This window comes from Saccostrea echinata, unplaced genomic scaffold (assembly GCF_033153115.1).
Source record: "Saccostrea echinata isolate AGI-Se365-2 ecotype Australia unplaced genomic scaffold, CSIRO_AGI_Sech_v1 ptg000009l, whole genome shotgun sequence".
Taxonomy (NCBI): domain Eukaryota; kingdom Metazoa; phylum Mollusca; class Bivalvia; order Ostreida; family Ostreidae; genus Saccostrea; species Saccostrea echinata.
In genome coordinates, this window is record NW_026889758.1 from 5,987,634 (window position 1) to 6,131,812 (window position 144,179).

Below are 144,179 nucleotides of genomic sequence, written 5' to 3' on the forward strand. Positions count from 1 at the left end.
TTGAATGTAAGAGAAATCGAAATAAATTACTTTAACACCATGAAGCGAAAATGTGCTAAGATCAGATATCATGAAAAATATGCTTCTGACCGATGTAGACACCTGTTCCTTGAACAAGTGGTCAGAGGCAAGTTTTAAGTCACACTTTAATCTTAGACAGACAAAGTGGCGAAGTATAACCCTCTGATACTCTGATGTAGATAATATCGAAATTCAATATTCACCAAAATTGCATTAGATTTGCTCCGATCATAGTAGATTGCACCCTCACTATATGAATAACAGCAGGCATTAACGTGTTAAACTGATGTCCAAAAGGTATGTTAATATCATACGACTGAATTCTTTGTTTTTCTTATTAATAAGCTTCTTTTCAAATCATACATGTGACTCTTTTCAGGTGAACAGAACGTGACCGGTCTACATGTGCAGATAGGAGACCCAGTGCTTAATTTCACTGTTAAAGTAGAAGTAAAAATTTTCGATCATTTCGGAGATTTCGCTCTGTTTGAATCGCAAAATTTTACCGTAAGTTTGAAAAATTACTTAATAGTATGACTGACTATACACGTATTATATATAATTGTAAGGCAACTCAAAAACTCGCAAATCTTGTTTAATATTCCTCTACTAATAAAAGTGCAATAAGATGCATACTACGATTTTTTTTTTAATTTCCCACAGAGAAAAGTTACATTGCTATTTTTGCAATATTTCTTTAAATGGAAATATAATTACGAAATAAATTTTAGCTGTGTGAAATGTGAAAATAGACTCCCGAAAATGTTCTCAGAAACTTTGCAGTAACAAAATTTCATATTTTCCTAAAATTTTCAAAAAATTATATTGAACTGTAAAGTTATACAAACCATGTGGCTTGGTCAACCATAAAGTTGTTTTACTTAACATACATTCACTTATATATCACTTTTGGAGAGAGAGGCACCAATTTAATCAAAGATATTTGAAATCTGGAAGAAAGAATTTGTGTTATTTATCCTTGAATTACAAACATAGATATTATTTATATAATAAGATAAGGAAACGCATTTTGTTTACATACGATACATGTGTATTTTGGATAAAGGTTGAGCCTTTAAGTCGGTTCTATCCAGAAAACACTGGACAACATGCCAAAGTTACAAAATTCCTAGAGATATTCGGGAAGGATCTGAAGGACATATTAGCAGGAGGTAATGACATGAAGGCAGCGTTATTCATTGGAACAATGGCATCTATGATTCGAGAGTTCCCAAATGTAAGACAATTCTGACATAGTCAAATTATTATTGATATACTTCTTACAGTATACAAGATAGTAAAAGAGAAACATTTCCCATAACTATTTTAAATGATCTCTGAAAAATTTTGAATTGATACATTCTTATAAAATAGTTTTGGGTAAATCGTGTAGTCACATTTTTGCATTGTTTTTTAAATTGGCATTTAAAATTATCAAATATTTATTTCCCTCCGATCTGAATCTATTATTTCAGAACCATAGCTTAACAACTGAAGATGAAGTTCTTCGTGGGATAGTAACAACAGAAACTAAAGTTATTACTGAAGAAGATTACATAAAACTTGTTATTGAGGAAGAGTATGAGAAAGTAAGTGTAAATTTAGTACTTAAGTAGACAGACTGAAAAACGCCTAAATAATCAATCAAAAACTACATATTTCAATATATATATATATATATATATATATATATATATATATATATATATATATATATATATCTTGTCTTGTAAAATAATGTCTCTTAAGGACATACGCAACGTACCTTACCTACTGATAATTTTTCAAGATATTCTTAATTTAAGATTATAGTGCCATCAGATGTTCGTAGTCAAAAAATCAGCATGCATTACCAGGGTTTTTGATAAGATATCAATTGAAGAAAATTCTTTAAGAATTCAAAGAAAAATACACAAAAATTACTAAGCATATATTCTAGGTGTTTTTGTTTTTAATTCAAACTTGTTTCAGAAGAAGTGTACAACAGCATATATAGACATAAAAATGTACCACACAATTCCTTTAAGTATTGGAACTCTTCAAATCCAGGGAAAAAGACAATAAAGTTCAAACTACGTTGCGTATGTCCTTAAGAATAACAATAATTGTATTTAGATAAATAACGCTTAAAATATAAATGCGATCTTAGATAGCTGACCTTGATCTCAAATGAACTAGGATGATTATTTTTTTATAATATATTCAATGCAACACAGAAATGAAATAATAGCTGTTTTTTAATTTCTTTTTTCATTTAGGTAATGAATTTTTGCATAAATTGCATGAATCAAAAAATTCAACTGAGGTGCTCGGGATTCACAAAACGTTTTTCTTTGTCTCATATCCACACATTGTTTGGGGCATTAGAATCACTCACCAGACACAAGAAATATTTAACATTCGAAATGATGGTGAGTGTGTTATTATTATTTAGTCAATCTAGGATAGAATATCAAGTTTTAGATTTAAGGATGTACAACACACCTACCCCAAAAAATTCCTGTCGTTTAATTTTCGCTATTTTTGTATATCTTATACATGACAATATCTACTATGTGTATGTACATTTTGGTCAAAATCGTTCCAGCCGAATTTGGACAGGAAGTTCCTAAAGTTACCCCCCTTTGGCTGATCACCAGTACAAAAAAATTTTAACCAACTAACTATAAAATCCCTTATTTTAAAATATTTAAGGTTCGCCTAGCTGTCAAAATTTGCCGAATCGTTCGTTTAACTATTAAACACACACACAAAGTGAATTTGTAGAGGTACACGTCGAGAAAAACGATTTTGAAGAATTTAAACTGAAAAACTATGGATCATTTTTGCATTGAAAAATGCGTGATTTTCAAATGAAATATTTTTTTATGAAAAAATCTGTCGTTTAATTTTGAAAAAATAATTACTTCTTGTAACTGATGATCAAAATGTTCTTGATAATTTTTTGAAAAATTTTTAAACGACGCGTTTTGAATTTATAGCGGAAAATCTCTCCTCCCCCTCTCTCCGTAAGTTACGTTTCTCACAGCGTCTTTCAGACTTAGGACGAAAGCAATGCTATGAATCAACAAATATAGATAAAAATTCCTAGCTGGAAAATAGCTTGTACTTAAAAAATGCAATGTACATTATATTTATCACAAATATAAAACTTTACATATGCATTTAAATGAAGATGAATAAGCAATTTCTGAAATTTTAAGACCCCCCCCCCCTCCATTATTATCTGCAATGCAGGACATTCGAGCTTGAAAAAAACAAAACAAAACATCGGGTACGTCTGCATAATATGCATAATTGGCATATTGAACTCCTAAAGTAATGTACTTCATTCATGTATACAGATTAAATATTGAATACTAATATTTTTTGTTATTCTAAATATTGTTTTTTTTATATATATTCATATGTAGTAAAACTATTTTTCCTAAGGATTTTATGATCACGTGTCCGGTTTGGAGTTCATGCACACAGGTGCAGTATCAAACCTTTATATGACTTCTACTTGAATTGAATATTATTTTTTAAGTGAACCAACAGTGGTGTGTGTACAACTCTCTTGTGATGAAAATGGAATATATGTACATATTGGTTCTAAATTATTTCTGTTTTCAAACGAGAGGGTCCCCCCCCCCCCCCGGATATTGTATCCTTCTGTTGTTTCAATAAATGGAAATGATGTATTCGTCCATATTAACTTCAATTGTACCCAATTGTAAATTATTTATCAATATTAAAATTATTCATGTGCCTGAATCATCTACAATGGTATCATCTACATTGGTATCAATCGTTTTGTTTTTATTCGAGGAAATGCGAACTGAAACTGTTCACAGTAAAAGATTTTCTCAGTGGGGTGCAACCGTTGTATTAATTTCAATAAATAATTTTTTTTACTGTTGATACTTACTTTAATTTGTATAAACTTTGGCTTTCAGTTCTTGTGTTCCTTGCAACACACCGTAAATGTATCTGTGTATTTGTCATGAGGGAAAAAACCTATAATTCTTCGGAAAACAGGAGGAATAACTCAGCTAAGGGGAGGAAAGACATACACATCTACATTTTTAGAGTTGTTTCTCTTTGATCAGTGACCTTCTGAAAACGGTTACCCCTTTTCATTTTTTTTTCAAAGAAAAGAAAAGCAAGAAAATGTTCGTTTTCGTAAATATGATAAATATTTAGACTTATTCTCAATGTTATGCGGCCGATTGTAACGGGAAAAAGCAATGTAGAGTAGCATTAACATTTTTAGATTAAAACATTGCCTTTGTGTATATACAATATTAAAGAATTCATTAGCTAAATTTAAATTAAAGAAGGAACTTGTCTTTTCTCTTTTTTATGGAGGGGGGGGGGGTTATTGCAATTGCGCAAATGATCAAGGATAGGATTTGGTATCCCTAAAGAAACCACAATAAAAACCTCTATTCTATTTTTTTTTTTTTTACCTTAATTACATCGGGATCGTATCGCTCGTCATTTTGACGCTTCGTAATTAACGTCAAATTTAACGTTATGTTAAACGTTTTATTGAAATCCCAAGAGTTATCTCCCCCAGTGTGTTGTACGTATTTAATAACTGACTCAGAAGCTCGATAAATGAAAAATGAGTCTGTCTTTTAAACAATCGCTAGATGCACATCTTCATTCATTTTATTAGTATAATACAAGAAAAACTTCAAAACGAATTGTTAACTTAAATGTTTCAGGAAAAATAAAAGAACAGAAAATAAGTGTCCTAAATACACTTGGTTTTTTTATTAGAGCAAAAAAGTCTTATATTTTTTGCAATATGCTGCCTGTTCCTGTTGTTTAACGATGTTGAGGGATGTTTCTTGCTGAACCCTAAATAAACAACAAACGATGTTATCATATTACTTATGAATAAATTAACGCAAAAGAAATTTGTTTTACTTTATCGAATTGATTAGTAGACACTTTTGTTGATTATGAATTTTTGACCTGATTGTAGCCCACCATTGTTGCGATGGTTCGTTCTCTGATGGATTGTGCCTTGAATCAAACCAATTATGCTCAAATTCCTGTCCAGTTCATGGAGACAATTGACGGAATAGCAAAACGTAAATATGTTATCGTTGTATTATTTTTACAAGTTTTTCTCTTGAAGCATATTTCATCGCCACTATATGAATTTAAAACATTTTATCAAAATAATATAGAGAATGATACATACATATCACACCCTCTATTATTCTTAGAGCTCGAGACACCCAAATCATCCAGAAGACCTTCGATCCTCTGGCTGACATTGGTGTCTCGGGATACTGCAGGATGTGATATGTAAAAGGGTATGTTATTAATGTATATGTTTATCACATCCTAAGCAATAAAATACAGCATGCAGCTGTACATCTACTTGAGTAAATGCAAATCAATACACATATTATCTTATTACTACTCTATCAAAAACAGAAATTTAAAAATTACGAGAATATAAACGAAAATATAGGTGTATTATCATAAATATTTAAACATAAACCTACAATAGTGTGATATAAATCCATATCAACTCTGCAGTCTGGATCAGAACTGGAAGCTGATATGGCTATGGTGACGTCAGGTTTATGCATATGCAAGGAAAACCACTGTATTTATTACTAAGAATGCAGTAAAATTTATTGTTACTTAGATTTTATTTCTTGTATTAAACTATCTTACTGTAGGAAAAAAAAATCTAGTGGTATAAAGTAAACGGAGGTCCATTTTTAGGCCACATGAGTCACTCAGGTAACCCATTGCAATCTGTTTTTGTCCGTCGTCATTCGTCGTGCGTTAAAATTTGAACATTTTCACCTTCTTTTCTCTGGAATCCCTGAACCAATTTCAACCAGTTTTGGTATGAAGCATCTATGGGTAAAGAGGAACAAAATTTTAGAATTTTTATGGTCCCTGACCCCATCCCCGGTAAGCATGATATGTGAGAGGTGTGAATAAATCTTTAAAAATTAATGAAATTTTTAATAATCTTCTCCTTTACTCCTGGACATCAAGTAGTCAAACTGTTGGAATGATTGTAATAAGCATAAACCCTCTACCACAACTGTGAATATCATGGCCCCTGGGTCAGGGTTTCTGGTGCTATTGCGGTGTTATATAGATCATATAGTGAAAGTGCATTATTTCTATGGGTAAAGGGGAACAAAAATTAAGAATTTTATGGTCCCTACCCCAACCCCCGGTGCATGATCTGTGAGAGTTGTGAATAAATCTATAAAAATTAATGCAATTTTTAATTTTTTTTTTTTGGGGGGGGGGGGGTCCATTGATAATATAGACTATATTATTCATTATATATATCATATTTATATGCAATATTTCTTTGAAAATCTTTACTGGACCTGGGCAACCAGGAGACAAACAGAGTACACAGTTGTAATGAGCAAGGGTATTTTTATCACATTTTTGAAATTATTGACCGCTTGATCACAGTAAATAGCAGTAGAAGACTTGAATTTTAAACAGATAATAATACATATGTGTGTCTTATGCTGCAGTTATACACAAAATATTGAATTCCGTTCTGGATGTTCTCCTACCCAACAACATCCAGGACCACAGTATGGACCTGACTTTGAATGGAGTCTACTCGGAGATGTCGAGGGACAATTCAAGGATTCTGAGAGAGAAGGAGATACTTCAGTATTGGGCCTGGATTAACATCACAGACGAAATAGATATACAAGAAATCCCTATCAAGGCCAGATTGATTTACAAGATTAGGTCTTCAAAAAGACAAAAAGAAGACATTCAGATAAAATGGGTAAACAGAGTTTGTCAGATATGAGTAGTGAACTGTAAACTAAACTCTTTTTTTCTACGTAAGAGTGCCTGACATTCTAATGATAGTTTCAAAGTTAGTCTCTCTACCTAAATTTTCATTGTTGCACGTAACTGTCTATAATATTAATGAGAATGGCTGACATTCATAATTGCAAGTCTCTATGAACGCTTAAATTCATTACTATACCTACATTAAATAATTGTTTGTGTTGAAGAAACTTCGTTAATGGCATCATTAGGTTATTTCTTTAAATGAAACCTCATCATAGCTGGTCAAATCAAAGCTGTCTTAGATCTAAGTATCTAAGCGTTTATTAGTACATTCCCTTCGTATTTCCTTTTAAGATTATCAAATTAGTCTTAACTTGGCACGAATACTAGTAATCCAAGTGTAAGAGAAAGTTTAAGGTTATTAAAAGGAGGAGTCGTTTGCTATTTCGTTCCTTTACAAAAATAAATTTCCTTTCTAGAACTTCTGCATAGTATAAGGACAAACAGTAACTTCATAAAGTCCTTACAAAGATATATTGCAGGGTTCTGTAAATGTTCATACAAGCTCCTATCCTAAATCCTCAGCAAACTATTAACTGCTGTGAAGAAAAAACTTATTGTACTAATACATATTCAATAAGTAGTGTAATGAATTTGGATATTGATAAAGTCCGAAAAACTTTTGGAAAATTTAAAATCTCAATACTTTTCAAATATCATTAGCATTGAAAAATATGAATTTTCTGCTTTTTATACAACAATATTCTTCCTGATAAATTAAATAGCAGGCGTTTTGAAATCATAATCATCTGCTTCATCAAAAAAGGAGCTCGTAAATTTTGATATTTTTTGATTAGTCATCTTAAAAATTACGTTGTTAAAAATCACTCTCATTCTACATACAAGTAGTCCGAAGTTGATGTTAAAAATTTGTTGTAGTTCTTTATTGACAATACCTATGATTGAAGACTAGGCTTCCAACAATTTCTTGAATTCTGATGAGAACTAATTGTCCTAACTGTACTCCTTTATTAGCCGACCTGTTTTTATATTCCTACGAAGCAGATTTTTTTCAAATTATAAAAATAATTTTGAAATAATGAAAATAATTGGTTTATCAATTGGTGTTCATCATTCGACTTAACTATGGAAATGTATTTGCGAAGGTCATAGAATTTTCGCAATGTTGACTTCAAAATGTACTGTTGATATCCTTATATCATCAACTTATTTGTCAATAACCTGCTCGTAAATTGTTCGTACATTGTACTTAGAACAGGAGACATAAATTAACTTAATATGCAGGTGATAATGGTATATTACTACAGAAAGAAGGGAAGTTGGCGTCAACTCCACATTTAGATATATCAACGACGATTAACAATTAGTTACTTTTATTCATATGTCGACGCGATATATTCCAGTAAACTGGAAGTAAGAGACAATACAGAGTCTACCACATCTGTTACATCTGTTTGGATGTTTTACTGACTATAAACGACAACAAATAACTCAACTGTATGACTTCAGCTTTTCCATCGTCAACTCCCATTATTTATGTAGTAATATCCCAACATCACCTGCAGATCGTGTTTATGTCCTCCAGCTGATTCGATAGAGCATGCTTTGAGTATGATCAATTAACTACTGACAAATAAGTAGATGTTACAAGGATTTCAAGAACGCCGTTTAAAGTAAGGCCTTCCTTCAAATTCTACGATGGTTTTAATGACGTTATTTGTAAATAAAACTTATCGTTGGATCGTATTTTGTCTTAAATGTTTCATACCATTTGTGAGGTTATTGCTTTTATACTACATTTACAACTTTTATTAATATCTATTTTACAGGCAAGTAACTTGCATCCAGTAATGCAAGACATACTAGACGATTTGCAAAATTTAATACTTCAGAATTACCTATTTAACGGAGAACGCCATGTTGTGAAAGGAAATGTGTTAGAACTCATTACGGAAAGAAGCTATTCTAACGATCTGCTCAATCGCACAGAGAAATATTTCAAATCGATCAAAATATCCGCAGAACAGAATTCTGGTGAAATAATACCTTTAAGGGTTAGTTGACAAAATATTTATCTATTATTATTTATATTATATATTTATAAAGTCTAATGAACTAGATTTATCATATTAAAATTAAGACGTCACTAAGCTCGCATTTCAATTTTCATATTTTAGATTTTTATGCCTTATTTTGAAATGTAACATTGTTGCAGATATCTGTTTACCATAAAAACCCATTCATATATGGCAAAGACGCTGTTACCATCACAACTGACGTTGCATCATTTCAAGTTGGTGATACTATAAAAATTGATGTAAAATTGCCAAATTTAGAAAAGCCTTCTTTTAAAGATTACATTCCTTTGATCAACCCCAGGCAGCTCGACAAATTTGTACATTTTACGTTCAGAATGTTGAATGATGAAGATGCAGCGATTGTGTACATTAAACCGTATGACATGGATGTTGATAATGCCAATTCTTCCATGACACTCTACACGCTGTACATCCGTTCAGATACACATCCAACCTCCATTACTTATGACTTTAAATACCCAGTAACAGTTCGGGACAATTCGAAACATGGCTTTAAAATCTTTATTCCTGTTGGTAAATGCAAGAAAGGAGATTGCTTCATGGCACTTGAACCACAGGAAGGTATAAAATACATGCTAGTATATACTGAGTGCATCTAAGATTTGCAATACGATCGAAACATTTTTTCCGTGTTTTTATCCAAATGCAAGTCAATGGTCACAAATGCTGTTTCTGCCACATGTATGAATATTTATTTTGGTGATGATTGCTTTCTTAAATGCTTTCTTAAAGTGCAAATATTAATATTTAAACTTTGTGCATTACATAAATTTTCATTTCATGTTTAAGTAAAAGTTATTTACACACCTTAATTTGCTTGTCTTCTGATAATTTTCAAATTCTATTATCAGTCAACAATGCTCCCAGAAGCCAGAAGAAAACATATTTCCAAACCATACACAACAATACACTTTTTGAAATATTACCTGGTCAGGCTAATTTTAGTTTGGCCATCTTCACAGCAGCCTGTCGCTCATGGAACAAGACTGACAATTCTTGGGTTACTGGACAATGTGAAGTAAGTCTGTGAAATAAAATGTATTCAATATGCGTTTGAGTTCTCTTGTTACAATGTCTTATAATATAGAACTAATTTTAAAAATCCTAAGTTCATTTGCATGTATTTGCATAATTTGTTGACAAATTAGATACATATATGGATACATCTGATGTAAATTATAATGATTTAGATTCTCCCAATAAGTGATATGAATGAAACAGTTTGTCGGTGTGTTGGGAACGTCTTCTCTTCCACGTTCTACATCCCTCCAAACACCATTAACTTCCTGGAAGTTTGGGACAAGTTTGATGTCAAAAACGCTTCCGTTTATGCTTCCACAATAGCTATTCTGGTTCTTTACGTGGTTTTAATTTTTATTCTTCGTCGAGAAGATAAAAAGGACAAAGTAAAAGTAAGAACTTAGAAGCATCTGCATATTTTTATTGAAATTTCTTTAAATGATTTATGTTATTCTTACATATATACTTACATATATATTTTTGAATTGTACTAATTAATCACTATTCTGTAAAATTAATTATAATGAATATTAGGGAAAACATGGAAAGATCGATCAATTGCTTGTATACTGATTTACATCCTACTCGAATTTTTTCACTCATATAGAAACGTCACCATATACCGGTGAAAGACTCCAAATTTAGACTTGGGAAAGAAGTTAGTACAAAGTTAGTATTAAAATAAAGGTCAAGTTTGTATTTCAGTGGGCTGTCCGTTTTCTTTGTGACCACGATCCCGAGGATTCATATTTCTACGTCATGACCGTACATACAGGCTTCTGCATTAACGGAGGAACCAAATCCAATGTTAGCTTTGTTCTAGGGGGGAGTGTTGGTAATTCTGGTGTCAGACTTCTGTCTGATGGGGTTAAAAAGGTAGTAGATAGAATGTCCACTTAGAACCATTTATTTTGGATACCTTTTCAGAGAAAGCATGTTTAGATAACCGATGATTTTATTGGTTTGTTTTTTAGTCTTTTGATGTAGCTAGTCTCAATAGATTCGTATTCGGGACAAAGGAAGAGCTGGGAGACTTAAACTATATTCGAGTTTGGCATGACAACACAGGAAAGGGTCGGTACCAGGACTGGTACCTCAGTAGAATAGAAATTGATGACATCCAGCAAAACACAAGGTTGTAGTTGACTAGATAGTAATAAAAATTAATGTTCAGGTACATACGTGAAGCACACTTTTTGATTATTCTTTACACTATATTACTATTTATACACTATATGTACTTATTTGGATGGAAATATTATGGGAAAAAATTGAAATAAAAAATAAAAAAATCTTTCAGCAAGATAAAAAAGAGAAATTAATACATCTCTGATCAATGTTGTTTTAAAGATGGAAATAGATAATTTCATATTTACATGGGTATTGTACTTTTAAAGTGGTACATCATTTGGAAATCAGGGTAATCGTTTTCTTGATAGATACGTATTTTTGTGTGATGCTTGGTTGTCAATTGAGAAAGAAGACGGGGCACTGGAAAGGTACCTCATCATTTCAAACAAAGAAGCTTTGAGGTCCTTCAAATCAATATTTTCACATCAATACAAGATGACCTTACCCGAGGAGCACCTATGGATGTCTCTGTTGCTTCGACCTCTCAAGAGCAGGTTTACACGGGTTCAGCGACTGTCAAGTCTTCTTGCTCTACTATTCCTTACAATGATTACCAATGCAATGTTCTTTCGTTCCTCTGAGGAGATGTCTAACGTGGAGCAAGTTGATACGGGACTTTTCAAATTTTCACACAGTGTGATATACGTTTCGTTGGTGGGGATTCTGATAACTACACCGCCAATTTTATTAATCACTATTCTATTTAAAAAGAGAAAATGTGAATGTGATTTAGTTACAACTTCAGCAAATAAACCGCAGTCGAAGTACAACAAAGACATGCGTAATGTTGAGGATGACTTGAGCGCTTTGTTTGTGAAGAAAGAATTCTTGTTTCCCTACTGGACAGTGTATCTCGCCTGGGTGCTCATCGTCCTTTCTGTTGTTAGTTCTGGTTTCTTCCTCCTGCTGTATAGTATGGAGTGGGGAAAATCGAAATCAGAGGAATGGCTGTACTCATTTTATCTGTCTTTCTTTGAATCGGTTGTTTTTATTGATCCCATAAAGGTAAGATGAAATAATTCTCATAGTAAAAGTCTTTATCATATCTTCATGAATTTTTCTGTATAATTGTTTGACAGTATCTACTGTATGGGAAGACACACCACTGAATCAGTTTTAAATAGTTTCAAGACTTGACAGACATGTTGAGTACTGATACAGTTGCAGTTTGTAGAAAATAATGAACAAATATTTTTAAAAAAAATTCATTCTGGCTTCATACAAACAATGATTGATCCTTTTCAAAGCAATAACTACTATAATAAATTTATTGCTGTTTTAAAAAAGAGTGACACTCCCCTTAAAGTGTCTAAAGTTAGTATAGTATCATTATTAAAAGATTTACTTTCCAGTGACCCCGATTACAAAAAATCATTCATCGCATTACTTCTCTTTTATTTCGTTCGATAATTCATGACTTAAATCAAGCATGCTATACGAACAAAAAGGATTACTCTTTCCTTTTGAGAATAGGTTGTCTTGTTAGCCATCCTGTCTGCCACGCTGCTGCGGAAATTTACTGAAGAACAGACAGATATTGATGTCTCCATACTGAAGAAGCTATCGAATGAGCACCATTACACAACACAAGGAGAATTCAAAGGTGAATAAAATAGTGAAAACTTTTTTCTTTTTTTTACAAATGACATGTATGTTATCATTTAAAAATGTTATTATTTAAAATATAATGAAGAAGCTAAAAGCAATAGATGTTGCGATAGAGGTTACATGCCTTGTGGCTCTGTATTCATCCTGCTTTAAGGAGGCTACTTGGCGAACATGAAAATGATGAAGATAACAAACTGATCCATATTTTTTTTTAAACACTGTAAACGTGGGCATAAAACACGGACCTCCGGAAATTCCAGAGGTGGGATCGGGTACCTTGGAGGAGTAAGCATCCCTGTCGACCGGTCACACGCGCCATGAGCCCTATGTATTGATCAAGTAGACGGAATATTCTGTTGTCAAATTTAGTATAAAAACTAACTACTGTGGAATCATTTTAATTTGTGGAGGTCAATGTTCATGGGCAAGTAAAATTTAATTTGTTCTTGGTGACGTAATTTTGTGGGTTTCTAGTTTATACGGTCGATTCAATATGTCTACAAAGTAAATGTTCGTGGGAATGTAAATTTGTGGGTAAGGATGACCCACGAAATCCACGAACAGTAATCCCCCACGAACAATGATGATTTAAGGAAAGAATCTTATAGTTTTTTTCTTTGATCGACGTATCAAAGAAACGTAGACGGAAAACTTCATCAATGCGCATTGATGAAAAAGTTTTCCGTTGAACTTTTCTTTGATACGTCGATCATAGAAAAATTTATAAGATTTATTTCTTATCATTTACTATTTATTTTTCAATGATGACATTCAACATGAGAACGAATGCTGCCCAACATTTAGCTTAGTTTGAAAATATATAACCTAAATTTTAAGACGCGGACTAATACATAACGCACAAACTACGTTCTCAAATTGTGTTATTTACCAGCTGTTTCTAACGCGCGCGCGCACACACACACACACACCAGTTGTGTTATTAATTTTTGCTATAACCCAATATGTATGTCTGTTTTTCGAATTTTGCCCGGTATGCTGATATCTTAGGGTTCGTAAATGTAAAGGGAAGCTACTCAAATAACCCTGAAAAATCTTTGTAGGTCACGGAAATTTGGATTTCATTTGCGCATCTCTTCATATAAAGAAGATGGGTGAACAAGGCGGGCGAAGTGCCTATAGTGTGACAAACATGAAGTGAAAAATAAAATCTCAATCATATCCAAAATTTCTTTGATCTTTCATCTAAAATTAAAGTATACTTCATGTAAAATCTCTATAATTTACAAAAATCTCACAAAGACTGAAATTATTTGCCTACGAAATAGCATACACACACTAAAGAGGACAAAAAGGGTCATTTTCTCACACTTTAACAAAATTTTTCGATATGAGTGGGTCTTCTCTCCATTTTTTTGAAAGTTAATCCTAAAAGTTTGCATAAAAATATGCATTTTTTGGTTTATAAAAAAATGGAGCAAAGACCCACTATACATTAAAAGTACACTTCTATGACAAAGCATTCGCATATTTCCGAAAAATACTTGAAGTCCATTAAGTCAAGGGTCATATCACAAACATGATTTAAATGCCACTGTTCATCAGGAGCTGAGTAGCGTAGTGGGTAGCGTGTTAGTCTCAAAGCAATACACATGTACTCCGGGTTTTTATTGTTAAGGGTTCGAATCCCACGAGTACCATTTTATTTTTGTAATAAAAGAATAATTTTTCCGAGATTTTTTTTTTCTCAGAAAAGTTTTGATTATCATAATTTCATAAATTTCAACAATGAGAACTTTCCTTTAAATACTTAATTCACAATTTGAATATGATTTTTTTGATATCTGAAGCTATAGGCATTCTGCACGCCTTGTTCACCCATTTTCTTTAAACCGAACATATATAATTACGTATCACAACCTGTCCATGCATAACACCTGGCTGTAAAATCTAGAAGAGTCTGTTGCCGACTGTTTAACATTGAAAGAATCCCGTCCTCGCTCAGTGTCTTTTCTCTCATGCATTCATTTCCTGAAAATGAACAGATTAATGACATTTCCTCGCTTTGGTAGCATAAAAACATTTCTTCACAGTTCTATTGTTCATACCAGTTATCTCAAAGTCAAACATTTAACATAGGTATGCTGATTTCTTTCCTTCTAAGTTTTTTGGCGTAACTACGTCGTTGTCATGCAGACAATCTGATTTGTTTAACAAGAGGGGATAATTCGGGAAAAAAAAGAAAATAGAAAATAACTCTGGGACGTAACGGACAAGTTGTGAAATTCAGGAAAATAGAGTAAAAATATTTAATTTTTCTTTCACAAAAAACTCTGGAAGGGGAATTTCTGAGTATGTAGTGTATGTAAGTGAACTCCAGATTCTATTGATGCAGTTATCAAAAGAATATTTTATCCAATCAGAATCAATTATTTTATAGAAATTAAATGATTCCACAGTATTGGTGTGAAATACGTCAGACAAAATACGACCCATTGACAGGTTATGATTGCTAACAAGGTCATTGTAACACCGTAAAATTTACGAAATGCTGACTTTTAGTGAGATTGTTAAAATCCCTGTAACATCAACTTAGCTATCAGTAGCCTGTTGAAAGTTTGAATGTACTCAGAGCATACTAGTTATCAAATCAGTGGGGAGACATTAACACCATAACATTAACATTATATGCTGGTGATAACGGGGTATTACTTCATAATTATACCCCCCAAACGAAGTTTGGGGGAGGTATATAGGAATCACCTTGTCCGTCTGTCCGTCCGTCTGCCTGTCTGTCTGTCCGTCCGTCGTCTGTCTGTTTGTCTGTGCAAACGTGTCCGGTCCATATCTTTCTTACGGAGGAACATTAGAATCTACTACTACACACAAAGATTGTTCATGACCTGAGGGTGTGTCATGACCTTGACCCAAGGTCATATGGGCGTTTCAAGGTCACTGAAAGAAAAAGTTCAATTTTCGTGTCCGGTCCATATCTTCTTATGGATAAACTTGGTTAGTTTCCATTTTACACGTTATTTAATGTAATCAAAAAAATGTTATTGTAATATTGATGTTTTATTAGGCTGCACCTTAGTTTCATTCATTAAAAAACATAATGATCAATTACCGGTAAATTTTCACTCTAAATATTTAAACAAATTGTGAACACCTCTTAGATCCATCAAATTCTAGTATTAGTGACCTGGCACCTTCTCTGAAAAACCCTGCGGGGGGTATTTGTCCATTTTTGGACAGTTCTAGTGAAAGAAAGTTGGCGATTGGAAAGCTCATAGACAATCATAAATGCCAAACCACGAGAACTATATTCTCATCAAGATTTCTTGTGATATTCAAAACATTGTTAGTTCATCTGAAGTTAAGAATTATGCTCTGCAAGGTATAAAAGAATCGTTACGATTGACTAGTCATTTTCTTCCCTGATTAGCTTTGAACTTTTCTCTTCTTGCTAGCTTTGGTGAACAAATTGATCAAGAAAGAACCCCCGACAGAAGAAGAGATAAAGTACATGAGACAAAAGCATAAAGAGCAGCTTAAAGCTAAGGCGGCTTTCCTTCGTATGATTTTATTCATTGTCTTCATTTTCGTCCTATTCACCATTAGCTTCCATGAGAGAGACGCACGCTCATTCGCGCTGAAGTCCAATATCGAGAATTATCTTCTAGCTGATGGATATGGGCAGTTTGGGTTTGTTGCTGTGAGCAATTATACAAGTTATTTAAATTTAGTTACCGGTATTTTTATTGACGTTTAATGTGACAAAGACAGACATTTGGCCTTATATGTTGTTATTAGTCGTTGTTCTTCCAAACAGTTGTGTTTATAGTATATGATTATACTACACTACATATAGGACAGTAGAAAATGACTGGATTTTGATGTAGATGTAAGTCCATTATATGTAAAATCATACAAAATCGTATCTTTTTCACAAAGTAATTGTAGATTTTAAAAAAAGACGAAACAGTAATTAGATAAGATTCAGACTCTTTTTTGAAAAAGGGGACTGTACTGTTCACTGGATTCAAACTTTTTTTCAGATAAATCAAACCAAGTATTTCTTTGACTGGATTCAGAGAACCCTTATTCCAGCCTTGTATCCGGACAAAATGTACAATGGTGAAAGCCTTGGCGCGAGAGAGCGTCGTTGGTTTGGTGATCTCAGCAGCGTCAGAGTCGGTCCTCCGAGAATTCGTCAGATTCGCATGAAGAGTGGTAAGTTGATTTTCTTTATGTTAAGCTAAACCAAATTCTCTGTGTGCTCTCCTATTCAAAGTATGTAAGGTATTTCTTGGTAAGTCTAGGTTTGTTTTTGTCAACTTCCAAGCATTCTTATGTAGAAAATAAATCCCATTCATTGTTTAAGGACTTAGCTGCGCTTTCAAATGAGTTTTCAAGTTTTGAATATAAAGAATTTCTTGAAAAACAAAACGGCTTAAATTGTCATATTCATTCAAATGTATTAGATCATTTTAATTCTGGAAAATGAATTGGATGGAATTCACTAAAGTTTTCAGCAAGTTTAAGGACATATGCAACGTAGTTTGAACTTTATTGTCTTTTTCCCTGGAGTTGAAGAGCTCCAAAACTTGAAGGAACTGTGTGCTACATTTTAATGTCTATATATGCAGTTGTACACTTCTTCTAACACAATTTTGGATAAACAAAACATCTAGAATATATGTTTAATAATTTTTGTATATTTTTCTTTGAATTACACGAGAATTTTCATCAATTAATATCTTTTCAAAACCCCTGGTAATGCATGCTGATTTTTTGACTACGAACATCTGATGGCACTATTATCTTAAATTAAGAATATCTTGAAAAATTATCAGTAGGTAAGGTACGTTGCGTATGTCCTTAAGTTAGCAAAAGGAAATAAGACAAAACTTAGCTTTGCAGCCGGTAGGCCCGTACATACAGATTTTACCATCATCTAGTGTTCATTGTTACCCCCACTTCTTAGTAAATTTCTTCATGTAAAAGGTGAAGATAACGAACAGTGAACAATCTCAGTAAACAAAACGAATCATGAACAGTGCCAAACCATGGACCCCTAGGCCTGGAAACTCAGAGTTGGGATCAGGTGCCCAGGAAGAGTAAGCATCCCCTGTTGACCAATCAAACCGCGGTGAGCCCTATGTATTGATTATGTATACGGAGTACTCCGTAGTCAATTTTAGTTTAAAAGCAATGACCTAACAAATGGTATGAAGCATGTCAGACAAAAAACGACCCAATGATAGGAATTATTTACAAGAAAGTTCATTATGGAATTTTGGAAGAGCTGAACTAAAACGGGGTACTTGAAATCCTTGTAACATTAATTTATTTGCCACTAGCTTGTCAAGGTCTAAAAATTGATCGTACTCAGAGCATGCTCTTGCATATCAAATCAGTTTGGAGATATAAACATCAAATGCAGGTGATAGAGGCATATGGGACGTTGACGATGGAAAAAGCTGAAATCACCCCGTTTGTCATACACTTTAGTAAAACGTCCAAATATGAAAAGATGTGACAGACTCTGTATTGTCTTTTATTTCAAGTTCACATGTGAATGAAAGTAATAATTGTTATATGATAAAACGTCGTTAATATATCTAAATGTTGAGTCCAAGGCCACAGCAAGTGTTTTTTGTCTTCTTGTGTAGTTTTTGAATAAATTCTGTTTCGTAGTATTATCCATTTGAGTATTGGAAAGATTTAAATTATTTTTTCCTTGTTTTTTTTTCAAAAAAAAAACAAAAAAAAAACGTTACTATCTTTTATAAAAGGTACATGCAATCATTTGTGTCTGATGGCCTACACTTAGTTTTTTAGGTGTCATCTATAATACCATCAGATAAAATAAATTTCTACACGTAGATATTTGTTTATTCGTTAAATGACAGGAATTCCAACATGTTTTTTTTTATTTGCACAGAGTCATGTTCCTACCAATATTTAACATTTCCATATCCATGCATCCCCGGGTACAGGGAATCTGAAGAAGACACGGACTATTATTGTTTTGGATGGGAAACTTACAACCAAACTCGATGTGGCTCAGACACATACAAAAGGTCACACTATACGGCCAAATCGTGGAGCTATACCCACTCAGATGATATTTGGGGAATATCCAGGACTGGTGACTATGGTACCTATAGTGGAGGAGGCTATATCATTAAAATGGGAAACGAAAGGGAAAATGGACTAGAAATAGTTGAGGAACTTGTAAGGTTGAATTGGATAGACCGAAAGACAAGAGCTATCTTTGTGGAGTTTACTACTTTTAACCCGAATGTGAATTTATTTGTTTTTTCATTATTCTTGTTGGAGGCACCCGAATCAGGAGGAGTGATAACTTGGACAGATGTGCAGGCGTTTCGTCCTTTCGTTTCGGTCACTCAATTTGGAACCATGATAGTTCTCTGCTATTTGCTTTTTATTTTGCATCTCATTGTATTCTCAGTCCGAATTGTTGTCAAAATGTATAACTCTGGTATACGTGTGTATTTCCGCGAACCATGGAACTCTGTAGATTTAATTTCTGTAATTCTAGAAAATATGTCTGTTTCTCTTTATGTAGCCCGTTACGTTTATGCTAAGAGGGCTTCAGTGATGTTTTATGACGACCAACTCGTGGGATCAAACAAGTTCATCAATTTCAGTCACGTCGTTATTTGGGACACTATTTTTAATACAGTATTTGGATGTTTATTGTTTGTTAACGTGATAAAGGCCTTCAGGATTCTTGGATACAATAAAAGGTTCATACAGATTATATCTGTCCTTACTGATGCCATAGAGGACATTGTTGGTTTTTCTGTTGTGTTCATTTTGGTTTTCTTTGCTTTTGTTGCTTCTGGAAATCTTCTGTTTGGGTCAAAACTGAAGGATTATCGAAGTTTTCTCAGTACATGTGGAAGTTTAACCAATAGTTTCATAGGGAAAAATAAACTGGACACGCTAGTGAGAGCTTCACCCAATGCTGCCCAATTTTTCTACATCGCCTACATTGGATGTGTTATTATGACATTGATGACTATTTTTGTTGCTATCCTTAACAAAAGCATATCCCTTGTGAAATCCCAGGCTACATCCGCTCCACCAATATTTGGAATAGCCAATGTCATTCAAAATGTTGTTCGCAAAACTTTAACTATTTTAGGATTTTCCAAGCGGTTGGTCGCAAAGAAAATAGAAAATTGTAAGTTTCGATGACTGTTAATGCATCTTGATCTTTTATACTATTTTAGTTAAAGGAGTCCTATTTGTTCGAGAAAAAATAAAGGTTTCATTAACATTATGAAAGATTCTCATCGAGATTGAAATGGCACTATTCCCTATGAAGCACAAATTGGAATATAACATATTTTTAAATTCAAACGTCTAGCAATAGTTTCATTACCTTATTCTTAAAAGTTCTTTAAAAAATGAAATCTTTCCTTAATTTTGGATGTTTAATTCTTCATTTAATAAACTTGTTTATAATTTACTGTCCTACTACAGATCAAGAGCTATACATTCATCCTTCGGAAGGATTTCAGACAACAAATATTGTTCGTTTGATGAGAGGCATACTAGACAATACATTCCATCCAGAAACCCACAACCAGGTATGAATTTTCTCAAAATCCAAGCACTTTTACCACCGATTGAATAAAAGTTTGTCTTGAAGTAAGGACATGTATTTATTGTTATCAAACAGTCTAAAAAGAATTCAGAAGAGGCTGAAAAATTTTACTTTGAAGGCGAAAATAGAGTGAGTGAAACTCAGACGAAGGTGAGTAAGAGAGTCCCAAGTAACACTTTTGGCTCAGCTGAACATAGGGAAATTTGGTCACTCTAAATGAAGTATTTTTAATGGATAAGTATCACTTTTCATATATTATACATGTATATGAGAAATTTGAGTTTCAAGGAGATGGGTGAACAAGGCGTGTAGAATGCCTATAGCTTCAGGTATATAAAAATCATATTCAATATGTGAATTTAGTATTTAGAGCATATCTCATTATTGAAAGTTATGAAATTATGATAAACATAAGTTTTCTGAGAAAATGTTTCTGGGCAAAATTATTCTGTTATTAAAAAATACTGTGGTGTTCGTAGCGTTCGAACCCTAGCAATAAAAACCCTGAGTAACATTTTCCTTTTTAGATTAAGACGCTAACCAAGTGCTACGCTACACAACTCCTGATGAATAGTGACATTTAAATCACGTTTGTAATTTGCCCCTTGACTAAATGGACTTCAAGTATTTCTCGGAAAGATGCAATGATATATCAAAAAGTATATTTTTACGCAAACGTAGAGGATAAACTTTTACATATCAAAGAAAATTTTGTTATAATTGTGATTTAATTTTTCACCATCGTGTATGTCGCATTATAGGCATTTCGCTCGCCCTGTTCATCCATCTTCTTTGTCAACAATGATAAAGATGATAGTAATATTGGAAAGAATGTCTTTATAGATTTCAGAGAATTTATCTGATAGCATTTTGTCCAAAGAAACTGTTGGAAGATTGCAAGTTCGTAGAAGCATACTAAAAAGGATAATGGGCCTAAGAGGATATAAGGTAAACCACGTACTTAATAATCTAAATCCGATAGGATTAAGAATGAAAGCTAAAGTAAAAGTTAAAAACAGATAAAAGTTCATTAATTGTGAAGATTATGATTTCTCTTTATTGTTTTAGGAGCCTGCCGGCAAAGAGTTTGATAATTTCGACGACATCCTTTCATTGGATATGAGGAACAAACGAAAACACCAAGCACAAAAAAGGATTCTGAAGAAAGTGGTCGGTGTCAGTGCATTGGATACTCCTCACTCTGGAAAATCCGATCCGCTCGCAGTGAACTTACTATATCTGTGATCATTGTTGCATTACAACATGTAGTTTTTTAGAGTAATTCTGAGATGCTACCTTTATGTAAATAGCCATTAATAAATTTCTTTAGAAACGGCAGTGTGTGTCTGGGAAATGTCTGGGAAATGCACAAATCAAAATAAAAGAAACAAAAGGAAACAAAAAAAAAATTCTTATGTGTGAACTCATGTTTCCATGTGGTTTCCTTTTTTAGTGGTAACCTTAGAACAAAAATTTATGATAAACGTAATGATTTCAACTTTTCTATCGTCAACTTCCCTTACTTAAGTAGCAATATATTCTTATCACCTGCATGATTGGATTTGCAAGAGCATGCTCTACGTACAAACAATTTCTAAAATGAGGCAAACTATTGACAAATGAGTTGATGAAATAAGAAAATCAACAGTCTCGAACTCGTTTAAAGTTATCATTTCGCAAGTTCTATGGTCGATACAATGACCTTGTCAGCAAATACAATCTATCATAAGGCGAATGCTTACTGACGTTTTTCATACCAATTGTTAGGCCACTATTTATGTTCCCCAAACGAAGTTTGGGAACATATTGTTTTTACTTTCTTTTTTCAAAATTTCTTCTCCGGTACTTTTTTGTCCGCGAGTGTTCTCGCAAACTACTTATCCGATAGAGACGAAACCTTTTTAGGGTTAACAGGATGTTGTGTAGATGTGATGAAGGAATGTCATTTTGCGCGCACTTGGATGCACTTGCGTGCGCATGCAAGAAGTGAAATGACTGATTTACCTAATATAGCCATAACCTTTATATTTTTTTTTATGAAATACTTTGAAACTCAAAACATAAAGATATAATAGAAATAGAAGTGTAAACAAGACGACATGGTCAAATTAGCATGAATTCATGCACATGCGCTTCGCTCTGATTGGCTGAAACAAAAATCTCAATATCTTCCTTGTTTTTTGACAAAATCCTTTGAAATTGAAGATATAAGTATATATTATAAGGTTCTACAATACTGTGGAATCATCATTGTTCGTGGGGGATCAATGTTCGTGGATTTCGTGGGTCACCCTTACCCACGAATTTACATCCCCACGAAGAATTTTTTGTCAACGTACTGATGAATTAAATCTACCAAATAAACGAGCTACCCACGAAATTACATGCCCACGAACCAATAAAATTTTGCTTGTCCATGAACATTGACCCCCACGAATTTAAATGATTCCACAGTATGTTATATACAGAAATTCTTGAAAAACGCGCATGCACGTGTTTTGAAATTTGTTTGGCTGAAACGAAACTATAAATGGCTATAACTTCCTTAGTTTTCCACAAAACAGAATGAATTTTAGAATATAGATAGACATAATAGGTTCCTACATTATGCTACTATCAGAATTGATTGCAAGGACATGCATACACGTGTGCTGAAATCTGATTGGCTAATACTTTATAGGTTGTGACTGTCTTACAATTTAATATAATTCTTTGAAATTTAAGACAAAGGCATATGTTATAAACACTATAAGAATATATATGTGAGAAACCTAGAAAATGCTCACAAACACGCGTGCTGAAATCTGATTGGCTAAGATTGTAAGTATTTATATCTTTCTTAGTTTTTAACGAAAGACGACGAAATTCAGAGTGTATGTAAATAATACAAGTCCCTACATTATGGAATCATCAGAAATGAAACGAAGACATGCATGCACGTGTGCTGAATTCTGATTGGTTAATATTAGGGTTGCTTGAACTTTCTAGGTTTTTAGTGAATTTTTTTGAAATCTCAAATGTATTGAGATGATGTATATGCAAGAATTTTTGAAATCACATGCATTAGTATGCCACATCCTTTTCAAAGGGGAGGTAATGAAAAATTAGTTAAAGATTTAATGTCAACTCTAAAAATTTTCTTCTCAAGAACCACTGAGCCAGAAAAAATAAAACTTATGTTGAAGCATCCTCAGGTAGTGAAGATTCGAGTTTGTTCAAATCATTACCCCCTGTGGTAGAATGGGACCACAATAGGCGATCATATTTTTGTATATTATTATATCAGAAAAAAAATCTTTAAATATCTTCTTCCCAGGAACCAATAGGCCAGAAGATTTGAAACTTATGTAAAAGCTTCATTGATAAAGAAATTTCAAATTTGTTCAAATCATGACCCCAAGGGTAGAGTGGAGCCACAATGGGCGATCAAACTTACATAGGAATAGATAGGAAAAAATCTTTGAAAATCTTCTTTGAAAACAATTGACCAGAAGGCATCTGCTGCATCAAAATCGGTACCGTGAAATGTATGGAAATAACAAACAGTATTCAAGCTCAAAAGTCCATTAAACCATACAAATTTTTGAGCAAAGCAAACATGGACCTATAAAACATCAGAGGTGGGATCAGGTGCCATGGAGGAGTGAGCATCCCCTGCCGACCGGTCACACCAACCCTGTGCTCCTTGTCATGATCCGGAAAAAACCGTCGACAATTCAGTGTGAAAATAATGGCTTAATAATAAGAATTAAAAACGTCAGTAGGCATTTAATTGTATTTGCTGACAAGGTCATTGTATCGACCATAGAACTTACGAAATGACGACTTTAAACGAGGCTGCTGATATTCTTGTTTCATCAACTAGTTTGTCAATAACTTAACTCGTTCTAGAAATTGTTCATACGTAGAGCATGCTCTTGCGTATCGAATCAACTGAGAGATATAAACCCCGTGTGCAGGTGATGAGGTATATTGCTGCATATGTAAGGGAAGTTGATGATTGTTAAGTTAAAATCATCACGTTTATCATAAAGCTTGGTTGTTAGATTACCATTAACGTCTTTTTCTAGTAAAATATCCAAATATGAAACAGATGTGTCAGACTCTGTGGTATCTTTTATTTCAAGCTCACTAGGATATATCGTGTTGACATAAGAATGGAAATAACCATTGTTAATTGACAATACGTCGTCGATATATCTAAATGTCGAGTTGAAGGCCACAGCAAGTGTTTTCCTCTGTTCACGTATAAGATTTTGAACAAATTCTGCTTCATACCCATGGAAATTCCAATAGATTGTTGGAAGACCTGGTCTCCAAAAACCACATAGATATTGTCAATCAGAAACTCAGGCATCTCTTTAATATCATCTTCAGAGTACTTGTGTGTACAATCAGAATATTTTTTAACAAATTAATTTTGCAAATGACCAATGACAAGGTAAGTAAATTTACGAGTTCCATTTTTATTGAAAAAGCAGCTGTCAATGATATCAAAAAGCCTGGACTTCAATTTATCGTGGGGAATGGTTGTATATAAAGTTGAAAAGTCGTAAGTTTTCATGTTGTTGATTTTGGTAAAATTTTGTGATTTCAAATTTCCCAAAAGTTCCTTGGAATTTTTAAGTATCCACATCTGATTTACACCACTTCTCGAATATATTGTTGCACAGTACTCCTGAAGTTTCTCCTTCACTACTGTTAATATTTAAGTGAGGAGAAAGAAAGAGGCTTGGTAGAACATTTACTGGAATCCATCATGTATCTTTGTTTGTAAGGATTTTTATGAAGTTTCGGAATCCAATATAGATATGGTAATTAAAATTTATGTTGGTTGTTGGGAATATTAAAAATATTCAAAACTGACATATGATTTTGAAGAATTTCCTCCTCCTTAAAAAGCGGCCGTTCACGGTAGCTCAGTCGGTAGAGCGCTTGCTTCGTAATCGGAAGGTCGTGAGTTCAAATCTCGGCCGCGACTGACCTAAGTCGATAAAAATGGGTAGCAACTGTTCCTTCGCCGTGCGCTCGGCACCTTGAAGTGAAAGTTGCGGGTCTTTCGGATGAGACCTTAAAAACCGAGGCCTCGTGTCACGGCAGGCGTTGGCACGATAATGATCCCTCTCTGCTCAATGGCCCTGAGTGCCGAGTAAAGGTCAAAATTTGAAGCCCTTCACCGGTATATGGTGATGTCTCTATATGATTGAAAAATTCTCGAATGGGACGTAAAACAACATACAATCAATCCATCCATAGAAAGGGAGCAATGGGTATAAGTTCGATTACCACTTGTTGAATTAAATCCCAGTTCCTCTAAAATACAATTTAAATAATGAGCCTTTTTTTTAAATTCAAATATTTCGGATTTCCAACGTATCGGCATGGGCATTACTGAAGAGACATAATCTGTCGAAATGTGCAATTGATGTATCAAAACTGGTACCGTTTATGATTTACTTATGTGAACGCTTTACTACCTAGTGTAGATTCAAGTTTGTTCAAACCATGACCTGCAGGGGATAGGGTGGGCGACAACGGGTATTAATTTTTTACATAGGAACATATAGGGAAACTGTTATTCTCAAGAACACCAAAGCCATGATTAATCATATTTATATTGAAACATCCTCAGATAATATGGATTGAAGTTGAAAATTATGACCTACGGGGGTATGGTGAGGCCACAATCAAAGTTTTACCTAGGAAAACATTCATAAAAACCTTCTCAGGAACAGCAAAGGCCTGAAAAGTCATATTGATTTAGAAGAATTCTCAGTTAGTATAGTCTCAAGCATGTTCACATTATGACCACATAGGTAGAGTTGGACCACAATAGGAAATCAAGGTTATACATAGGAATATATAGAGGAACAAATCGTTAAAAACCCTTTCCTTTGAACCACTGGGCCAGAAGAGTTGAAACTTGTGTGAAAGCTTCATTACATATAGTGAAGTTTCTAATTTCTTCAAAATTCTTTGAAATCTTTCGGGCTCTTTTGAGAAGCTTCACTTTCCTGTCAATGTTCACTACCTTGCTGGCATAAAAGTCAGAACCATACAGTTTTCCAATCACATCTAGTGTATTTTCATTTTTTTGAGAGAGAGCATGTCCAGCCAATTTAGCACTATGCATAATATTGGCCGAGTGGTTAAGCCTGTGTTCGAACAGGTATGCAACATCTGCCTTCTAATCATTAAGATAGTTTTCTCAATCATTCAGTTCTTCGACATTCATATTAGACTTGTTTTGTCCAGATCATCAACCTCCTCCCAAAGGATTTTCGACAGAGTTTCCCATACATTGTCCAAGTCCTTTTTAGACAAATTTTACTGCGAGTCATTCAGTTTTAGACACTTCAGGCACCTTTGGCCACCAAGATGTCAGATATATAGTTATCCATCTCGTTGGTGTTAGAAAATTATTTGATAGCACAGGTGCGCTATCCAAAATTATTTATAGCTTTTGGAATTTTTCTATAGTGGGATACAGTCCAAAGTATTTTTTAGCATAGTTCTCATTGCTTTTATCTAGCTTATAATCTGGAATCCTCTAAATAATCAAAACGACTCACAAGATCCTCGTCCTCAGACTCGACTTCTCACCTTCTGTGATAGTGCTCGATTTTTCAAGGATCTCCCTTCTTCATGTTTTTTGAACTGAAAATCATTCTCATAAGGATCCGTAGCTGATTCATCTGACAAAGTCTCACCGACTTTTTTCGGGATCATAAGTCCACCCCATTTCTTTGTCTTCTAACATGATGGATTTTTGTCATCTTGGTTAATAATTATAGTTCTCTCCTAAGAGGAGATAGTTTTCGTTTTCTGATATATTGTTTTAAACTCCGAAGCCGACAGGAAGATAGAAGATCTCGCGAGAGCTCATACTTTAAATATGCTGTGCTTACAAGAAGGTGGGGGTGGATACATATTTATACCTTATTGTTGATCTTCGCCTGGGACCTCGTACTGATAGTTTAAGGGTATCTAATTCTGTCAGTGGGGTTGTGCATCAGCATGGAATACACTAACTCATTGAAATAGAATAATTTGCAAGCGAGAATCCAGTACCAGTTCGCCGCATAATCGTTTTTGACATTTTTCTGACATCCAGATGATCGCGGCCGGGATCGGTAACTCACATCGATACTTACGCGCAAAAATTAAAAAAAAAAAATTCAGCCTTTATTGATGTCATTATCGCATTTTATGAAAATGTAATTGTCATATCAATTATATGTTTGCAATCTGATAAAATTTGAAAGTGATCATGCACTACTCTGACCTAGTTATTTTTTCAAATGTAGAAATTATCTATCAGTATATATTCCCAGGTCTTGTTGATTCTTTAGTATAGAGTGGTATACCTATATATACTTATCATTTCCTCATTTTAGAAATTCGATGGGGAGCGATGGGTTTTCATTTTTGTATAAAGGACTATATGCGATAAAAGCATATTTTTGTCCCCATAATAGCCAAAGTTTGAAAATCTCTAGAAATGTCTACAATTGTATATATTGTATTAAAAATCTAAATTGACAAAATTTATCATAGTTTTCAAGCATATTTTCAGCAATTCTTTTTTTCTGTGACGCCACAAACTATTTGGATTTTCCGTTATTTTCAAGAAAGAGGACAAAATGGACAAATTTTGTTCAATTTTGAGTATAGAATTTACTGAGCTGGTGCAGACCTGTGTGCTCAATAACTTTTAAATAATGACCAAAAATGTACCAGTTCTCTCAATTTCATTGAAATTTTGAGTTTACGTCATCTTTTTGACGTCATGTCTAACGTATGACGTCATGGCTGGTGAAAATAGGTTATGCTTTCACGTCTGCAGATATCTCCCTGAAAAATTATTTCTTTCAAGGTAAGATGTATTCATGACTTGATAAAAGTTTGCTTGAACCTCTCTTCACTTCCCTACATTTATAGAAAGCAGTTGTACATAATAAAAGCTTAGATAAAATACAAAACTATTGCTTTTTGAGGCATTCTCATTTATTAACAAGACAGTAGAAGGATTTAACAGAAAAAGGCGTCAATCCCAACACGAAGATTTTAAATAGTTATTCTGAAATTTTAGAAAAGATGATATTTTACACAAAATTATGAAAAAAATCAAATAAGCTGAATAAACTTATCATTTAGAATCTCCTTTAAGTAAGAATATGCAATTTTTGGATAAAAAAAATCATTTATTTGTACTTAATAGGTAAAAGTAATCACACTCAGAAAAAATCTAAAACAAAAGCACACCTAAAATCTCTGCCGTATCCCCCGTGTTTGTGTCCGTAACCACCGCTGAGTCCATATCCGTAACCGTCATAGTGTCCACCATATCCGTAACCACGACCGAATCCTCGGAGTCCTCCGAATCGGAATCCTCGTCTGCCAGAGAAGCGACGTCCGCCGAAGAGACCAAGGCCATCATATGAACCCTGTATCCGTAACCAGAGTAACCAGAAAGACCACCTAGCACTCTGTAGCCACCGTGACCGCCATGACCTTAACCACTACCGTAATTACCGTAACCTTTATAGTCATAGTCAGCAAATGCTATGGCCAGTACGGCAAACAGGCAGAGTAACTTGTTGTACATTCTAGAAATCAACATTGAAGATTTATGTAGAACCTTTTTCTTGTGGAAGGATTCTAAGACGAAAAATCTCAAAATTTAGGGATTTGTTTTATTCAGTACTAGTATGTTGTAACTTTAGGCTCTAAATATTTACACTCACTGAAATTTTCACAGGGCATTAACGAAAGTTGGAATGTATAACGGGCGAATCCCTTTATGCATGCGCTGATCTAAAGGGGTGGGGGACACCCCCTCCCTTGAATTTGCAGAGTTATTAAATGTATATACTGAATCAAATAAGAAATGACTTTGGATCCCCCTTCCCAAGAAAACGTGAAAACCCCACCAACATCACCACGAAATAGGCTTAAAGACTTTAATTTTTAAAATTTATTTATTTATTTATTTGCTTGTAACGAAATTTTTGAGTTGAAAATTTTTTGACTGGGGTGGAACCCCCCCTCCCTCCCCCGAAAAAAATTCCTGGATCCGCGCCCGTTGTATTTTAAAGAGTTATCGTAGAGAAAACAGTTGGAAATATAAATTTTTTACAAATAAATCCCTTTCATGAGGTCGATGCATAGATATATCGACTTCACAGAAAAACAGATCCACCAAGCACGAAGAATTGACCGTACGAAAGGACTACATTTGTTAAACTTTTTTAAAGAGATTGAAAAACAAAATTTGAAGAAAAAAAGGAACAGAATGTTCTCTCTTTTTAACACATGCAGAGTATAGACATCAAAACTATGTCTGAAAATAATATTTAATTTAAATATTATCATTTTCGTACTTTGTAACGAGCTTGAAGCATGATTTGATACTAACAATTATGATAAAAAAAATAGCATTTAGATTTTTTAATACTTTCCCAGAAGTATTTTTCAGTATAAAGGAAATTACACAGTTACGTTAAAACGGCTTACATACATGTCTATAGTCAAACCTGTTCCCATTATTTTCAAATTTTGTTTTATCAATCTTAAAAAAAAATAATATAACAAATGAAGCTCATCTAAACAGTCAATCCATAGATATATCGACTTCACAGAAAAGCATATTATCCTCGCATTTCGTGCTCGGTCGAGGTCAAGTTTATTGTACTATTGCTCAGTAATGTGCACGCTGGTCCCCAGTTTTCTTTACGATTTTAAGTTATGCTATATTAGTAGATATCTAAAATATACTTCTCATTTTTTATATAACCAATGCCAGGAAAGACATACCGTAAAACATTTAATTTTGTTTCATATTGATACATGAATGTATCGGAAAGGCTAAATATTTGGTGGAAATGATATGTGAGTGGCAATTAATAAATAAAGAAATTTTAAATCTAAAGACGAAAATTTTTTGTTGTTGAAAAAATAGCAAAAATAAAAAATAAAAATAAAAAAATAAATCATTTTCTCTGTCAAACTCAAAATTTAAAGAATGTTAAACGTTTCCTAAAAACTACTTTAACTTACTTTGGAGGAGGCTTAGATGTCTGGCAGGAAACCGATTGATGAGATCCACTATAGTGAACCTCTATTTACACCCAATCCCATATTTTATATACTGCTCTGAATATGAATTAAGTTAACACTCAATCATTAATGACAACATTGCAGAATCATTGTTCCGTTTGTTCATAAATTTATTGAAGAAAAAAAGATCAATCGGATAAATGGGATGGAAAACGGGCATTTATCCACTCTCTACCATCGGCTCATACATTCACCTCTGTCGTTGGCTCGCGTATATCACAAGCTTATCTTTTAAAAAGGATAGGTGAGCTAGCGCTGTAGCTATCATAAACCACAGAATTAGATATCTGAATTATTGGATTAATTTGCTGAATCGATTAAGGGGACGACCATTTGATTCTGAGGAGGGGGGGGGGGGGTCGGGGGGGGGGGGTTCTGGCAAAATCTTATAGATATTTACTAAACAGATGTAAAACTATAAGTTTAATTTGAAATAATCCTTGAAATGTTATGTTTTTTACGTTATGTCAAAAATCTTGACGCGAACCCATTGCAGAGGTGTCTGAGAGAGGAACGAACGACAACTCTGCATAGGAGATTGGCATTTATCTAAAATACATTAATTAATTGGTTAATTATAAATTGAAAATTCATAACCGACTCTCACCATAATTAACACTGTATCTTTTGGATGAACTATGCATTTCTTGATTTATTTGTTGTCAACTGACAAAAATGCCTTTATTAGTCCCCTACCGGTGAAACCGGAGTCGACTATAGGTTTCCTCAGCGTCTGTTCGTCCGTCTGTCTAGCTGTCTGTCCGTCTGTCCCTCCGACTGTCTGTCAGTCTATACCACTTGGTTTTTCACACTTTTTCTTCCTAAATGCTTGCAGATATTGAGCTGATTTTTGGTATATGAGTGTATCTTGATGAGATACAGATCAAGTTTGAATTCCGTTCCGTTTCAATCATTTTTGAGGGAATTACTTCCGTTTTAATTTTTAAAGGTTTTCCGCACTTGTTTTTTCTAAATGCTTATAGATATTCAGCTGATTTTTGTTATGTGAGTCTAGCTTGATGAGTTATAGATCAAGTTTATATTATGTCCCGCTTCAATGATTTTTTGAAGGAATTACGGCATTTTCAATTTTTAATGGGAACCAGATTATACTTGCCAGTAGGGGACTAGTATTGCTAATGCAATACTCTCAGAATGGCTTCTCTTATAAATACTTTTTTTGGATCCATTACAGTGTTGTATTACCATTATACTAGGTGACCGTTAAGGCCCTTGGGCAGCTTGTTAATAATCAGAATCTAAAGTAAGCTAAATTTCCTTCCCAAACGTATTAAACCCAGAAAATTTCTTGACAAGCAAAAAAAAAAAAAAAAAAAAAAAAAAAAAAAAAACCTATTTCGTGGTGATGATGGTTTGCTTCAGTATATACTTTTAATAACTCTGCAAATTCCGGGGGGGGGGGGGTTCCGGACCCCCGACCCCCCCTCCCCTCTTAGATCCGCGCATGCAATGAAAAAAAAAAACTGCCAAAGTTTCTTTTAGTTGTTGTTAAATCTCACAATCTCTTATCTATGACATCTCACAACCTTTCAGCAAAACTGATTAAAGGTTAAAGGAGCAAAAGAAAAAAAATTAAGAAAATATTATAGACAAAAAATTCGGTGTTTTATAGTTGATGTGGAATTTCACTCGTGAGACAGGATGACAGTGTGATAAAGTAGGGATATTTTACAAGAACGCTGTAGGTCCTGACCTTGTTAAAAAATTCCACTGTATTTTGACTTGAAATTAAGAAGTCATCAGACTCTTAAAACACCTTTAAGGTTCATCGATACCAGTGGCGGATCCAGGAATCTTGAAACAGCTGTGAAAAGGGGGGTCCGACCAGTTTGGTGTCGGCGTAGGAGCCCACGGCCACACCAGAACAAAATTGATTCATTAAATCAAGAAGTATGTATATTTTGTACACAAAAGGGGGGTGACGGGCCCCCTGCCCCCTTCTAAATTTGTTTAGATAACACAGTGGAAAATACTCTGATAAGAGAGATAACTCTTAATGACATAAATATCTATCATTCCTTTATAAATTTGAGTTATATGAGTTGAAATGTCTTTATTGTCCAATTTTGCCCCGCAATCTATGCTATAATTGTTTGTATTTTACTTAACAAGACTTTATATGTAATTTATAACTTTCTCTTTTACAATTTGTAGGGAGAGAAAAGTCTTTTTCTTACAAAGAAACAGGCGGATGGACGACGCACACCTTACCATGATGTATTGCATAACTTCTTTAGTAAAACAACAGAGAGAGAGAGAGAGAGAGAGAGAGAGAGAGAGAGAGAGAAACGAGATAAGGATACGAAATACTTTACGTATGAGTTGACTTTTTTTATTTCACATCCGGGGAATTCAATTGGCGGCTATTTTCATTTCCAGACTTTCTGTAACTTGTAGTGGTTTATGGCAGGATGTATAACGTCTTTACCAAACACGATGTATTGTTCCAAAATATATTAAATAAGACCAATCAATTAGCCTATAATTAGGTAAGATTATTGGCTGTTAACAGTTTTTTAATTAGTTTGAATTTCCTCGAACAATCCCGAAATCCCATACCAAGAGATATTGAGTGTTTGCGTGAAAGGCTCTGTAAAGTTACTTAAAACTTCCTGTGACGTTAAGATACGTTGTATATCATAATACTTTCAGGAAATTATAAATGTAGATATTAATAATTCTTTTATAAACTTTCATTGTAGTAAAGGTGTAGTGAGTACTTCTAGAGTAGTATGGAGAAATCTTCTAAATGTTGATTTAGGCATAACATTTTCAGGAAGGGAACAATCGATCAGATTTCAGATCCCTCAGAAAAGAGAACATGAAGATACAGAAGATCGTTTATATGTTTTTTTTTTGTTTTTAAAGAATGATGTTGTCATGGTTTCTAAAAAAAGAATAGTTTCAACTTTCAAAATAGAGGCATTCTTGAATTTTACGGTTACAATGTCTGGACAGTTAGTTTTAGATTTACAACATGCAGAAATTGATGTCATGATCACATTTATTTACAAACGCTGCTGAAATTTCTCAAAAGTGATAGAGTTAGGGTAGTGATGAAGTTAAGGGGTTACCCAATACATGAAGATACATATTTATGTGACTTATTTTATGATTTTGTTAAAGTGTTACAGAGGGAGTACTAAAAATAGAATGTTTGTTTATTTCAATTGTTATAATTTTATTTTAAATAGTCAAATTGGATTGGTTTAAAAACATTTGTTAAAAGTACTGTTAGCCTACCGCGTGCGTAAACCGTACTCTCTGGATAACATTACATATTAGCAACGCTTGACAATGCATGACGGCGGGTAACAGTATAAAAATTGTTAACTGCGCAGAATGTCTGTGCGTACGGTTCACTGCTTCTTGTTTTAAATACATTCAGTATAACAAAAAAATATTACATGTTTATTTTGGGTAACATGTGAAATAGTTTTCGCGGGATAACAATTTCACATGTTACCCTAAAAAACGTAATATTTTTATAATGTTACTTATGTCTGATCTGACAGAGTAAAAGCCAGCTTTATTGATTCCTATGTTTATGAGATGACATTTTTAAAATCTTTGGAAAAGTCTGAAGCTGAGGCAAAATTCTGCAGTGTTATATTATTGTTCTTTATGTCTGCATCTGATTCAAAGAAAGATTGTTGCTTTTCAGACTGAGAGACACATAGTTAAAAAGGAAACAAAATGTTAGAAGTCCAACATGTCCAAGGACACCTTTTCTTCCAGACTGTTTAACCAGTTCATCAGCCTCACAAAAGACTGCTGTCAAGTGTTTATGATAACAGCTTATATTGTGCAGCAAAAGTTGTCTGTAAGCTTTTCAACAAAAAAGTAAAAGATGGAAGAAAGTCATGATGTACAAGAACTATTCTTTACCAACCTACAGCTTCTGGGGTTCAATGTGGAGAGAAAAGAGGCTGAAGTCAGAATACCTTTCAATAAGTAAGTGTTAACAAAATGTACATACAGGGATATAAAACTGGAAAGTAAAGCAGTTAAAGCAGATAATTCTGATGAATGTGCTGTAATCAGTCAGTCAGGCATGGTCCATTTCATTATTAAGAAAATACAGGTCCATCAGGTGTATGGAAGTCTGATGAAAAATGCACAGGTCTGGGCTGCCTACTTTTTCTAGGCCAGTTGAAATCTTCACTTTGTAGTACAAGTGAAATTTGTGTGAACCTTGATTCTAGAGGTTAGCTTACAGCATGTATACATTACAATGAGTACATACATGTACCTGTGAAAAAAAATCTAAAAAAAATTTCTTCTCAAGAAATACACAGTGTTAGTTGTCAAGGTGTTATGGATATACCGGTACATGTATTTGCAATAGACATGTTTTCCTTCAAGTGACTACCAAATATGTTTAAAAATTTGCCTTTTATTCCTAATTATAAAGTCTTCCGATGAACTGAATTTCAAATATAAATACTGATGAAAAAAAATGTCAGTTCAATATTTTAAAAATTTTGACATCTTGAAATGTTTGTTATGAAAAATGTAAATATTGTTATTTTAACCTCTATGGAACACACAATAGGTTATATCCATAAATTGTTGAGTTCCTTATGACTGTAAAATTTTGCAAGGAATTGTTCAGAATTTTGTGGGAGATTCCAAAAAACTTGGTCATGTTTTACTGTACAGGATCTGTTTATTGCCAAATTTCAAAGATTATCTCATGATTTCCTGCATTGTAGTTTGTTGTTTAAAAACTCGGTCTTTATTCTCTTTTCTTTGTAGAAACATGTTTGATTTACCAAATCGCAGAGGGGCAGAGGAGGTGTTGTACTTCTTATTCAGTCGACTGAATCCTGTCATGTGTAAAGAAGAATTTAGGTATTATTGATCTTCAGGCAAAGAAAAGTTCAAATTTTATCTCATTTCCAAACAATCTTGTTGAATAATAGCAAATGAAATATTTTTCTGGAATGATGGTTCCCTTATAAATGAATTTTAACACTGAAAAACTGAATGTATACACTGTGCATTAGGCCAAATAAAAAAATATGTGTGGTGCCGGTTACCTGACCGTCCCTATTTTATACCCCCGACCCTAAACTTTTTTTCGGCAATTTTCATATTTTTTCAAGAATTTTCCCCGATTTCCATCATGGGCTTCAGTATTAGTTTTAGTTTCAGCAATTGTGGCCTCCTTGCAAAACATCATTTTAACAAGCAAGTTTTTAATAGTGTTAAATCCAAAGCAATCTAGCATGAAGGTGTCCCCTACTAATGTTGACTAGTATATTATCACGCCACACTTAAATGGCACTTGCAAATCAGTGATAGGTATTATTTAGAAAAATTAAGAAAATCATTTTGTAAAAAAAAAAAAAATCCCTACCTACCTACCCTAATTTTTTTTGGAGATGTAACCGGAACCACACATATTTTTTGGTTTGGCCTTATTACATTCAATGAGATAAAGTCTTTTATGACAGAGGCTGTTGGCCAATAACAGATAAACAACAAGAGCAGATGTTTAGAAGAGGCTGTAACAACTGGTTGAGCAACATTAACAAAGTACAGCAACATAAATCTGTTTTAAGTGATATCTTTATCTCTTGACTTGTAATTTTGATATATATATCCTGTTATTTTGTTTTTTGATGATAAGAGTGTTATTGATGATTTTTGGTCTTTGTTCTATAGGAGGAGCCAGAGGCCATGTTACCTAGGATTTCTCCCTCCTTGTTTCTGACACCAGGTGGAGTTAAATTCTATCATCTCATCTATCGCTTCTCACGATATGTCATCGTACAGGTCAACGAAAAGGAGAATGGTAGGCCCTTTCACAGATTCAGTGTTATTGTGGTGAAAGAGATGACAGTTGGACTTTTAAACTTTTGCAATTTTGCTGTAAAATTAATCAACACTATGACTCTGTTATTACAGTTGAACTTCGGTATCTCGAACATGGATATCTCTAACACCATGGATATGTCAAAGTGATTTTAAAGTCCCAAGCACTAATTTCTTAAGTATTTTACCCTGGATATCTCGAATCCTTGGATATCTCAAAGTAATTTCTTGGTCCTGTGAAGTTCGAGATAACGAGGTTTGACTGTATTAAAATGAGTTGTTTAAGGATGTAGGTAGGGTGTCTAATATAGAATAACTCTGGTATGCAGTCATCAGCAATGGATATTTCTAAGAGTGCTAATTTTTAGTACATGTCATTCACTCTGATTATCTGTGTTTTTGTTGAAGGAGCAAAAGACAAGGAAAAACACAGGTATCCAACTCTAACCCAGAAGAACAAAGAGCTTGCAAACAATATGGCAGACACCTTGATTAGCTGCGTCATCAGGAAAAGGAACACTTTCCTAAACACAGCACAAGAAATAGTCTCCCTTAACAGACAATGGAAAGAGCAGTCCAAGTAAGATCTGTGATAGATTACAGGTAGACAGTGATGTAAGAAGGGAGAAGAAGAAGGACAGGGAGAATGGAATGATTACTTAATTGATTGGGATATTGAGATTACTTACTGTTATATTTTATGTGATGTAATGTAGGTCAAGTGATCGACTCACCCTTTATACATCAATTGTCTACTTTCATTCATACTTAGAGTATTTTGCAGTACTTGAATTGTAGTGTAGTTTACTTGTGGACAAAGTTTTATTGAAATCAGATCAAACTGTTTTAGAAGTAGCATTGTGAAAAAAATGAAAGAAATTTCTATTCTTAGAAACTATTGCAACACCACTTCTCAAATAAAAGACATTTACATTAAATTGATTTGAAGCAGAGATTCCCTTAACTCAAGGATCACAATGAATATGTTTTATTATAAATAAGTGGTGTGGATTTCACTTTGATTGTATTTAATTTGCTAAAAAAATGCTTTTTGAATTTTAATAAAACTTTTAATTTATTGTAAACTACAGTGACATGGTGAAGGAATATAGAAAGCTGAACAAAGAAATACGAGACACAGAATTAAAGATCCGAGACGAGATTCACAAGTCATCACAGATGAGTGCTGCTAGGGGTAGGTCAGTATCAAGGGTAAATTGACATGAGATTCAGAAATTGTTAGAGATGGCTGATGTAAGAGGCCAGACAGAAGAAAATCAAATGATGTCAGCTGATTGGACCAGTTCAGAGTTCTTAAGATACACTGTACATTAACTGTCTGTTAGTCTAGTCATATAATTTTTGAACTCTGCCAGTTTTGTTTAATCTGCTGATTATTTTGTAGCCCTCTTGCCAAGAAACAAAGATCAAAATCATATGAGCCAGACTTTGATCCCAAATCAACAAAGAGGTCACAGAAGGTCAATGAGGTAGGGGGAATAACTCTTATGTAGAACTCCTTTCAAAACCTATTGAATTAAGATTCAAGATTGAAACTTGATGATGAAGGGGCATGTTCTTATTCGTATACAGAAGAAGCCACAGTGCTTTTCTTTTTCCTGTCTTTCTTGTTTTGTGTAGGTGAGAGGACTGTGGAAACAGTTGGATGGATTTCTTGTCAGTGAGGCCTCGGAGAGGGAGGTGATAGAGTCAGTAGTGGACACCTCCCTAACTAAATACAGGATAGACTCTGCCAACATCTCCATCAAAGTCCCAGATCTATTGCTTCGAGAGTGTGAGAAGGAAATTAGGCGGGTTAGAATCTGAATTGTTTGATATGCTACTCTTGTACATGTATACTAGGATTATTTATCAGCCTGTTACTCCATATTATGATGGAGGACGTCCTACAAGTCTGTATGGCTGGTTCATTTCTTTATTCATCTACTTGTTTGAGGTCATTTGGATGTTGTATACTGATTACAGATCTTGACCAAATATTCTCTTTCGGATATCAAAAATTTAAAGTATTAAATCAGATAAGATGTTTAAGTATTAAAGCTTATGTTTGAATAATTTTCCTGAAGGTACATGTATTACAGGTAAATGCGATTTACACTTTTGGTGGTAAAGCATTTTTTATCACAACACTTAGATAAGTTGGATATTTACATAAATTACAGAGACATGTAGACAACACCTTTCACCATGGGAAGTTAAACCTGATCAGTCTTCTACAACTGTGGAACCTCTGTCTACATTTGATACAAGACCGATTTCAAGACAGTAAGACAGTTTTGTTACTGTAGTGAATAACCTGTTATAAATAAATCCCCGTCTTTCTATTTATATCCACATATAAACAATCTACGTTACACCCAAAGTTTATTCCAAAATTCTGTATACTTCCCCGAGATATGCTGAAATCAATTTTCCAAAATTGACCAATATTTTTTTAAACTCAAAATTAGCTATATTCTATGATAAAATCATTTGTGTTCTTCTGTGTACAACCATATGGGTGGTTCCATTTAATAACAATATTTCAAAAATGGTTCCTTCAGCCTAGCAAATTGTTTAGTCACAGTTGTAATTGTTATTTTTTATCTTAAAAAACATATACATGTACGTATGAGTGTTTTTTCTTTGCTTTTATGTACTATATGTGTTATTCACAAAATGTTTTCACCATGGCAAGTGAAATCTGTTGATGGTGACCAGAAATTCTGAAATGGTGACCCAAAAATTTTTTGGTCGCTATTTAGCAACCTGATAGCGAGTATTACTTGGAGCACTGAAACAACATGGCTGTACAGCTGTTGAAGCAGACATTTTGTAATGTTTTTTTCTTGAAAGGAATTATTACAGACTTAACCGTACCAACTGGAGTAAAAAAAAATCAACTTTAAAATGTTAATAGATTGTGAAAATACTATGCAACTTTTCCCTGCAGTCCGAACACCTGTATACTTGTGAATGACTAGGGCCCAAGCTAATTTCAAGTTAAAAAAAAAGTCAATTTTGGAAATGATTTCAGCATTTCTCTGGAATTATACAGAATTTTGAAATGAACTTTGGTAGTAACGTAGATTGTTTTTTATGTGAATAGATATGAATAGAAAGCAAAATTTTAGATCATTTGATTTAAAAGTATTTCATTGGCAAAACTGGGTACCTCATGTAAGGAGTTCCTTATTTTTATATTTATTTTAAAGTCATCTAAAGGCCGTTGATTTATATTAATTGAAAAAATGTCAAAGGGAGATGAATCAAAACCTTTCCTCTCTAGAAATTTCAGTGTATTGATGATTGATGAAAGTTTCAGTTATTAATGATTGTAAAAAAAATTTCATTGCAAATAATTGATGAAACAAATTAGTCCATTCACATAAGAGGCTGTTAGTTCTTTTCAAGCAATGTCATCTGATATAAATATTTCAGCACATGAACTGCTTTCATTTATTTTGTAAGCTGGTGTACCAGATTTCACCACAGACATTGAAAATATAACCACACTGGCCCACAAAAATCACAGCTTACTTGTGGCTAGTCAAGATCTACAGAGGGAGATTGAGGGGGTTTTACCAGAACTGAAGCGGTCAGTGGACCAGCTGCGGTCAGAGGTTGAACAGGGACTGACCACGACCCCCACACAACTCAGGACTTCAGTATGTTATTAGAAAGTAATTACCATGCTGTATGACATACAGTATATATGGATAGAATTTCTCATGTTGTAATTCACTAAAGTGCAAATTGTTTTCTCTTGTTCTAGTAATTTTTGTTCGAAATACATGTATGATAACTAACTAACTAACAAAATTCAGAAAAAAGAAATTCCCTGGGATTTTATGCACTTGTATATAAATTGTAATAAATTTTGTTTGACTCTTTCCTCATATCAGTGTACTTTTACTTTAATATGCTTTAATACATGTCCACACTAAAACTGAGACAAAATAATATTTAAAAAAATGGGTTCTCAGCCATCACTATCTCTAATGTGTCAGAATTGTCCAATTTAAAAACATGCCTCCACAGGTATGAAGATGAGAATGTGGAAACACTTCCAACTTTTCGTACAACCATAAAACCAACTTCCCCACTCCGTTTATCCCTACTGTGGTTAGCTGGAGCATATTTAATATTGGAGAAGTCCTTTCATTGAATACCTGTAACAATGGCATTTTCCATGCTTTTTTTTTTTTTTTTAACATGTATGTTAAAAAGTACAAAATGCTGCCTGCCTGATATGATTTACTCAAAAGTGGAGTCGAGAACCAATTTTTTTAATGGTTTAATTGTGACTAGATACATGTACTTTCACCATTTATATTGCATGCTTTGTTCTTCACCACTTTTCTCAAATCTGACAATACTTGTAGAGTCAAAGCTAGAAGGAAAGTCAAGTGACAAAAATCCATTTATTATTACAGCTCTGCCAGTGCAGTGTAGTAGCCAATATGTCTGTCTACCTAAATCTATACACATTTACACTGTGTTGAAAATTGAGTACCCTTCAACCGGTATACCTTTATATTTTCATAGCCAGAAAATTATTGGAAAAGGTTACATAGATTTTGGCATCGAAAAATCAAAGACAAGGTCAAAAGATTCAAGATTATTAATAAAAACATTCTTTTTTACTATCTTTACAAATTACATGTATGTTGTACATGTAATATTAAAACATGATAGAGTTAAAATAGGACAGATATGTTATCAATTCATTTTCAGATTCAAGTTTTGAGAATAAATTTTATAGAAATATATGTCGAATATGTAGTATTTTACATTTATCATCATGATTTTTAAGAAAAAAAAAATTCTTGGGCACTACCACATTAGGTCAATACGTTTGATTTCCATTAGTGAACTCTTCAAAATTAGAAGCGCGTTTGGTCGTCTGACTGGGACAGCATGGCGTTGCGGATAATACAAAACATGTCAACCTCAATCCAATTTTAAATGTTAAATGTATTTGTCATTCCAATTAAAGAATAGACGAACTAAAAGACATATGTAAGAGAGCGAGAACCCTAAATTTATCATCCATTAATAAAAAATACGACATTTCTGAGGCATGTGTATTATATTTAAACGTACCATACGATAAATAGATACATACGATCAACAACAGATATAAATTGATATCGTTGTCATTTCTACTCTTAATGTATATAAAGTCCACAACAATAAAATTTTTCATCTGCATTTTGTTAGGATTTGTTCATCGACATTCAACATATTGTTTACATGTTTATGTTACGTTTGTCCCAGAAATCCCGCAAGATTTGTACATTTTCCCACTTTTTCACAAAAGAGCGCACTAAGAAGTTTAACTCTTCAATAGTGGAAATAGAACGTATTTTATAAAACTTTCTATTTTTAATTTTTCATTGAAGAAGAGAAAAATGAGTCATTCTCCTTTTCACAGCCACATATTTAATAATTTTTTTTTAATGAAAATGTTTGAATAACATTATTTAAGTTTTTTTTTATATCAAGTAATGTAAGCGTTTAAAAAAAGTAAGATTCAGTTTGTATCAACATTTGATGACAAGAAAAAGGAGAATCTCTTGATTCCAAAAAAAGTCTTTATTTTGAAATTTTTGGCACAAGAAACTATTTTGCCTTATGATTATTATGGGCATGACAATCATTTGCCTTTGCATTATGTATGGAGGAATGCTCACATTATGTTATAGATCCTCTACTGTGCATACCATATATACTCGCCTATAAGTCGGTTTTACGGGAGTTAAATTTTGGTCCAAAACTTTGGGTCCGACTTGCATGTATAGGCAAGTCATAAAAAGACTGGTATTTTTCTGGACAACAAAAGGTAGTATTTTATAAACAATCCCGCCGATTATCGTTAAACAACGTCTTTATATATTAAATCATTTATGTATTCTAAGATTATTCATAAAGTACAATATTTATAAATTTTAATAATTTAATTTTGTTTGTATTCTAGCCTCTGATTAGTTAATATCCAAAAAGGAACACAAATTATTTCTGTATAACCTGGTTTGGTATGGGGACACACCCCCCTGACAACCAGCTGAATCGTCTGTATCCATGCAATCCTCTCATTTCCAGTCCTCGGGATTCATGGAAAATTCCAGATTTAATAAATGTACCTTTAACTTCAAACAGTAACTTGGATCTTACCAAATGTAAACAAAACAACATGGCTGCTAGGACTATGTATCAGTTTTTACCTCCCCTCGCTTCCCATCACTTCCGTTACTAGGGTTGTATTATTGAGCGGCAAATTTGAACTAATAAAAAGCAACGAAATTTTACACCCACAGTTGTTTAATGATTTTAGAATTAAATTATAAGGAATGACTCTAATTCTTGGCCAAATTATTCGAGTATAACCTGGTTTGGGTCAGTTTACGCTGTTTTATAATCCGCTTCGCGGATTATAAAGCGTAAACTGACCCAAACCAGGTTATACTCGAATAATTTGGCCAAGAATTAGAGTCATTCCTAAAATAGTTTTATTTTTATCTCAAGTGTGCGTTACTTTATTTTTTAATGATTTAAAATTAACTAATGACGTCATTTTTTATAAATATTTATTGAAACCAGGTTAAAACATCAGAGCATTAATTTGAAATTGAGAACCAATTCTTGCAAAAAGTTGTACCGACTTATAAGCGGGTCAATGGCAAATCCCTCCAAAATAACTGCAAAAAATACAACCGACTTATAGGCGGACTGACTTATATGCGAGTATATACGGTACTTTAAATATAGGAGCTTGTCTTAGAAACATTTATGAAATGCATGAACTCTTTCTTGGTAGAGTGGTGTGATTATTTCTTTGATTTTTTTTGTGTAAATCTATCTTATATATGCTTATTTTAAAGTGTGTACATGTATATCAAGACATTGGTCTAATTAACTGGTTTATAATATTTATTTAAATTTTTTAGACTATTTTAAAATTGAACAACACATTAACTTAGCACATAGCTCAGTGCAAAAAATTTAATTTGAATGTCAAATCAGTTGGTTATTGTTTCCTGACTCGTAGATAAAGTATTTTTTGTGATTTTCGACACTGGAGAGTTTTCTTGTAGGCAGTAGGACTAGGACTAATGGAGCCGACTCCTGAGGTATCATTTTCACCTGCCTCAAGTGTACAGGGGAGGCAACCAACAGAAACCTCTGTAACACTCACGCCACATGAAAGTAAGTACAGAAAGGACTTAGAAACCAAAATAAAAACCCTTATTGTGTCACAATTAATCATAACTACTCAGCCATTTCTGTAACAGCATCAGAAAGGGATGAGTGTGATCCGATTGGCCTCACAATGTTATCTCAATTTTACCTGCCCCTGAGTGCAGAAGAGTTGTTGTAAAAAGTAAATACTCAAAATTATGGGTATGTTAGAGTGTCTTTTATGTTTAGCTCTCCTAACCCTAAGGTTCAAGTGAGCTTTTCTGATCGAAATTTGTCCAATGTCTGTTGTCTTGGTAAACTTTTCACATTTTCATCTATAGCTACTCCTCTAGAACCACTGGGCAAATTTCAACCAAACTTGGCACAAAGTATCCTTGCAGTGCTCCAAGTTGCGACTAAAATGGTTGCATTTGCCACCAAAAAAGTTAATTTTGCAAGGAGTAATAAAAACTAACTCGTATTTTTTTGACTGAGAAAAATTTGGGCTGGCAATTGTCCATTTTTGATTTGGATCAAGATTACTTTTTCCAAGATTCTCTACCAAGAAAATGTTTGAAGACATTGCTAAAACTTTTGTAAAGTGTGGCAGATACTGAGATTATGTAATGTTGTGACAGCATGCTGTATAGAACAGCTGCTAAATATTTAAGAATTTTTAAAACCCAACCTTGTTAATGGAGCATTTGGTCAATATTGCTTACGGGTGAATTAAAAAAAAATGACCACCAAACCGAATTTTTTTGGCAAAATTCAACTACTTCTAACATATTTTTCACTTATATCATCATATTGCAAATGCATTCTAGTTTAAAATCCTGAAGTGGCAATAGAATAGACAATTGGATTAAAAAGTTTCAGAATTTTTATTAGTAAAATTTCTTTTGAAAAAAGAAAATATCATTACACCTCAAAAGACTTTCTAAAATACATAATCACAAGAAATTATAGTCTTTTATGCTTCAAAATGGTAAAAGGGGTATAAATGATTGAATCTAGACCTTGAATGAGTATCTTCTCTTATACATGTGACAAAGAATTGGCATTTTGATTGTTATTTTACATTATTTTTTCAATTCTGGTTTGAAAAGTTTTAATATGAAAAAAATATGAAGCAATAAAATTCCCCAAAATTCACTTTTTTGTCCGTTCAAGTCAATTCTTTAAATCTAAGCCAAAAAAGAATTGTTATATATGAGTTCTCTTATGAAAAATACTAGATTTTGAAGTGACCTTATGTTACATTATTGTGTTGCACTCCTGACATCGATATGTATTTTATTTAACATTGTTTTAAAAATTATAACACACAATAACCCATTCTTACTTTGTAAATCAATTTGTCGTGTTGATATTTTTCATCGTTGACAGCAGGTTTTTCATATTTTGAAGACCTTAAAACATGATTATTTGCAAAGTGTAATACATATATATTGTATTTAAAATATACGTGAAATGATGAAAACTATTCCCTGAATTGACTGTAAAATTTCTGTAATTTGTTGATAGACATAGTGTTTTGAACATCAAATAGTATCAAGCATTTTTTTTCAACTTAATTTTTAGTAAAGATAGTTAAAAAGCATCGGTAGTTATGAAGCGGTTTTGTTGCACTCCTGACTGCGGTAAAGTTTAAAATTAAAACCATAGAACACAAAAATTCATAAAGTGTTGCCAACATCAAGTGGTAATGAAATTGTGCAATACTTATAGTCCAATACTTCATAATTAAAACAGATGAAAGTATTTAAAATTCGCATTTTATCTGGAATTATACCCTATTTTATGCCAAAAAACTAGCTTAAATGTATATTTAGAAGATAAAATATATCTTAAAGCATATTTTCCTTTAGAAGACAAACACAGAAACCCACCAGAAAAATTCTACTCATCATTTTTTCTTTATTTTTATTCTTATTGGATGATTTATAATTCTAACATATTTGTTGCACTCCTGACCAAAAGCACTGGGGCCTTTAAAGTAGAACTGTGAAGTGAAAATTACATAAGAAATTGTTCTGTTGTTTCAGTGAAGTTGAGGAGGAATTGCTCGAATTTTATGACAATGTTTTAGTGTGTTTCTTTTTAACATTCATTAAAAAAATCACAAAAAAGATAAAAACACATCTGAATCGATAAAAATTGAAAAAGGAAGGATTTTAATAATAAAACTGTCAATAATTTGGCATTAAATTATACAAAAAGATCATTATTAATTAATGAATACTTCTAAGCATGAATAGAAGTCTTTTCGTCACACAACTTGAATCTTTAAAAAAATGTGTTGCACTCCTGACCATAGAAATGTGGATCTGAAGCACAGACAGATCCTGTAATTGATAAATCTATTTGGTAAAAATGTTCTTTGTGTCTTTATTTACCAAAATAAAAATCAGAAAATCATATAATGATAATAGTTTTTTCATGCTTGGGAGCAAAACATCAAATGTTGCACTCCTGACATTTTTGGGTATGCACATAAACTTGACTCTCATTAATGCTGCTTGTGATTTATATAACATTTTTAAGTTTTAAAATGTATATCAGTTATTATTTTACACTTCCAAAATTCTTTTTCTATCAGAATTTTACAATTGATGTTTTTTTGGCAACACTACTTTTTAGCTCACCTCGACGAAGTCGAGATGAGCTTATGCTATACCCCCGGCGTTGGCGTCGGCGTCGGCGTTAGCGTCAGCGTCCCGGTTAAAGCTTTAGGAGCAAGTCCCATTCCCAAGTTACTATAAGCCCTACCTGGACCAAACTTGCATGGATGATGCATCTAGAATGGACACTGCCACACTTGCTTCAGATGCTGGATCTGACCTAGATTTTCCAGATGAGTGACCAGGTTAAAGTTTTTGGAGCAAGTCCATTCCCAAGGAACTATACGCCCCACCTGAACCAAACTTGTATGGATGATGCATCTAGGGATGGACACTACCACACTTGCTTCGGATGCTGGATCTGACCTAGATTTTCCAGATGAGTGACCAGGTTAAAGTTTTTGGAGCAGATCCATTCCCAAGTAACTATATGCCCTACCCGGACCAAACTTGCATGGATGATGCATCTAGGGATGGACACTACCACACTTGCTTCGGATGCTGAATCTAATCTAGATTTTCCAGATGAGTGACCAGGTTAAAGTTTTTGGAGCAGGTCCATTCCCAAGTAACTATACGCCCTACCTGAACCAAACGTGCATGGATGATGCATATAGGGATGGACACTACCACACTTGCTTCGGATGCTGGATCTGACCTAGATTTTTCCAGATGAGTGACCAGGTTAAAGTTTTTTGAGCAGATCCATTCCCAAGTAACTATAAGCCCTACCTGGACCAAACTTGCATGGATGATGCATCTAGGGATGGACACTACCACACTTGCTTCAGATGCTGAATCTAACCTAGATTTTCCAGATGAGTGACCAGGTTAAAGGTTTTGGAGCAGGTCCATTCCCAAGTAACTATACGCCCTACCTGAACCAAACTTGCATGGATGATGCATCTAGGGATGAACACTACACACTTGCTTCGGATGCTGAATCTGACCTAGATTTTCCAGATGAGTGACCAGGTTAAAGTTTTTGGAGCAGATCCATTCCCAAGTAACTATATGCCCTACCTGGACCAAACTTGCATGGATGATGCATATAGGGATGGACACTACCACACTTGCTTCGGATGCTGAATCTAATCTAGATTTTCCAGATGAGTGACCAGGTTAAAGTTTTTGGAGCAGATCCATTCCCAAGTAACTATACGCCCTACCTGAACCAAACGTGCATGGATGATGCATATAGGGATGGACACTACCACACTTGCTTCGGATGCTGGATCTGACCTAGATTTTTCCAGATGAGTGACCAGGTTAAAGTTTTTGGAGCAGATCCATTCCCAAGTAACTATAAGCCCTACCTGGACCAAACTTGCATGGATGATGCATCTAGGGATGGACACTACCACACTTGCTTCAGATGCTGAATCTAACCTAGATTTTCCAGATGAGTGACCAGGTTAAAGGTTTTGGAGCAGGTCCATTCCCAAGTAACTATACGCCCTACCTGAACCAAACTTGCATGGATGATGCATCTAGGGATGGACACTACCACACTTGCTTCGGATGCTGAATCTGACCTAGATTTTCCAGATGAGTGACCAGGTTAAAGTTTTTGGAGCAGATCCTTTCCCAAGTAACTATAAGCCCTACCTGAACCAAACTTGCATGGATGATGCATATAGGGATGGACACTACCACACTTGCTTCGAAAGCTGGATCTGACCTAGATTTTCCAGATGAGTGACCAGGTTAAAGTTTTTGGAGCAGGTCCATTCCCAAGTAACTATAAGCCCTACCTGGACCAAACTTGCATGGATGATGCATCTAGGGATGAACACTACACACTTGCTTCGGATGCTGAATCTGACCTAGATTTTCCAGATGAGTGACCAGGTTAAAGTTTTTTGAGCAGATCTATTTCCAAGTAATTATAAGTCCTTCTTAAACCAAAATTGTATAGATATTGATCTTGGGATGTACACTAACTAGAAAAAATATGATGTGAGATTTGCCTTACTTATAGATAACCTTCGTCGAGGTGAGCTTCGTAATCTTTGATTACCTATGTTTTTCTGTTGCACTCCTGACATGGTATAACATTTTTTTAAACATCAGCCATGACCACAACCTGATTAAACAAAAGTTATGACAGTCCACATTTAAAGCTCAATACTTTGAATATTATCAGGAAAGTCTTTATTTTTAACATGAAGCATTATTTTGTATTTCACAGATCTCCAAAAAATATTGAAATTTCAAAATGTCACAAAAAGGTGTTGCACTCCTGACAATTTTAGCATCATTTTTGGGCATAACTTTTTTGTTAATTGAGATATCAACGAGATATTTGGCAGGTATTTAGACACTATCTAAAGACATATGCTGAAACATAGAAATCTATTTTCATTGCCTGTATTTTTAGTGTGGGTTGATAAATATGCGTTTGTCATTTTTTTTTAATTCGCCCTTACGTATCATCATGTTTTGGCAATATTAACTGCAGTGTTTAATAGGTTAGCTACATAGTATTAAAGTAAACAGCTGACAAAGTCCTATCTCAGAGTTTCCACATGATACACATATCTGTCAAACTTGTAGCAATTCCATTGGATTTAACTTTAATTCTAGGATAAAATCACTCGTGTTCTGTGTACAACTTTGTAATAACAATATTTCCTAAGTGGTTCCTTCAGCCTAGCAAATTGTTTAGTCACAGTAATAAGTAATCTTTGATATAAAAAAGACATTATACATGTACATATTTATGAGTGTTTGTTCTTTGCTATTATAATATACTAAATGTGATATTCACAAAATGTTTTCACCTTGGCGAGTGAAAATTCTTTTGATGGCAGCCAGAAATTCTGAAATGGCAACAAAAAAAATATTTGGGTCGCCATTTAGCTGATAGAAAGTTTGACTTGGAGACTGCCTTGGGTGAATGGGATTCAAGTTAGTTCAGATGAAAAGCCACTCCCTCCTCCTAGGGGAGATAATTAAGGAAGAGTGAAAATTTGGTGGTATCTTTTAAAAATCTTCTTTTCAAGAACCACTGAGCCAAAAAAAATGAAACTTATGTGAAACCTTCTTTACATGTACATGTAGTGTAGATTTAAATTTGTTCAAACATGACCCTCGGGGGGTAAGGTGGGGCTACAATGGGGGATCAAAGTTTGACATCTTCTCAAGAACAGCAAAGCCATGTTTAGTCATATTTATATGGAAGCATCCTCAGGTAGAGTAGATTCAAGTTTATTCAAATCATGATCCCCGGGGGTATGATGGGGCCACAATGGGGGATCAGAGTTTTACATAAGAATTCAGGTAACTCTCGATACATCGAAGTCTGTGGGACCGAGGGAAAACTTAAAGAGATCAAGAGTTTGGAAGTTTCTGGGTTGGTTGACAGGTTTTAAAAATAGTCTTACTGGATGTAATGATATTCATTTATTTTCATTTATTTCAAGTGCTAATCTTATGTACATATTTTATTAAAACAACAATACTTCTTTGCATTTTATTTTGAATATTTTTTAAACTGAATAAAGCAAAAATTTTATATCATCATAATATTTATTATACCCCACACAACAAGTTGCGTGAGGTATAATGTTTTTGACCCGTCCGTCAGTCAGTCTGTCAGTCCTGTTTTTTTGTCAGCGCAACTCCTCATAAACCGCTGCACAGAATTTCGTCAAACTTTGCAGATATTTAGGACACAGTGTGTAGATATGCTTATTACCAGGAAATTCCAATTCCTTTATTTTTTCTGGGAATTTCAGCACTTTTCAACTTAGATTTTTGGCCATATCTTGAATATAGAGATGAACAGTCTGTCAGCGGAACTCCTCTTAAAACGCTGCACAGAATTTGATCAAACTTTGCAGATATTTAGGACACAATGTGTAGATGTGCATATTACCAGGAAATTCTGATTCCTTTATTTTTTCTGGGAATTTCGGCACTTTTCAATTTAGATTTTTGGCCATATCTTGAATATAGAGATGAACAGTTTGTCAGCGCAACTCCTCTTAAACCGCCGCACAGAATTTCGTCAAACTTTGCAGATATTTAGGACACAGTCATGAGTGTGTAGATGTGCATATTACCAGGAAATTCCGATTCCATTATTTTTGCCTTAAGAGTTTTGCCTATTATTGAAGAAACTTTCCAGCTAGGTAATAAGGAAATCCACTGGCATCAGCTTTTGTAATGAAATTTTATGCGAAATATTTTATGACCTAAGAAGACCCCTATTGATTTTGAGATCAAAATATTAATGATCGAACACACACACAATCTTGGATAGTTCTCACCCCCCCCCCCCCCCCCCCCCCACACACACACACACACCCCACCCCCCAAATTGGTGCTTTGCCTTAAAAAATTTCATAAGTACAGTATATAAACAAATTCATATGACTATATCATAATTTTGTTTCCATCAATTATTTAAATGTGTAAATTGTCATGTGTTGGACATGGACTTACACTCATTAACAAATCGAAATCACTGAGAAATTTAAATAACAGTTTGTCAGCATAACTCCTGCACTGAATTTCCTGGAACTTTGTAGGTATTTCAGACATAATGTATAGATTTGTAAATTACCAAGAAATTTTGATTCCATTATTTATATAGAAACTTCAGCCCAATTAAATTTGTAACGTACTAAGATTTGAATGTCCTTATATGCAAGAAGATTTGATGTGATGATTTTTTGCAAGTAATGCCCCTTTTTGAATTATACTGTGTATTTAAAATGCACTGTGCCATTCATTACATGTTGCATTGTCGAGTTTTGCGGGAGCGTGTGGGTATGTGAGCTTGCTCACTTTTTCTTTCATTTATTCTATGTAAGGCAAACATCAAACTATGCATTTGCTACATGAAAACGACCTTTCATAGTGTTGTGGCATAGACTTTTTAAACATGTTTTATAATACCAAAAATCGAACACAGTCCTGTAAGTATTTGTTCAGCAATAGTCGTCATATTGATATCGTGCTGTTATACATTGTTTCTTTATTTTTATTGTTCATATAATATGACTAAAAATTAGTGTCTCGCTTCATAATCAATTTCCACTTTTCAATCTAGCAGGCAGATTATTTGCATGATTATGATGATCCATTAAAGTTCTCTACAACAATTGTATCAGTCATGATCCTTAAATCCAACCCATGGACAGGGCCAGACTGGTCACAACACTGAAATCTTAACTCCAGGACATCTAGTATTCAGAGGGTTGTCCTTATTATAATGAATCAACAAAATGGCGAAATTCCTGACCCCTGGGTCCATTGTTCAGGTCCTTTGATGAGACTACACATGTATGGTTTTATACAAAAATTTATCCCTTTGAAAATCTTCTTTACTCCTGAACATTTAGAATTCGAAGTGTTGTCATCCTTACAATTTGCAACAAGCCCTTTACAGAAATTATGAAATTTATGTCCTCTAGGATGGAAATAAATGTGTCATATATTGGAAATGTATATTTTTCAAAGTCTCTTTTACTACTGATATTTCAGATGCAACCCCTGAAGCAGTAGCCAGAATCTCTGAGGACATTTCTGTTAGAGTGAATCGAATCAAACTGTTTACTGATAGCCCCAGGATTTCTCAGTCTGAAAAGCCTGCTAGGTAAGTCTTATCTAACAGAGAACACAATGAATGAAACCAAATTAACATTTATTAAAATATATGGGTAGTGATTTATATTGCCTTATTAGGGTTATTTTTGCAATGATCCAATTTTCTCTTTCTTTGCAAGCATTTTTAGATCGCAAGAAATGAAACTCTCATAAATTTCTTAGTGATTGTGTGCCATATAGACTGCATAGATAACTATAAAACCATTAGGACATTGGCAAAAATAGGATTACACCAATAAAAAATAACTGTGTTTTTACTTATTTTTTGCAAAAATTGTGATTCACATGAAAAAAAATCTTTATATGGTAGATTTAAAATTAAAAAAATAAATTAAGACCACTGTACATGTAGTGATTACTTATTAACTGAATTCAGAATTTTAGGGCATGAGAAAATTGTACCTTAGTGTTAGTAGGGTAGAGTCATAGTTGACCACAGGTCAAACACTCTCACTGTCTCATATACCTCTTGATAAACATTAAATGGTAGGCAATTCTTTGTTATCTGTCTTCCTTTTTATCCATCTGATTATTTGGAGTTACCTTTTCTAACTCAAACTCTTCTTTCCAATAGTTCTAGATGCTTGGAAATTTGAATATGTGGTCTTTTTATCACTATAATTTCTATCGTAAATGAATTATCAGAGTTGTTTCAAAGCCTCAACCATTTACCTAATAAGGTAATTGATACTTTAAAAGACAGATTTATATCAATCAATACCGGTTTTTCTAAAACCTGTTTTTATATGGTAAAAGATATGCGTAATTGGCACAAAAATCAACCAAAGGTACTTGAGAACACCTAAAATGATTGCTTCATTTAGTGTGCAACTCCAGAAACAGCTATAAAAATACAACAAAACATGAGAAAATAAAAGTTTTAAATGTTGAGAAAAATTTTTTGGATATTATTCAATGATTCAGACTGCAATTAACTTACATTACATTTACTTTCAAAGGAAAGTGCATGAATATCAAATTTTGAATTTCATGTCATTTTTTTTTGGCATTGAAATATAAAATCTATTCTTAAAACTTTTTACTAAAATCTATATTAGATCTTAAAATATGCAATATATGCTATAAACTGTAAAATAAATCTCAATAGTAAATAGTTTACATAGAGTACAAATTACTTCTACATTACATTGTACAGTTCTAATCAGATAAAGGTTAGGCCTATAATTAAAAACCTAAACCCTGTCAGAATACATAACCAAGGGGGAATATGATAAGATGTGGCCATTTTCCATGACAGAGAGAAGACATACAAAGAATCAACAATGTTGCTGTTAATTTAATACAAAAATGTTCATTGAAAGCCTCCATCCTTCCCAATCCCATCCCCCACCCTCCAATATAATAGGATTTTGGAGTTTGGACAATGTACTATTTATTTTTCTTTTTCTGCATGTCAAAAAATTTTTTGTCCCCTTTCAAAAACAGTGTTACATGCCTGTTCCAGGAAAATGATGTGAATGGCCAAAGGACCTGTTGAGATCAAAAAGAAAATCTATACCACAACAGAGGATTAATATTGTAATTAAATGTGAAAACATAAAGTTAGAAAGTGTTGAACTCATTTGTATGGCCTTCCTTATGATATTAGAATTTTCTGAATAAATAGATATTACGCATTTTATTACCCTCTTTGCAATATTGTAGGTAGTTTTATGCTTTTGGAACCAAAAATATCATTATGTTCACATTTGTTATATGGTGAAATGGTTTAGATTGGAAGGGGGAAAAAAATGTACCATAGTCTTGGGGGTATTGACAAAGAACAGAAATTTGATGTTGAACAGATTTCAATTGCTCATTCAGTTTGCAAAGTTGACAACACAGTAAAATAAGGCTTCAGGTGTCTGTGGATTCTTGTTAGGCATAAAACATTGAGTGGTCAACATTGTCAGTGAATGTAAATAGACGTTTGACTATTTTGTGCAGTGTCAAAATATCAATTAACTGAGATAAGTACATGTTCAATGATTCCAAGCTATCTCGTTAAACTAATCTGAATTTTGTTTCACTACTACTCCAGCTCTACGAAGGTTCCTAGAAAACTTGCCATGACCCAAAAAAGTAGCACTACACGACATTTGGACAGAACAAAACCCAGAGTGGTGGATGTCAGGGGTCAGTTACAGTCCACTCCTACCAAAGCCAGGAGGGATCAGCCAGTTAATGCTCATATAGGTAATATTATGTTACAAGCATATTGTACAAGTATTACTTGAAATTGCATTTGGGTCCATGGTTTTGTATGGACTGTGAAAAATTTAGGTATCTTTAATGTTATGGATTCTATGCTGGCCTTAAATCTAACATGGCATGTACATGATGGTGCACCTACATGGTGTAACAAGGAGCATATCTTTTTGTATTAAAATAAATGAAGAAATAATTCACATTGATTTCATTATGGTACGTGAAAATTTTGTTAATTTTTTCTAAAACTTATAGTACTTCTTGAGCATTATACAGGTGTATTATCTGTTCACTTAAAACCCCATCTTGATTCGTATAAAGAAAAATGTAAATAAGGAAAGCTCTAAGCTTGAATCATGGACAAGTCATATCTAGGACAAAAAAAATCTCTCAGGGATATTAAAATCTGTACAATCTCTCTACCTCTGATTTGATTGTTGAAATTTATCTGCTTGTTAATTAAGTTAAAGATATAGCACAAGTAAAATGTGTTCTCTCCGACTCTCTCTTATCTAATTCTGGTCCACACACTTCACACATTTTGCTGTAACATATAATTGAATTTGTTGGTTTTTTTTTTATTTTTAGGCTTAAAAGCATTGGATTTGAAACAGGATCTGTCACTGAATGACAGTGATAAGCTGTCTGCTGACTTGTCAACTTTAGTGCAGAAAGAACAGTCAACTTTAAAATTAAATGTTTCAACATCAAGAAATACAAGTACAAAATCAATACCCAGGGAAAATAATTCTCTGAATAATTTTAATAATAATGAGCCATTCTGTGATAAAACCCCAACAAATAACTATATACTTGATGTTAAAGTGGAACAAGGTGGCAGTATGCACAGGGACATGAATAAGTCAGAAACAGATGTCTTAGTGGATGAAATATTTGGGGAAACTCCAAAAGGTTCCCCATTCAGTATCCAGAAGTCTCCATCAGATTGCCTGGTTGAGGAAGTCCTTTCCTCAGGTGTACTTAACTCTCCCTTTGTTGACCAATCACAGGATACAGGTAAGTTACTGAATTATGTGCAACTTTTTATTCATAACCCAACCACACCACACAGGTAGGTTACTGAAAAATACCTTCTGTACTCTACTGTCCGTTTTTAACTCAGCCACACCACACAGGTGAGCTACTGAAATATAAATACCTGTACTCTACTCTCCATTTATAACTCAACCACACAGGTGAGATACTGAAATATGAACCCTTTTAAAGGTAGTTATTTAATTTGTAAAGTGATGAGGGGAGAGAGTGCAGGAGCCCCCCCCCCCCCTTTTCCTGGAAATAATTTCACAATATATGAAATATTTTAAAACTTAACAACACCATTCAGTTAAATTACTAAATTATTAATGAAAATGCTTATCTCTCCATTTAAAAGTAATCAACACTATACAGAATTCCAAAATATTGACACCTTTCTTAACCCTCCGTTTGTACATGTTGTATATCATATAAGTGTACATGGTACAGAAATGTTACTGAAATATGGATTCTATTGCCCTGTTCACATGGAGAGTTTAATTTGAATTAAACGTAAGTTACTGCAAATTAAATTTGAACAGCGTTCAATTTGTTTTAGACTTGTGTATATGAAAAATATGTTTTAATATTCTCTCAATTAATTTTATGTTTAGATTCAGAGATGTTTGAAATTTTTCAACAGAGTGAATTTAGACACATTTAAGAGATGAAATAAAAAAGTATGCCAGTGACTTATGGAATGGTTGGGTGTTCATGCAGAAATCACAATTGGGGAGGGGTGTTGGGAACTGACTATTTTCCAGATTGTTCTCATCTCATTGGGGCAAATTATATAGACTGAATTTGAAAATCTTATAATAGCGTTATTATTCTCACATGCCATAGAGTTTATCAGTGTACCACATACGATATTGAGTTCATGACTATTGATTTTCTCTCAGTGTTACAGATAGTTTCCCTATATCCCTTAATTTGATCATGGTGACAACGTATATACTTTTCGGTGAACACTTATTGCTTATTACAATCCTGTTGTGTTTCAAGGCCAAGGGACCATGAATTTGTACTGTGCTTGTAGGTTACTTATTAATCTGAAACACAACATTCATGAACTCAGTTTTAAATTTTTTTTTAATCCATTAAGTTTATTTTACTTTTCATCTTTTTTCCTTAACAGATTGATAAGTTTCATAGAAAAATTTTAAATAACAAGTCCAATACATTGATAACATAAATATGATTAATTGTGCCTTTAAATTATTCATGTGAATTAATAAAACATACCGTTATAAATTTATGCAGAAAATAAACAATAAAGATTTGTTACTTGTCCTATATAAAAGTTGACTTTAAAGCACTATATACAGCTGTTCTGTCACTGTGTTCCATCACAGTTACTTGTTTGTTTTGTAAAAACACAGGGAGGGAGATATGTTATCAGTACATGTATTTATTTTTTTTTTGGTTTACTTTAACTAAACTAGAAAATTATGTCCATTAAAATATTTTTTTTTTATGAGTCATGATGATACAAGTCTATTGTTTTAGTCATTTGCTTAACCTATTTTTTTTAATCTCTAGTTGACAGAAATCGCCATTAAAATAAATTTTGAATAGGGTTAATGTTGTTATGTTAATTTTTTAAAATGCATTACTTCCAAGAGTTAAGAGAAAAAACTGAACCATCTGGAAGACATCAAAATTCTTTTGACATGCATTATATTGGATCTTGATTAAGCAACAGCATTTGTAAACAGTGCATCTGTATACAGCTCAGTGTGTGTTTTGAAGTGAGCTATAAATAGAAACCACAGCTAGCCTTGATTAGCATTTAGGGTGAAATAAATGACAGTAGGAAGCTCTATCTGACAGGTGTAATTGTTATGTTGTTGTGATGGGAAAAGTCTAGAAATCAGTGGCAAATACAGCATATAAATATTAGCTGGATGTATGGATTTATAAGGATACTTGGGATATAGTTTAATCAATGTCAGATCAGTAGACCAAAACAAAAAGGTGAGATGTCAACTGATATTATTGTCTACAATATATATTTCCTTTGTCAAATGGTTTGCCATTCATGTTTAAGACGAGATATTTGACATTAATTTGTAAAAATACATACTCTTTCACCAATTTTCTGAACTGTGGAAAATTCTTCAGCATATCCAACCCTGCATAAATCACTTGTAGCAGTACATTTAATCTTTATTGCAATAAATTTGTGTTTTCAGATAGGAATCATTTCAATGAAGGTGAATTGAAAAGTGATATTGGAGAAAATAAACAGAAGGTTCACATTGAGAAATCAATGGAGGAATTAGAGAGAGGTCTGAGTGAAATCAACTGTAGTGGTGACTTCACAAGGACAGACAAGTCAGCCCCTTATCTACAGCGACCCCATTCACCAGTAGCTGAATTCTTAGATCACTTGGAGTTTGAACCTACTGAAAAAAGTCAAGGGATTTTAGAAAAACAAGTAGATGCATTATCTGATCTTGAGAGTTCAAGGTCATCCCAAGGACTAGAGGCATCAGACAAAGAAAATGTTCCGGGCCCAGGCCTGCTAGCCTCCATCGATTCATTACCAGAACACCAGAACTCAGCAGTACCATCTTTTGATGAAGAGGTCGATATAGACCTGAGACAAGAAGGAATATCTGTACATATTACCCCCTCAGCAGGAATCCCCATTATCAGTAAGTACCCTGTGTATTTTTCTGTTATCGGTATATACATGTATACTGGAGGCCCTTTACTTTGTCTATGATGTTTTAATGGGACTGTGCCATCATAAGATTAAGTGTAGTATACTTGATCCATCATAACACACCTATAGTTTTGACCTTTGGCACAATTTTCAAAGGTGTTAAATTATTGTCATGGAATTTTTTATGGGCCAGAATGTTAAACCTTATCAAAATCAGAGGCTCGGATGAGTTTTTATTTTCTGTTTGATACATGATTTTCAGGCATCATTCATCTTTCCATTGGTTGTTGTTAGCTTTTTAGCTCACCTGAGCCAAAGGCTCAAGTGAGCTTTTCTGATCAAAATTTGTCCGTTGTCTGTCGTCGTTGTCGTTGTTGTTGTTGTTGTAAACTTTTCACATTTTCATCTTCTTCTCAAGAACCACTGGGCCAAATTCAACCAAACTTGCCACAAAGTATCTTTGGGTGAAAGGGATTCAAGTTTGTTCAAATGAAGGGCCACGCCCTCTTTCAAAGGGAGATAATTAGGAATTAGTGAAAAAATAACGGCATCATTTAAAAATCTTCTCAAGAACCACTGGGCCAGGAAAGATGAAACTTATGTGGAAACATCCTCAGGTAGTGTAGATTCAGGTTTGTTCAAATCATGACCCCTGGGGGTAGGGTGGGGCCACAATGGGGGATCAAAGTTTTACATAGAAATATATAGGAAAATATCTCTAAAAATCTTCTTCTTAAGAACAGCAAAGACATGATTGGTCATATTTATATGGAAGCATCCTCAGGTAGTGTAGATTCAAGTTTGTTCAAATCATGACCCCAGGGGGTAGGGTGGGGCCACAATGGGGGGGGTCAAAGTTTTTCATAAGAGTATATAGAAAAAAACTTTAAAAATCTTCTTCTCAAGAACAGAAAAGCCATGATTAGTAAAATTGATATGGAAGCATCCTCAGGTAGTGTAGATTCAAGTTTGTTCAAATCATGACCCCCAGAGGTAGGGTGGGGCCACAATGGGTGATCAAAGTTTACAGAGGAAAAAATCTTTCTCTCAAGAACAGAAAAGCCATGATTAGTAAAATTGATATGGAAGCATCATTGGGTAGTATAAAATGAAATTTGTTCAAATGAGCGCCCCCGGGGGTAGGGTGGGACCACAATGGGGGATCAAATTTTTACAAATGAATATATGGGAAAAAATCTTCTGCTCAAGAACAACAAAGTCATTTGTTATATTGATATGAAAGCATTGTCAGGTAGTTTAAAATCCCCCATCCCCCCTCTCCCCCGTTAACTTTTCAATACTGAACTGATTTTTGCTTTTTATACCCCCGCTCCGAAGGAGAGGGGGGTATACTGTTTTACCCTTGTGTGTCTGTCTGTCTGTCTGTCTGTCCGTTTGTGTGTCTGTCTGTCTGTAACAAATTTTGGTTGCAGTTTTCTCAGCAACTACTCATTGCAGAAGCTTGAAATTTTAGCACAATCTTTGTTTAGGCATGCCATATGGTGGGATTTATTTTTGTACGAATTCGATGTCAACTTTCTGTTTATCTGTGCGTCTGTCCGTACCATACATAACAAATTTTGGTCGTAGTTTTCTCAGCAACTACTCATCGCAGATGCTTGAAATTTTAGCACAATCTTTGTTGAGGCATGCCATATGATGGGATTCATTTTTGTACGAATTCGATGTCAACTTCCTGTTTATCTGTGCGTCTGTCCGTACCATACATAACAAATTTTGGTCGTAGTTTTCTCAGCAACTACTCATCACAGATGCTTGAAATTTTAGCACAATCTTTGTTAAGGCATGCCATATGGTGGGATTCATCTTTGTATGAATTAGATGTCAACTTCCTGTTTATCTGTGTGTCTGTCCGTACCATACATAACAAACTTTGGTTGCAGTTTTCTCAGCAACTACTCATTGCAGAGTCTTGAAATTTTAACACACTCTTTGTTTAGGCATGCCATATGGTGGAATTCATTTTTGTACGAATCTGATGTCAACTTCCTGTTTATCCGTGCATCTGTCCATACCATACATAACAAATTTTGGTCGTAGTTTTCTCGGCAACTACTCATCGCAGATGCTTGAAATTTTAGCACAATCTTGTTTAGGCATGCCATATAATGGGATTCATTTTGGTACAAATCCAGTGTCAACTTCCTGTTTATCCCTGCATCTGTCTGTTCCATACATAACAAATTTTGGTCGCAGTTTTCTCAGCAACTACTCATTGCAGGTGCTTGAAATCTTAACACAATGTTTGTTTAGGCATGCCATATGTTGGGATTCATTTTTTAGTAATCCAATGTCAATTTCCTGATTATCACTGTGTTTGTCCATAACTGAACTTGTGTATTCACATCAGAGTGGGGGTATTATTAGTGAGCATTGGCTCGCAGACTTCTTGTTTTCCTAGCCAATGTGCTCAGGTGAGCGATGTGGCCCATGGGCCTCTTGTTACATTTCCATCTTCTTTCTAGAACCAATTGGCCAATTTCAACCAAACTTGAAAGGGATTCAACATTCAAATGAAGGGCCATGATCCCTTCTTAAAACGGTTGAAAAACATCGGACTGTCAGACCGGACCGATGTACTGTGGCTCAGGTCCGATGCATCATCTTTTACACCGGACAGGAAAGTCTGATGTCCCAGTGACCGGTTTTGAGTTTTACAATTTTGACAAGGAGTCATAAAAATTAAGGAGTCATAAAAACCTTTCTTTTTTTAAGAAAAAATATTGCACAAATCCAAGTGCTTAAATAAGTGTGATAAAACTGTACGGACCATCTCAAGTATCCGAGTATTATATTTATGATTTCCTTGGTTCTGCATATTTACATGTTTCACTTTCTTACATAAAGTTTTTCGGTCTGACAAATTTGGTTCGGTCCTGTGTGTTCCCGGAGTACACGGGACCGAAGAACACATTCAAGTACACAGGACCGAATGTTCTATGTGACCAAAAAAATGTTTGCATAGACTGTTAAAAGAATTTAATTAAGCACAGTAAAAATAGACTTGGGCATTCAGAAATCCTCTTTTATGTAACCACTTCGCAAGAAGTCAAAACTAATGCAAGTTCTATGCAAATTGTGTACAAGTACATGTACATGTATGCAAGTACATGTACATGTACAAGTCACATCTTGACTCCCACTGCCAATATTAAGACTGAGTGAAAAATTTTCCATAGGAATGCATTAGAAAACTCTTTCAGAAGTCATCTTTAAAATGTGTATAAGTTCATTAAAGGTGCTTGGACACAGATTTGAAGTTAATATTTTCTCAAGTTTTCGGTATAATATCATGGCTTATATGTTGCTATAGCATTTCAAATGGAAATAAAATAAAAAACTTATTTTATCTGGAAATTATTGAAACTACAAATTTTGGGACATGTTTGATTGACACATCTATGCACTTTCACAAAGTAAAGTTTATCCTTAATACTTAAGAAAAGTAGAAATTTTGTTGTGCATTAATGAAAAATATTAAACTATAATCCAGAAAATAGAGAGTAAAATTGTGAGAAAGCAAAACCAACTCACCAGTATTGTCAGTCCATGCTCAGTGATGTGTGCAGAGTCTAACAAATTGAACACACCCGGTGAAACGTATTAACAATAACAGAATTCATGCCTTGTTTACAAAAACATTTTACGTTTCACGGATGTGTTCAATTTGTTAAACTCTGCACTTTATTAAAGAAAATTCATTTAAGAAAATTTAATTTTTTATTTAAGAAAATTCAGTTTGCATTGTTATGATGAGAAGGTGCCTTTTCCAAAATTGTGAAATTATGACCCAAGGGCCAGGGGTTCTGGCATTCAGACAGTGCTTTATTGATCATAAAATGAAAATGCGTAATTTTTTTTTTAAAATAAAAAGCTTCTTCAGACAAACTAAGTACATGGTTTTGATGAGCAAGGGTACCTCTTCCAAAATTGTGAAATTCATGGCCCCTTGGTCAGGGGTTCTGTATTAAGAAAGGGTTCTATTGATCATAAAGTGTAAATATGTATTTATTCTTTGAAAATCTTTGTTCTCTGACTCTGAATATTTCGCAAAGAAACTAAGTGCATGGTTATGATGTGGAAGGGTGCATCATCCAAATTTATAAAATGCATTGCATGAGGGGTTCTGGTGTTAGTGCAGCTAGTGATTATGTGTAAATGGATTAATTCTTTGAAAATCTCATCTGCCCCTGTGTATTTAACAGATAAACCAAGTGCAGGGTTAAGATGAGCAAAAAAGCCTCTTTCGGAATTTAAAGTTCACAGTCCCTGGGTTATGGTGTTAGGGCAAGGCTCTGTAGATTATGTAGTGGTGGGCAGGGCACTGTTGATCTTGTAGGGAAATTTGTACTCTGCTTTGAGAGAAGTTAGTCCCCTTGATTATTCACCTGTGATAATCACTGTCAGGGTTCAAAATTAACTTTTATTACCATGAGCAAACTTACATAGTGACAAAAGCATTTACTAGCAAAATTGAAAATTAATTCACTAGCAATTTTCAGAAATTATTCAATAGTGGTAAATTCAAGCTCAAATCCAGTGTAAAAATATCTGCAGTCATTGTTTTCTTGGGGGTGGGGGCTGGGGCCCATAGAATTGAAAATTTCAGTGCCAATTAGGATAAATTGGGATTTCAAGAAAATTCCTATCATATGAGAAGCAATTTCAAATATTTGTATTAATTTGACAAACAACTCGAGAATATTTCAGGTATTACCTTATAACTTACGTCAAGAACAATAGTAGTATGAATTATCAAATGAAGAAATCCAAAATGGCTGACCAACAAGACCTGCTTGAGTTTACTGAGAAACATGAAATAAAGAAACTGATTGTGATCACAAATTTAGTCAGATTTTCTTTGGGAAAACTTCCAAATAATATATTTTGGGAAAATACAGGTTTATTCAGCCCCAGATCGGCCCTAAAAATCATGACAAGTAGTCATTCAAACACTTAATTTGGACAGGTCAAAACTGGAACTTATCCATAATTTTTGCTAGTATTTTATGTGATACACTCGTTAAAATGTATTTTATGGTCACATTTAGCGAGTATTTCCACTTAAATTTTAACCCTGACTGTAATGAAAAAAAAAACAATTATACAAGAATTTTTGTACACCTTTATACAATACAATTTACTTGATGTTTAAAAAAAAAAAATTTCATCAGTGTTTAGAGCTTCCTTAAATTAAGAAAAAAATGATAATAATTAATTAAATAAATAATGAAAAAAAAAACAAGAGAAGAAGGAAGGATTTGCATACATTGAACAGGGCTCGACATGAACTTTTTACGCTACTTGTCCATTCGGACAAATGACCAAGACATTTACTTGTCCGAACTTCAACTTCACTTGTCCGAATTTTTTTCAATTAAGATCGAATACTCTCAATTGGAAAACTAAATAAAGTCCATTACATGTGCCTGATGTTATTTATAAATACAACAAACACATAAAACAAAATTTTATCTAGACTTTCTGTCTTGACAACAACATCAATGTTCACAAGTGAAACCGTCAACATAAATTTGTAAGTTCCATGCCTTTGAGTATGCAATAAGTGAACTTTGATCCCGGTCGAGTGTGAACTCAATTACATAGCAAACCATATCGGGATCGAAGTTCGGTTTTTATGTACTGTTTCCGTATTTAAAGTACCGGTAAACTTTCAAGTCATTCTTTAATTATTTGGAGACTTCTTTACATTAAAATGCACTTGTCCAATTGGACAAGTGCCCTGCAATATCCACTTGTCCGTAATTTTTTTTTCATTGGTACCGGACAAGTGGACAAGCGTTAATGTCGAGCCCTGTTGAACCTTTAAGGATAAACTTAATTGTTAAATTACTGAAACTTTCAAGTTTCATTAATTTAAAAAAGAAAAAAAAATCTGGGAGGAATTTTCCCTTAAAACAAGTTGTTGATATTAATATTAAAGGAAAAAAGCAATATCTTATGTTTGTGACATTGTAAGAAATAATGAATTTAATGAGAAGCTCTAACAATAATGTGTAAAATCTGATCTTGCAATCCATCAGAAGATGGCATCAAGCAGATTAGCATTTCTCATTAGGCTTCCTCTTGACTCCTCCAAGAACTAGCTTGATTATTGATCTTAAATGAAGCTTCTTAGATTTTCTGACAGCAAAAGCAGTTTTGTTTTGTCATCAGAATTCTCTCATTATGATATAAACCAATTATAAGTTCCTTGGAGAGATATTGCTTTGATTAGACAGAGTGACAAGGTCTACATCCAAAGTGCATGTATTGTATGCTAGAGTAATAGTGGTATAAGAAAAATGATAAAGACAATCTGTGGATAATTATGTCCCCTCTCTGCTAGATGAGTCTGTCGGAACTTCAGTCAAGGTCACACTGGTGGAGCATATAATTGTTGTCTCTTCCTCTGGCCAAATTTCATTCATACTTTTAATACAAGTGGAGTAAATGTATTTTTTTTTTCAAATTTCAATATTACCCATTCTTCATCCAAAGAACATCCCTGGTCAGAGTGTTGGCAGTAAGCTATACTCTCAAAAGAACATATAAGTCAGTACTATCATAATCAAGGTCGGTACTGTTCTGATTGAAATGCCACCACTCACTATGGTCTCAGAACTTCAGTAGATGTAAATAAGCAAGCAAAATTACAAGGTTTGCTTAAATTGGTTTGGAAATTGAATCCTTTAATCATTCAATAAAATATTGCTGCTTATTGATCAGTACAATGATCTGTCAACCCTGGAAGTAGAGTTTTCACTGTGCCCTTCAGGTCCTTTTCCCCATCTTTTTTTTGTGTATCAGACTTTGGTCAGTTATAGAAGGTGTTAAAACATTACAATGTCTGTGTGACCACCATTATTCTTAAGGAGTTCATTGTATCTTTTTCTGTGAAAACATGGAGGTTATCACCAAACTATTTTCTGTTTTTTCAGAAGATTCTATAAATATCCAGGAAAGTCCCTTGTCAGAAGACATTAGGAAGATCTACAGAGAAGCCATGGGAGGGGAAGAGTTTGGTAAGGAAGGCTCTAAACAAAGTCAATCTCACCCAGGTAATTTCAGATCAATTCTAAACAACTAAATGTAATTTATATAAACACAACAGATTATTGTATTGCAGACATAGTTCCCCATCTACTGCCCCCAGTAAGATAATAGGAATACTATTCTATAGTTTAAGGTTAAATTATTCATGCATATAATAAATAGACTGTCAGTTATATGGTAAAATGGTGGACATTGCATTTTTATGGAAAAATGATGCACACAATGAGCTGAAACTTTCAGCAAATGTTTATTTATCATATTTAAGAACATCTTCATATTTTCAATAAATTTAATATATAAAATTTAGGATTTTATATTATACTTGAATTTGCAAAGGGTATGCATGGCCCTAAGGCACACGACCAAAAAATCAGGGTCTTATCAGAGAATATTTGAGTACTGTAGATTCCTAAATATACGCGAGGAATTAATTATCGCGTAATTACGCGAGAAGAACCACTCGCGAAATAAAATTACTCGGTTTAATTTTTATGGTTCTGAAATCCATGTAAAAACTCTTGATCAAGAGTCCACTCGCGAATTATTCTTCTTGCGATTTGTCGTCTTAGGGCCATTTCGCGATATTAAGTACTCGCGTAAAATAAGGAATCTACAGTATTACATGTATTTCAAAATAAATGTAGTAAGAAGATAAGGTTGGGGTAAAAATTTAATTATCTATAATTCCCTATCTGTGTCATCATATGGAAAATTTTGAGGATTTGCTTAATTTTTCGCAGTTTTCCAAGACTTTGAAATGGGAAAGGAATAAATTCAGCGCATGAAAAAATGGCGACGTTTGATGACGTTTCGGTGCACCTGAGAGCAGTTCAGTTATATGTTGATTATAAGTAATGATGCCTTAAGAGACTTTAAATGATAATAGAATATAAAAAATGCTGTATATAAAAATTTCCCTAATACATAAGGATACAGTAGAATGAACATTTTTTTTTAACGGGAGCTTTTTGATCAAGTCCCCTGATAGATCAAAACATACAGAAGATCAGCTATTTGCAATGATGAAAGACGCAATCATTGCAGACTGTCAAAAAAGACTTACTAATAGGCAGTGAAAGTGAGAGTACCTTCCATAACTTAGTTTTACAAGTTTTCATAGGGCCCCATGTGTGTGTGAGATTTGTCCCATGACTGTTTCTGGAGCAAGAAAGGGGAACTCAAGTGTGTGTCTTAGTGAAATTGCCGGAATTAAAGTGGGACTTTTCTATCTTATTTATGCAAAGAGGAAACATGAAGTTGCTTCAGAAATTTTGATGTTATCCTCCATGCGCCGTAAGCCGATACCACACATAGCATAAAAACCAATATTTTGTTTACTTGAGCATATAACTCTTTGAAATTGTTATGTATATTGATGAAAAATGTACTAAAGATTAGGAAAAATTTTAGAAAGCAGTGTTGATTATTGTTATGGATAATGTCAACAATAGGTAGTGTCCACAGCAAGTGTCTAATGGTGCAAGTCACGAGTTATGCAGGAGTTGTGTACCCCAATATCTGTAGGAAACATTGATGCAATTGTTACCCCTATGGGGTCATACAGGACTTGTGTACCCCAATATCTGTAGGAAATATTGATGTAATTGCTACCCCTCTGGGGTCATACAGGACTTGTGTACCCCATTATCTGTAGGAAATATTGATGTAATTGCTACCCCTCTGTGACATAAGAGATTCTATGAGCTTTTATTGATGGAATGGATGCTCAACAAAGATGGCTAAAGATAATGCAATAATACCCAGAATCATATTAAATTTTTATCACTGTCTTTGATGATTGCATCGGGATGTTTATTTGTTGTAAATGTCAAGGGTTTTTTCATGGAAATGAAAAAAAATCCAATATGTTATCTGCTTACTTTATCAGAAAGCTTACCATAGACAAATGAAATTTCTCCTTTTTAGGAGGTGAATTGGAGCAAGTTGATTGAGATGATTAATTTGCCTGATTATTTTTGCTCTTTCAGACATATTTGATGATTTCCTCTGTACAGCAGATGTGCATGGGGACTTGGACAGTGTTGAAATGCCAGTGTTCAGTCTGAATGACTCTACAGATGATATCATGGAGCAAGGAAACCAGTCAAATAGAAGTGTGAACTCAGGGCAGTATCCATCAGGATCTGACAATGGTCAGAAACTAGTCAAAAATATGTCTCCACATGTGTCAGACTTGAATGGAAACCCTGTCCACCACCATCCTTCCAGAGGTGTGGACCGCTTAATAGTGGATAGACAGCTTAGTAGGACATGGGAACAATTGGAGCTGTCCATGGAGGTTCTTGATGACTTGATGGGGAAAGACCATCAGTTTTCTCCCTTCCTTCAGTCCCCCAAGGAGGGATTTTTTGGTCAACACAAGAAGTCACCTTTTTCTGACTCTCCAGTTTGTCCTAAACCTAAAGACAATTCTTCCGAGGGACTAGATACTTCTGATGACTTGGATGAATCTTTTGTTCCATTCAAGGATGGTTTTAGTCTGGAAGGGGGCACAACTCCAGCTAAAAAGAATGTGCTGATAAATTTAGATGTTAATAAGGATAATGGTGCAGAACAGAGCAGCACTGATGATATACTAGCTAGATTAGAAAAACTGAAGCAGAAGAAATCACAAATAGTCTCAGATGGAACGTAATCAGCATTATAATGTCTAGTTGTTCATCATTGTATTATTTTTAGACATTTTTCACATATATCCAAGTGGGAGCTGAGATATTGTTGTATGAACTATGTCGCTCAAACTTTCAACAGTTTCATTTTTTACATAGAAATAGGTGACTTATTTGGAGCGTTGCAACAGCATTTATTACCCTGATTATTTTTGGTGAGTAAAACTTGCATTTAATTACTAAATATAAAATGCCTTCTTTGTATCCAAAACAAATTTTGTTTCCCTGTGATAGATGTTATTTGAACCGAATTAAATGTAGTGTAATTTTTTTTACATCCTCAAATTTTTTATCTTGTGTTAAATACTATATGCAGGAAATTTTTGCCATATACATGTAGTTATTTTCAGCTTTTTATTAAGGTGAAAATAGATATTCACAATATTTGGATTTGGCTAAAATTTGTCAATACAGTCAGTATATATCTAATATTATTTGGGGGGGGGATGTTTAAAGTATGATTTTCAGACACAGCTAGTAATTTCTTAAAAAAAGCATTAAAATATTTTATGTTAGGAAAATTTAATTTTGATGTAATAATTTTACATGGAAACTCTTAAGCCAGTGCACTCATTGTCAAAGTCGTTATTCTTGTTTTTTTTTTTAACCTTTTTATGCTTGTCACTTTCTTAGTATGGTGTAATAATTTATTTTTTACATAATGTTCTTTGTGAACTAATGTAATAAATGATTTTTTTTACATAATGTACTTTGTGAATAACTTCAGATTTGCACACATATTATGAATTATAATCTAAGTTTTTGGGGCGGTTTGCTTAGTAAATCTGAAATATTGTTTTATAGATTGACAATTTCTATGTGTATCGGCATGTCGCGTCCACGGTTTTGTTTAGAGTTGTATTTAGCCCTGTTGTGGGTGACTTATTTAAAGTATAAACTTCAAACTTCTCACTTATTTTAATCAGGATGAAAATGTTTTGAATAGATATTAGAGCTTTTTCATTGAATTTTGTTCAAAGTTTACATTTGCCTTGACCATTGACTTATGGAATTATTATTATTCAAGAAAAATGTTGTGTAAAAGAAAAATACTTTGTCAGCAGGGATGTAAAAACTACTGTATGTGTACTTAAAAAAGTGGGCTTCATATTTTAGTGGCTTTGGCCCAGACAAAGATGCACTAATTCATGAATACCGCTAAGAAATCATTTATAAATAAAATATACAGCACTGACATGTACAGCGCTAATTCATGATTTCGCCAGCAACTCCATACCCAGCAATTGCGCTAAATTTTGAATACGCCAATTTATGTACACGTACAGTATCTGTATAGCCAAAAATTTGTTTATCAGTGTTCATTATGTATGATTTATTTCAATAGAGTTTATAAAAGTATTTTGCTGAGACCTCAAAATTTGTTGTATTCATAAATTGCTACATCAGTGTTCATTATATTAGAATTTTGATGTTTTAGTTAAATAGACATTTAAATCTCTATTGAAAATAGCCTAGTATATTACATCTAGCACTCATTTCACACAGAGGCAAATGCAACATTTTGGAAATATAACTTCATAATTATGTTAATTTTGACCTTTGCTTTTGAAATTTTGGTAGATAATATACACTATCATGCTACTGTTGTGTTTCTTTGTTTAATGTGGTTGTAATATTGAACTGAAAATAACAATTAACAACTTTGTTTAAAAATGCCACTTCTTTGCAATCCACATGATCCAGCCATACCAACTTCATTGATTTTCTTGTTTCATCTTATAGTGAAAACATGAACTATTGAGAATAAAATTCTTGATTGAAAAACATTTTGTGATTGAAATTCTGTCTTACTGAGGAATTGTGAAATAAGTTGATGATATGACAAGTACAATAGGAAAATTATTGTTAATTATTGTTAATTAGTTAGATCCAATGGCTTACGACAGTCGAGGCTTTGCATGATGACTCGGTAATTTATGTGTCGGTCACCTTGTGGGGTAACAGGGCAATACCAGAATGTATAAATTTTATGAAGAATTTCTTTTAAAGGATTCTGAGAGAGGGATCATATCTTATGTAAATATAACTGAATGAAGTGAGAATATAATAGAATGAAGTGATAATAAATATAGCATAGTGTTTGTGTAATTGGCAGTTGGATTTATTTAAGAGGTAGAATTCTATATAGTTTTAAGATTTTCACTGCAATACACTTATTTACATGTGCAGGTGTAAATGCACATTAATGTTAAAATATATTAGGTAATATTGATGCACAACTATTATTTGCTCCATCTGTACCAATCAATACCCTGCCTGTCTTTTACATTAAACATTACTTCTGTTAACAATATGATCTGGGTAGAACTAGTCTAAAGCAGACAATGCAGCTGAGCTCTTGGAGAGATCAATGGAACAATTTCACAATAGGGGATGAATCGTTAAATCCCATTTTAAAGCAGACAGTTAATCTAGTGTATAGAAGTCCCGGTCAGATGTGGATGTTATGTGGAGATTGTTGTTTGTGGCACTCCTTTACATTGGTACAGATGATAGCTCTTACATAATATTGTGTAGGTTGTACCTCCAAAATCGGGTCTATTTAGGCTGAATTTGTTGATAAGGAGGTAAATCTGGAATGGTAGCCCACATATCTGATTTTCCCCAAACTTCTACATAAGGATGAAGATATATTGCAGATTTTTATTTAAGACATCACCATAGGACAAAGGGCAGGGTGTCAAAGCCACTTCAAAATGGACTTAATAAATGATAATCTTTAAAACTTTGATATTTTGCACACAATGACTGAGGTAAAAAGAAATCTTGGTGGTGCATTAATATTTGGTTAGTGTGTTTTGGGGTATCTGATATGACAATCCAAAAGTAGGTCCTGGTGATAGTGACTTACTTTTTATTTTAACAACTTTATATTGTCAAACCTTTTCATCTATTTCATGGACTCTATTAAGCTTTAGGATCATTAAAACTTGACTAATGATATATCTAGGAATCGGTCAAAAGTAGGTCATTAAAACCTACATTTTAGGTTGCCTAAGTAGCTCATATTACCTATTGTTATCTGTTATAATGACCGATGAATATTGAAGAATAAACTATTCACATTTTCAACTTCTTTTAGATTGGTGGGCAGATTTTAAACACACTAAGCACAAGGCATCCCAGGATATCAGAGATTCATTTTATATGTATATAGATTTATTAGATACTTAGCAAGAAATACTGGTTTTTTACATGTGTGATATATGCCTGACATTGCAATAACCGTATCAGTTTCCAGGGCTGATACAGATCCTGCAGGGTTGATATGGATCTGCAGGGCTGATACGGATTTATATCACACCCCTGGTAGACTAATCAATAAAAACATGGTGATAATTTGTAGTCCCCTACATGTAGGTCCTATTTTAAATGAATAATTGATAATCCAGGAATCTTGAGTAAAGTTTAAGAAGTTCACACTTTTTTAACTTGCTTTCTTCATGGTAAATTTGGAATGATTAGGAATTTTTTTTTTCTCTCTTGGGTCAAAAAGTTTGAAATGAAATACAGTAGGTAGGATTTCTAAAAAAAATATTTCAAAAATGATGCAGTTCTATGTAAACATGTACATACGCATTTTTAGCTCACCTCAACGAAGTTGGGGGAGCTTATGTAATACCCTCGGCGTCGGCGTCCCAGTTTAAGGTTTTTGGAGCAGTTTTCTTTTCAAGTACTTTTAGGGCCTATATTAGTCAGAGATGCATAGAGGATGCTTCTAGTGTGTTTCATTGTACCAGTCAAGGTTTCAGATGCTGCAATTTCAGCTAAAGAATGACCAGGTTAATGTTTTTGGAGCAGGTTAAAGTTTTTGGAGCAGGTCTCATTTCCAAGTAACTATAAGCCCTATATTGACCAAACTTGCATGGATGATACATCTAAGGATGCACACTACTAAACTTGCTTCAGATGCTGGATCTGACTAAATTTTCCGGATGAGTGACTAGGTTAATGTTTTTGGAGCAGATCTCATTTCCAAGTAACTAAAAGCCCTATATTGACCAAACTTGCATGGATGATACATCTAAGTATGCACACTACTGGACTTGCTTCGGATGCTGAATCTGACCTATATTTACCGGATGAGTGACCAGGCTAAAGTTTTTGGAGCAGATGTCATTTCCAAGTATCTATAAACCCTATATTGACTAAACTTGCATGGATGATACATCTAAGGATGCACACTACTGGACTTACTTCGGATGCTGGATCTGACTAAATTTTCCGGATGAGTGACCAGGTTAAAGTTTTTGGAGCAGATGTCATTTCCAAGTAACTATAAACCCTATATTGACCAAACTTGCATGGATGATACATCTAAGGATTCACACTGGATCTGACGTACATTTTCCGGATGAGTAACCAGGTTAAAGTTTTTGGAGCAGATCTCATTTCCAAGTAACTATAAGGCCTATCTGAACCAAACTTGCATGAATGATGCATCAAGGGACGAACAATCTCAAAACTTGCTTTGGATGCTGGATCTGACTTACATTTTCTGGATAAGTGACTAGTTTTAAGTTTTCAGATAAGTCTATTCCCAAGTAACTGCAAGTCCTATCAGACCAAAATTGCATAAATGTTGCATCTAGGGATGCACACTCCTAGATTATTAGTTTAGTGTGGGACTTTGCCTTACTTAAAGACAACATTCGTTGAGGTGAGCTCTGTAATCTCTGATTACCTATGTTTGTTTCATCAAGGAATAATTTAATTTTGGATGCAACGCGGTATTTGATTGGATAAAACATTTGCTTTATATCCTACATGTATAGATTGGATTGCCTACGTCATAATGACTTGCATCAAAAACCTATAGATCCGCCTGACATTACATTCAAGTTTTGTACAAAGTGAAGTCATTTTTTAAGGGCAATCATCTTTTTTTCTTATACCAAATGAATGAAAATTAAATTATAAGGAATGAATTAAATAGCTACCCAATTTATACGGTATAAACTGGGTTAGAACAGTTTATGCTTTTTTATAAACTGCTTTGTGGTTTTTAAAGCATAAACTGCCCCAAACCAGTTTATACCATATAAAATGGGTAGCTATGAAATTCATTCCTTAAACACACTTCTGACAAATCCCAAAATCTACAAAACATATTGATACAATGTTGATAGCAAAATGTTATGAAGGGTTATTTTTTCTCTTTATTATCTAATAAAGAAATACAAGTATGATTTAGTTGTCTTCTTTCCAGTATTGATGAATAACATATACACTGTATATATTATGTGTCTGTAATTTTCACAGTATTATTGGAAGAAATTGTGATAAGTTTTAAACTATAAAAATTTAGCCATATCTGATCAGTGACTCTAATGTTAGTTCTTCACTGGTGTATATATTACATGCAGGTACATGTAGCTAATGAAGGTAGGCAAACTTGTGCCCAGAAAATAAAAACAAAACACTTGTTCATATTGCAGTTAACATTTATTGTGTAAATATAGATTAACAGTGTGTATATACTTATATAAATAAAAAATGAAATCCTAACAACCAAAGCCAAATGCAATCCTTAAGCAGGATTCAACATAAATAGATAGAGAGCAAAATAATTATCTTACTTGCCTTATCAAACAAATAAAGAACTAAGACACTTTATAGTAAATACTCAAAATAATAATGATCAACACTATAATGTTCCCTACAATTAATGGCTGGAAGACCTTAAATAAAAGTATTATTGAGTGGTTAATGGCAAGTAATGGTGTATGATAGTTTTGATTTTGGCCTCTATTTGCAATCCTCTTTTATTTCAATAAAGAACACATTCTGTAATATCATGTGACAGATGAAAAATAAGACACTAAGGGGGCAGAATATTGCAACCTGAACACAAGGAAACTCAATGACTGTATTTTACTTTGTCATAACTCTGTTGTCTAATATTGCAGTTGTTATGCTTTGCCAAAATGCTCCAGGGGTGTCAGTTATAAATTTATTTTAATTTAGGACGGATTTATAGTAGAGTTGCTAATTGGTTATAGCCCAAGAGATAAATAATCTTCAAAATACACTGTTTATATAAGTTACTAAATATAGACTTTGTTAGGAATGTAAATACTGAAAGATAATTTCCATATTTAAAAAATAAAATAAAATGTATAACCTTTAAAATCTACTCTACCCTAATAACCATGAATAATATTAAATCACAGAAATTTAACACAAAAAGGAATGGACGGCAGTCAGATTCAAATAAACATCTACACAATGTTGTGGTATATTATGAACGTGTTGTAACAAAGGAATGCTGTGTAAAGTATTGCACATTCAACTTAAAGTCAACAACTTATTTACTCTTTCTAGCAGAAAAGTTTTCCTTGATTTGTCAAAAACTGCATTTACTTCTTGGGAAAAAAAAATTTCAAAATATAAAAATTGTGCAAAAAATGCATACTTTTTTGATTTTATTGTAAAATGCTATAAAAGAAACACATAAATATGTATTTCCCTGATTACCTACAAAGAAATTCATCTTGAAAATTGAAAATACATGATTCTGCTTAAATGTTCTGATTTGAAAACGGATTGAAAATGGAGCACAGTGTTGGAGTAGGAGTCTACTTGCGAGGGGATTTGGCTTGTGAAGGATAGGCTGCCATGACAGCTGGGGAAACACTGTTAAAGGAAAAGTCACTGGCTATAGATGTATCTGGGGAACCATCATTGTTATGATAGTTGTAATTCCCTCCTCGAGGAGTTGTGATGCTGCGTAGTGTTTCTTCAAAATATCCACCTGCTGCCAGCATGTTCTGAGCTTGGGTCTGAGAACGAGCAATTATCTCATTGATTGCTTCCATACGTGATTTTGAAGGTCTGAAAAAAAAAAATCAGCATCAGCATTATTTATCATTTTCAAGAATTTATTTTTACAAAGTAAAAGAGTTAGAGTTTTAAACACTTATACACAAAAGTATAGTCATCTTTTCTTAGAGGTGATTATCCCCCTTATTTTAATCATGCAAAGATGGATATTTAGTACAAATTTTACTGACTTTTCAGCTGAGGACTGGTCTCTCCTCCTAGAGGACATGAACTGTTTCCTCAATCTCCGGCAGTCCTCCTCTAGAGCCTGTAGTGAGGACTTTGTAATGGTGTGCACCGCTCTCTCTGTGCTAAGGTCAGTTTCCAGGTCGCGTACCTGCTTTTTATACTTTTTGATGAGTTTGAGGTCCTGTTCTCGTTGGTTTTCTCTTTCCTTAGCTCCTTCAAAGTGCTGCTGCATCTTTAGACTCATGTCTTGGATGACTTTGGACATGTCTTGCCACATGGATTTGTCTGCGTCTGTGGCTTCCTCTGCCTTCTTTGTTAGGAAGTTCTTCAGCCGCTTCACCTCATCTTCCTGCTCCTGGTATCTACAGGTAATACATGTATATATAAATATATGTGCTTTAACAGATCACTCTGATGATGGCTTTACTTTAAAGAGTTGTTTGCCACTGCTCTTTCATTTTTTTTGGTCTTACCTGGTGGCCAGAATTTTGATTTTCTTACCTCGAGCCCAAAACTTTACATTCTTACCTGGATGTCAGAATTTAACTGTCTTACTTGGATGTCAGAATTTAATTGTCTTACCTGGAAGCCACAATTTGATTGTCTTACCTGGAGGCCAGCTTAGACTGAATTTCCTCCTCCACTTTCAAGTTGTCCTCCACTTTTCTCAATTTTGAGGACCTCTCCCTGATCTGGTCTTCCAAATTCAAGATGTCCTCTTGGAGCTTTAATGAATTTTTATTACCAATTAGGAATTCAGAATATTCGAGTACATTCTTCTTCTCAAAAAAGAAAATATCATTGATACAGCATCTATTTAAAACATGCAGTTATATGAAGCCTAGTATATTTAACTCTAATCAAACAAATATCTTTGCCTCATCAAAATACATAATGTTTTAGTCCATGTCAAACTGTATTAATGTATTTTCTACTTAGATGTAAATAATTGTATAATATTATGAGGCTAAACTCTATCATTATTACCTTTAGGTTCTCTTTGTTTTTGCTCTGAATTGTCTCCCTTGCCTTTTCCAGGTCAAAGGTTAATTGCTGGTTCTGCTTCGATAATTGCTCTTTCTCCATTTCCATCAGGTCTCTGCAAGATAAGCACAAAAGCTCTTAGTACTTTATATAACTCTAATTTCCTTATACTTGTATAAATGATAACTTGTTGAAACAAAATTTCATGTTTTGATGCACGACAAATGTGATATCAAAAAGCAATTTTTAAGAAATAGATTTTAAAAAGTAACTTTAGAGAATCCAAGTGGTAAGAGAATGTAAATACATGTATTAGTTACATGATCAATAATTTACATTAGACTGTGTCATTGCATATTATCACATGATTCATTTCACATGGTTATTTAAAGTTTAAATAGATGTATCATTTTGTCAGTATGTTGTCCTGCTAATCTAGGAGCCTTAACTTACAGCTGTTGTTTGAACTCCTGAGTCGACTTCTTCAGCTTTCCACCCAGCTGTTGTTTCTGTCCATCAATAATCTGTCTCAATTTGCCAATCTCAGTCTGGATGAAACAAACAAAATTTTAAATCTCCTTACAGAAGTAAAGTAAATCTGCAGTGCAGTTTTATTAACCCATATACTACTGTCCCATACAAAATTATCTAAATAAATTAAGTGCTTAGATACATATAATTTATGCCTTTAAGCAACAGGAATAAAATAAAACATTCCTCAAATGGTGAGTCAACTGATATACAGTCAAACCTTATCTCAAACTCAATGGGACCGAGAAAAAACTTTGAGATATCTGAGGATTTAAGATATCCAGGGTAAAGTACTTTAAGAATAAGGGGTTGGGTCTTCCAAATCACCTTGACATATGGTATTAGAGATATCAGTGATCTAGATACCAAAGTTTAACTGTATAAGTTCTTAAATCCAGATTAACAAGATATCACTGTAGATTTATCAATTCATTGAAGCACACACCTGCAATACCTCCACCTGTTCCTGTTTAGCCTTCAGTGAGGACTGCTGTGTGGCAGACACTGCCTCTAACTCCTGAATCCTCTCCTCCAGTTCTAGTCCTCTGTCCTTCTCTGTCCTCAGCTCCTTCTCCAGTTTGACCAGACTGGTCTGACACTGGTTCAATTTGTCCTCAGTCAAAAACTGTAACACATAAATCAGCAGGGCTAATTATGATTGCATAGTTAATGTAATCATACAGGTCCTAATGAACATTTTTTACTTTTGTTGAACTTTGTAAATAAGTATTAGCAATTCAGTATTCCTAAATATCATATCGTTGGATTCTAATTTTCATTTTCTACATAAATAAGTACAGTGCGGAGGAATTTTCCCTCTCTATAGATTCCCTACCCTCTCCCTGCGGCTGTCATTAAGCTGAGTCTGTAGACTCTCCGACTTCTTGTCAGCGACCCTATAACACGTTGTCTCCTCCTGAAGTTTGGCTTTGGTCTCCTCCAGGGAGTGTTCTAGCATACGATTGGTCATCTGGAGTTTGTCTCGTGACTCAACAGCTGAAGCCAGACTGTTTTCCATTGCCTGCATTTTAGACTGGGCCTGGTAAAAAAAAAAAAAAATCTGACCGTAATATTTACAAGCAGGAGAGCTAGACAGACATGAAGATAGATAAAGTAATTCCTCCTTAAGGAACCACTGTTGACCTATTTTAATTTTTTAAAAAAGTTTTCTTACGGAACAAATTACCCCTGCACATTTTCACAAGTAACACATTCTATTTGAGCTTTGCCTTCTCCCCTTCCTATTTTTTTATGTAAATCAAACCTTCTTTTTGTACAGTTTTGCAAGATCTTAAAACAGAATAGCAGATCTCCTAAGTTCAAATAGCATGTATCAATGATTTTACTTACTGTGTGACAATGCACAAATCATGCAAAATTTTAGTAATTTACCATTGCATGAGAAAATTTCTATTTGAATCACTCCTCTTGGAGATAGGTTTCCTCTAACAAATTGCTATTTACCTACAACAGGTTTCATTTGAGTTATGCCAATTTCCCTTACCAATTGTTTATCTGAGATAAACTCTCTCTCATTAACACCCCCCTCCCCCCAACCTTTTCCTGAGACTCTCTGAACTATACCCTTTTCCCTTGCTCGTTATTTACCTGCAATAGATTCTCCTTGAGGTATGCCTTCTCCCCCTCATGATGAGACCTGAGGTCTGAGATAGATTTTTCCAGTTCCTGTATCTGTCGAGTGGAGGACACATTCTCCTCCTTTAGCTGGTCAGTTAGCCTGGTTTTCTCCACCTGAAGTTTGGCCTGGATTTCCTGTTATACAATTATAAATATTACTAGTAATCACCAAGTCAATAAAAGAAATAAAGTGCACTGGTAGTGTGCATGATAAGCCCATCCCAAACATAATTCAAAATGAGGTCAGGTTAACCTACATTGGATATTGACATATTCTTTCCCCTCAAGATGCATTAACTGAAAGGCTTTGATAGTCCAAGGCCTCACAGAGTGCAAGCTATGATCAGGACACAATTGATTTTGTTAAGTCATACATAAAATTCCAGAATGAGACCAGGGTGACCTTTAACTATGCGGTGATGCACCATCCCTCCAAGATACATCAAACAAGTCAACAGTGTTTGACGGGGTCCTAGGCCTCACAATTTACACACCACTTTACTGATTCCAAAATGAAATCACTTTTAATATAAAGATTCCAAGATGAGAAACTGTGAAAGCCCTTGCTATTCTCCCTGTACCATTGTAGTGATGGTCAGCTGTTTATCAACATGATGAAATGTCAGTTAAATTCTCTCACCTGCATCCTGTTAATGGTGCTCTGTTGAGATTCCATCTCTCTTTGATGATTCTGTAATAATTGTTTCACAGAGCTACAGTCAAATGTAAGCTTCTCAACCTGGTGTTCTAGCTCATGCTTTTGTCTGTAAAGAAGACATTCATTATCATGTGATATTTCTTATAAATAGAAGATTTGTAGAAGATATACAGTTGAATCAATGTTTGTTAAACTTTTTTTCTTACAGTTTCTCACATCTTAAGAAGGGAGATTTGATAAGTCCTTTTCAGGTATGAATTGTCTTACTTTGTGAGTTCCTCTAGCTCATGCAGGGCTCTTCCAAAAGTCACCAGCTGAGCATCTTTCTGTTTGATTTCCTCATTTAAGTTATTGATGGACTCTCTAAAAAAAGTCACTTATTAACATGTTCTGTGTATTTTCATATACAATCATTAAGTTAAAACTACATTCCTCAAGGTAAATGTGTTATCTGCAAAAAGGAATCAAAAACAGTTTTAGAAGAAAAGTCATATCTGTTTAGCAGTGACTGAGATTGACTTTATAAAGGTGACTCTACTTATTTGTGGCCAATGTCTTATCTAGCTTCAACTAAGTCACTGATGAGGTGACTCGAAGATCTATTTTGAATTTATCTAAGTTATTCTATTCAGAGCATCTTCATAACTAGCTATCTCTATTTAGAATGACCATATTTGCATTGGCAGTATAAGCTGAAGGTACACTGAAGGTCTTTCTGCTTATTAGGTGATTGAAGTCTTACTTGGCTTTATCTAGGTCACTCTCTGTCGAGGTCCGTTCCTGTTCGAGGTTTAGTTTTTGCTGTGAGAGCTCTTCCCTCAGACTTTCTACAGTCTTATCACATTTAAGCTGAAGGTTCTGAATTTTCTCATCCTTTTCTGCCAGTCTCCGACACATACTATCATACTCTACAACAGTTAAAGTATTCAGTTACACTTCAATTTCAGCCAGAAAATTGTATCCAATTTATAGGAAGAAATTAAAGGTGCTTAAAGCAGTAAACCTTGGTAAAATGCCCCTTTGTCTTGTTTCATACTCTCAATAGTTTCATCTCGAGCTGATAGCTGTGCTTTGGCTGTTTCCAACTCCAATGTAACAACATGAAGCTGTTCTTTTAATTCCTCACACTCCCTCTGATATTTCTGTAAGTCAGCCTGTTATTTAAAGAAAATAATCTGCTGTAACCATATGTTACTCCTACACAGCTGTTTCAAATTTTCTGTCCACAGGTTAGATACATACAGTACTAACATTCAACAGAATTACTTTACTTTTATTATAGTGTATTTATCAATTATATGTATTCTTATGCCCTGTTCACACGGAGAGTTTAATTCGCAGTAAATTAATGCGAAGTAAAATGATGCGAATTAAACTAATGCAAATTAAATTGCGTTCACACGACAGCTAATGCGAAGTAAACTAATGCAAATTATAATTTTATTTCTACAGCAAGGCTATTCAGTGAGGCTATTATGACGTCATTTACAAATCACGTCATATTGTGCCCAGCAAATATACATTTGACATAATGTCAGTGTCTGTACACATTTTAGTGTTAACATAATTTTCCTTTGTTTTCCACTCAAAAATAGCACAAGTACCTATATTTGACCATCAACATGTGGCCTGTGACTTAATTCTGCCCTTACGCATGTGTCAAAATTTAATTTGAATTAGCTTCGCTTAGCGTTCACACGAAGCTAATGCGAAGTAATTTAATGCGCAGTAAACTAATTCGAATTAAACTCTCCGTGTGAAAAGGGCATAAAAGCAAGAAGTTCAATGATATTAGCCAGTTATAATCAATATCACAATGTAACATGCACTAGTCTAATGGGAGAAAGGGATGTGTGTCAAGTTTGAGGGGATATAAGAAAAGAAATTCAAACTAAAACTATATATTGACTATTGACAATGCAAGCTTACATACAAACTCACAAACAAGACTGGTGTCAGAATATTGTAAATTTAAGATTATTTCTGTGGTTGGTCATTTATTGCAGACATTTCATATTCAAACAGGAATGCAATCTAAAATTATCTTATTAGCTTAATATGTTTGCCTGCACTTTGTAAAGACCAATGGTCCTTAACAGTCAATGCAAGTTTTTTTTTCTTTGAGGCACTTTATGAGTTCCTTTTTTATCCATCTTTTGTAAAATAGGAGCACCAGCAATGATGCATCTTCACTTCTTCTAAAGGTCAATGATTCAAAAAATTTAATCATAATACTACATGATAATGTGAGGCCTCATAGGAGAGGATGTATATTTGAGATATTTTTCCTAATAATAATGCAACTAAGAGAAAAAGTAACTCATTAAAAGTTCACAACAAAATTGCAAAACATTTCAAAGCCCTAATGTGGTAAAGTAAATTACAATGTACATATTTATTAGCAGCCAAAATTAAAATTTGGAAATAAAATTGAGGATGCCTTAAATATTCAGTATGCAAAAGTTTAAAAGCTACAGACCTACAGTACTCCTTAAATGCACATGATTAAATATTAACACAATACTGATATCAAGCCTAAAAATTGAACTGTAATGAATTATTTTCCATTCATATGCCCAACAAAGCAAGGAGCATAATCAATATTGTGCATGTTTATATCAAAGCATTCATTACAATTAAGTAATTAGAAGTGCCCATTAAGTGTTCATCACAAACATCCGTCACCACCACATCAGAAATCCTGTGTACAGTGCATTATAAAAGCTAAAGTCAAACAATTTGACAGCCACACACTTAGTTATAACACATAAAGACAAACTTTGAGCTGCGCTGTAGCCTGTTTTTCAACATTTAGACTATTGAGGACTTTCTCATTTTCTGAGGATAATAAATCCAGTCTCTGGTTGGTTGACTTCAGTTCCTCCTTATCATTCCTGGAGGAAAATTTCTTTTCCTCCTCTAACTGAAATCCCAACATCAACTTAATCAATATCCTCTACATATCATTATTTCCCCAGATTTATGCTTACAAGTACATGTATATGTATTGCAATTGTGAAAAATTATCTAAATTCTTTTTAAGATGCCTAGATCATCATATTTATAACCCAACATACATGTGCATATGATACTAAAACCACAAGAAATTCAAGAAAATGATGATAATTTTTTCATTGTCTTAATTCAATATATGAAATTTTTGCATTTATACTTTTTCACATATCACACAAAGAATTGTCATGTTATAACTCTAATATTCCAATTACTTCTTATAAATATTTGTTGAATGCTATTAATGACTTTCATTTTACACTCCTTTGACTTTATCTAATACGTATCATTAGATATTCTGATTTCCCTGGTTTTTACCTTATGTATGACATCAGACACTTCCTTCCTATATTTCTCATTGTGTGTTTTCTCCCATATCTTTTCTCTCTCCTCAGTTTCCCTCTGCCTTTGGATTTTACTTCTCTCCCTAGCCAGCAACTGATTCATTTCTCTCAAGGAGCTAGCCTCCTTAATCTAAAATAAAACCATGTATGCATATCATTTGGTTGATACAGGAGTTTTTTTTTTTATTTATATAATTTTTGAAACAGTTGAACAATAAATCATGAACTATCATTTCAGTACTTTGCTGCAAAAAGTGAATTCAAAATTTCAAGAAAGAATAAATGGTTTGAAGTAGTCATGCATATGACATTGGCATTAACTTGTAAGTCTGCTATGGTTTTCTCAAGTTAAGCATGGTTGTTTTCTACTTTCAACATATGCAAAATCAATGCAAGTGTGGGTGTTTATATTAAAGTTACTTTAACATAAGCATTCTAATATCCATTTCTAGAAATTATGATTGTCGTCATATGACGTCATAGTATTATATTATGTATTGTATTAAATTGCAAGGCTCATACAACTTAAATTCCACTTACTGTCAAAGAACTAAATAAATAAGCTATAACACATCTTAAGGTTGAACTAATATGTTGATTGTTTTTTTTTATTTATACATAATTTTATTCACATGAAGTGAATGGGATTAGGCAGCAGGCATAGCCTATTTTAGCCCTCTCCCTACAGCAAGGTCAAGGTAAATACACTGCATAACATTAATTAAACAAACATTTAAAAAATACGAGGAAAAAAACGGGAAAAAAAAATACAATGAAGTACCGGTTTGGAAAAATTGACAAAAGTTATATATACATTTACATGACAGTGTTCAAGTAAAACGTTTTGTTGCTGCTATATATGCATGTACTGCTTCAAAAATTTGTATATTAATATTGAGTCCATGATCAGGACTACCATATAATAATAATTTAAGTTCAGAAACCTGATTACAGTCTGTAATATTTTGAATTCTTTGAAAAAGTATATCTCTATAAGATGTATATTTTGAACAAGCGAAAAAGTAATGATAAGCATCTTCAACAGAATCAATACAGTGTTCACACATTGGTGTTTCTGATAAACATTGGCTATATAAGTCTGTCTCTAAATTACTTGCATTGTTCCTTTACTGACAATGTATTATATTGTATTTTCTTATTCCAATATGAAATAGTTCATTACTTTTTTTTACAAAAATAAGAATTCAAAAGACTTTTGAATGATGATATTCCAGAAGCATTTCTAATAAGATCTGGCAAGTTATTCCATAGTTTAACTGTTGATGGAAGGAAACTGAATTTCCATGTATGATGTAGTTCTAATATGAGGAATTTTAAATTGTGCATCACTGGTTCTAAGATTATAGGAATGATTTGATGGGCGATAAGGCTCAATCAAATCATGCAAATATTGAGGTGAATAGCCATTTATAATTTTATAAAACAATATCAATTTATGAACCTTCCTTCTTGTTTGTAAAAGATCCCACCCTAATTCATCATACAGTTTTGAACGAGAGGAGTTACATCTTAACCCAGTGATAATTCTACCTGCTTCAACTTGAATATCTTCTAAAAGTTTTGAGTCTTTTTCAGAGCAATTGTCCCAAACAACATCGGAATATTCTAAAACAGGTCTAATAAATGCAAAATATATCTTAACAAGTGTTTTCCGCCTAACCTTATACTTGAGCATTCTGAGGATATTTAGTCTTTTTGTAGCTTTTTCATGAATTGATTGTATATGCAATGTCCATGTAGCATCTCTTTGAAAGTGTAGACCTAAATGGGTATGAGATATATTCTGAATTATGTTTGGACCATGTTCCCCAAATTTGATAGGGGGATATACCATGTTTTTCCGACTAAAGTCCACGTTAACAGTTTTGTTTGGATTAAAATCAACTAGCCATTTTTTGACCATTTATCAATAAGTTCGAGATCACTAGTAAGGGATTGTGTTACATTTGTGGCTCCATTGTCCACAATGGCATATAAGGAAGTATCATCAGCAAAAAGTCGTATATTATTAACTAAATCATCACAAATATCATTTATGTACAAAAGGAAGAGAAATGGTCCCAGAACGGAACCTTGAGGAACACCAGCATTTACTGTTTCATGGTTTGATGAAAAACCATCAATTACAACTTTTTGTTGTCTATCACACAAATAATTTTCAATCCAACCTAATATGTTACCACTAATACCGTAATTTTTCAGTTTAGATAAAATAAAATATGTTGATTGTGGTAAATATGGCAAATTTTCCTTTTCAAGGAAATAAATTTTTGCCTTCAGATTTAGTGAAGGGTCAGATATAATATTTACTGACCTTATTGGCCAGTTCCCTGGTCAAACGGGCAATGTCTTCACGATTACACTGATTCTCACCGCTCAGTAACTCAACACGCCTCTGTAGAAATTCTGCCTCCATGTTCTGACGACTTAACAAATACATAATGTTCCTCAGTTATATATTTCAAATTATAAAATACATGTACCTGTATATTCCAAAATCATCAACTATAAACTTTTAGCAATGTATTCACTAAGAAAACACAAACTATGTACTAGGTACCAAAACCTAGTATAACTTAGTGTCTGGTAATTCGATGCTGTAATTCATTCTCTAACACAGTGCAGTTCCTTAGAATCTACTTACAACAGCTTGTCTTGTAGCATATCCAACTCTCCATTCTTAGCATCCAGTAGAGTTCTAACAGAATCAAGCTCCCCAGCCATCTGTCAAAAGCAGTGAATATTTAAAACCTAGCAGACATTCAACATTTTAATTTCAAATATAAACTCTGAGGTAATTGATTTCTAAATAAAAAAAAATTGCTCCTTTAATTACTAATGATTAATAATAAATCATTATTTATAGATTATTTCTGAATCAGTGACCTTCCTAAGTTCTGGTGGAATATCACTATAGTGAGTCTGGAAGTTGTTGTGTTGGCGCTGTGCGTCCACCTCAAACGTCTGTACTATCTCCTGGAGCTTGTTCTCCAGTTTTACCACATCCTCCTCATTCTGTGTCTTCTCCTGAATAAGGGCATCATGTTCCTCAGCTATCTCCTGTACAGACAAAAGGAACGCAGATCTTACACCACAAATCACAGTCCTAATAGTACTGTCAATCACTTTTTATTCACATTAACTAATTTTTGCAAAATTATGTGAGACAATTTGCTCAAGAAAATTTCATTCTCAGGTATATTTGTATTATTTAAGATTATATACACAAATAACCAAATTTGTGAAAATGTGCTTAATATATAAATAAAGTTTCATGAAATTTTGTGATGTGCAGTTCTAAATGGTCTGCTTGACATAAACACTGTGTGGATGAAATGGTTCCTAACAATGAAAGGTTAGATAAGGTAAGAGAATTGATAACTGGATCACTGTTTACCTCCCTTCATAACTTACCTCAAGATGTTGTTCCAGCTCTCCCTTTTGAGCTGACATGTGTAGGAGCTTGGCCTGTTCTGAGCTCAGCTCTTGTTGAAGCCTTTGAGCCTCTGACTGAGCATCAATCACATTCTGTGTTAATTCCTCACTAGCTTTGGCTGCCTCCTGTAAATTAAGACAGTTTTATTGTAAGAACTGAAGTTAGGAGTTTCTTTTATTAATGCCCATACACAAGTAAGAATACTGACTAGAAGCTGTTCCTGGAGCTTATCTCTTTCCTCCTCCAGCTGTTTGATTTGGAGCTCAAGCCCTGACCTTTCACTGGACCCAGACTGACTACTAGTTCTGGTCATCTCCTCTTGAAGCACCTCACACCTGCTTTTTTCTCTGTTGACTTCTGCCTGCAGTGTCTTATTCTACAATTCAGAAACATTTACAGTAAAACCTTGTTATCTTGAACTGAACAGGACCTTTGAGATATTATCCAAGGATTCAAGATTGGTTAAAAACATAAAGAAAAAGTGGTTGGATCCATTGAACTGCCAAATCACTTTGACATATCCAGGATAGTCAAGATATTGGTGTTTGAGATAAAAATGTTCAACTGTATATTCCTACTGGGTATTCTGTCTGCTATCTATATCTCACCTGAGTCTGGAGTAGTGTGACTTCCTTAGACATGGACTCTAGCATTTCCTTCAATGAGCTTGAGTGAGATTGTGAGTCTGACTCAGTTCCTCCTAATGTGTCCAGCATCAAGGTTTTTTGCTCCAACTGATCCTTTAGACTCTGCACCTGGACAATGCCAAATTTTTTGATTAAATTTTAAGAACTTATAGAATTTCTCTTTTGTGGGAAAAGTTTATCTAAATTCATTGGAATTTAGGTACATTTTCACCTTTCTATGCATTTAAGAAATCTTTAAGCATTTTTTTTACCTACTTGTATTTGGAGTTTTAACTATAATTAATTATTATTATTATTAATCATTATTACAAGTTTTCTGTATAGACTATTTTATCCTATAATACCTGAGCCTGTAAGTTAGCCATGGATGCCTGTTCACTGTACATGGCATGGCGTGTGTGTTGTAACTCACTCTCCAGTGTTTGTAATTCGTGTGATGACCGCTTTAACTGGACATCTTTTTGCTGTAGTTCTTCTTGTAAGGACTGAACAAACTGCAGTTATAAAATAAACAACTGTCTGGGTGAAAAGTTACCTTTTGAAACCTTTATGTATCTGAACAAGTCAGAGAATCTACCTACATCTTACATCACACTTTTGTAAATACCTTGTTATCTGCTAGGTCTCCAGCCTTGCCCTCTTTCTGACTTGTTTTCAACACATTGAGCTCCTTTTGACAATTTGCTAGATCAGTATCACTACGTTTCTTTTCATCACTTAGAAAATTATTCTTCTCTTTCAGAATTCTTATATCTGCCTGTAGGTTTTGATTCTGGAAGAAAAAGCAAGCAGTTCATACGTGTTTATGTGTTAAGCATGGTTAACATTAGAAACAATTGAACATAACTGGTTGATGTAAGCTACAGTAAAGGATTTCCATATTTATTATCCTACAAATTACAAATAAGTTTCTGTCTACCTCTGAAGTGAGTTTTTCAATCTTCTGCTGTCTGCGCTCGATGGCATCTGTATTGTTAAGGCGACTGTGAGCAAGATCTGCCTCTGTCTGGACATCCTCTAACGCCTTCTCTTTGGCCTCCAACTGAACTCGCAGAGTCTTCAACTCACCCTCTAAAACTTGATTATTTGTCTGCAGGTGGTGAATTTTGTTTTCTAGATTTGTTATCTCTATATTCAGTGCATCTATCTGACCTAAAATGTGAACATATGAAAAACAATTTGTTATTCCCAGCAAATTTATTCAAATCTTTAATTTATTGGATAATACTGATTACTACAGTGAAGTACTGTGACTCATCAACTCTACTCCTTTACACAGTGGATATATCTCATAGGACATCATATTCTCACTTCCTATGTAGCTTGTAACAGGAGATTTGATGATTTGTGAGCCGGATGTAAATTTCTGTATACCCAACGTGAGCCAGGGTAAATAACTTGACGTCACAATGCATAGTTTCTCAATCACAAAAAGCAAATAACATGACATCACGATGCATTGTAGCACGTAGTAAATCTTATAAACCATTTGAAACAGCATTGATTGGACTTACAAAGAATTTATTTGGTTACATAGGAAATAAATTCATTATCTAGGTCCAATCATGGCCTGAGGCCAAAGGGTGTATGGAATACAACCCGGGGGTAAATCCCCCATACACCCTTGATTGAATTTACCGTAGATAACTAAAATCATTTCCTATCTACCTTGTAAAACAAGATTTGATTGGTTTGCAAGCCAGGTGTAAATTTCCGTACACCCGGCTTCAGCTCTCAGCCTCAGGGTGTATGGAATAAATCCTGGGGTAAATCCCCATACACCCTTGATTGAACCTGGATAAATAATATTCAAGGTTGTGATGTCACAATGGTTTTTGTGTGAAATTGACCAAGTTAAATATTCTGGATTTACACATATAAAACAGTACGTGTTAAAACATGTGATTAGCAATGTATAGCTGTATTAAAAGAAATTTCAAATTTAGTATTAGCTGTGGATCTGAAGCACACTGCAACCTACTGATCTGTAGCTACCACTTAACAAGTTATTGGAAAAGGCAAAATTTTGCTCCACTTAATCCTTACTTTTGAAAAATCTTGAAAAGCATATAACTATGCTTAATTTGCAAGTGTGAACACATTACACTGTAAAGAAATAGAACCAATGGCCTCTCTTCTAGCTCTTCTTCCCATATTACATCACATTCTCATTGCACAAAACTGTCCAGATATAACCAATCTCTCCTTTCCACAGAAATTGTTAAGGTGCCATATTTGCAATTTGCATGTACCACTTAAGCATTGAATTCTTATATTTGGATGTCGTCGGTCCTATAACACACCTGGCCCTGCTGACAAATTGAATACTGCGCGTTAGCGCAGTATGATAACTTGTCGGCATGACCAGGTGTGTTATAGGACCGGCGACATCCAAAAATAAGAATTCAATGCTTATATTTACTTTCTCTAATTTTCTCTCTTCATAATTGTTTAATCTTTATTAATTTAGAACCTTTCAGAACTGGTGTGCTTAATAGACGTAAGAACTGTTTGTGACGTTGGAAAGTTAAATAACGCAAATGAACATTGCGGAAAAAAAAAAAGACAAATTAATTTTAAATGCGCAGTTGTTGTATTTTACATTAATTTAACAGGGTAGTTGTTTTTTTATTAAACTGAGTCAAAACAATATACATTTTGGTGATCCTAGATATTGAAAATGCATACAGTTCCTACTTTTTATTCTACCGCGCGGTGACAAGGTTTCTTGTGTGTTATAGAGATTTGAACATCGTAGATTTCTAATGGATTTCATAAAGAAAATTATGCTGAATGTAAATATAACTCTTTGTATGCATAATGAGACACTTTTTTTAGTGTCTGAGATTACTTACTGTCTCTGCCATTACTGTTGTGGGATCCTACAGACCCCGCAACATTAGCTTTTAAAATCTCATTTTCTCCTCTGAGAGCCTCCAGCAGGTCTTCTGTTGTTTTCAGACGGGCAAAAGAATCATGTCTCTCCTTCACTAGTGTGTTCAGTTGTCTGAAATATGTACATCCCTCTTAAGAGACATATATATACATTAAATTCCCAAAACCAACAGGACATAGGTCCTATACTAACTCATTATATGATGTTTAATGCTGACACAGGTCTTATACTAACTCTTTGTATGTTGTTTTATACTGATACAGGTCTTATACTAACTCTTCGTATGTTGTTCTATGCTGACACGGGTCTTATACTAACTCTTTGTATGTTGTTTTAAGCTGATACAGGTCTTATACTAACTCTGTATGTTGTTTTACACTGATACAGGTCTTATACTAACTCTTTGTATGTTGTTTTAAGCTCACACTGTTCTTAAAAATACTAACTCTTTGTATGTTGTTCTATGCTGACACAGGTCTTATACTAACTCTTTGTATGTTGTTTTATACTGATACAGGTCTTATACTAACTCTTTGTATGTTGTTCTATGCTGACACGGGTCTTATACTAACTCTTTGTACGTTGTTTTAAGCTGATACAGGTCTTATACTTACTCTTTGTATGTTGTTTCAAATGTGGCCAGTTGTGTCTGAGAGTCCCGCAAATCCTCTTCAACTTGTTGAAGCCTGGTCTCGTAATGACTCTTCAGGTCTCGGAGTTGCTGCAATGGAGTGTGAAATATTGACATGACAGCAAAAAATATATTAATAACCAATATATAGAAAATTCTTTATTTGGTAATCATTAAACCTAAAAGGAAAAAGTAAGGATTTCTTGTAATGGATATGGATCCATTTTAAAGATATAATAATTGATTTATAATTAATGTACCTCTGAATTTAATAAAATGAGACAGAGCAAATTAAAAAAAAAGTAAATACATTTTTACATAAAAACATCGTCATCATATATTTAATTTCCACTGATAATTTTGAATTTACAATATTTGAATTATGATGCACTAACATGACAATTTTGTGAAATTAAATTTCCCTTTATTCTAATTACATGTCACCTGAAATACTTTTCAAAATTGAATGAGACTATATTACATTAATGATTTTATATGGAACATGTTGAAATCTACACACTGAAACACATAAATTGTACTTTGATTACATACATCAAAACTCCATAAGCATGCACTGTTAACTACACCATAAAAGAAATAATACCACTAAAAGCAGGAATTACATGCTAAGTAAACTACATGTACACATATACATACAACCACTGCTAGCACACTATAATGCAGTAAGTACTTATATGGCATGCTGGGGAGGGATACACACTATGTAGAAATTATAAATCCTGTAGGAGGAAAAAGAAGACTCATTTTATTTGGAGCTCTCTCCTTTACCATAACAAAGTGAATTCCAGCTATTTGTAAAGTATAAGATAGGAAGCAGCAGTAAAGAACTATATATGACAAGTGTCTCCAATGACTCCTTCAAATGAATACAAATGTATCTAAATTCTACTTTATAAATAGGTTCACTCTGTACAGCTATACATTAAGTGACGTTGAATAGAAATTTTCAATTTGATCAATTTAGAAATATATGACACCTTTTCACCTTTTCCTGCCATTTTAGAATATTTTGTATAAAATTGCTTATTTTCACCAAAGATGTATCTATCCAAGACTAATTACAGACAGAAAAATTTTGCTTGTTCAAGGTTGCGCTCTATGTTTCCCACAGGATAAATGTCAAGAAAAAGCACAATTATTTTGTATTTTGATTGGATTGCAAAAGTAGCATCATTTCTTCATAAATGAGACAAGTGTACTGAAAATATGAAACAAAATGAAAAAAATAATTATACTAAATGAGTCACATTCTTTAATGTTGATTTTGGGAGGACCAAATTTGACTCATCATGTATAGTCCTTTGGAAGAAAAAAAAAGATTGTTCAAATAAACTCCTATGTCACCTGCTTTAATGCATCATTAAAGATGTAAATAAATCCAGGAGTGCTCAACTACTTATTTGCTATTAGTTTTATATCATGCATTTGCCTGCAAAGGAAAGGAAAACAAGATGTGTTTGTGAAACACTGATGCCCCCGTATGGCAGCTTATGACGAAGGTTAAAGTTTCTCAAATGCAAGTCAAACTCCAGGTCAAGAAATCAAAAATGTTGGTACCCAAAGAAAAGTCTTGTCTCGAGAAATATACCTGTGAAATATGAAAGCCCTAATACAAACCGTTGAAAAGTTATGGCGAAGGTTAAAGTTTTTTCAAAATAAGTAAAAAGGCAAGGTCAAAGTCAAATGGTGCCCAAGGGAAGGTCTTGTCACATGTGCTACACATGATCGTGAAATGTAAAAGCCCTAGAACCAAAAGTTCAAATGTTATGGCCAAGGTTTAAATTTTTCAAAAGTAGGTCAAACTCCAAGGTCAAGGACAATGCCAAAATTGTTGGTATCCAAAGGAAGGTCTTGTCACAAGAAATGCATATGTGAAGTATGAAAGACGGTGCCTAACACCAACTGTTCAAAAGTTATGGCCAAGGTTAAAGTTTTTCAGAAGTAGGTCAAACTCCATAGTCAAGGTCAAAGTTTTAAAATGGTTGGTATCTAAAGGAAGGTCTTCTCACAAGGAATGCATATGTGTAGTATGAAAACCCTAGCTCTAACTGTTCAAAAGTTATGGCCAAGGTTAAAATTTTTCAAAATTGAAGTAGGTCAAACTCCAAGGTCAAGGTCAAAAGGTCAAAGTTGTTGGTATCCAAAGAAAGGTACTGTCACAAGGAATACACATATGAAGTATGAAAGACCTAGCACAAATTGTTCAAAAGTTATGACCAAGGTTAAAGTTTTTTCAACAGTACGTCAAACTCAAGGTCAAGGTCAAAGGGTCAAAGATGTTGGTACCCATAGGAAGGTCTTGTCACAAGGAAAACACATGTGGAGTTTGAAAGCCTAAGTTCTAACCATTCAAAAGTTATGGCCAAGGTTAAAGTCTCATAAAAGTTTGCAAAAGTGGGTCAAACTCCAAGGTCAAGGTCAAAAGGTCAAATATGATGGTACCAAAAGAAAGGTCTTGTCACAAGGAATACACATGTGAAATATGAAAGCCATAGCTCCAACCAATCAAAAGTTATGGGCAAAGTTAAAGTTTTTGTGGACAAACAGACAGACAGACAGACAGCTAGACAGACGGACGAACAGGGCAAAAACTATATGCCCCCGAATCTTCGATTACGGGGGCATAAAAAAACACCCATGGATAGAATGACTTCAATTGAATGGCAATTATCATATTAAAATGTGACAAGTGAACAAAAATTTGATTCCCCAACCCTAAAAGCTAAATTGAATAATGAAATTGAAATTATCAGAAATATTTATGTATCATTTTATTCATGCATGTTTAATCCAGATTCGTGACTAGAGATTTCAGTCTGTCTACGACTTTACTATTCTTGTATACTGATCCCGATGTATTTTCATAGTACTGTATTTAAAAGTGTGGTAACTGTATGTTATACAGTTTTGAAGTACAGTGTCCTGAGCTCATAAACATGATATATATGATAGTTATCAAAACTCTGCCTCTCAAAATTCAAAAGTCAAGTTTTAAATTAACTGTTTGAAGTATTTTTACAAAGGAGGGCAAAGGTCAAGGTCAAGTGGATTGTCATGCTAGTATTTTTTCATAATATATTATTATAATAACAAACAGTCCGCATACTAAAGAACACAGACTTTCCTCTAAAATGTCAAAAATAAGCTGTATTGTGAAAAGTAGGTCAAAGGTTAATAGTGCCAATTTTAAGCTATATATGTGCAAAATATTACATCCATATCTCATACAGTTCTTGAGATATAAAGTGTGACAGAATGGACATACAGACAAACAGACTCCAGGATAAAGTGATCCATAAGTGTCACTCTGCTTTGCAGGTGACACAAAAATTACGAAGAGTTGTTAAATATAGTGCGAATTAGTATTAAGTAAAAGTTAATTCTACCACTGTCAAGTTACTGGTATATAAAATAATATAAGAAAAAGGGCACACTTGTGTATTTCACCTTCAAACCAGCAGTTAAATCATTGTCTGGGAGTTTTAAATCTTGAAGAATGAATTGTAAATGCCGGAATTGCTGATAGGTTGTCTCCCTTGTACTCCAGAGGTGACATATGACCTCTTTTTCCTGACCAATGGTAAGGCCAGACTGTTGCTCCACTTGCCCCATGACATACTTATAATCTGGTGTCTGATTGGTGCAAAAAAATTACTCAAAAATACATGCACAGACTGTGCAAAAGGTATAATTAAAATTACAATTATCAATTCAACATTCCCTTAAGTTACTCATTTATTGCCTTCAGATCAAGATCTGGTGGCTGTGGCAAGGTTACCTTTACATTTCTACAACTTTTTTAAATGTAATTTTTTTTTATCAGAAAGGAAAATCAAAATTAACACCAAAATGGTAAATTCAAACCTTATTCTGAGAAAAACATCATATAAGCAAAGTTTTAAAGGACTTATTGCATGTTTCTAAATTATTTGAAATTAAAAGCGTATTACGTTCCTTATTACCACAATTTATAAATTCTGTGTTTTTACTGTGGATAAATCGCGGTAATTAACCAATTATTGACTCAAATGAAAACCCCTGAATTAAAAATCTAAGTTAGTTAGATAGCGATCACGTGACCCTGTGACGTCAAAGGCGACAATGGCTGATCAGCTCTTCATTAATCTTACTAAAATATACGCGATACAACCTGAATTTTCTGCATTGTGGACGACCAAATCACATATATGTTAGAATTGTAAGCAAGAAAAAATCTGAAAAATCTGTTAACATTGTAAAAATAGCAGTGACGATAGCGAGGGAGACGCATGTGCAGCGAAGACGAAGAAACTCGCCATAACAATGCAATTTGATTTGTCATCTTATCACATGTATTAACTTATTTGATTCACAAATTAAACATTATATAACTTTGTTATTCTTCGTTTTGTATATAATATTAATTTATGCAAGTCTTCATATGTTATTTAAAGGATGGCGATCTTAAAAAATAATTTCCCGATCACAAAACCTTGCCGTAATTAGAGCTACAGGTTCTAAGTGTTTTGAATAAAAATGAAAATATCTTAAAAGCCTTATACCTTAGAACTAATTAATGTTTCTATAATAATTGAAAATCATATAAGGAATTAATTTTTTCAGCATTTTTCGTAATTTAGCTGCATTTGTCATTGATAACTCCGTTAATAGTGTGCATATTCTCATCTCTCTATCACCGAATTGTCGCCTATGACGTCAGAGCAGTATTTCGCCAAAATCCGACTGAAATATGCATATTGCCGTATTTGAATTTCAACTCTTAATATCTCTTAAAATATGCTTTCAACAACGATTATTGTATTCAGCATTTTGATAAATAAGGTTATAGATAATATTTTTCATAAAATTATGATTTTTGAAAGATCATGCGATAAGTCCTTTAAGGCATGTTTATTTGATCATTATTGAAGACAAACACCCCAAATACATATTTTTCATCTAAATCCTAGTACATAATCCAAAATAGACTGTTTTGTGAGCAATTTTTTTTGTTTTATTTGAAAGAGAACATGCAATTTAAACTTATTAAGTAACTGGCTTGTAATTTAATCATATTACATGGAATAATACCCAAATACTTTTTTTTTGTTTCATTATGAAATCGTATTAGCTTTGAGCAGAGTAACATCTAAAATCAATTTATTCTAGATTGGTACCTTAAAAACATTCATAACACAAAAAGAATATTCCCCTTCCCAGATCTTTGAATAAGTATTGAACTCATATGATATTGAACTACCTCTTGAAATCTTGACATTTTAATGTTTATAAATTTATTATCTGACAGGTCAAATGGTGATATCTCTAAAACTACATATTTAAAAAAAATAAAATGATTGACTTTTGACAACAAATAGACACTTCCGCCAGTGGATATACAAGTTGAGCAAACCTTTTTATTTTCGTATCGTTGATTACTGTGTAAACTGTAAGGAATGTCATACTCTTCACTTTTAGCTGAGGTCAGAGTTGACTCGTCAAAAGGGAGAGCCAATCGGAGTTTCTCGACCTCTTCCCTACTGTCTTTGACTTTGTTCTCTAAGTTCCGGTTTTTGTCTTTTTCTCGTTGCAGTTGTCTGTTAAGTCCTTTTTCCACAGCCTGAATACAAACAGAAGAGTCATATACTCACAATCTTTTTGGATCTCTTGCTATTTGTATTTTGACAAATCAATATTGACATATCAATAAAGAAAGAGCAACATCTAGGTTTGATCAAATTGATATAGGCACAGAATACAAAATAAGATGCCCATGGGCCACAATGCTCACCTGAGTAACTAATAATTTTGAAGATTTTTCCTATGTATTCCTATGTAAAATTTTGATCACCAATAATGGCCTCACCTACCCAAGGGGGTCATAATTTGGACACTTCCTGAGGATGCTTCCATATAAATATGACAAATTATGACTTTGCTGAAAAGAAGAATTTTAAAGATTTTTTTTTATTTTAACCCATTTATAACTTCTTCTATAGTGGCCCCACCATATGCCCTTGGGTCAGGATTTAAAAAAAAAACTTGCATCTACATTACCTATAAATGCTTTCATATAAAAATGCCTGTTCATGGCTTTACTATTCTTGAGAAGAAGATTTTTTAAAGTTTTTCCTATTCATACCCATGTAAAACTTTGACTGCTCATAGTGGCCCCATCCTACAACCAGGGGTCATGATTTGGACAAATTTGAATCAACACTACTTGAGGATGCTTCCAACTAAATATGACTAATCATAATATTGCTGTAATATTGAGAAGAAGAATTTTAAAGATTTTCCCTATGTATTCCTATTTAAAACTTTGATCGCCCATAGTGAAACCATCCTACCCCAGGGGTCATGATTTGAACAAACTTGAATCTACACTACTTGTGAATGGTTCCATATAAAAATGACTAATCATGACTTTGCATTTCTTGTGAAGAAGAATTTTAAATATTTTTCTCATATATTTCTACATAAAACTTTGATCGCTCATAATGGCCCCACCCTACCTCGGGAGTTGTGACTTGGACAAGTTGAATCTATACTACTTGAGAATGCTTTCAACTTAATATGACAAATCATGACCTTGCTGTTATTGAGAAGAAGAATTTTATAGATTTTTCCTAAGTATTCCTATGTAAAACTTTGATCGCCCATAGTGGCCTATCCCTACCCCTGGGGTCATGATTTGAACAAACTTGAATCTACACTATATCACAAAGCCTCACGTAAGTTTCATCTTTTCTGGTCCAGTAGTTCTTGAGAAGAAGATTTTAAATACCCACCCAATTTTCACTATTTATTAATTATCTCCCCTTAGAAGAGAGTATGGCTCTTCATCTGATTCCCTTTTACCCAAGGATACTCTGTGCTAAGTTTGGTTGAAATTGGTCCAGTGGTTCTGTAGAAAAAAATGAAAATGTGAAAAGTTTACGACAATGACAAACAATGGACAAATTTCAATCAGAAAAGCTCACCTGAGCCTTTGGCTCAAGTGAGCCAAAGAATTCTACAATAAGGATTACAATGAAAATTCAACCATAAATTAACCACCTTTACTGACATTCAAGAAGAAAGAAATGATCAGAGAGAAAGGTTTATCAAAATTTAAACTGTGGTTCTTGTTAGAGATACAGTACGCTGCTTCAAACCAGATTTCAAACCAAATTTCAAAATGTTTTGTATACGTATGTATGAACTTACCTGTAGTCTGGCATTCTCTGTCAATAGTTTGTCCTCTACTTCAGACAGATTGTTAGCTCTGTCTGCCCGCTCCTGATGGAGCCGCTCCTCTGTGATTTTCAGACGTTTCTCCAAAGACTTGATCTAGTGCAAAAAGGTCAGAGAAGCAGGAGAGGAGGTAGAAAGTAAACGTACAGATCAACAGCAGAAGATTGAGGAAGCCAAAGTTTATTGGAAAGGATTAGTGCAAGAAATGGTGCAAAAAAAAGAGAAAGAAAATCACATTTTAGTAAAATATTTACATAATAACTTGATGTTAAATCAAATACATTTCAAAAAGTATGCATCTTATTTCTATACTAAAAATCTCATTCAAAATATGAATATGATTTCACCTTAAAGTTTAGTTCAATACAAATATATTAATGACCGAAGAGATATTTGAAGTCCATTCTCTTTTTACAATACAAAAATTGATTAACAAGATAGAGAATCACAAGAAAGTTACATGTGTATTGAAATGAAAACATTACACAAAGCTCACTTCTCATTGAAATTCAACATATCTTTTTAAATTTCAAAACAAGAAAGAAAAAAATCATGCTTGACATAATATATATCAATTTCAGCTTGACTGAATCAGCTCACATTCTTAATACATCATCAGATTTTAAACCTATAAACCATTGTAAAATAACTGGTTACACAAAACAACTGGTTATACTTGAAATTTTCATCTGCTTCATTCCTTAAGATATTAATTACACCAAGAACCAGCCTGACACTTCTCCACTCCCCCAGTCAATAATATATGTTTATTGACTGGGTTTGAGGCCGGGCAATATGTGTTTTGTTGGACCCAAGAACCAAACATATTGCCTGAGGATGTTAGGCCAAAGGGAAACAGTTTGGTTCAAGGGGTCGACAAAACACATTTTGCCCAAGAACTCAGTCAATAAATGTTTTGTTATATCTTTTAATTTTTATTTTGACATATCTTGCACTGACTTCCATGTTTGCAATAATTGATGAGATATAGCTGTTCCCGCCTATAGTGTAATGTAAAAAACGTCATAGCGGTCCAATATCTCATCGACAGGTCCAATATTTCACTCAATGGCCCAACATTGATTTTTTTTGACTGCTCAGTAAAACATTGGAATTGTTAGACATTTTTAATATAGATTTATTTAGGAAACAATTTTATAAGGGATAACAATGTTAATATTGGTCAACTCAAACCTATTTATTTCACAGTTCAACCCCCTCATCCCCCATCCCCCACACACAAACACTTTACAGGGTTGGAAATTACTGCCTGCCCAACTCCGAGGCAGTCCGTTTCTCAGGTGGGCAGGAACTAAACTTCTAATGAAAGTCTGGTGGTCGGGATAATTTAAACAGCTAGTTCATGTTTTCTATTGTTTTTTGCAATCAAATATTGTATAGTAAGTCAATAGGTATCACTGAGAATTAGTAAAATATAGTACTAAATTTGAATAAAGTTTTATTTATAGATCTCGTACATTTATAGTAGTGAACATTTTCATCAGGTCTGGCAGATTTTGAGCAGGGCTGGTAACTTTTAGGAGTAGCCAGCCCTGTGGCCAGCTGCCATTTTCAGTGAATTTCTAACCCTGCACTTTATGAATCTATTTCAATCACTACCTGTGTTGTGGTGTGCACCTCTCCTTCCTTGTCAGTTTAAGTCAATACTAACCTTTATATCATACTTTGTTCCACCCCCTCCCTTGTCAGTCTACATCAGTACTAACCTGTTTATCAGACACTGTTCCACCCCCTCCCTTGTTAGTCTATATCAGTACTAACCTGTTTATCAGACACTGTTCCACCCCTCCCTTGTCGGTCTATATCAGTACTAACCTGTTTATCAGACACTGTTCCATCCCCTCCCTTGTCAGTCTACATCAGTACTAACCTGTTTATCAGACACTGTTCCGCCCCCTCCCTTGTCAATCTGCTGTTGGAGGAGATTCTTCATTTCCGTCAGACGTAACATTTGCTGACTCAGCTCTTTACTCCTGACTTCCTCTTCATGAAGATGATTTTCACTTTGTTCCAGAAGGGCCTTAACTCTTCCAACTTCCTCCTAAAAAAAAGGAAAAATAAAGATGTCCCATAGTTTTGAAAAAATAGACTTCATTAAGATGCTTCAAGAGGCTTATTGTAGGTCAATTTAAAGAGAAAAAAAAAGGGTAAAGAGGATTTACAAGGGACTGCAGTTGGAGAGAATTTTTTGTACCAATTAAAGTTTTATCCTGGTGTAAGAAAAATTTGCTACTAACATTTTTTATTATTAAAAAAAAACTAAAATAAATAAATGAATAGATAAAAGGAAAAGGAAACCTTTTTTCCATTAAAAACAGTAATTTATTGAGCTAATGACTACCACAGTTATGATATATAATTACCCCATTCTCTCTACCCTTTATCCAAGGTACTCTATCAGTGAAGTGCAAGTAAAACTTGTCCAAGGGCAAAAAAATATACGCCAGAGAAAGATTTTACATACAGGAAAACATTTCCTTTGACCTTGACCTTTGTCCTAGAAACTTGGCTTAGAGACAATGCACACCTTAACCCGTGGGCACTCTTGAGGTGAAGTCTAAGCCAGTTTGGGTTAAGGGGAGATAAATGTGTTCTGGATAAGAATTTTACACAGAGACCTGTTTTGACCTTTATTTTTCACACAAATACTCAGATTAAAGGCATACACGCTTAACCCATGCAGACTTTTAAATGGCATGAGTTAAAATTGAAGAAAAAAAATTACCAAACAATATTATAAAATAAGCCCTGAACTAAAAACATTATAACCTGGATTACTCACTTTTAGGGTCAAGACTTCCATCTTATAAGCCTGCAGCGTTTTAGTTTTTTCTGCACTTAGTTGAACCTGGTTTGATGCTTTCTCTGCGGCTTCCAAATGCTTCTCAAATTTTGCCACCTGAAAGAGAAAGAAGTCCATCTTATTATAGTTATACCTTGTCTCTTTCTAATAAACATGTCTTTGTACCATCACATTTATTCTTAACTAGTGACAGAGCCAGCTTTATTACCTCTCCCTTAAGTTCCATATTTTCTTGGTACAGACCCTCAATCTGTGACTGTAAGTGGACGTATTCTTCTGACATCTCCAGCTTAGCTTTCCTATCAGCCTCTGTCTGTTGCTGCTGAAGTGTTATACGGACATTCTTTACCTCCTCCCTATAGTTTACAAGTTCACTTTCAAGACTGTCCACTGTTGCTGTAATGTATAGTATTGAATGATTAAGATAATTGATAGCCCTGCTTTTAGATTTTGATTTGAATACTCTTAAGTCTATTAGTTATTCTACTATGGTTATCGCAAAGATCAAAGAGATGCTGCAAACATTATTTTTTAATAAATCACAAACATCATCAACATATTATCAATAAATTTTAATTGGTATCCTCTAATTTTGACTGTATTCACTAGGAAAAGGATAGAGGTATCTTTTGATTGTGATGCAAATTGGTGGGAAAAAAATAACTTTGGGTTTGGTATACATCATACCTGGTACTTTTTCTAAAGCTTGAGATACAAATGAACAAGGAGTAGCATTCTATTGTGACATCATGAGACACGTCTAATGATGTCCAAATCTAGCTTCTGCATTTCTCTATAGAGAAGTTTAAACATTCAACTTAGCAGAATAGAAATATAATTTCCTCGCATTGTAATTGTTTGAGAATATATCCCTATATATCCTATACTGTCATTACCTTGTGCTCTGTTGAGCTTCAGATGTAACCTCTTACAATCTACATACTGTCTTTACCTTGTGCTCTGTTGAGCTTCAGATGTAACCTCTTACAATCTACATACTGTCTTTACCTTGTGCTCTGTTGAGTTTCAGATGTAACCTCTTACAATCTACATACTGTCATTACCTTGTGCTCTGTTGAGTTTCAGATGTAACCTCTTACAATCTACATACTGTCGTTACCTTGTGCTCTGTTGAGCTTCAGATGTAACCTCTTACAATCTACATACTGTCTTTACCTTGTGCTCTGTTGAGTTTCAGATGTAACCTCTTACAATCTACATACTGTCTTTACCTTGTGCTCTGTTGAGCTTCAGATGTAACCTCTTACAATCTACATACTGTCTTTACCTTGTGCTCTGTTGAGCTTCAGATGTAACCTCTTACAATCTACATACTGTCGTTACCTTGTGCTCTGTTGAGTTTCAGATGTAACCTCTTACAATCTACATACTGTCTTTACCTTGTGCTCTGTTGAGTTTCAGATGTAACCTCTTACAATCTACATACTGTCGTTACCTTGTGCTCTGTTGAGTTTCAGATGTAACCTCTTAAAATCTACATACTGTCATTACCTTGTGCTCTGTTGAGTTTCAGATGTAACCTCTTACAATCTACATACTGTCGTTACCTTGTGCTCTGTTGAGTTTCAGATGTAACCTCTTACAATCTACATACTGTCGTTACCTTGTGCTCTGTTGAGTTTCAGATGTAACCTCTTACAATCTACATACTGTCGTTACCTTGTGCTCTGTTGAGTTTCAGATGTAACCTCTTACAATCTACATACTGTCGTTACCTTGTGCTCTGTTGAGTTTCAGATGTAACCTCTTACAATCTACATACTGTCGTTACCTTGTGCTCTGTTGAGTTTCAGATGTAACCTCTTACAATCTACATACTGTCATTACCTTGTGCTCTGTTGAGTTTCAGATGTAACCTCTTACAATCTACATACTGTCTTTACCTTGTGCTCTGTTGAGTTTCAGATGTAACCTCCTACAATCTACATACTGTCTTTACCTTGTGCTCTGTTGAGTTTCAGATGTAACCTCTTACAAACTACATACTGTCTTTACCTTGTGCTCTGTTGAGTTTCAGATGTAACCTCTTACAATCTACATACTGTCTTTACCTTGTGCTCTGTTGAGTTTCAGATGTAACCTCTTACAATCTACATACTGTTGTTACCTTGTGCTCTGTTGAGTTTCAGATGTAACCTCTTACAATCTACATACTGTCGTTACCTTGTGCTCTGTTGAGTCCAGATGTAACCTCTTACAAATAACATACTGTCGTTACCTTGTGCTCTGTTGAGCCTCTCTTTGAGGACTTTGTTCTCCGTGTGAAGTGTGGAGACCTCCATTTGTAACTTTCGAGTCTGAGTCTCCAAGACTTCCTGTGTTAATAAATCAGGTGATATTAGCAGTGTTCTTACAAAAGTACACTACCATTAAACCAGAAGTCTCTGATGAGACTGTAGCTCTACTGGTCTGTATGTATAACAAAGGAAAAGTAGCACTTGGATTTGAAACTTTGCAACATGCAACAATAAATAGAATTATGTATCTTAATGTAGTCTTCTTCTGTGCCAAGTTATATTGAAATCTAACAAAAACTGTTGGAGGAGTATCGTTTTGAAAGTATTTCACAGAAATTTCTATTTTTAGTAACCATGACAACATCATTCACTGAAATCAAAAACCGAAATACATAACTAAATATGTATCATAGTGTATTCTAATTGTGTGCCAAATTAGATTGAAATCAGACCAAAACTGTAGGAGGAGTAATGTTTTAAAGGAATTTCACAGAAATTTCTATTTTTAGTGACCATGGCAACACCGTTCATTGAAATCAAAAACTGATGCATTAAATTATGTATCTTAGTGTAGTTTACTCCTATGCCAAGTTATATTAAAATCAGACCAAAACTGTAGGAGGAGTAACGTTTTAAAGTAATTTCACAGAAATTCCTATTTTTAGTAACCATGGCAACATTGTTCATCGAAATCAAAAACCGATGCACTAAGTTATGTATCTTAGTGTAGTCTACTTGTGTGCCAAGTTATATTGAAATCAGACAAAAACTGTAGGAGGAGTAGCGTTTTAAAGAAATTTTACAGAAATTTCTATTTTTAGTAACCATGGCAACACCGTTCATCGAAATCAAAAACCGATGCACTAAATTATGTATCTTAGTGTAGTTTACTTGTGTGCCAAGTTATACTGAAATCAGACCAAAATTGTAGGAGGAGTAGCGTTTTAAAAGAACTTCACAGAAATTTCTATTTTTAGTAACCATGGCAACACCATTCTTCGAAATCAAAAACCGATGCACTAAATTTTGTATCTTAGTGTAGTCTACTTGTGTGCCAAGTAATATTGAAATCAGACCAAAACTGTAGGAGGAGTAGTGTTTAAAAGGAATTTCACATAAATTTCTATTTTTAGTAACCATGGCAACACCGTTCATCGAAATCAAAAACCGATGCAACAAATTATGTATCTTAGTGTAGTCTACTTAGGTGCCATGTTATACTGAAATCAGACCAAAATTGTAGGAGGAGTAGGGTTTTAAAGAATTTCACAGAAATTTCTATTTTTAGTAACCATGGCAACACCGTTCGTCGAAATCAAAAACCGATGCACTAAACTATGTATCTTAGTGTAGTCTACTTGTGTGCCAAGTAATATTGAAATCAGACCAAAACTGTAGGAGGAGTAGCATTTTGAAAAATTGTTTACAGACAGACGGACAGCTAGACAGATGGACGGACGACGGACACCTTACTATCGCATAAGCTGTTCTGGTCTCTGACCAGTAGAGCTAAAAATTAATTAGAACTTATGTGTAAAATGAACTTCGACAAACCAGTTTAAGGGGATTTCTGTGTATTAGAATATAGATTACCAGAGAAAATGAAGAATTGATATACTCAGACCTTTTCCATGAGCCAGCTGCGGGCCTCTGGGGTCATACTCCTAGGGCTCACAGAAGGGAGACTTCGCTTCCTAGGAGACTAAAAGAAAGCATTAATAATATTAATATACAGGTTTTTTCTTTTACAGCTTTTTGACAATCAGCAATTTGACAACAAATTTACTGTATGGAGGAAATGATGCAAAAATGTTCCTTTCTCATGAAGTAAATTGATTTGATTACCATACTGAGTAAGATATATTCACATTTTATTTTATTTTAAATTCTTAACAATTCAATATATTCAAAAGATGTAATTCAATTTAATAACATAATAAATGTGAACTGGACATTCAAAATAAAATAAAAAAGTAAATTTTTGAAATATTTTTTTTTTATCCTTGTGTAGATGCAGGAGAATGTGTCAGGTATATCTGATTAACAAAGGATCTTAACATAGAGGTAACAGGGTTCAAAGGTCTTTGCTGACAATACCAGTTTTAAAGTTACCATAAGACAGTTTTTTCTCCTATTAAAACAGATATGGCCAAAAACATGTACCTGGTGTCTGACCAATGAACAATTTCTAATTTTGAAATCATTAACTAGTAAGCAACCTTTCTAAGAACTGTGCTATAGCATGGGGCTTTAATAAAAGGACTTTTAATTAATTCAAAGACTACCAATAAAGACCAAAACTTTTGATCCAAATAAATTAATTGATCCAACAGAACAAATCTAGCATAATTGACTGAGATAAGAGGAATGTATAGAAATTTTAACAAAATCAAAGTGAAATTAAAAAAAAAAACACAGCACAACATACATGTGTCAATCATTGGATTCATTTCTACTATACTTATTGGGGTCACTGTGCAGTTACTATGGAGATCAGGTGTCATGTGATAGAAGCACACAGCACAGCTTGTACCTTACCCCGGATTTGAACTTTGGTGGTGGTTTAATTGAGTATATCAAGACATTGTCTTTATTGGACTTTTTAAGGGTGACATATTTTTGAACCTGAAACACACAGTAATGAAGTCAAAGTTGATGCATAAAGAATACTAAAATCTGCAAGATAGTACATGTAACAACACGCCTCCAAAAAAAAAAAAACAAAAAAAAAAAACTACCCAGTGTTCTTCCTCCTAGTGTTAGAATGTATACAGGAGTAAAAATAATTTCATATATAATTTGATATTTCATCTAAGAGTCCACCTAATTTTCACAATTAAGTGATAAATTAAATTCATGTACAGTGTATATGTATATTATTAAATGTACTTGAAATATACAGCAACTTAATTTACAAAGAAATGAAAACACACACACACACAAAATAATTCGGGCAAAAGAGTAAAAAAAAAAAGGATTCATAACACTGTATAAACAATAATGAAAAGGGCTATTTGATATCAGAATTAACAATAGACAATGTTATCATAAAATATGCAGTGCAATGAATGGGAAACAAAAGATGTCATGCATAGAAACACAAAATAAACATCATGCAGTGCAACAAATAAAAAACTTAAAAGTTCTGCTTAAACATGTCACACTGAGAAAAACATGTGCCATTTAATAGGAAAGAAGAACAGAAGTTATATATTATATATGTACATGTTCTTCTCTGGCATCTCAGCAGGGTAACCCAATACTCAAATACCTGTAGGAAATCACCAGTGAAATAGTCATCCCCTGATGTACTGGAGAATGTATAGAGAAGCTGCCGAAGAGTCTTATATTCACAGTCTGCACTGCTTAAGGACTGCCTCACAAACTCAGGGTTCCTGCTGTACAACAACTTAAGGAAGTCTAGTATAGAAGTCACCCTTCTTGGTGGAAGGTGCAGAAGTTCCTCTGACTCTTCCTGGACATCATTCCCATCATCAGATAGAGCTTGGAAGCTGGGATTATGTGTAATCTGTATGCTGTCTATGTGAGGGAAGGAGGCAACAGATGAGGCACACTCCCTTGAGTCACTTATGTAAGATCCGAGGTTGTCAAGGTACAGTGGGCTATCTTTGAATCTGACATCTTTGCTTAGGATTGAATTTGGATACCTCAACCCATATATCTCAGCACCAGGTTCTGCATTAATTTCTTTTGCAGAAAATTCAGACTTTAAACCATTAGATGGACCAAAACCTACATTTGGCACAGTGAGCCTTTCTTTACTTGGTTGTGGACTGAAGTTGTACAATTGTATATTGCTTCCCATTTCATATATTCTGTCATCCTGATTTGACAATGACTGCAAATTCTTTGAGGCATAGTCCTCTTGATCATAAAAGGAGATGAGCTCTTCTTCATAGTCATCCAGAAGACTGCTGGATCCTCCAGAGGATCTAGAATTATCATGTCTAGTGTCTGTGTAGGAGGTGTACCCTGAGCTAGCCGGAGCTAACATGTCTAACTCCTCCATACTAGTTCCACTAGTATATGACTGGCTGAAGACAGAGCTTGGATTGAGAACATCAATAACATCATCCACATCCTCTGTTTCCTCTCTCCCTGTAGCACTGGTAAAGCAGAATCTTCTGGAATCGCTTTTGTGCTGGTAAATATTTTCTTTGCTTTTCTTCATTAATTCCTTCTTGCCTGTGAAATGGGCAGTGATGTCATTCTCTGTGTGGACACTGGTATCTACCCCACTTTCATATCCTTTATCAATAGAATCATTGCGACTGTGTCGTCTAATTGTTCCTGATGTTACCTTTTCCCTAATTTCTTTTTCAATCTTTCTTTTCAACACTTCAGAGGGTAATGATGGATCCACATGTCTTTGTCCCTGTGGTCTACTTAAAGACATTTTCCCACTAGGTACCTTTTTGTTTTGAAGTTTTCCATTATCATCTCCCTGCATTTGTTGAATCCTCAGAATGTTTTTTGGAGTTGACTTTTCCAAGTCTATGATACCAGCACTGTGCAGAGAAATAAGTGTCTGAAGATCCCCTTCTAATAAGTTGCCCTTCTTCAACGATTGTAATATAACTGCAGACAGCAAACTTTGTTTCTCAAGCAGAGTGGATTGCTCATCAAGTTTTTGCTGTAGCATTGTTTTAATTGCCTCTATTTCTGTGTTTACAGCGGGAAGTTTTTTGGTGTTTGCCATGTCGATATTTGTATCAATTTTCTCTTCTTCTTGATTTTGTGTCTCCTCTGATGAAGTGCCATGACTTTCAGAGTCTTGTGTAACAGATTTATTCATTACTTCAGCAGATGATCCTTTCTTTTCCAGATCCAGTGACTTGTTTTCACTGTGCATTCCACTATCTGAACTAGCTTCACTAGCCTCTACCTCTGTATCTGAATGAATTCTAAGACTCTCCAGAACTAACACCGGAGAATTAAAATCCACCTCTCCATATCCCTCTTTCTGAATTTCCCCCAAAGATCTTCTTCTGTTTTTGTCCCGAACTGGTCTCTTTTCAAGAGAAGAAGCTGAGAGGATTCTCTCTGGCTGCTTAGAGTCAGGCCATTTCTCTTGATTTTCTGACATCAGAAGCAGTTTTGAAGGTGCAGTAAAACTTATCTCTCCATAACCCACAGATTTATCTATGCCTTTCAGATGCTGCTTTTGTTCAGTTTTCTTTAACAAACTAGGAGGAGATGTATATGATTGTGATTCTTGGTTCTCCTTGCTACTGAGCTGTCCTTTTTCAATCATTTTCTCCTCTTTCTCTATGACTACTCTTTCTCCTTTCCCTTGTTTTACATCTGACAAGGACTTGCACTGTCTCCGTAAAGAGGACTCCAAAGCCAGTTTAGAAGGCGTCATCTTGTGATGCCTCCTGAAATCTACATCTGATTTCCTCTGTCTAGTCAAAACAATATTAGCCTCATCTTCATCTTCTTCTGGAATGATGAGCTTTGAGAGACTGGAGAAGCTGAAGGCACCATAACCCGGTGTTCTATGGCTGTACTCTGCTATTTCTTTCTCATTGTGACTCCTTTTGTCTAACAAATCCTTGTCATTATGGACACCACTTGACAAACCCACAGTGTCTGACACTGACTTTCTCTCTAGATAATCTATCTCAGATCTATTCTGCTCCCAATTTTCATTTAGACTGAGTGAAAAATGGGGAGTTTTCAACTCTGCTGCAGCTTTCTGTTTCAGCATATGTTTAAGCAAATCTCCTGGCACAGACCTTGCTTTCAAACTGTCTCTGCGAGAGTATGTTGACTTTAACTGTTTCTTTGTGGGATTCAGAAGGCAAGCATCACTTCTTTCAAACCTTGTTCCAGTGTCACTGTAATAATTTTGAACTGCCAATTTGTAAACCATTTTCCTTGTCTTAGGATCCTGCCATTCAGTACATGATGGATCAATGTACTTTTTCAGTGCACTGGGAACTTCATATGGTATTTCATATGAATTTTCTTGATCTGGCCTCTTGATTTCCATCAAATTCTGCTCCTTTTTCTTAACAGAATCTTTATCCAGCACTTCTGCTATAATATTATCTTCTTGGATTTCCATCTCCTCAGAGTAAGATTTCTGTTCAAAAGTTTCTGGTAATAGACTAGCTTTCACAACAGATGCTGAAGAAGTTCCCAGTTGCAAGTATGTATAATCATCTGTTTCATAGTTTAAGGTATCTGTTTTTTTAGCGACCTCAGTGTGGGCAGTGTCACTTACTTCTAGTTCTGTAGGTGCTACAGAACTCTTAACATCAGATTCAGTGTCCTGTTTTTCAGATTTATTCAATTCTTGATAAGGGGTTGCTATAGATATTGAAGATTCATCTATTCCATCACTTTCACTCTTTATAGATTCCATTTCCTTTGTTTCCTTTTCTTTCTCTCCTATAAAAATTGCAGTTTCTGCAGCCTCTGATGAAATTTCTGAAAGACTTTCAATAGTTTTTGTTTCTTTATCTGTTTCAGCATCAAGTGCTTCACTTGCAATTGATGCTGCTTCTGCTATATTTTCTGATGTAATTTCAAAATTACTTGCAGGTTCATCTGTCATGGGAACTGATGTTTCACCTGCACTTTCATCTGTCATGGGAACTAAAGTCTCTCCTCCAGGTTCATCTGTCATGGTAACTGATGTTTCTCCTTCAGTCTTTAACACTTCTACAGTACCTGCTGTCAGAATTTCTGAAACACTTTCTTTATTTTCTGTTTCTGGCTGCATCATTGACTTCAGCACTTCACTTCCTTTCTGTGACAGCGTTGCTTCAGCTGCTGTTTCCTCGGGTGTTGCTTCAGCTGCTGTTTCCTCTGGTGTTGCTTCAGCTGCTGTTTCCTCCAGTGTTGCTTCAGCTGCTCTTTCCTCTGGTGTTGCTTCAGCTGCTGTTGACTCTGGTGTTGCTTCAGCTGCCATTGACTCTGGTGTTGCTTCAGCTGCTGTTGACTCTAGTGTTGCTTCAGCTGCTGTTGACTCTGGTGTTGAACTTTCTACAACACCTTCCTTATCACTATTTCCTGCTTCTGCAGCTGTTTTGGGTTCAGGTATTTCACTGTCAATCTTTGACACATCAGCAGGTTTCTCTGGAACACTTTCTGTACTTTTGTTATCTGACTTGAGATCAGAGGTTTCACTGGCTGCCTGTGACTTTTGTACAGTCTTACTATCACTGGACAGTTTACCTTCCTCAGTGGATAATTTACTTGGTGGAGGTGCTGCTGGTTTTTTCCTGACTGAGTCAACCTCAGACCCAGTGTCTTCAATGTTGATAATGGAAGATTTCAGTAACAATTTCCACAAGGAAGACCCAGCAGCTGGAAAAGTCTCCTTTTTCAAAGCTGTCCATTTGCTGGCTTTGGCAAGTTTTGGCGTGACAGCTTTTGCTGCTAATACTTTCCCAGTTACTTTTGCTTCTTGGTTCTTTTTCACCTCTGTATCTACAGAATTTTGACCTAAAACACCTGTTGTGCCTCTATCAGCTTTCCCTTTCATTCCTTGCTGGCTACCTAGTTTACTCTCTAACTCTTTAGACTGTTTTATATTAGTGACAACATCAGACCCTCCTGACTTGGAACTTTTTGAACCCTCACGGTCAAGTGACATTCCTTTTGGTTTGTTGATCCCTCCCTCCTCCAGTGTGTCCCGAATTTTATCCTTTTCTTGAGGAGATTTATTTGTCCGTATTGGTGTTGAGGTCATTACGGGAGATAACCCTGCAGTAGAAGACTGAGGGGTAGCAGTCTGAAGGCTTCCTGCTATAATTGACTCACTTGTATCAAGACCAGTTTGTCTGAACTCTTCCCTTTGTTGTTCTTTATCCTTTTTTGACTCACTAAAACCTGCTTTGGTTCCTTTGTTATTTTCTGAAGAGTGCTAGCATTGAGAAGATTGTAAGTGCAGTGAGTAAAAGCCAACAACATGGTGCACAGTGTCAAAAGCAAGCATAAGAAATTTAATTATCAATGAATTTCTTCTTTCTTACATCAATGTAATTTCTGATTGAGACACATAGAAATCTAACCATTTGTGCATAAAATCTAATTAGTTTATATAGAAGTATTTGATGTATTGAACAATTTGAAAATGAGACAACATACAGATGACATTTCCGAGACATCTGGTGCTGATCCAGTGGTAGGCAGGCTCTCAGTCCGGTTCTTACTGATGTAACCTGAATCCTCATCATCTGAAATTAACCAGCAGTACTTTAACACTACAAGAACTACACCTCTCCATGCTAATACATCTAATAAACAGATAACAATATATACCCAAACAAATAGATGGATTAAATATTGTTAATGCCTAATAATGAATATAAAATTATTCTGTGTAAAGCTTCTCTACAAATTAAAATTGAAAGTATTTGAGATAGTTTGATAAACCAGATAAACTGGTTTTGGTTTCTTACAAACTTTGGTTTTAGCCCAAGTTAACATTTTAGATAAGTAAGTCAAACTTCTAGGTCAAGGTATGAAGTCAAAAATGTTAGTTCTTTCTGAAAGGTGTTGTCAAAGGAGAGTACATGTAAAATATGAAAGCCAATTCATTACCAATGTTATAAGTACTGTAGGTTAAACTTTAAGATCAAGGTCATGAAGTCAAAAATCATAGCACATTTGGAAAGGTCTTGTAACAGGTAATGCACATATCAAATTTTGAAAAGAAGGTCAAACTTTAAGGTCAAGGTGTCATAAATCTAAATATACAATGTTTTTGAAAAAGTCTTGTCACAGGTAATGCACAAGTCAAATATGAATGCCCTATGTTTTCTCATTCTAAAGTAATCAGCAATGTTTAAATTTTTCAAAAGTCAAGTCAAGGGTCAAAAATCATAATATATTTGAGAAAAGTCTTGTCACAGGTAATGCACAAGTCAAATATAAGTGCCCTACCTTCTCTCATTCAAAACTTCTCACAAATGTTAAAATTTCTGAAAAATAAGTCAAACTTCAAGGTTAAGGTCTTGGGATCAAATATCATAGTATATCTGGAAAAGTTTTGTCATAGCACATGTCAAGTATGAACTCATTATCTTCTGTCATTCAAAAGTTATCACCAAATCTAAAATTTTTGAAAAGTAGGTCAAACTTCAAGGTCAAGGTCATTGGGTGAAAATCAGTTTTCATTTAGAAAGGTCTTGTCACAGGTAATCTACATGTGCAATATTATAGCCTTATCTTTTCTCATTCAAAAGTTATCCCCAAGGTTAAAGTTTTTTGTGATTGTTAGACTGTCATATGAACGGACTGACAGACGAATGACATTTAATGGTTCTCGCTATTGCTAAAGCAAGGGGCAATTAACACCTAAAGAGTGCAAAATGTTTTTCCTGCTCAGATACACAGCTTGCTCCAACTGTCACAGCAATTTTTTATGGTGTTGTTTGTGATGTCACAATCACTTTTGCATGCCCACTGACTCTGGTGAATACAACCTCAAATATGGTGAGAACCATTTGCACTTGCATACATTATATATATATATAGGACTATATTAGAGCTTTCAAAAACATCAGAAACAGGTGGTACTTTTACAAAAATAGGAAGTACCTTGCGGAAGGTATTTTATTCAAATAATGTTATCAAATTTTTCTCCATCAAATACTGTGGCCAGTACAATCATGATTTCAGCTGAGTAAAAGTACCAGGTACCAGCAGATTTTGAAAGACCTGCTATAAATAGACAATATAATCAAGTGATTTGTTTCACACTTCTACAGAAGCTGAATATTGTTACAGTTTTAAAAGAAAGATGTACTACTTTACCTGGGGGATTCTGATCACTCATTTTTGAAGAGTAATTAGCATTCCCTAAAAAAGATAAAGAAATGATTGAAGTGACTGTTTTGAAATTTATATCTTCAATGCATAAAGGTATACATTCAACACAATCCTATCACAGCTCATTCATAAGTTTATCATGTTTTTGATTCACTTTAGGACACAACCATTCAGGTCCTAATACCATAAAGCAAGAACAGACTTAGATCAAAATTCAGATTTTGAATATCTTGATTTTTATATTACAAATGTTTCTGTATAATATTAAAAAATATGATAAAAATTTTGTTTCCTTTTTCGAAATCATTTCAAAATTATACTAATTTGAAATTTTGACTTTTAAATTTGTTTTCAGATTATGTTCTCAAACCTCTTGGGTCAGGCACTTAATCAGGACACAACCATTCAGGTCAGACAAGTAATCAAGACACAACCACTCAGGTCAGACAAGTAATCGAGACACAACCACTTAACATGCATTCAGAACACAACTACTTATACTAGAAGTGTACAAAGAATAAATTTCTAATCTGAGTGACTGTATCATGTTTACATTCCTGACTTGAGTGGTTGTGTCATTATTTCATGTTTGACCTGAGTGGCCGTGTCATTTTTACATGTCTAACCGGAGTGTATGTTTCCTGATTACATTCCTGACCTGAATGGTTTTGTCCTGGTTACATTCCTGACCTGAGTGGTTATATGCTTATTACATCTGACCTGACCATATATGTGTCCTGATTACATTCCTCATCCAAGTGTATGTGTACACTTCTACTATTAGTAGTTGTGTTCTGAATGCATGTTAAATGGTTGTGTTTTGATTACTTGTCTGACCTGAGTGGTTGTGTCTTGATTACTTGTCTGACTTGAATGGTTGTGCCTTGATTACCTGTCTGACTTAAGTGGTTGTGTCTTGATTACTTGTCTGACCTGAGTGGCTGTGTCTTGATTACTTGTCTGACCTGAGTGGTTGTGTCTTGATTGCTTGTCTGACCTGAGTGGTTGTGTCTTGATTACTTGTCTGACTCCTACCAATCAGAACACAACTTCTCTGGTCAGAAGGACACTACCACTTAGGTTGGACATGGAATCAGAAAACAACCACTCTGGTCAGACAATAATCTGGATATTATCACTCGGGTCACACAGATCTATAATAGTTTTGTAATCCCTAATTAGGCAATAGACTGGAATACATTATCAGATGATCTGGGATTAGCTCATCTTATTCTATTGCCTGAAGCTGAGTGGTTGTATCTCCATTCCCAATTTCAGTAGCATTGCAACACCATCAGGATTTTAGCTTATTTTCATAGCATTTACAACTCCAAATTATACAAGTTCATAACTTAAATAATTATTTTTTTCATTATTCCCAAAGAAAATGTAGTATCAGGTAATAGAATAGTAATCAAATGTCTAATCAGGCAATAGATCAGATTATATTTCCTCCGTACTCGGAACAGCTCATTGTGTTCTATGGCTTTCAGCCACTAACAAATAGGACAGAATGAGCTGTTGTCCTAGCACCTCAGGAAATATATACAATTATTGACTTTTGATGAGGTCTACTCATGGCTAATCGGACATGTCAGGTTCGGCCTCGGTCAACCAATACCTGACCAGGTCCATATAGCGACGAGTAGACTGAATTCAAAAGTCAATAACTGTTTTATTATTAAATAACCAGGAATTTTGCTTCTTTTTTCACACTATACTTATACACATCATAATTATATTTCAACAATTTAACAAATGTTTAACTAGGTGGAGAATAATATTATTTAAAACAATAAAATACTTACAGTTAACCATTTACTATTAAAGCTGCTTAGATTCTTCAATACTGGCGTCTGAATTATTTACATTATGTACAACAACACATGCTTTAAAACACACAATTTGATTGATTTATAAAATTGTAAGTAAATTTATGGTTGGTCAAGACGTAAAACCAGAATAAACCTCCCAGATTTTCATTTTCTGGTGAAATCACTTACTAGAGATTTATACACCGCAGATAAGAGAGTGTGGACCAATGAGAAAGCATCAAAATCCCTAATCATTTAATAATATTGTATATTATAATATAAAAGTGTGAATAAGAATAAAAAGAACTTATCCAAGGTCACCTACTGTTATATTTTATTTCCTCTGGTATGCTGTAGAGACAGGGCTGTGGCCTGCAATCCTTTTTTATCACAGGTGACCTATAACAAAAATATGAAGAAATAAAATGGTTGTATCATAAGTCATCTACAAAATATTTAAATAATCTGCAGTCTATAAGAAAAAAATAAAGACTTCTATCAATTGAAAAAAAAACTCCACTGTGTTTGATGCCTAGTGGTCATTATGCTCCTGTGTAATACCTGTAATAACTTACAGTAAAGTCTACATAAATCTGCAGCTAAAAATTCACAGCTGAATAGAAGGCACAAATTATCTATATGTCAACTTAGTCTGTCCTTCATTCATACTGCACAATAATCAGAGGTGAGATGAAGATTGAAGAAAAAAAATAAAGCAACATATGTGAGGGAATAGAGCCCTGGACAGAGACCATACATAATTAATGGGAAGGCCGAGGAGACCGTGAAGTTAACATTACAACCCATTCTGGGCCAGATTGATTATCAACAACAAAAGGCTGAAGTACCTGTTATTAATCAGGCTGATTAATTATTGACATAGCAAGGGATTAGTCTTTTCATGGACGCACAATTCCAGTGTGAAAAATGAAGTGTAATAAAATCTATAGATACATAAAAGACTGAGAATACTGTGCATGCATTCTCTATATCGCGTAAATGACGCTATATTTCGTTAATAATTGATTTAAATTACAATGTTTAAAATGCAATTTACAATTTTCTTATAACTATATAGTAAAAAATAAAAACTTTCTTTCAAAAGGTTGACTAATAAATGGATTCAGTTCATATCCTTTTTCATCAGATTCATAAACAGTGCAACTTTCTTTGCAGTTGACTACAAGGGTGCATGCACTGTTTACACATACTTGAAGCTATTCATAATATATATAAAGATTTTAACTAAACCTTGTGAAGCCTTGGCCTGATCCATCCATAATTTAGTATTTTTAGTCCCAAAGAAGAACAAGACAATTGACTGATAATCCAGTGCCCCAGTATTTCATAATTTCATCATGAACTGCAAAGTTTAACTTAAATGTTGCCAAAGGAATCGGTTGATTAATACCCAAGTCATTAATTCTTTAATAGTTTAACATAAACATGAAAATCTATTATGTAGGGATTTATAAGTTATTTAAAATATGTAAAGCTCTGAATATTTACAGTGCTGACTTAATTTTTACCAGGGTCTTCAATATGAGTATTAGCACTGGGATTTTTAAACCCATTTTATGGCAATACATGTACTAGTACAATTCCATATATGATTCTAACTCTTAAGGAAATAATATAAGGGATACCAATATATTATGGAAGTCTTAAAAATCTGTATAGTAGAAGGAAGACTCTAATGGAAATAACATATGGGATCATGCAGGTATATTTTTGATTTACTTTGCTTTCTTGATCAATATAGTATTGTTGGAAACATAAGTCTTCAATAGAATTTCTTAGTTTTACAGCATACATATAATGAATGTCTTTCAAAATATGTCATTGTTATTATTCAGTACAGAATAGTCCTTATATTCTCTATATAAGTCAACATATTTGATACTAGCTCCTCTGAAAAATATTGATGGTCATTTGATTGTTACTACTGACTGGCAAAGAGGGTTTTCCCACAATGCTATTGATTTTGATTCTGATTAGTAGATTTGTTTATTGTGACGTAATGATACTGAATAATAATGAATTGCAAGTTCCAAAAAATATAACATCACAATTATATTAAAAACAAAAAACAGGTAACAAAAACATGGTAACTTGAAAATTTGCTAGCACTGCAGTCAATGCACATATAATGCATAGGATACAAAATTGACTTGTTGAATTATAATGAATGAAATCAAAATACAATTTTATTGATTTGTTTTGTTTTTCATATAACAAAAAATTATTGACTATGTTTTGGTGCAATATTGATTATGTTAGCCCCTTGGGACAAAAATATTGCCCTTTGCTCCTTGTGGGCAATATTTCATATCCCTTGGGGGCTAACATAATCAATGTTGCTCTAAACCCCACTCAATTTTTGTAAAATATTTAGTTTACACAATAATAAAATTTGTGTATTCCTAATATCAAGCATAATTAAAATTTATACAAAAACTAGAAAAAAAATGTTTTTAATAGAGACTTTATAATTCAACCTTTTATTGAATGCTGCTGTTGATAACCAATCAAACCACACGTAGGTCTTTTTTATTCCAGTCGAGGATTTCGAATTCCAATCCCTCCCCAATTATATAGCATTACTGATAAATTAAAGTTATAACATTCCACTACATTTCAATTTTGAATGATACATGCAGGGCCAATCAAATCAAAACTACAGTAAAGCATGATTATAGCGAAGTACCAGGGATGAATAATTTTTATTCATAATTTATATATAAACTTAGTTTGTTATATCTGAATACTTAATTGTATGGAAATGAAAATCACTTCGCTGTTTGCTATAACTGTGTTTCAGTGTTCATGTAGATATTGTAAAAAGCTCTCTAGCTTTCAGCAAGTTCCATGAGCAATACACTGGGAAAAGTTCAACCAGAGATTTTGATTGGCTAAAAATCTGTTTCTAAATTTACATCGGACAAAATATTGTAGTGTTTTTATGGAAAATAAAGGTAAACAAATTTTATTTATTCACTACAATATTTAAACACTGGAATTGAATTTTTAAACCCTGGCACCCATTTTTTAATTTTGCTCTCTGCCTGGGATTAGCACATACAATTTCATGGTTGAATTCGAATTTTCCACACGGCAAGCAGAGTTTTGACGCTGTTTACGGAGACTAAAGAAAATAAAGACAAGCATGCCATATGGTTGTGTAGATAAATTATCGTAGAAAACATAGGTATAAACAGTTTGTCAGTGTATTTCCTCTGAAAGTGTAAATGAGTGCGATTCTGGGGGAGGGGAGTACTCCATGTAATTCGGAGTCAGAATCCTTGTGTTATTATTATACTATGGGTCAAAAATTTATTACAGAAACAAGTGCCTGTGACGGAGATAAAAGAAAATAAAGACAAGCTTGCCATATATGGTTGTGTAGATAAATTATCGTAGAAGACATGGGTATAAACAGTTTGCCAGTGCATTTCCTCTGAAAGTGTAAATGAGTGCGATTCTGGGGGAGGGGGGTACTCCATGTAATTCGGAGTTGGATACCTTGTGTTATTATTATACTATGGGTCAAAAATTTATTACAGAAACAAGTGCCTGTGACGGAGATAAAAGAAAATAAAGACAAGCTTGCCATATATGGTTGTGTAGATAAATTATCGTAGAAGACATGGGTATAAACAGTTTGCCAGTGCATTTCCTCTGAAAGTGTAAATGAGTGCGATTCTGGGGGAGGGGGGTACTCCATGTAATTCGGAGTTGGATACCTTGTGTTATTATTATACTATGGGTCAAAAATTTATTACAGAAACAAGTGCCTGTGTGTTATTATTATACTATGGGTTAAAAATTTATTACCGAAACAAGTGCCTGTGAGTTAAAAACAGGGAAGTAGACATATAGAGAGTAATAATTGATCTCAGAAGAATTAATAGAATTCATTGATATTCGAATCCTTACAGTAAGAAGGCATTTTTCTGATAACCCCAGTTATAAATTGTAAACAGTGATAAACGCCTTTGAGGAAATTCGAGTAAAAGCGAAGAATACGGTGGTGGTCAAAACAAAGTCATTCGGGAATTTGTACTTCAAAACACCAAAAAAGATAGGAATAGAAAAGTTTAAAAAATCATGAAAGTACTGAAAATCCCTACCCTTTTTGATTATTGTTTATGTTTTTCGTTGATTATCAGGAATCGACATGTTCTCCACGATAGAATGTAAACAATGACCGTAAACCATCATTTGCGACAATAACAATTATATGTTTTCATATGTTGCATATTATTATACAAAGAATTTTTTAATATGATAAGGCAGAACGTTTCGCAAATTCACAAGATGTATCAAATGGGCTAAGCCTTTAACCTGTCATCATTCAAGTTTTACGACAACAAATGCAACTATATGCAGGCCTAGGCCATGATTTATACAACTTTTAAAATGAATAGACTTATTAAAAAAACAGACTTTCGGTAAATATTAAGTCTTACCTGCACAGCAACTGCACTACAGTAAATGTTTACATCCAAGGCGTCAAAATAAGGTGACGTTGTCAGGCGCTTTTGGAACGTCATGCACGTAGGGAAAACTCGCGCGAAGGTCAGGTCAAGGTAATATTATCATTGGCAAATATTATGCCCTAACGTTACTTCTTTTATAAAGAAAAAAAAGGGAAAAAAAAAACAGTCTCACAAGTGCGGTGAGTTTATCAGATAAAATATGTTTTACATTCGTTAACTATAGTTTTCGGTCGTAAACTATAGTTAACTGTCATTTATACTCACAAAGTTGAGACTATATTTAACAGACGTAAACTATACTTATCGATCGTAAAGTATAGTTTTGAGAGCTAAACTATGATTCACATTTGTCAATCATAGTTTATCATCATAAACTATAATTCACACTCGTAAACTATAGTTAAGAGTTGTTAAATATAGTTTATGATTCTAAACACCTGTTAACGATAGTTTTTAATTCAAAATTCTGCGGCACCAATCGCGAGAAGAAATAATGGGATCAGTGCAGAGAATGTTAAGGACACATGTTGGGCATTATCTAAAGCAAAGACCGAGTTATATATAATCAATATTACTTTCTCTATTTAAACAGGATTAATTGTATTTGTTTTAAAATGTCGTATATATATGCATTTCCTATGGGAAATTTTTAAAAATATGATAACATTTTAATTTCTTAAAAGACAGAATATTACGAGATTTTTGCTCAAGCAGAGGAGGGTGAAGAGCGTTTTACAATGTGCCAAGCATTTTCCCGCCACATCTTATCACCAAAACAAAGAAACTGAAAGAGGGGAAATGCAGTGGCGGATCTAGATGGGGTTGTGGGGGTTTCAACGTCCTCATTTGAATTTGAGAGAGAGAGAGAGAGAGAGAGAGAAGTCCCAAATATTTGCTGTGTTTTACTAAAGTAAATGTTCCGTAAAAGACCATTTTTATTTATGTATGAAGAAAATTAGGTTGTTGAAAAATAAATTCCGCGCCTGCAATGTTACATATGCACTGTGTTATGTCTATATTTACAGATTAATATAAGATATACATGCATTTTATTGATAACAGATCACGCATTTCAATTTGTTGCCTCATAAAAGGAACAATTGGCCGATTTTTTGACGCTTGCGTCAATATGTTTCTTGTTCATTAATTATTGTTTGATCAGCACAGAAGGTTGGAAAGACGGCAAGGATAGATATCAGCGATTTCTTCCGTTGCTGAAGACAAATTTGGTTACAGACCGTTAACATTTCTCTCTAATTTTCTCTTTTAAATTAAAAAAAAATAAATTTTAATCAATAATTTACTTTTAATGCCAACAAGAAATATACATGCATATATATTTAACGACAATTGTCGATACATAGCAAAATCTTATAATGCAGTAACTAGGCTTAGCCGATATATAATTTACAAAAAAAATATTGTTAACTATAATTTTGATCGTAAACTATGGTTTAGAGTCGTGAAATCTAGTTTCACAGAAAATTGTGCATCTCCGATACAAAATAAGAGATTCTGTTCCTAAACTGTGTTTCTCAAATGTAAAAATATGTTTATCGCATTTTTGTGAATTTGGCGCTTTGTATGTCTGTAAAGTATACTTTACAAACCCTAAGCTATAATTTACATTTGTTAAGTATAGTTTAGAGTTGTAAATCATAGTTTACAAATCGTGAAACTATGGGCGAATTTGTTGCATCTAAACTAGTTCAGGTTTTGGTTTAAGGTTTAAAACTAGTTTTTAAACTGGTTATAAGTTTCGATCCGGTTTACCTTGGTTAAACAAATGAACAGTTTATACAAGATGGCATCTAAAAGATGCATGCATGATTAATTATATTAATATTAATCATGTTAATTGGAAATTTAAAGCGGAAATAATGCTGCTGATGAAAAAAAGAGATAGAATAGCAAGAATTTTATGACGTTTTTCATGTGCATTTACAATGTAGGAACCTAAATATGAAGAGCTAGAACATATTAACCAAATTACACATGCAAATAAAATTAAAATCTTTTTCTTTATAAAAGAATCCAAGAAATTATAGTTTTTGTTCCTTGTTTATCTTACTTAAAATGCAGTATTTGTATTTATAACGCCTCAAAGATTCATCAAATGATCAATTTCCACATTTTTAACACATGGAAATATAAAAACTCAGGTATTTATAATACTACTCTTTAGATTTCCAACAATAAAACCGTCTTTACAGTAAGTTCTACAATTTACCATACATGTTAAAGTTTGTCCAAATGATTCAAAACTTATTTTTGAAAAGGAAAATTTAACATTTTCTGTTCATTATCATTGAACAAACACCATTACAATATGCAGCATTTATCTATTCTCTGAAGCCTTCTATAAAACATCAGAATGTGGCATTAAAGTCAAAAAGAGTTGTTAGTCCTCGAAAAAACAATCATTTATAACTTTTTTCTTTATTAAAATAGTCACCACCTTTCATCACCGCCATACTGGAATACTTCCCGCTCTTTTGTAAACCGAATAAACCACCATTGGAGGTGGTTTGGTGGGTTTAACGAACTGGTTTCAGTTACAGCAGAAACAAATAGAAAACCGGTCTGGGTTTAAACTAGTTTAAAACCAGTTTGTGGAACAAATGAACAGTTTACAAAACTGGTTCAAAACTAAAACCAGTTTTTGAGAAACAAATTCGCCCTATATTTATCCGATAAACTATATTTTGCAGTAGCAAATGATTGTTTTCCGTGTTAATTATAGTTTACGCTTGTGAAACATAGATTATCGTGTAAACTATAATTTACAGACGTGAAATATAGATTATCATCGTTAACTATAGTTACGGTCCGTAAACCATAGTTTACAGTCGATAAACCTAGTTTATCAACTGTGAAACTATGATTAGCTTATTTTTGTGAATTTGGCGTGCCATACACAACATATAAGAATCATCAATTGTTCATACATTTAAACAATATTCTTATTTCTAGAATGTGGAGACATGCATAAATCATACAATCATTTGTACAATAATTATATAATACAATCATTTCTAGATATATGACATTTCTTAATAAATGAGTGTGTAATTTTCAGTATTTCAGGGCATTGGCTATTAAAGAGCCTAACTTTTTTTTTTAGAATAAGACAGTTCATTTCAAAAGTTAACACTGAACCTATGGTTATTGTATTTTTGGCAGCTGAATAGAAAATGAAATTCATCTTCAATCTCTCCTGTGTTGCAAATATTACAAAATCTTTTATCTGTGGGTATAGACAAATGTCTCCCCTTTTTTATGGTAAGATAATATGCACTAAGTCTCAACCTGCTAATAATTGATCTCTCTGTTCTCTTTTTTAATACATCAGTGTATCCACAGCGTTTAAAGTCATAAAAAACAATTTGGTAAAATTTTAGTTTTGGTGAATTATGAATCTTTGCAGTTGGTGCAAGGGCTTTTATATTTTGCATGTGCATTTCTAATGACAAGGTCTTCCCCTGCGTACCATTAAGTTTGACCCTTTGACCTTGACCTTGGAGTTTGACCTACTTTTAGAAAATATTATTCTTGACCATAACTTTTGAATGGTTGGTCCTTGGGCTTTCATATTTACCAGGTATATCCATTGATACAAGTCCTTTCTTTGGGTAACAGCATTTTTTCTCGTGACCTTGGAGTTTGATCTGCATTTGAGAATCTTTATCCTTTTCCATAAGCTGCAATACGGGGACATCTATGTTTCAAAAACACATCTTGTTTTATTCAATCAAATGATGTGATGCAAACAAAATGAATTTATCATGAAATATTCTCAATATTGTTGTTATATATTTTAGGGCAGTTATTTATCTGTGTAATAAACTACAGTACACGAATCCTACAGTAAACAGATATTGCATATTACTCAGAAACCAGACAAGAATCTTACCATAAGGCTAAGAAATTAAAAAAAAGATATGTTTGCAAAACACTGATGCCCGCGTTCGGCAGCTTATGGCGAAGGTTAAGGTTTTACCAAAGGTCAACATGCCCAAAAATTTATTTTTACAACAGCTCCAAAACTATGTGAGGTATAAAGTTAAAACTTTCACAGTTTATAAATATATTATTGATTAACAGATAGAAAGTATCACTTAAAAACAAATATTTAAAAAATTATATTTTTTGAGAAAAAAAAAAAACAATTTCAAAAAATTTGCATATTTTAAAAAAATGCACCTGCTTAATTCTGTACTTTTAGTGAAAACCATCATTGAAGAAATAATATATGTTTATCAATGAAGGGCAAGTTGGACGTGAATGGTCTCTGAAAGGCTGTTATTGGAAGCATGACATGTATAAAGACAAGACCCCTATAAAATCCGCCATTTGCAATATACTTTCGGTTTCAAATCTTAACATTTGGATAAAATAAACAGGGAAAACAACTTTCCAGAGGCTATCGAGGTCCAACTTGCCTTTCATTGATAAACACATATTGTTTCTGCAATGATGACTTTCACTAAAAGTACGAAATTAATTAGGTGTATTTTTTAAAAAATATATGCATTTTTTGAAAAGAATTTTTCTCGATAACTACTTTCTTTAAGTATTTGTTATCAAGTGATACTTTCTATCTGTTAATCAATGATATATTTATAAACAGTAAAAGTTTGAATTTTATAAACCACATAGTTTTGGAGCTATTGTAAAAATAAATTTTTGGACACGTTGACCTTTGGCAAAACCTTAAAGTTTTTCAAATGCAAGTCAACCTCCAAGGTAATGGTCAAGAGATAAAAAATGTTGTTACCCAAAGAAAGGACAAGGTTAATGTTTTCTAAAAGTGAGTCAAACTCCAAGGTCAAAGGGTAAAACTTAATGGTACGCAGGGAAAGACCTTGTCATAAGAAATACAAAAGCAAAATATAAAAGCCCTAGCACCAACTGCTCAAAAGTTATGGCGAAGGTTAAAGTTTTTTAAAAGTAGGTCAAACTCCAAGGTTTAGGACAAAAGGTCAAAATTGTTGGTATCCAAAGGTAGGTCTTGTCACGAAAATACACAGGTGAAATATAAAAGCCCTAGCACCAACTGTAAAAAATTATGGCAAAGGTAAAAGGTTTTTAAAAAGTGGTTGAAACTCTAAGGTCAAGGTCAATAGTTAAGAAATATTTACACCCTTGGAAAGGTTTTGACACAATGAGTACACATATGAAGTATGAGAGCCCTAGCGCCAGCTGTTTAAAAGTTATGATCAACGTTAACTTTGGGTAATTTTTTGCAAAACTGGGTCACACTCAAAGGTCAAGGTCAAGAGGTCAAATATGTTTGTACCCAAAGGAAGGTCTTGTAACAAGGAATACACATGTGAAATGTCAACCAATCAAAATTTATCTGCAAGGTTAACTTTTTTGCAGACAAACAAACAAAAAAAAAAAGAGAGAGAGACAGACAGACGGACAGGACAAAAACTATGAACCCCCGAATCTTCGATTACGGGGGCATAAAAATACCCTTTATATTTGAAATAATTAACATGGGATAGAAGCTTTTGAAAATAAACAGTATACTAAACTCATTATCATATAGCTACATGTACAGAAAATAACAATCTGAACAAGCTAATTCAGAGAATTTGTGTCCCCCGCATAAGGAAAAAAGAAAAGGGTGGAAGAACTGGAAAAAAAATGCAGATGGAGAAAATAAAGGTCAATCTTGACCTTTCAGCTTTTGGCCTTAAAATTAATAGTAGTCTTTTTAAAGTTAAAGAAATTCATGACCAGTCATTCATTGCCACAAGGAGTAATAATATAAAGTTTCATTGCTAAAAGCTCAAAGACTTACCCGGAAACGAAAGAGTTACACACAAACAGAATATATGAATTTATGACCTCTGACCTTTTGACCTCAAAATCGATAGGAGTCTTCATTACTTCATTTTTGATATAAAATTTTCTTGAAGAAGATTTAAAGAAAAATTAAGTTATCACACGGAAAATGTTATTTTTATTGTCTGAATTTTTGACCTTGGTCTTTGACCCTTTGACCTCAAATCAATAGGGTCTTTTTTAGGCTATAAGGAGTAGTGGTGTAAAATTTCATTGCAAAAGCTATAAGACTTTAAAGATACCGTACGGAAACAGAAGTGTTACACACAATTTAGAATTTATGAATTTATGATCTTGGCCTTCGACCTATTGACTTCAAAATCAATAGGAGTCTTCATTAGGGTATTGTGGTGTAAAATTTTATTGCAAAAGCTCAAAGACCTTCTCGTCTGGAAACGAAAGTGTTACACTGTACACACAGATGGACAGACAGACCAATAAACCCAAAGAGCAATATAAAAACAATTATGCAAAAGACCTATGAACGCAACGTTTATCTTGGTCTTTTGACCCTAATAAACATGTATGTTGCTAATTAGAAGATTTTAAAGAGAGTTTCTACTTTTTATTTCACGCTGATTCTCAAAGTCTAGTCTCAATAAGCTTTAATTAATAATGAACAATGTTTTAAGTAATATAATATTTCAAAGAATTTTTATTTTCTGCCAGTCATTTAAGTATTATTGTTGATTATTGATTAAAATACATTGTCTGTCTTAATTTCAACGGTTTTCTTAGAAGAAAATAATTTCCTTTGTCCCCTACTTTCACTGAAAGTAGGGGATATTAATTTGGATCTGCCTGTCCGTCTGTTTGTCTTTCTGTCTTCGTTTAACACTTTCGTTTCCAGACGATATCTCAAGAAGTCTTTGAGCTTTTGCAATGAAATTTTATACTACAAATCCCTGTTGCCTAGAAAACCCTTATTTAATTTTAGGTCTAAAGTTCAAAGGTCATAAATTGCAATTAACATTTTCTAGATGATAACTTTTGTTTTTTTTCAGCTTTCTTCGATAATATGACAACTCCCTATGGCCTGAAGAAGAACCCTATCGGTTCTGAAGTAAAAAGGCCAGAGCTCTAGGTCATATATTCATACATTCTGTCTGTGTAACACTTTTTTCCTAAACTTTTTAAAATGCCTTTGAGATTTAGCAATGAAATTTTATATCACACCTCCCCGTGGCCTTAAAAAACCATATTGATTTTAAGGCCAAAAGGTCAAAGCTCAAGGTCATTAAATAAATATGCATTGTATATATATATATATATATATATATATATATATATATATATATATATATATATATATATATATATATATATATATATATATATATATAGTGTTAAGACGCTAATTTCAGTTATCTGTAAGATTTTTCCGATGAAACTTTTGACCATGAATTTCTTTTACTATTTCTATTGAAAGTTCAAGATTGACTTTTTTATTCTACATCAAAAAATGTCTTTTTTCCTTTAGCGGGGGGGGGGGGGGTAGGAGGGCACAAATTCTCTGAATTAGCTTGTTTAAAGCAGAAATCGATATGTACGTGACTATTGTGTAGTTTTTATTTTGAATTGAGGAGAAGCTTGAAATCATTTACAGATCTATTTCTTAGGTACATTGTCCCACATTTAATCTATATTGTTCGAATGTCACACCCTTCACTCATATATGTGACACAAATTATTTGAAAAAAATTAATATAATTATCGAATTTCAATGTCGCCCCAAAAACAAATACTATCCCATCTGTATATCGAGTGAAATAAACACGAAACTATGCTGATTTGACACAATATGAATGGGTTATAACTTTTTAACATCAATTTTAAGAAAACTATGCTATTATATGTAACGTTTTGTATAAAAGACAATGTTTATCTGTATTTATCAAATATCGCTCCCCTTTATTATAAATGATATTTATATGTCAGTATTTATTCACAAATTTCATAAGAAAACAACACTGTTTCCTATGTCTCAAATTTACCCACACTTAAGCAGTAAATATGCCTTTAATTGATAGTGAAATAATTAAACAACAACATTTAAGGATACGATAAAGCTCATAAAAAAGCTTCACAGTGATTGTATTTTAAATCAATGCTACTTTTTCAAGGGGTATCACTTTTAAGGAATATAAACATTAGTATGCATGTTTTATTGCATGATTCATTTCTGTCTTATTTTATCATAATAAAAAATATATATTAAAAGAGACATCGTTACTTACAAAAATACCGAATAAGTACTTTATTGTTGCAGACTGTCGAGTTTTGAAAGAGTCGCATCATTGAGCTGTGAAGAAATCGTTCTTAATGCTTTATGAAATGGAATTAGTTTAAAAAGTCATAGTTTTTATTCACATTTCCAAAAATGATATATTATGTAAGTGAAGTAGACATCGAGATCTGAATTTAAGGTTAAAAAAGAACAACAAACAATACTTTAGACACTTAAGTTTAATACTTATAATATTTTATTTATATAATATTTTAAAACAAAAAGAAAAAAAAATTATCAAAGAAAGTGCAGGCAAGTAGATGGACAGACAAACAGACTAGGACTTCCACATCTGGAACCTTGGACCTCTTGGTGTCTTTGTTATGAACATATTTCTGCCACTTCTTGTAAATCTGAAAACATAATTCACTGATAAAAGTATACCATGAGGTCATGAATACACTTGCTTCTCAGTTGTTTAAAAACAATGATTAGCCAACCCTCCTAAAAAAAAAAATGGACACTAAAATTTGTTGAGATCATCATGTTTTCATTTAAGCTTTGATTATCATAGAAAATCTGATAAGTAATAATAGTTAAGTTACTTTTCAAATCAATATCACCATAGTTTAACATATACTTGAAATTACTAAAACTTGGCAAAACATAAATTATTGCATTTCCAAATAATGGACGCTATATTTTTGTGACTTTCTGACGAACGTGAACAATCATGACAATGGAAATATTCTAAATAAAATTCAATTAAAAAAGGTTCCTCCATTAAGAACACAGTATAACTAACAATTATAATATAAAATATAGTTAAATGTTTATAATTAATAGATTGTATAAATAATGTCAAAACATATTATGTTCATAACAAAAGACGCAAATTAGGGAAAATCTGATGCCAAAGAGAAACTAATCGACTCTCAGACCAATGCCCTTTGTGTAATTATTATCGACATATTTTTGCGTCTGAGTAAAATTTACATGTATTGATACACTGACTGTGTTTATTGTTTCATACATACACTCATAAAATCAAAATCGGAATAAGTACTTAACACATTCCTTATGTACGTAACTTCTTTATTCCACGTGCATATGACGTGGACATGATGGGCATCGCCATGTTTTCTAGCAGACAACCACATTTTTTTTTACTATTAATCATATTACAGACTCCAAATTCATTTCACAAATATACGTGCTTAAACTGTTTTGTAAATATTTATAGTTAATAAAATTTGATGTATGGTATCTAAATTTTATATGTTTAAATTACTTTTGTTTTCACTTATCAACATCACCTAAATTTAGCTTTCTAAATTTCGATAAAAATCAAGAAAACACAGCTAGCATGATGGCAATCGATTAGAAAATCTGTAATCGGTTAATCGGAAAAAATAAAATATTTGTTAAATTGAACACATTTTTAAAAAAAAAAAAAAAATTTTAAAAAAGAAATCTCTGCACAAAGGATGATCATTTAGGATTAAAAGGATCTAATTTAGACGTACATGTAATTATGAATCTCCAGATTGAGACCGGTGCGTAATTGGTCAGTTTATGTAGTGTTAATTACTGTGAAAACACCATGTAGTTACTGACTGTCACGTAATTCTTTAATGATAATAATAATGAATAATTGTGCACTGTGAATTGGTGTGTTTGTCGTTTTCAGTTTTCAATCCAATTTATTCATTAAACAAACATTGTAAATTAAGGGCTATAGAGTTCACTTGTCGTTTTGATTTTCGTAGTGAAAATGCAGAAAGAACTTTTATGACATCTGCTCTGGAAATTTATCAAAGATTTCTAAAGCTTTTTTCATGGTTTTCTCAATTTTTTTTGTCTACTGAAATTTAAGTAAAAAATAATATGTACCCGTATTTTTCTGATCCAGAATCAAGACTAATGGAGAGTTTTAACTTCTATCGTTTTATTTGGGTCTATTTTTGTATATGGACAGAGCTACTTGAAAAACAATTGTCAAGAAAACGTGCATTTTGATACGATTAACCGGTTAATCGGTCGGAACACCTTGCGGTTAACCGATTAACAATTCTGTAATCGATTGCCATCTCTAATATATATATATATATATATATATATATATATATATATATATATATATATATATATATATATATATATATATATATATATATATATATATATATATATATATATAAGGGATGGCAATCGAATACAGAATTGCCAATCGGTTAACCGCAAGACGTTCCGACCGATTAATCGGTTAATCGTATCAAAAAATTCTCGACACATTTCATCATTGCAAGTTCTACTCAAATAAACAAAATTATAATTATGTTACTAATAGTAAATTGAATATTATGTTACATATAGTAAATTAAATATTATGTTTACTTTTGATGAGAACACCATGTATATTTTATTTTAATTTTAATAGACAGAAATAAAAATTTAGAAACCCTCGAAACATACTTAAGTATCACATACAGAAAAGATGTGTGTCACGCAAATTCGTTCTGCATTGTAAACCATAATCAAAACTAAGTCTGATGTATCGCTTAATTTACAATGTTTGTTTAATAATATAATTTGATAGGTAACTGCAAAGGATAGATGAGGTAAGGTACACATAATAATCAGTTCATAGTCCTCAACGATCATCTAATTAAACTCATTAAAGAAACACAGTACGACATGGTATTTAAACAGTAATGAAATCTCGAAAAGCTGATCAATCACCCCTACAAAGCCAATCCGGAGAGCCTTATTTATCTTCGAATCAGCTTAAATATATAGGTGGAAATGCTAACAACAAAACATATATTTTTATTTATATTTTTAAATTTTAAATTTAAAAATTTTAAATTTAATATTTTTAAATTGAATTTTCAGGAAAATTGTGTTCAAATTTTCAAATATATTATTTTTTTCCGACTAACCGATTGCAGTTTTTCTAACCGATTACCATTGTTCCGACCGAGTAACCGGTTAACCGATTACAAATTGCCATCCCTAATATATATATATATATATATATATATATATATATATATATATATATATATATATATATATATATATATATATATATATATATATATATATATTGGATGTCAACGAGTACCCGGTTAACAATTACTAAAATTGGTACTCGGTTACTCGGATGTGTATTTTTTCTTATTCAAAGTACATATTTTTTTTCCAAAAACCTATCAAAAATAACTTAAATACATGTATGCATACGGTATTTAGCGTGTCGTCGTCTTCACCTGCAAAACACCTGGTATCGCCTGTGGCTGTGTATATACAGTAATTAGTGACCAATCACCCAGCTGTTCTCACCTATTGTGGTCCTTAATTTTTGGATGGCTTCAATGATTGTTTTCAGTGAACATCGATGGTCTATTATTTTCAAATCATTTTAAAATTATTTAGTTAATATACGGCAGCGAAATCGGACATGCATAGAAGTGATGCTACCCACTTCAAAAGTGAAGAAATATTTGAAAATAACTAAAGATTAAAAAAAATGTTGAAAGTTAGTTTGCGTATAGTAAATTTATTGTATACGGGGGAAACAATCAACATATGAAATAACATTAGACTAGCGATCCCAACAACGGCCGTTCCTTCTCTTTCGCTAGTCTTATCATTACAAACCTGCGTAACAGATTGTCCTCCTCTTGATGAAATAGATCCTAAACAAGAACTGTAAACCATTTGTAATTTTTTGCAGTATTAATTGTGTCTTTTGTGTTTAACAAATAAATTTAGTACCAAAAATCATTTCCGTTGAAATCGATGTTTATAATTATACATTTATAAACGTGATAAAAACAGCTTTGGGGTTTAACAGAGCTTAACGGGGCTCAAGAAATTAATACACTTGAATTTACATTTTTTTTACCGAGTGCCCGGGTACTCGATCGGAAAAACGTTCGAGTAACCGATTATCAAAAATTGACCGATTTGACATCCCTAATATATATATATATATATATATATATATATATATATATATATATATATATATATATATATATTTGTGTGTGTGTATATTTGTGTGTGTGTGTGTGTGTGTGTGTGTGTGAGAGAGAGGGAGGGTGTGTGTGTGTGAGAGAGAGGGAGGGTGTGTGTGTGTGTGTAATTCAAAATGTGATTTTTAATAACTTAATACTTCCATGCTTCAAATGACGTATCAAAATAGTTAAGTCTTAATTCACACAAATTTTGACCTATGCATAGGTTGATTTGGCTCTATAAATTGAGAACACGTGTTCCATGAAAAAATTTGACTCTACTCTAGCCCCAGTTAAGGAATTATGACTTAATCAAACTTGAATCCATGCAACATGTGGATGCTTCAATATCTATACGTCTTACACGGCCAAGTGACGAATTTTTAAAGATTTTTTAATACACCAATTATGCAAAATTTTATACTAAAATTTTATCCCAACCCTATTGTGGTCCCATCCCTCCGCGAGTGCCATGATTTAAACAAACCTGAATTTGATCTACCTGGGGATGCTTTCATATTGATATCACAAATACTGCTCTGCTGTCCTTGAGAGGTAGATTTTTAAACTATTTTCCTACATATTCCCATGTAAAAATCAAATCCCTTATTTTGGCCCCACCTTACCCCATGGATCTATGATTTGAACAAATCTGAGCCTGAATACTGTTCATTATCTCCACTATCTGAAGATGCTTGCAAGTTTACATACGATTAATCATGGTTTTTGATGATTTTGTTACGAATTTTTAACGATGAACCCCCGGAAATTCCAGATTTGGGATCAGTTGCCCAGGGAGAGTAAACATCCCTTGTCAACCGGTCACACCCGCCATGAACCCTACGCATTAATGAGGTAGAATATTCCGGTAGTAAAATTTAGTATAAAAACAAAGACTTAACAATTGATATGAAATATGCTAATTTGTATTTGCTAACAAGGTTGCAATAGCGACCAGAGAATAAACGAAATGCTGACTTTAAACGAAGTTGTTGGAATCCCTGTAAAATCAACTTATTAAAATTGAAGACATTCCAGTATGTTCTTGAAAATCGAATAAGTTGGGAGACATAAACGACATTAACAGTTCATAGCGGGAATATTACTACATAAATAAGGAAAGTTGACCATGGAAAAGCTGAAGTCATCTCGTTTGTTATACAATTTAGTTGTTAGTTGGTCCTTATCGTCTATATATAGTCTGTAAAACATCCAAATATGAAATACAAATGTAGGTGTGACAGACAGTCTGTGGTGTCTTTTATTCAATTTCACTGGGATATATTGAGTAGATATATGAATAGAAGTAACTATAATATTTTTTAATTGATAAAACGTCCTCGATATATCTGAATGTGTAGTGAAAGCCGCAGCAAGCGTTTTCTCCCTTTTCATCTAGAAGTGTTTTAATAATTCTTCTTCCTAGAAATATATATTTTCTTTTTTTTTTTTCAAAATCTAAACCAACAATCTGAAATTGATTTGAGTGGCATTTTTGTATATTTACACTTGCTGTTTTCTAGTAAGCCAACTATGAAATACATCGACCGAATTTTCATCCTAGCTGAGCCGGGAGAGGGCAAACAAACATTATTTTAAAGTTGGCTCAATGTGTTAGTTATAACACAACAAGTGTATTAGACACCTACTCGCTTCGACACATAACCCACTTGCTTTTATTAGATAACACAGCAAACACTTACTTTTGTGAACCTTCACTCGATATTTAGATTACGGGAGTAAAAAGAAAATTGAGGCCATTCAAGATATTTGATGATATTTCCACCTGCATGTACATATAAATTAAAGTACGGTAGTTATAATTTAGCTATTAAGAAATGCATATTCAATCAGATACTCGCCAATTTATCACTAAACCACGATATTAAGATAGATGTCTTTCTATGAATATTCAGATGACAGATAGATGGGAAGTTTATTCTGAGGATGTTAAGGTAATGTGGTCCATATACCTTTCCGTCTATTTCGATGGGAAAAAAAAGAATTTCACAGTTAGTTTAAGTTAAAAGTCATCTTCAATTATTTAATATCATTTTTTAAATAAAGTGATTCAAGTTTGTGAAATGGATCATCACCATATTTCCAGTTACATGTATATGTACCTAATACTCTACCAAAACACACCCACTGTTTTAATCTCATTCGTCTTTTTTGTTTCGTATTTCCTGTTTTGTCAATTCCCCGTGCGTAAGATAATTACATGTAATTAAAATTTTGTAAATATGTAAAATAGAATTGGTGTATTTGAATAACGAGATCATTGATTACGCGATGTTTTACATTCATTCACAAATATAACTAAACTCATCTGTCTTCTCAGTGCACTTAAAAATGAATTTCAATGAATCCTGCACTTCGGTTCCGTGCATTTTTTTCTTCATTATAATAAACATTCAGTGCAAATCCAGAATGATTTATTTGCCAAATATAACTGGCTTCTGATTTTCTAAAACGTCAACACAGGATCCCATATGAGATATGACCGGAAGTTGTAGGGTCAATATCAGAGTAACAATTGGCTCCAGAAATTAGCATGGTTTGTACTCTTCAAAGCAATAATCTGTCTTATTTGTAATAGATATTGATAATTCCAATAGAGTATATAAAAGGCTAATTTTACTTAATATTTTCACATTCAGAAGTTTTCTGAAAGTCTAGCCAGCTGCAGAACTTGAGGTAAGTTTTTTTTTTCAGTAAAATATTGTACCTAAATATTTTTACGTATAATTTTAATGCTCTGTAACTACCTGAGTTCACATGTTTAAAAAATACCGACAATAATCGTGGATACTTTCACTGTATATAGTACTTAGGTAAATCAAGCTACGTAGCTAAATATGATGTTAACAAAAATTTCGAACCCGATTGCACACAACTCAATTCTAATTTACACTTGGAAAAGCAAAATATTGTTTGTTATATTTTACCATCCCCTCGTTCAGTTTTATTTATGTGATTGGAATATGAGAAGATTAGACAATAGATGATTATATTAAAAATACACATATTTCTAGGCAAACTTCGATCTCGGTGCAAATTACGTCACTTTCGTTTCGTACAGCACTACCTAACACACACAGAAACACCCCCCCCCCCCCAAAAAAAAAAAAACAAACAAAAAAAAAAACACAACCACACACACACACAACTGCGCTACTATATCTCCCCAACTCCGTTGCGATGGGATAAAAATTGCTGTTGCCTGTCATGTTATTAAAAAAGTAGTATTTGATCATTTTTCGGCATAAAAAGATAGTACCACACATTAATCAAAGAAAAAATTATATGATTCATTTCTTAAATCTATATAAAATATTCTACAATTGAAGTCCCTAATTATAAATTTTATCCACTTTATAAAATCCTTTTTACTGTTTAAAACTGTGAACTAAAATCCTTATTCTTTACTGAGTAAATTTGAAAAACAATTCTTGTGATATATCCCTATACTTCCGTCACAGGCACGTGTTTGTGTAATATATATATATTTTTTAACTCGTAGTGTAATAATAACATAGGGTATTTAACTCCGAATTACATGGAGTATCCCCTCCCCAGAATCAATGTCATTTTGAGAACTCTTTATTACCATTTTCTTCTAATTTATCTACACAACCATATATTGTATATATGCTTGTCTTTGTTTTCCGTATCTCCGTAAACAGCATCAAAAATCTGAAACTCCTCTGGCGGAATATGATCTTGGATTTTGATTGGCTATAAATCTGTTTCGAAAATTACGTCAGAAAAATATCGTAATGTTTTTATGGAAAACAAAAATTTAAACAAAATTTATTTATTCTCTGCAAAAGTTAAAAATTTTAAAACTCTCTAATGTATAAATTTTGCTCTCTGCCCAAGATTAGTATATAACACTTCATGGCGTGAGACACATGCGCATTTTCTAGTCGGCGAGCAGAGTTTTGATGCCGTTCACGGAGATAAAAGAAAATAAGGACGACCATGCATATACCTTGTGTTATTATTTTACTATGGGTTAATAAAATTATTACATAAACAAGTGCTTGTGGTTACTGTTCCGCCAAAATATAGTCCCTGCTAGATTTTTAACTCCATCTCTTTGTCAAGTTGTACATTTGTAAAAGCCGTGAAAGAACAAGATGTGTTTGCTTATGGCGAAGATTAAAGTTTCTCAAATGTAAGTCAAACTCCAAGGTCAAGAGATAATAAAATGTTGTTACCCAAAGAAAAGTCTTGTCTCAAGGAATAAACCTGCGAAATATGATAGCCCTATCACCAACCTTGAAAAGGTATGGCGAAGGTAAAGTTTTTCCATAAGTAAGTGAAACATCAAGGTAAAAAGGAAGAAATACACAGGTGAAATATGAAAGCTCTAGCACCAACCATTCAAAAGTTATGGACAACGTTAAAGTTTTTAAAAAGTAGGTGAAACTCCAAATCTAGGAAAAAAGGTCAAAACTGTTTGTACCCAAGTGAAGGTCTTTTCGCAAGAAATACACATGTGAAATATGAAAACACTAGAGCCAACAGTTCAAAAGTTATTGCTAAGGTTGAAGTTTGTTAAAATTTTGCAAAAGTGGGTCAAACTCAAAGGTCAAGGGGTCAAATATGATGGTTAATAAAAAAAGGTCTTGTCAAATGTCAAATATGAAAGTCATAGCTCATAATCTTCGATTATGGGTGGCATTGGGTGCATAAGAATATGCTCTGTTGTAGATTGAATCGGAAATCAATGGCAGTCTATAAGAATTTTGTATGATACTACCTTTTACAAACAATTGCTTGCTTTTGTTTTAATGTGAGTTGTGAGTCTGTTTTCAAAAACATGACACATAGTAATGTGCTCTTTTGCGATGGGTGCTCCGCTTTGCAGTAACCTTATTTTACTAGGTGTTTTTTTTGATAACATATTCGAAACAGTAATGAAAACTGAACAAGTCTAGATTAGATATAACAATATCTTTTACCGAATCATGAGCGGGTACAAATTCTGAAGACGTCTTTCTTGCATGAAATACGGAGATAACAAACAGTATTCAAGTTCAAAGTCCGTTTAGAAAATAAAAATCGGAAGCGGAGCAAACACGGACCTCCTAAAACATCAGAGACGGGATCAGGTGCCATGGAGGAGTGAGCATTCCCTGCCCACCGGTCAAACCCGCCGTGTGCTAATTGTCATGGCCGGGAAAACGAAAAGATCCGTAGACAATTCAGTGTGTAAATTATGGCCTAACAAGTAGTATGAAACACGGCAGTCAACATTTGACTTAATGATATCGATAGGTTGTATTTGCTGACCAGGTCATTGTATCAACCATAAAACTTGCGAAATGATGACTTTAAACGAGACTGTTGATATTTCTGTTTCATCAATTTGTTTGACAAAAATACAATTCAATAAAAAAAATGAAAGAGAAAAACCATATTCAGTAGGGTCATTTATTCTCAATTTGGTCTTATAATTGTGATAAGTCGGTCTAAGGAACGTATGGGCGGCTGGACCGTGCCACAACCGCTGATACCTCCAGTAAGCAGTAAAGTATCGAGTGGAGAAAAGTCCAATGCCGTACCCGATTGCACGCAACTCAATGGAATACTATAGAAAGTCATTAATAAAATGCCGAATCAAATGTTTAAAATGTTTAATTAGGTTTTATTTCTGTGTTTGCAATACAAAAATTACAAAAAAAAAGAGTTGAATAACAAGAAATAATCAATTAAGCAAGGCAGAAAATGCCATTTGTTGATTCCGATATAAACTATCACTTCCGTCACGTATACGCCAAATTACCCACTAACCCACACACTCACAAGCGCATCACTATATCCACTCCATCTTTGCTGCGAGGGGATAAGAAAGTGTTACTCACAAAAATACTTCTCATGCATTCCCAAGTATTATCTCTAAAGAATTTTATTGATTTTACAGATGGTTAGGTTTACCGTCCCCCTCTTGTTGTTTGCTTTCGTATCCTGTCAAAAGTACCCAGGATACAAAAACCCACGTGGTTCACCAGCACTTGACTTACTGACTGGAGGGGTGAGTGAATTCATCGTGGACGGCAGGACTTACGGAACTGATCTACCCCCACTTCTGACCGGAGAAGCCAGTTTCCGGAGATTTGAAGAAAGTCGCTTTAGAAGACCAGGCGATTTTAAGGAGCAGTTTAAGAGAAGCAATTCATTTAATGTGGGACAAGGCGGTGAAATTTCCTTTCAATCACCACGTAGGTCTGATATTTATCCAGGTGGTAGGGGTAAAAATTCCCAGGGTAGAAAATTTAAGAACATTCCATGGGCACCCAGACCGATTCCCTCAAAACCATTCAACCCCATTTTATCAAATGGTAATTTCCGCTCAAGCAGGGGTGGGGAATGGAACACATTAAATATTGGTGGACGAGCAACATTTCCCTATACATCTGGATCTCTTATTCCCAGACACTCTTCATATGGAGGCAGTGATTTCTCTGGAGCTGAATATCCCGAAATTAAAGATGATGAAGACTTCAAGTTTCGACATAGAAACACACAAAGAAGAGGTTTTGGTACAGAAACTTTGAATACAAGAAAAGAAGAATTTTCTGACTTTCCATATGAGCGAGATTCCTTTGGAACAAGTTATCCAGTGGACGACAGTCAAACTAAATTTAGTACACGTCGGATATTTGGAAGAAATCCAGTAATCAACCTACCAAAGCCTGTAGATGGCATTTTTGATAACTTTGGCATCGATCGGAGTGAAATTATACATGGCGATGATTTAGTTAGTTTTGGAAGAACTCGTGGAACAAATGTCCTTAGTGGGATAGACCGTTCTTTTCAAACCTTTAGAACAGGTCCCAGAGCATACCAATCAGATGGTTCATCTTTCTCGCGGTTTGATGCCACAGGGGTAAATAATATACAACCGGAGTTCTCAAGACAGAATTTGGGAGGCGGTATATTTGAAAACAATGGCATATCAGAATTACCAAGAGTCGGGAGGATACCTACTGTTAAAAAATATTAAGTTCCATAGGTAAGTTTTACGGATTTACGGTTAAATGGGAAAATTGTGATTGACATCATGTTGAGAATTATTTGTTAATTAAGTCGAGCTATTTTTCTTTTTCTTTATTTTTGCAGGTTTATGGTATAATCTTTGAATTTTCAACAGATGGCAATCCAATGAGCAATCGATTTTGAACGAAAGAGTTATTAAATAAATATTGGTTTCTGATATTCTTTCTTTTTTATTAAATATATGCATTGGATAATCTTATCAGTTGTTATAACACACACCTCTTCAAATTACGAAAATGATAGAGCGCAATGTATATTTTGATCCTATTTCCATATTTCGTAACCGAGATAATTCATCGAAAGATATGAGTCCAACACACAGAATGTTTACATAGCTTCATACATGTCATTAAAAAAAGATTCCAATCAGACACGTACGGTCTGAATAATCAATAAATCTCAGTTTTTTTCAAATGTTTTTTTTTTCTCAAAAGTCTTTTCATGCTGTCTTCATTTGAACACAAGAAAAGAATCGCAATAGTCAATAGCACCCTCCATCCTCGCAAAAAACAAAAAAAATTCAAAAATATTTTCAGTTTTTAATTCATTTATCACAGACTACCACTAAAAAACAAGTGACACCATTTCTTAATTATTTATTTATTAAGTTTGGCATCATATGGCCACGGCTGGTTGCAGATCAATTATTTAAGATACATGTGTTCAGTGGGTGCCGACCCAATTGGTTTTTGGCACACCTCCAATCAAAGCAAACAATCAATCAATCAATCAATATTAACTGTACACATGTCATTTTTTACACTATAAGACTGGCGTTTGCTTTCCAAATTTTGCGGTGCACCAGCCTTATAAAACAATATTCAATCAATCAATCAATATTCAATTGAATCAATCAATATCAAGTTCAATCAATCAATCAATCAATAAATTAATCAATTCAATTAATGAATATCCAATCAATTAATGAATATTCAGTTGAATCAATCAAAAAGTTTCAGTCCAATGAATCAATCCATTTTCAATAATATCAATCAATATTCAATCAATCAATCAATATTCAATCAATCAATGTTCAATCAATCAATGTTTCAATATTCAATCAATCAATGTTCAATCAATCAATGTTCAATCAATCAATACTCACTCAATTCAATGAATTGTAGTAAGTTTATGTTTAAGCCAAACAATATTTCAATAAATTAATCAATGTTCTGTGTTAATTATCAAGTCAATTAATTGTTTTCCATCGATAAGTCATCCACATAATCAAGTTGCAGCTGCGCCCTGTTAACAGCGACGCGTGTCAAGATGATTTGTGTTCAGCGCTATTCGATGTATCTCTCCAACTGGCTCTTCGCTCTGTTAATTACAGAGACAATACTGTCCGCATAATAAATTAACCAGCCGTGACGATGGGTGTTATCTAGTCCTTGATCGATAGTTATCGTGTTGCAGCTTCACCCTGTTTAGAGTCAATAAGCCAATACGATTGGGTGAGCGAAGTCCTTCCTTCTGGTACTTGGAAGTGTCCATCACGATACCATTCATCACTGTATGGCAAGGAATGGCAGCTTTGGCCGGTCATGACTAAGGCAAGGTCTTAGAATGATTGACAGCTTGGCTCCTTAGGCCTCTTTCTCTGAAATGAAAAGAACTCGGCGCAGAAAACAACTCAAAGTAATATGGGGTGTAGAAGGGCGGGTAAATTTTCTTAAAAGTTCACAGCAAACCCTAAACGTGCAACATTTGGAAATGGTGTTAGAATGGAATGTACAAATGCTTGCGCATATATTGCGCGCGCATCCTTCCACGTGGGGCGCTGTGATAAATGGATTTATAACGCATTCACTTCATAAATCCGATTATCACAGACTACCACTAAAAAACAAGTGACACCATTTCTTAATTATTTATTTATTAAGTTTGGCATCATATGGCCACGGCTGGTTGCAGATCAATTATTTAAGATACATGTGTTCAGTGGGTGCCGACCCAATTGGTTTTTGGCACACCTCCAATCAAAGCAAACAAACAATCAATCAATCAATATTAACTGTACACATGTCATTTTTTACACTATAAGACTGGCGTTTGCTTTCCAAATTTTGCGGTGCGCCAGCCTTATAAAACAATATTCAATCAATCAATCAATATTCAATTGAATCAATCAATATCAAGTTCAATCAATCAATCAATCAATAAATTAATCAATTCAATTAATGAATATCCAATCAATTAATGAATATTCAGTTGAATCAATCAAAAAGTTTCAGTCCAATGAATCAATCCATTTTCAATAATATCAATCAATATTCATTCAATCAATCAATATTCAATCAATCAATGTTCAATCAATCAATGTTTCAATATTCAATCAATCAATGTTCAATCAATCAATGTTCAATCAATCAATACTCACTCAATTCAATGAATTGTAGTAAGTTTATGTTTAAGCCAAACAATATTTCAATTAATCAATGTTCTGTCAATTGTTTTCCATTGACCAGTTGTCAAAATAATTATGTTGCAGCTGCGCCCTGTTCACAGCGGCGCTAGTCGAGATGAAGTGTGTTAAGCTAAATCCGCCAAACGTGCATAGTTACTCATGTAATATGCACGCCGCCACAAACGTGGGGGTAGCTTAACACTCTACTCACAAAACCATCCGTCACCCCCACAATATATATCAATGATACTACTACTACTATAAATGATAATATTAAATCAAGTTGGCAGTTCACTATGTTTTTAAGCCCGCTTTTAAAAATTTTAGCTTACTGCCAGACGAATTGTATATATAAAATATCCTCTGTTGTAACTAGATTAATTATGCTTGGTAACTGAGTTAATTACTTTTGCGATCTTTTTCCTGATCGAACTTCCCATCACATCTGGAAACGACCCTATAGTTAACTTTACTGAACTATTTAAGGATTCGGCAGTTTTATCAATGCATATCTTTACACAGCCAAGGTCATTTGCCCCGTAATAGAATATCGGATTAGGAACTCCATTCTAGCACATTCCTCTCTTAATTGCTTTGTTACAACATACTAAAATTTACTGCTATAGAAGCCTGTGATTAAAATGAACAGATGAACAAAATATCTAGAGAAAAAGTTCAAAAGTCTTTCTTATTCTACTGAACTGTAGGGTTTATAATCTATGAATGATAACATTTAAATTGTTCTCTTCCAAATAATTGAATTGATTCGCATGAAAGTAAGTAGCTTTTCAAGTTCTAAAAGAATATAATTTACATGTATAGTGCATATATTTATATTGAGACGCAACACATCTAGTTTAAGGTTAATATAAATAATAAATTACCAGGAATGTTTGCTCTGATTCGTAAACAATGGTGCATGACTAATAATTAACAATACAGAGAGTAACTGTGTCTCTTTACCCTACTGCCCCCCCCCCCCCCCCCCTGCAGTTTAACGTCTACGTGAGAAAGTACTCGTTTTATATAACGAGGTTGTACTTATGCAGTGCCGAGTTTAAACTTAAAGTGCTTAGTATAAAAAGGTTTTCTTACTAAAGATAGTTAATTATCTACTTTTGGATACATATGGTCATTAATGAGAACATGAGATGGAATACACTATTTATTTATTTATTTATTTATTTATTTATTGATGATGATAGTATGGTAGATAAGATTCTTTATTTCCAAATCAGGGCCCTTTCAGGCATCACAACAAGCATGATTTCTACAATTACAAACAGTACAAACAATTTATGTGTATACATACTAAATAATCTATACATGTATTTGTATATTGTAAAATTTGACACTGTATATGTAAGTAATATTGATAAATGAAATAGTACTTCCGTGATGATAACATGTGAAGTGTGATCAAGTAATTCTAAGATGGAGATCTCAATTTAATAAGGTAAAATCTAAAAACGTGTATAAGTCATTTATAAATATACTAAACATCAAATCAAACTGTATAGATCTTACATATTTTGACGTCTGTTTATAAAGTTGTGTGATCTAATCGTAACCAAAATAACTTTACTACAATTATAGGTGTATAATCATATGCTGGCTTTCCCGCAGCCAGTATGCCTTCCGTCTGCGCTTAAGAATATTACTGCTTAATCAGCCATATCGTAAAGAAATAAATATAAAGTGATTCAAATTTTAAATGACATAAAAACAAATGGTCTTTATACAAATGAAAAGTTGCTGCATTTTATATGCCAATCATTGCATCGTGGGAACGCTGGTAACAGAGCGGTAAGACGGCACTGAAAGAATTGCATTTCATTTGAAGTGACTTTTAAGATTTATTGGCCCTTCCTATCAGCAAAATCTTAGGTTTAATTAGCTTTTCGTCAGAATACAAACTTGACATGTATCAATTTCCAAACCCAGATGAATTAATTTTTGTGACGGGAACAAATGTTCAACGCATTGAAGAATTCCCAATGCTGACCAAAATCGCCAAACGTGTCATCAATTTTGAGCAAATGTTGGCGTGAGCTGAACTTGCAAAACAGAAAGACATCAAGATAAATAAATGCGTTTCATATTTCGAACCAGGTTGTGACGAGTGAAAAAAAGATAATATTTCATTTGTGTTTAATTAATTTATTAATCACTTCGTTTATTTATTTATTTGTGACGATGTGTAACAACAAATGGAAGGCGTTTGACATAGTAGTTATTCGAAGCCAAGTACGCAAAAAATCATCTGGTTTTCTAGACAATAGTCTAAAAACGATTTTTTGTATCCATTTTGCCAGGTAAAGATCTTATCAATGGTGCTATCATACCGATTATGGCCCTCAATCTATAAAATTTTTGGTTTATTGTTATGTGGATATTGATCCCCCTCCATGATTTGTGGGCCTAGTTTTGATAGAGGTGTTAAGGAAAAAGGAACAGCCATTCGCCCATAGCTATTTCACTCAGCAACATATACTGAATTTGTCTTGATACAGATCTACTGAAATTAATTTCAATCAATTAATTAATTAATTTGCTCCATGCGCCCTAAATTAAATTAAAACCATTTCTCAACTCATCGCCTAATTCTTGCTTTGGTGGAACATGACATGCATAAATATTGGAAGTAGTTTAATATTTACTTAAGAATGACCGATGTTTATTAATTGAATGCCTAGGAGTAACGAAATTTAAGGTTTTCTGTTTCAAAAAGTGTTCCCCAGGCCGGGGTTGCTGATTTGTTGAGGACGGACACGAAGATGTTAATCGAAGGGAGAACAAGCTTAAAATACATATTTTATAACAATGTGCACATATATACACAATAAGTAACGATATTTGGCATCGAAACACTGGTCTTTCAATTGTATGAGGGATGCTAGCGAGGACAGTTAAATATTGCAAGTGAGGATCAGGTTAATATTGCACGTAATGCAGCCATTACTTGCTATAAACGTAACTGTATTGTTTTTATAAATTATATATATATATATGCCCCCCTTTCAAAGCTCATTGATTGGTGAATAAATAAATTAGTCTTATTATTATAGCCTCATATATCGATAACATTAAGGCTCCATGAAGTATATACTCGGGCGCTTACAACATCGGAACAATGACCGACGATGCCGAGTGCGTGATCTTAAGAGTAGGAGGTTAAATTAATTCAAGTCAATGGGAGTTTTATGGAACCCAGTCTTAACGTGTGCATAATTATATTTATATTGCTCTAAACTCTGTGGTTGAAGAGGGTGTGCTTAAATTTAGATTCTACTAAATACAATAAAACCAATTGTAATGATTAGCTTATTCTTTGCCTTTTCCCACTGATTTTAACAGAATGATCGATTAACTGAACATTTAGTATTTTCTTGTGCATTTTTTTTTTTTTTTTTTTTTTTTTTTTTTTTTAAATGTAATTGATACAACAGTGAAAACATTATACTAATAATTGATGTAGGCATACAAGATGACATACCGTTTGTGCTGTGTGTAGTAGTATTATGCATGTCGTCCTCATTGCTGGTATTGACGTTATTCTCTCTCTCCATTTTGTAATGCCTTGTTTGGCTTTGGCGACTATAGATGTTGTGGACATCTTTGTCAATATTTACAGCAACGATACTCCTACAAGTAAGAGCCTCGGCTAACGTCCATACGCTCCTTACAGCCCTTCGGCGCGAAGTCAAAAACTCTACCATGTTGAAGTACACTAACGGTACAATTAGTGCAAACAATCAGAAAAACCTCGTCTTTGTACACCACAGTCTTTTGACAATGTCATTGTGCAATATTCTAAATTTTCTTAAAAGTTCACAGCAAACCCTAAACGTGCAACATTTGGAAATGGTGTTAGAATGGAATGTACAAATGCTTGCGCATATATTGCGCGCGCATCCTTCCACGTGGGGCGCTGTGATAAATGGATTTATAACGCATTCACTTCATAAATCCGATTATTTTAGCAGAAGCCATGGTTAGTGTAAGAAATTATCCGTATATCATTATCTTTCTGCATTTTGCTAATGACATGCGCCTGGTTAAATGACCAAGTTTCTTTATTTCCTTAAGCCAGCTGGCTCATCATGATTAATAAATACATGCTATTAAAAAAAGACATACAGAGAAAGTGAACGTAAAAAAATATATACATGAAAAAAGTGTAACAGTTATACATCGATATTGCTTTTTCTTAAGAAAGTGGCATCATTAAAAAGATTGCCCAAATTTAAAATATCTTAAATATTATTAGTACTTAGTATTTTTCAAAAAAATTCTCTCTTACATCGTTATACAAAAGGCGTTTCAAAAAAAAATGAAATTTGTCTTCTACACCACGGAGATTACAACATACATAATCTATTAATCTTAAGTATGTTACGGTGTCGACCTGTTTCAATATTCAACGTATGATTTGATAACCTAAATTTTGTTAATAGTTGTCTAATTTTCTTGTCAATAGGTTTAATATGAAATATTAAATATGTAATATTAAATATGATCGTAAATTGTCAATTAAATGTTGATATAAATAAACCTTTGAAGAGTATGATATACTTTCTGTAAGATTTTGCTTTTAAACATCTAAAAGCCACTATTTCATAGTGTTATAAGCTCTATCATTTAAATGGATTTCTGTCCAAAGTTGACCTAGTCCGAGTAAAACCACCTCTTTTTAAATATGTAAAATCCATTTTTCATGATGTATGACTCATAAAAATCAAACAATATTTTGATTGATTGTATGCTGTTTTATGTCTCATTCGAGAATTTTTCATTTATATAGAGACTTGACCATATACTGGTGAGGGCCTTGAAATTTAGACCTTTACTTGGCACTGTGGGTCATTTCTTTATCGTGCCAATGTCTACCGTGACACGAGGCCTCGGTTTTTAAGGTCTCATCCGAAAGAGCAGTAACTTTCACATCAGTGCCAAGCGCTTGGCGAAGGAACATT

At 33.6% G+C, this 144,179-nt stretch overlaps 4 protein-coding genes across 4 annotated transcripts; 3 read left to right on the top strand and 1 right to left on the bottom strand.

Annotated features, from left to right (window-relative positions):
- Positions 1-19,226: 19,226 nt before the first annotated feature.
- On the top strand, positions 19,227-21,540 carry LOC133181500 (polycystin-2-like protein 2). The gene is made up of 5 exons (XM_061315989.1): positions 19,227-19,869; positions 20,172-20,278; positions 20,371-20,445; positions 21,139-21,243; positions 21,364-21,540. Exons 1-5 carry the CDS (start codon positions 19,227-19,229, stop codon positions 21,538-21,540), a joined length of 1,107 nt encoding a protein of 368 aa, XP_061171973.1.
- A 12,674-nt stretch (positions 21,541-34,214) lies between these two features.
- LOC133181676 (uncharacterized) lies at positions 34,215-67,992 on the top strand. Its single transcript, XM_061316233.1, has 17 exons — positions 34,215-34,389; positions 35,194-35,289; positions 35,895-35,976; positions 36,106-36,235; positions 36,664-36,835; positions 37,347-37,454; positions 37,661-37,745; positions 37,897-38,070; positions 38,439-38,541; positions 39,727-39,923; positions 43,353-43,464; positions 51,555-51,666; positions 53,719-53,873; positions 54,474-54,902; positions 57,116-57,580; positions 64,554-64,673; positions 66,657-67,992. Exons 1-17 carry the CDS (start codon positions 34,286-34,288, stop codon positions 67,322-67,324), a joined length of 3,312 nt encoding a protein of 1,103 aa, XP_061172217.1. The 5' UTR covers positions 34,215-34,285; the 3' UTR covers positions 67,325-67,992.
- A 4,816-nt stretch (positions 67,993-72,808) lies between these two features.
- On the bottom strand, positions 72,809-108,446 carry LOC133181501 (uncharacterized). Its single transcript, XM_061315990.1, has 34 exons — positions 104,778-108,446; positions 103,131-103,208; positions 101,488-101,584; positions 99,457-99,644; positions 99,228-99,344; positions 98,316-98,486; positions 96,398-96,520; positions 94,602-94,808; positions 92,657-92,842; positions 89,172-89,278; positions 88,517-88,668; positions 86,581-86,813; positions 86,269-86,433; positions 86,006-86,155; positions 85,623-85,769; positions 85,223-85,390; positions 84,993-85,139; positions 84,465-84,638; positions 84,223-84,302; positions 83,893-84,004; positions 81,532-81,687; positions 80,981-81,124; positions 79,205-79,355; positions 78,944-79,109; positions 78,469-78,564; positions 78,184-78,307; positions 77,514-77,678; positions 76,741-76,944; positions 76,351-76,530; positions 75,828-75,922; positions 75,378-75,489; positions 75,000-75,115; positions 74,393-74,752; positions 72,809-74,213 (listed from the first exon to the last, which is right to left on the bottom strand). Exons 1-34 carry the CDS (start codon positions 108,444-108,446, stop codon positions 73,958-73,960), a joined length of 8,796 nt encoding a protein of 2,931 aa, XP_061171974.1. The 3' UTR covers positions 72,809-73,957.
- Positions 108,447-132,390: 23,944 nt separating this feature from the next.
- LOC133183211 (uncharacterized) lies at positions 132,391-136,955 on the top strand. Its single transcript, XM_061318160.1, has 3 exons — positions 132,391-132,425; positions 135,661-136,752; positions 136,860-136,955. The coding sequence occupies exon 2, from the start codon at positions 135,661-135,663 to the stop codon at positions 136,741-136,743; it is 1,083 nt and encodes a 360-aa protein (XP_061174144.1). The 5' UTR covers positions 132,391-132,425; the 3' UTR covers positions 136,744-136,752; positions 136,860-136,955.
- Positions 136,956-144,179: the final 7,224 nt, after the last annotated feature.

What these genes read in the sequence shown, in the direction of transcription:
- LOC133181501 (XM_061315990.1), bottom strand. Translation starts at nt 108,446, where the DNA reads ATGGCAGCTGAAGCAACACCAGAGTCAACAGCAGCTGAAGCAACACCA. An exon ending in GAACAGTGTCTGATAAACAG is followed by an intron (nt 96,521 to 98,315) that starts GTTAGTACTGAT and finishes TTTTTGCACTAG; the next exon opens with ATCAAGTCTTTGGAGAAACG. An exon ending in AACGATACGAAAATAAAAAG is followed by an intron (nt 92,843 to 94,601) that starts GTTTGCTCAACT and finishes TGCACCAATCAG; the next exon opens with ACACCAGATTATAAGTATGT.
- LOC133181500 (XM_061315989.1), top strand. Translation starts at nt 19,227, where the DNA reads ATGTCTGTTTCTCTTTATGTAGCCCGTTACGTTTATGCTAAGAGGGCT. An exon ending in ATCCAGAAACCCACAACCAG is followed by an intron (nt 20,279 to 20,370) that starts GTATGAATTTTC and finishes GTTATCAAACAG; the next exon opens with TCTAAAAAGAATTCAGAAGA. An exon ending in TGAGTGAAACTCAGACGAAG is followed by an intron (nt 20,446 to 21,138) that starts GTGAGTAAGAGA and finishes ATGTCTTTATAG; the next exon opens with ATTTCAGAGAATTTATCTGA.
- LOC133181676 (XM_061316233.1), top strand. Translation starts at nt 34,286, where the DNA reads ATGGAAGAAAGTCATGATGTACAAGAACTATTCTTTACCAACCTACAG. An exon ending in GGTTGAGCAACATTAACAAA is followed by an intron (nt 35,977 to 36,105) that starts GTACAGCAACAT and finishes TTTGTTCTATAG; the next exon opens with GAGGAGCCAGAGGCCATGTT. An exon ending in ACAAGACCGATTTCAAGACA is followed by an intron (nt 38,542 to 39,726) that starts GTAAGACAGTTT and finishes TTATTTTGTAAG; the next exon opens with CTGGTGTACCAGATTTCACC.
- LOC133183211 (XM_061318160.1), top strand. Translation starts at nt 135,661, where the DNA reads ATGGTTAGGTTTACCGTCCCCCTCTTGTTGTTTGCTTTCGTATCCTGT.